Source organism: Osmerus eperlanus, chromosome 28, assembly GCF_963692335.1.
Source record: "Osmerus eperlanus chromosome 28, fOsmEpe2.1, whole genome shotgun sequence".
Lineage (NCBI taxonomy): Eukaryota > Metazoa > Chordata > Actinopteri > Osmeriformes > Osmeridae > Osmerus > Osmerus eperlanus.
In genome coordinates this window covers 291,294-418,709 of record NC_085045.1, presented here as the reverse complement: position 1 = coordinate 418,709, position 127,416 = coordinate 291,294, and the positions used below count along the sequence as shown (strand labels likewise).

The following is a 127,416-nucleotide window of genomic DNA, read 5'->3' as shown; positions in this document are numbered from 1 at the left end:
AGGCAAAACAGCTTCACACATTACTACAAGACTAAGACAATATTAGCCTGTAAACTTAACAGTTTATGATAATAATAAATTATTATTGTAATAAATAAACAATAAAATCAACATATGAAAATACTGATGTCAAGGTCTGGTGAAGTTCCAAAACCCACACAGACGCTCATCTACCCTGGTGCAGAGGTCAGAGGTCAGACCCTGGTGTAGAGGTCAGAGGTCAGACCCTGGTGTAGAGGTCAGACCCTGGTGTAGAGGTCAGAGGTCAGACCCTGGTGTAGAGGTCAGAGGTCAGACCCTGGTGTAGAGGTCAGAGGTCAGACCCTGGTGTAGAGGTCAGACCCTGGTGTAGAGGTCAGACCCTGGTGTAGAGGTCAGAGGTCAGACCCTGGTGCAGAGGTCAGAGGTCAGACCCTGGTGCAGAGGTCAGAGGTCAGACCCTGGTGTAGAGGTCAGAGGTCAGACCCTGGTGTAGAGGTCAGAGGTCAGACCCTGGTGTAGAGGTCAGAGGTCAGACCCTGGTGCAGAGGTCAGAGGTCAGACCCTGGTGTAGAGGTCAGAGGTCAGACCCTGGTGCAGAGGTCAGAGGTCAGACCCTGGTGTAGAGGTCAGAGGTCAGACCCTGGTGCAGAGGTCAGACCCCCTGCTCTGCCTTGACACACAGTGTTAGACCCCCTGCTCTGCCTTGACACACACTGTGTTACCCAGATAATAATCTGGCAGCTTTGGCTTTTAGATCTGATACAGCACAACCCTGGCAGGTCCGCCCTGTACATGCAGAGGGTGTAGTACGCTGTTGTGTGGGCGGGACAGGTGAACCTGCTATAACCAGCTCTACCACTAGGGGGCAGTACTGGATGGGGAATGATCCCAGTAAGTGACCTGCTGTTTGTGATTGGTGGAGCAGTGTGCTCTCTAGGCCGGTCAAGATTCACTCAACATGAAACTGAAAACGAGAGGCTAATGACGCTTTGCATGTTTTACACAGACTGTAGCACACACAGACACACACACACAGTCATGCTGCTGATGAGTAGGGAGTCATGAGACAGGCATACATGCTCTGATGCTGTTACCATGGCGCCTCATGTCATCATGGCTTCAGTCAGCTGGCTCCGTCTGAGGGAGGGTTAGAGTTAGCGGCCCCGCTGGAGGTTTGGGTTAGCGGTGGGGCCCTGCTGAATATCACAACAGAAAACAGGTCAGGTTACACGCAGGAAGGCCATTCATCTGACTGGCGTTGATGTTGACAGTGGTGATGTTGATGTGGAGATATTGATATGGTCACACAATCCCCCCCGCCGCAGTGGATGAACACAACACCAACTTGGGTGTGTGAGTGAGTGAGTGAGTGAGTGAGTGAGTGAGTGAGTGTGTGTGTCTGTCTGTCTGTCTGTCTGTCTGTCTGTCTGTGTGTGTGTGTGTGTGTTGGGTATCCTCTGGGTTTTTACGATACCGGTGCTAAATCGATACTTTTAAAGCAGTTTCGGTGCCTAAACGGTGCCTGACACTTAAGAGCCACAAAACGACGGTGGATGACATTAAAGGATTTTTTATTGAAAACAATAATCACTGACTGGCATTCATGTGAATTTTCTCAGGTGGGAAATTATTCTTCAGATTATTCGGACATCCCATGAATGCAGTATCATTTAACTAGCAATCATGTGCACTGATGATGCTTCTTAAGTCCGTTTCGGAGCACCAGAGGGCAAATATCAGGCATTTATCCTAAGTGGCACTGAAATTAGGCACCAAAATCTGCGTTCACATTCAATCTGGTGCATAACAGTTATATAGGGTCTGGTGCCATATTAGCACCGGGGTTCTGTAGTGTTGGGGGGGTCAGGCCATGTGTGGTTTTCATGTTGAAGATACTACATTTTCATACTTACACTGTTTTGGCCAAACCCTTGACTTTTGACCCAAAATCAAACACAATCGAACACATTCAAAATACACACAAAGCCCTCAAATAAATTCAACCTTCTGAATACCCTTTACACACTGCTGGGAGGAATTGAAAACACTATTATAAAAAGGTTTTCATGAACCAATGACTATAATGTGTCCCTGAATTTTGGATATTTTCCACCTCATGAGTTTGACATGATGTAAATCATAAAACTCACAAATACTGCAATTGTCCTTCTTACAGGCTGTTTATTTTCTATTTACATTATACAGCAAGTGCATTTTGAGCTCTTGTTACTGTAGTGGTCACAGTATACAAATAGTAGTACTGTTAGTCAACAACACAAATGTATTGCTGTAAATTGTAATTTGGGGAACAAAGGCTAAGAAAACAAGGAAATAAACAAAGCATTGTCACCTGGGTAACAGGGCTTGAGTACGCTACAGTACTGTTCATTCTGGGTCAGCATCCTATCTCTGACCAGGGTCAGGCCAGAGATTTTCCTCAACATCACAGGCAATGTTTTCTCTAACCTAACAGCAGCATGCCCTTGAATGCCTGAGCCATTCCTGACAAGACTCCAGAACAATGTCCCCACAACCTTCTTCCATGGCTTGGAGAAGGTTGTTCTGTCATAGGGATTTCTGTCATGGTGTGGCATGGATCTCATTTGAGATTGTTGTTCCTCTTCCTCTGCCTCCCCCTTGTCCACCTCCTCTTATTCTGACAATTCTGCCTCTTCCTCTGATATTTGCTCATCGGTACTTGTACAGATAAGCTTACCTGTGTTTTTATTCCAAACCCCTGATTGCTTGTTGAGTATATTTGCTTGTTAGTGCTTACACATGGATAATTGGTTGTTAAGGGTGTTTGAATTGCGCTGGTTTGAGTTTACTTATCAAACGACAGTGTTTTCTGAATGACATAATGGTGATAATTGTGTCTTAAAGTGAGAGGTGTGTTTAGACTTTTGTAAAGAAGTGTGAATGAACCTGAGAAATGTGTAAAAAAGGGTAAATTGTGTTTAAAGACTGGGGTACATGGTGTTTCTGCTGGGAATTGGCAGAATGGTTTTGTGGGGATGCGTTACACATACCATTTTTGTGTGTTAGCAATCGAGAAAAACTGTAACTCACACACTAACATTCACCACCTGCACATTCCTGCCTGTGTTTTAGGGACCTCACTCACTGTAGGCGACCTCCCAGCAACACAGGCAACAGGTGGAGAGAGAGGGGGGGAGGGAGGGAGGGAAAGGGGGGGGGGAGAGAGGGAGAGAGAGGGGGAGGGAGAGAGAGGGGGGGGAAGAGAGAGAGAGGGGGGGAGAGAGGGAGAGAGGGTGGGTGGGTTGCAGAGGAAGAGAGGCGACACACAAGACTTCATATCAATTATTAACTGAAATCCTGCCCACGTTTAATGAATTTATGAAGTCGGCAAACAATATTCTTTAATTACCACATTGCTTATCTGTGTGAGACATAAGGAGGAGACATAATCAAAATTAAAGAATTTGATCCTGAACATTAACAATCGCAGCAGTGTGTGGGAGCAGGAGAGAGAGGGGGAGAGAGAGGGGGAGAGAGAGGGGGAGAGAGAGGGGGGGAGAGAGGGGGAGAGAGGGGGAGAGAGAGGGGGAGAGGGGGAGAGAGAGGGGGAGAGAGAGGGGGAGAGAGAGGGGGAGAGAGGGGGGGAGAGAGGGGGGGGGAGAGGGGGGGAGAGAGGGGGGGGAGAGAGAGAGGGGTTCAGATTACCCAAGTGGCCCTTCAGTAGTGCCATCAAGGATAAGAATTATTACTTTGAAGTCATACTTTAGTCTTCAAACACATACTCCTCTCACATGATTGGACGGCCATGAAAGGGCCTCTTTCTAACTTTGTGTGTTTTCTTATTAATCCAACAGTGACTAACAGAACCACCCAGAATACAAACAGGATCTGGGAATAAGGTGTGTGAGGAAGGCGGGTCTGCTCCAGGTAAAGCTTGTCACCAAGCTAACATCAGGTGAGAGGGAAGAGGGGGGAAGGTCTGCTCTGTCGCTCCTGCTCGCTCTCCTTTACAGACTGTCTGGATGATTCTGGAACGTGGACTCTGGCCTCGTGGACAGTAAAGTTTCACATCGTCAGGAATGTTATTCCATTAACTTACAAAAACAAAACATTGTAACTGCAAAAATAGTGTTGTCCTAATGCAATACAGTGTTGTCCTAATGCAATACAGTGTTGTCCTAATGCAATACAGTGTTGTCCTAATGCAATACAGTGTTGTCCTAATGCTGATATTCAAAGTAGTATAAATCCTCAGGTGGGGATATATATGGCATGCAGTGTTTCTGACAGAAGGTTCACTGTAAAGGAGAGTGGAGTTAGATGTGTGTGGCCAGGAGAATCTAGAGTGATTCATCTGACAAACATGGAGACACACTTCCTATGCCCTGGACACCCCAGCCTGGACACCCCAGCCTGGACACCCCAGCCTGGACACCCCAGTCTGGACACCCCAGCCTGGACACCCCAGCCTGGACACCCCAGCCTGGACACCCCAGCCTGGACACCCCAGCCTGGACACCCCAGTCTGGACACCCCAGCCTGGACACCCCAGCCTGGACACCCCAGCCTGGACACCCCAGTCTGGACACCCCAGCCTGGACACCCCAGCCTGGACACCCCAGCCTGGACACCCCAGCCTGGACACCCCAGCCTGGACACCCCAGCCTGGACACCCCAGTCTGGACACCCCAGCCTGGACACCCCAGCCTGGACACCCCAGTCTGGACACCCCAGCCTGGACACCCCAGTCTGGACACCCCAGTCTGGACACCCCAGCCTGGACACCCCAGTCTGGACACCCCAGCCTGGACACCCCAGCCTGGACACCCCAGCCTGGACACCCCAGCCTGGACACCCCAGCCTGGACACCCCAGCCTGGACACCCCAGCCTGGACACCCCAGCCTGGACACCCCAGTCTGGACACCCCAGTCTGGGCCCCTTCAGGGTAATGCAGCAGAAAACTATACACACACTCTCTCGCTCTCACACACACACTTTCCCTCACACACACCTGCACCCTCGTTCTCTCACACACACTCTCTATCACACAATCTCTTACACACACACTCTGTCACACACACTGTCTCACACACTCTCTCTCTCTCTCTCTCACTCACTCACTCACTCACTCTCACACACACACACACACACACCACAGCTCCATCAGTGTGTCTGAAGGGGATGGGCTGGCTGAGACGGGCCTCTCTGCAACCAGAGCTGGCCAGGCAGACGCTGGGGCACAATCCAGGCATTGATGGAGCCACGACTCAGCGCTCTGCAGACAGGATAGACTCCCTCACACTGTTTGTTTTGGTTTTGCTTGAAAGGAGCAGTTTCATCCAGCAGTAGCTGCAGGAGCAGGCGTTAGGGTTGGAGATGCACCATGTAATTCATCTGCAGTTACTCATTAAATGCCTACAAATGCCAGATATTGTGATGCGTACTGATGATAAGTGGCCCGTGTTTTTAGAACTTGCCTCATAAACTATTTTGTACATTAGTCTAATATGGATTAGACATCATCATATAAAGGAAACACATTACTGTAGATGTTCTGTGTTAGCAAACAAGTATGTCCTTTTTTATACTTCACTGGGTACACTTAAACTTGTTATTCTCATGGCAGAGGTGAATACTCACTGCTACCCTGCTCTGGAAGCAAGGCTCGCTTCTCAAGACCAGAGAAAAACATTGTGATCAAGAGAACCGTCCTAAAGATCAAAATGACTAAATGTAAATGTAGTATGTAACTGATCAGTCAATAGATACGTCTCTACTAGATGTGTCACTTGTTGACACAGTGCTGTGGTTGGTGTGTTAGGTGTGTCGTTCTAGATATTGTTTGTGAACAAGGGTTGCAAGTCACAGCGGTTGATCGGTTCCGTCTTAACTAACAATGATGTTCTTTCTTCATGACTGCTCGACGCCGTCTCTCTCACTAGCTACACGTTTCAGTGGGACAGGACGACATTCCAGGGGCAGGTGACAAAAGCTCTAGAATAACTGTTTGACACCTTGCCCCCCCCCCCGCCCCCTCGGAGAGGAGTGCTTAGCAACCGGGTGGGAAGTACTGTCTGGGTTAGGAAGAGGAGGAAGAGTACAGTCCTGTCCAGGTTTAGTAGGAGGAGGAAGGGTACAGTCCTGTCCAGGGTTAGGAGGAGGAAGGGTATAGTCATGTCCAGGGTTAGGAGGAGTAAGGGTATAGTCATGTCCAGGGTTAGGAGGAGGAGGAAGAGTATAATCATGTTCAGGGTTAGGAGGAGGAGGAAGAGTATAGTCATGTTTCTAGTAAAGTGTCACCCAGCTGCAGAAGCAGCAGTGATCCAGGCCTGAGTCAAGGATGTGGTTAGTTACAATTTTGTCAAAATTCTTGTGGAGATTTCTTTCTTACGGCTAGATTATAGATTCTACAGATGCCTTGGGAAACTCTAATTAAGAAACCTTCCCTTTCCCTTTCCTACTAACAAACAAGAAGCTGTGAAAAGGTTCTCTGGTGTGGGGCAGGATTCTCTGGTGTGGGGCAGGATTCTCCAGTTCTGGCTTTGCGTGCCCCCCCACCCCACTTTCAGCCACCCCCCCGCACTGGGGAAGAAGTCAGTTACCTTTAACTGAGAGAATGTGCTTGTTTATCACTGTGCAACCTTTTTGGAGTCTATTTTGTGTGAGATTCACAGGCAGGTGAAGGAGGCTATTCCTATGACTGAACCGCTGCATGATTTGATACCAGAGGACTGGATCACTGGGGGTGCGGTGTAGAGATGGGTGGAGAGAGAGTGAAAGTGAGGGATAGAGGTGAGAGGGGAGTACAGAGAGAGAAAGGGAGGGAGGGAGTACAGAGAGAGAGAAAGGGAGGGAGGGAGTACAGAGAGAGAGAAAGGGAGGGAGGGAGTACAGAGAGAGAGAGGGAGTACAGAGAGAGAGAAAGGGAGGGAGTACAGAGAGGAGGGAGGGAGTACAGAGAGAGAGAAAGGGAGGGAGGGAGTACAGAGAGAGAAAGGGAGGGAGGGAGTACAGAGAGAAAGGGAGGGAGGGAGTACAGAGAGAGAGAGAGAGAGAGACAGAGAGAGAGAGAGAGAGAGAGAGAGAGAGAGAGAGAGAGAGAGAGAGAGAGAGAGAGAGAGAGGGAGAGAGGGAGAGAGGGAGAGAGGGAGAGAGGGAGAGAGGGAGAGAGGGAGAGAGGGAGAGAGGGAGAGAGGGAGAGAGAGAGAGAGAGAGAGAGAGAGAGAGAGAGAGCCTCATTGTTGCTGGCTGAGTGGGTGCTGCTCTCTCTGGGGAGCGCAGGACCAACATTCATCACCACAGAAACGAGCGAGGCTGATGATGGGGATGGTGGTGATGACAGCAGCACTCAGCCTGGGCCAAGAGAGGCAGGAGCCAACAGTGACCCAGCAGAATCAGCCCGTCTGCCAGCCTCACCGCGGCCCGCCTCACCGCTGGGTGACACTTTACCAGAAACATGACTGTACCCTTCCTCCTCCTAACCCTGAACATGACTGTACCCTTCCTCCTCCTAACCCTGAACATGACTGTACCCTTCCTCCTCCTAACCCTGAACATGACTGTACCCTTCCTCCTCCTAACCCTGAACATGACTGTACTCTTCCTCCTCCTAACCCTGAACATGACTGTACCCTTCCTCCTCCTAACCCTGAACATGACTGTACCCTTCCTCCTCCTAACTTACTGCCCATGACCTGTCCTGTCTCAGACACTGGAAGCACTGTTACAGCTGGCCTTTACAACCTTAAAGTATGTTTTCTCTCATAAATTTTTAGGCAGCATAAATACGTCAACAGGAAATACATGTTGCCTTTCCCCTCGTGTTTCCTCCTGGGATAAGTCAGACTTTGCAGGCCAGACAACATTTCCCTAAAATTTTTGTCCTCAGACAACCACAGTAAGAAACTCTTCTACTTGAACCGTTCTTGCTTAGTCTGTCTCCTCTGCTCTCCGTCCCCCTTTCATAACGACTCTCATATGACCACCCCTCTCTGCCCCTCAACACAACCTGATTACCAGTCTGACTGGATGAACCACCATCGCAAGTCTCACACAGCACAGCCAGGTTCCTCACGGCATCACTAATGTAGTTAGACATATAAGAGTCCTTTCTTAATAACAGGTTGCTGGTCCTTATGTAGTTAGACACAAAGGAGTCCTTTCTTAATAACAGGTTGCTGGTGGCCTGGATACAGAGGGATCACATGACTCCTTATGTACATGATCAGCAGACTGGATCAACATGAAGACTCATCTCTGCAGCCATAAGCCCCCTGAACGAGGACATACTCTCAGTTTGATGTAGTAAAGAGTCAGGGTTCTGCTCCGAGCGCCAACTAGCCTGCACTTTCTGTACGCTACTGGCCAATGGCAGAATTCAGCTACTTCCTGTAAACTACTGGCCAATAGCGGAATCCAGCTACTTCCTGTAAACTACTGGCCAATGCCACTAACCAGCCACTTCCTGTAAACTACTGGCCAATGGCGGAATCCAGCTACTTCCTGTAAACTACTGGCCAATGCCACTAACCAGCCACTTCCTGTAAACTACTGGCCAATGGCGGAATCCAGCTACTTCCTGTAAACTACTGGCCAATGGCGGAATCCAGCTACTTCCTGTAAACTACTGGCCAATGCCACTAACCAGCCACTTCCTGTAAACTACTGGCCAATGGCGGAATCCAGCTACTTCCTGTAAACTACTGGCCAATGGTGGAATCCAGCTACTTCCTGTAAACTACTGGCCAATGGCGGAATCCAGCTACTTCCTGTAAACTACTGGCCAATGCCACTAACCAGCCACTTCCTGTAAACTTCTAGTTATTCAAACTACTGGATACAGTACATGGGCTCTTATGTTGACACTCGTTATCAGTGACAGTAGTTGAGACCCAAATGTTTTTAATGTTTTCTCTGCTGATGTGTGAACTGTGTACCAACCTGTTTGGCTACTTTGGAACAAGAAGAGATTATTCATAGTCTTGTTGCGACAGAAACTGCTGTTTTGTGATAAATACCGTCTTGTGATGGATGGGCTCAGCATATTTCTGGTGAAATCAGTGCTTGACTATTCAGAGTCCTTCATGTGCTAATCCCAGCCTGAGCCTTCTGGACCCAGCCCAGCCCCAAGGAGGAGGAGCCACACAGCGTGAAGCAAGTGACTGGATGAGCGATGTGATTAGGGAATGAAACGGGCAAAGTCTCTCCCTGACCAACAAACCTCGCTGCTTCAGCAGCTTTCACCATCAGGTTGTGTTGAGATGCACAATAATACTGCAGAGGGTGACAGAGCAGTTCTGGAGCAGAGGTAGTCGTGGTGACCTAAATCCAAATAGAGAAAGGAGAAGAAAGAGAGAAAGGAGAGGAAAGGGGGGGGTCTGAATTTGGACAGGGTACAAAATACCAGTGGAGGAAAGAGAATGATGCTTATTGTCCATTGTTCACCTGTAGACATCCAGCCAACAGGGGGGGAGGGGAGGAGTGGAGTTCCTGTAGACAGACGAGGAGAGGAGAGGAGAGGGTTTCTTGTTCCTGTTTCTCTCCAGCTCCGAGATGCTGACCTGCGGACGTTGTCAGGAGCCAAGCCCATCCTCGGAGAAACCACCTGTCCCAGTTCAGCCCTCCATCTCCCTCACCCCTCCATCTCCCTCAGCCCTCCATCTCCCTCACCCCTCCATCTGTCTCACCCCTCCATCTGTCTCACCCCTCCATCTCCCTCACCCCTCCACCTGTCCCCCTCCATCTCCCTCACCCCTCCATCTGTCTCACCCCTCCATCTGTCTCACCCCTCCATCTCCCTCACCCCTCCATCTGTCTCACCCCTCCTCTTTCAGCTTAGCCCGTCTGAGCAACACCTGCTGCTCATCACAGTAGAAGGAGCTTGAAGGGTTTCGCACCTGTCCGTTGTCGTTAACAACCCCCATTGAAGCCATGTGAGGCTGGTTTGGGCCTCCTGGCAGGTGTGTTTATGACGCAGTGACCTTTTGTATTGCAGGAGCCGGGATAACCCTGCCGGCTGAGCAAGATGTCAATAAGAGAGTTCAAACAGCAGTTTGCTCTTTGGCAAACACCCTGGGGCCAATTAGCCCCCTGCCTGCAGCCTCAGAGCTCCAGGAGAAATGCTGTATGCTTCTCATGGAGGCTACAGGTAGACAGGGTTACTGCTTTCATTCAGAAATTAATATTGTTGGGCTGTGTACTATATACAGTGAGTAAATGCGTTTGAATGGCTTATATTTTGCATAGCAGCAAAGAAAAAGTGCAGATGAAATTTGTGTCTGTGTCTTTAGTTTTTCCTCCCACAATGTTTAGGGTTAGTGTTAGGGTTCGGGTTAGTGTTAGGTGTCCGTCTGGTCTCTGGATAAGCTGCAGAAAAATGGCACTTCACTTATCAAGAGAACAAAGTCTTGGTAGCTGAGATGTGCTTTACACTGTCTGGTAGCTGAGATGTGCTTTACACTGTCTGGTAGCTGAGATGTGCTTTAAATGTAAATGCGATAAAGGCATTACCATGTCCAGAGTAGGCTCGTCAGAACGCTTCTACAGTCTGACATGAGTTCCACTCTTGTGAAACTTCCTTTTAGAAAGTAAGTGTGAAATGTGTGAGAGACGCTTTGTGTAAAACCACCCTGGGTTTTTATAGTTCAGTATTGTGAAACCAGGGCGTGAGTTAACGACTCGGTTAACAAGTGTTTCAGAAGCAACCGCAGCAGACTATCCTAGCCTGGGTGTCTTTCTGGGGCAGACTGCGTGAAGGTGTCCTGTACCACAGCACCATACACTCAGCTGCAAAAACCCTCCAGGCACACTTGTTAACAGACTCTCCTGGATCAAATCGTGGTGGACAATCAGGGGAGCAGCTGAGTTATGGAGGCTCTTCAGCCTCTGATGGAGATTTGATGTATATTATTCCTGCCGAGTCATCTGTGGAGCCAGGAGTGTGTGTGTGTGTGTGAGTGTGTGTGTGTGTGTGTGTGAGTGAGTGCGGGCCTGGGGAGGAGATTAAAACATCACTTGTATCAAGGAAGTTCCATATTGCAGGGGAGGGAATATTTCAACCTGACAACGAGCCTCTGTCACATTCTCTAACAGTGACACATACCTGCCAGCAGGATAGCTGGTACACCTGAAAACTAACGCAAGTCTGTCAGACTTGAAGCTCATTAAAACTGAAAGCTCCGAATTTTAAATGGTTAGACAATATTTATCAACAAGGCAGTTGGCTAGGTAGAAAATTAAATAAGTAGCTGGAATTATAATGTAAGTGAGCATTATACCTTAGCTGAACACTATCTGTATTTTGCATATGTGCTAGTTAAATTCAAAATAAAGGACTACACTGAACAAACATGTTCCATTTCTAGAAAAATATGTAATTATGTGTTGTACCACGGCTAAATGCGTCATAGTAAAAAGTTACATTAGATCATATTTTTATTAAGAAATAAATAAAATAAAGATAACACAGTTGCTCCCCTTTGTTCAGCTTCACTGCATACATTATAAAATAAAACATTGATATTTGTCAATGTTTCCAAACCGTTGGGTTTGTGTGTGTCTGTGATTGGTCTGGAAAGTGGAGGGTTCTTTGGTGCTGCAAGAAGGACAGAGAGATCACAGCACATGGACAAAGGAATGGCTGTAAATTCAAGTCAAGACACTTTTCAAAGATGGCATTTCTCCTTGTGATAGGCATTATTGTTGCATAACTCTGTGTTGTACAGCAGACACAGGCACTCATCAGAGAAGCACAGGAAGGTTCTGTCTCCTGAAGGTTCTGTCTCCTGAAGGATTCAGTCACAAAGAAGACAGAACGTAGCTGTAGGAAAGAGCTTCATCCTGCCCTCTTAGTATGAGCTCCCCAAACACACAACAGGACCACTCCTCATTCCGCAAACACACAACAGGACCACTCCCAATACTTATTTCTCCTCATTCACCAAGTTCCTACTGTGCTGCCTCTTCTCTTCCAGTGTCTCCTCCAAGCACTTGATCAGCACCGGGTCCACTTTGGGATCAAACTTGTTGGCAAACCAGTGTCCGTAGTTGAGCAGCCAGCGTAGCTCAGCCGCCCCGTAGATGCAGACGCTCCTCATGTGTGCGCCGGAGCAGGGCGGGTACAGCGAGCCCTCCAGGTAGTTCCACTTCACCAGGCGTGTCCGGCTCTGCAGGTCAGTCACGTCGGGGGCGGTCGGGGGGATCCCTCCCGGCACACCTGGCACGCGCACCAGCGAGGCCCAGAAGTGCTCGTCTGGGGAGTACGTGTCTGCGGACCACGCCAGGAAGTCCCGCGCCACGGGACTGCTGCCCACAAAGCTGACAAAGTCACGAGGCAGGACGAAGTAGGCGCTCCCGCTGAACACCTGCAGTGCGTGCGGCGGCGGGGCCTTGGGCCGGCCGGTCCTGACCGGGAGACGGCGGTACTCGTACGGGACGTCCTTCAGCTCATGCTGGAACAGGAAGCGCTGCTTCTTCAGTTGGCTGGGCCGGCTGGACTCCAACATGCTGCTGCCGTTCAGCGCCCGGAGCTCCCTCACCAGCTCCCTGTTCCCCCGGAGCGGGAAGTCCTGGCCGCACAGGTTGATGACGTACTTCCAGCCGACCTCTGAAGCCAGCAGATCGGACAGGCAGTTGAGGTCGGCGTTGAGCCGTGTGATGTGGGCGTAAAGCACGGTCTCCAGCCTGGAGGCGATGAAAACATTGGGGAGGCAGAGAGCCAGGTTGTTCATGGCTGTGATGAAGGGCAGGGAGGACTTCTGGTCGTAGTGGATGCAGTAGACGTTGTGAGGTGTGTAGATGGCTCGCAGGATGCGCTCCACCATGGGAGCGTTCTTGTGGACCACCAGCGAGTACGCCAGCGGGAAAGTTCTCTCCTCCTCAGAGACCGACATGAGGTCATATCCTCTGGCCTCAACATACCTCTCACAGTCTGCGGTCAGAGACACGACGCTGTCGTCCTCCAAGTCCACGATCACCTTCCTCCGTATCTCCAGGGACTTGCCAATCTCAACAGGGTCCAGGTTGTATATGGCCCTGCAGTTGATGTTGTACCTGTGGGTTTTGATCCTGTATGCACTGGCGGTGATCCCATAAGGCTCGATGTAGAAGTGGTTCCTCACAGACACCTTGATGTAGACCAGCTTCAGCAGGCACAGAGCCAGCAGAGACACGGAGAGCAGGTAACATTTGCGTCTCAGTTTATGTAAGGGGGCGCATCTTATTTTCATTCTGTGGAGGAGAGGGGATAGGGAGTGGTCTTGGTAACAGGAAGAGATGCTTGATAGGAATTACAGTTGTTATCTTAATTCATGTAAAAAAATAAGATACTTTTTATACGTTATTAATATTTTAATGCCATCTATATTGACCAATTAAGTAGAATTTACTTAAATGCTTTGTGGATTTGCATTGAACAACAATATTAATACCTTGCACTCTAGAGAGGTCCTTGAAGTTCTGCCAGATGCCATCAAAAGGTTTGTCTTCCAAAATCTCATATGGCAACCTATAAATGAACAGATTACATTTACTAAAATACTTACATAATCCTGACACCCAGCAATACATTTTTGTCTACTATAGTGGACATTAGTTTTGGACTAGTACCTTAGCAACCATATTGTTCTTTGTATGTATTTATCTTGTCCAGGTGAGAGGAAATCTTGTAGCTTCATGACAGAAAAATATCTTAACTGCTTGTCCTGTTTTAACTTACATTTCAAATAAAGGAAAAATCCTATTGTCCTATTACAGAAGCAATTCCTCATAGATGTGTTCTATTTCTGTGTTCACGTTCCTCATCTTCATTACTACAGACCAAACAATAGTGCTGCTGTCATTTTTGGGAAATTACAATGGTTCTATATTACTAAACTAAGATGAGATAGGATTTTTTCCTAAATGCAGTTATGAAACATGTTTCTGTAATACCAGAAGTCTAATGCAGTTAGGAATCATGTTTCTGTAATACCAGAAGTCTAATGCAGTTATGAAACATGTTTCTGTAATACCAGAAGTCCTAATTCAGTTAGGAAACATGTTTCTGTAATACCAGAAGTCCTAACTGCCCTGAACGGGGATCCGGTGGGTTTCAGACTCAGGAAGTTTCCATAATGAGGCCCCTGGGTTTGGTAATGACGTCACATACGTGAACGACCTCAAGATAGCCGTGTAATTAGTTCGTTTTTGAAGATACTGACTCGAAACTGTAACGAATAGAAAAAGTATTAGACTTTATTTCCCCTAGAAATTATTTTATTTTATTCAAACGTTTATTCAACCTTTATTTAATCAGGCAAAGATGATTAGGATGATCGAAATGATTCCTGGAAATTTGATATGTTTAAGTATTTAGCTTACATTTTACGTAATAAGAATAAGAAATTGTTCTTAAGACCTTAGTCCATGTTTAAACGTTGTGATTTTTTGAGTTAAAGTAGAGAAAATCATGGAAAATTATTCATAGAACATTTCCATTAAAACTTCCATGAAAGGGAACACAGAAGGACCGCCAACACACAGTCGGGTGTGCAGACAGCAAGTTAATTACAAGCAGTAACATCTCGTGACAAACCAAGGACATTCTCTCAATGTTTTACAGCCTTGAGAGCTAAACTTTAGTTTCAGAAATAAAAGTTCGCTGGAAAATATTCAGGCTATAAGTGGCGTATAAAAAAAGGCGTAATTGTCGTTTAGTTTAGAAAGACATAGGCTAGTTTTATTTATAATTTGGTTTAAGAATTAAGTAATAAATGTATCAGATCACACCCCTACGCCAAACTTTGTCCAACACATTTAATTAAGTCTGAAATAAAGGCCAACATGCTGTGTGAACGATGTCAGTACCGAAAAAGAAAAAAACGATTTCAAGTCGTCATGTTACAAACAACTCATAGAACACAAAACAACTTACCACTCCGGAATCTGAATTCTCACATCGGAGCATCGTGAGTAGTGAGCTGCACCGCTGCCGTGCAGGACTGGCGCTGGAGGGACGTCTTCTGTAGGTGTGGTGGAGCGACATCACACTGCAGACTGTCACGGAGTCATGAGAGATCATCAGCCAAGTCCTCCTCCGCCCACTACCGGCTCATATTATACACTGGCTTATCTGAGGTTTGAATTGTAAAAAAAAATTACATGGAGGCCATGTGATTCTTATCAACCGGAACCGACCGCAATACAAAAAAACGATATTTTATGCTAAAAAAGCTGTCTACTCGGTTTACAAGTTCTGTGTTGTTTATATGTTATAGTTCTACAGAGGCCTACAGCAGCCACAGAAAAACAAACAAGCACTTTTTTTGTTAGTTCATAGTTTAGATTTTAATCAAAACAAATTCAAAGTAATGTCATTGATGTAAACTTAAATGCAGGTAGTCAACGATTATACAGTCCAACAATTACAAAATGCAGAAATAACATTATTTTAACTCAAACTAAATTACATATAACCGTTTTAACACCAAGTTTTACACTGCAAACTACATTATAGTGACAGTAGTTTAGTGTAGGCCAAATCCACAACCCTACAACAATAAGCACTCACTGGTGGCCCAAAAACAACATTAGGTTCATGAATGTTTCATAACAGGTGTGGTTAGTGATTCTTTGCGAATGGTGAGGTGACAGTCAGCAGGCCAGTTCTCCATGGTGAGGTGGCAGTCAGCAGGCCAGTTCTCCAGGGTGAGGTGACAGTCAGCAGGCCAGTTCTCCATGGTGAGGTGACAGTCAGCAGGCCAGTTCTCCAGGGTGAGGTGACAGTCAGCAGGCCAGTTCTCCAGGGTGAGGTGACAGTCAGCAGGCCAGTTCTCCAGGGTGAGGTGACAGTCAGCAGGCCAGTTCTCCAGGGTGAGGTGGCCCCTCCAGGGAGGATTCAGTAGGGCCAGTTGTCTTCCAGACACAGGCGCTCCCAGTAGCCGTCCATTACGTCGCTGGGCGCCAGCTCCTCCTCACACACCAGCCGGATCGTCTTGATCTGCAGGAGGTGTTGCAGCGCTGTCCATGCTGAGAAAACAAACACAACATAATCACCACTCTATTTATAGCTAGTGCCGTGGTGCACTTGTTTTCTACCCCGGTTCATCCCCACACAGCAGTTCTCCAGGTGCAGAACCCACATTTACATTTAGTCATTTAGCAGACGCTCTTATCCAGAGCGACTTACAGTAAGTACAGGGACATTCCCCCGAGGCAAGTAGGGTGAAGTGCCTTGCCCAAGGACACAATGTCATTTTTGCACGGCCGGGAATCGATCCGGCAATCTTCTGATTACTAGCCCGATTCCCTAACCGCTCAGCCACCTGACTCCCCACTAGACGAGGACATTCATTATTGAGAGGCTGTGGCCATGCTTCAACAGACACGCAGCTCTGCTGTCGGGCCTCACAGTCAACACTGAGGAGGCAGACCAGTCAACACTGAGGAGGCAGACCAGTCAACACTGAGGAGGCAGAGACCAGTCAACACTGAGGAGGCAGACCAGTCAACACTGAGGAGGCAGAGACCAGTCAACACTGAGGAGGAAGACCAGTCACCACTGAGGAGGCAGAGACCAGTCACCACTGAGGAGGAAGACCAGTCACCACTGAGGAGGCAGAGACCAGTCAACACTGAGGAGGCAGACCAGTCAACACTGAGGAGGAAGACCAGTCAACACTGAGGAGGCAGAGACCAGTCAACACTGAGGAGGAAGACCAGTCACCACTGAGGAGGAAGACCAGTCAACACTGAGGAGGCAGACCAGTCACCACTGAGGAGGCAGAGACCAGTCAACACTGAGGAGGAAGACCAGTCACCACTGAGGAGGCAGAGACCAGTCAACACTGAGGAGGAAGACCAGTCACCACTGAGGAGGAAGACCAGTCACCACTGAGGAGGAAGACCAGTCACCACTGAGGAGGAAGACCAGTCACCACTGAGGAGGAAGACCAGTCACCACTGAGGAGGAAGACCAGTCACCACTGAGGAGGAAGACCAGTCACCACTGAGGAGGCAGAGACCAGTCAACACTGAGGAGGAAGACCAGTCACCACTGAGGAGGCAGAGACCAGTCAACACTGAGGAGGAAGACCAGTCACCACTGAGGAGGAAGACCAGTCACCACTGAGGAGGAAGACCAGTCACCACTGAGGAGGAAGACCAGTCACCACTGAGGAGGAAGACCAGTCACCACTGAGGAGGCAGAGACCAGTCAACACTGAGGAGGAAGACCAGTCACCACTGAGGAGGAAGACCAGTCAACACTGAGGAGGAAGACCAGTCACCACTGAGGAGGCAGAGACCAGTCAACACTGAGGAGGAAGACCAGTCACCACTGAGGAGGCAGAGACCAGTCAACACTGAGGAGGAAGACCAGTCACCACTGAGGAGGAAGACCAGTCACCACTGAGGAGGAAGACCAGTCACCACTGAGGAGGAAGACCAGTCACCACTGAGGAGGAAGACCAGTCACCACTGAGGAGGAAGACCAGTCACCACTGAGGAGGCAGAGACCAGTCAACACTGAGGAGGAAGACCAGTCACCACTGAGGAGGCAGAGACCAGTCAACACTGAGGAGGAAGACCAGTCACCACTGAGGAGGAAGACCAGTCACCACTGAGGAGGAAGACCAGTCACCACTGAGGAGGAAGACCAGTCACCACTGAGGAGGCAGAGACCAGTCAACACTGAGGAGGAAGACCAGTCACCACTGAGGAGGAAGACCAGTCAACACTGAGGAGGAAGACCAGTCACCACTGAGGAGGCAGAGACCAGTCAACACTGAGGAGGAAGACCAGTCACCACTGAGGAGGCAGAGACCAGTCAACACTGAGGAGGAAGACCAGTCACCACTGAGGAGGAAGACCAGTCACCACTGAGGAGGAAGACCAGTCACCACTGAGGAGGAAGACCAGTCACCACTGAGGAGGAAGACCAGTCACCACTGAGGAGGCAGAGACCAGTCAACACTGAGGAGGAAGACCAGTCACCACTGAGGAGGAAGACCAGTCAACACTGAGGAGGAAGACCAGTCACCACTGAGGAGGCAGAGACCAGTCAACACTGAGGAGGAAGACCAGTCACCACTGAGGAGGAAGACCAGTCACCACTGAGGAGGCAGAGACCAGTCAACACTGAGGAGGAAGACCAGTCACCACTGAGGAGGAAGACCAGTCACCACTGAGGAGGAAGACCAGTCACCACTGAGGAGGAAGACCAGTCACCACTGAGGAGGAAGACCAGTCAACACTGAGGAGGAAGACCAGTCACCACTGAGGAGGAAGACCAGTCAACACTGAGGAGGAAGACCAGTCACCACTGAGGAGGAAGACCAGTCACCACTGAGGAGGAAGACCAGTCAACACTGAGGAGGAAAACCAGTCACCACTGAGGAGGAAGACCAGTCAACACTGAGGAGGAAGACCAGTCACCACTGAGGAGGAAGACCAGTCACCACTGAGGAGGAAGACCAGTCAACACTGAGGAGGAAGACCAGTCACCACTGAGGAGGAAGACCAGTCAACACTGAGGAGGAAGACCAGTCACCACTGAGGAGGAAGACCAGTCACCACTGAGGAGGAAGACCAGTCAACACTGAGGAGGAAGACCAGTCAACACTGAGGAGGAAGACCAGTCACCACTGAGGAGGAAGACCAGTCACCACTGAGGAGGAAGACCAGTCAACACTGAGGAGGAAGACCAGTCACCACTGAGGAGGAAGACCAGTCACCACTGAGGAGGCAGACCAGTCACCACTGAGGAGGAAGACCAGTCAACACTGAGGAGGAAGACCAGTCACCACTGAGGAGGAAGACCAGTCACCACTGAGGAGGAAGACCAGTCAACACTGAGGAGGAAGACCAGTCCTGGGGTATAGACATACCTGTGGGGGCTCCAGGCTCCTGGGAGGAGGAGGGGCGGGGCTGGGAGGAGGAGGGGCGGGGCTGGGAGGAGGAGGGGCGGGGCTGGGAGGAGGAGGGGCGGGGCTGGGAGGAGGAGGGGCGGGGCTGGGAGGAGGGGCGGGGCTGGGAGGAGGAGGGGCGGGGCTGGGAGGAGGAGGGGCGGGGCTGGGAGGAGGAGGGGCGGGGCTGGGGAGCTGATGTAGGACTCTGGTCAGTCCCTGCATCCGTATCCGATATGTAGCTAGACAACGACTTCTCCCTGTAGTTCACCTGCAGAAACAGTAACAGATCAAAGTGAGCCCCTCAGATCCTATACAACAGTCTATATGTACGGAACGATAAACATCTTGTTTCTGCTCCCAGCAGGTGGCAGACAGACCACCGGATCTTTCATTCAAAGCGACGTATAAATAGTGCATATGCAACATACAGCATCCAGATCAAGGATCTGGAGGGCTTAGTTCTTACAATGTTGTGGTGGTGAGAGTCAAGGAACGGTCTGACACTGCAAAGTAATCACGTCTCTGCTACCCGAAGGAGAGGGAGAGGGAGGAGGAGGGGAGAAGGAGAGGGAGAGGGAGGAGGGGAGAAGGAGAGGGAGAGGGAGGAGGAGGGGAGAAGGAGAGGGAGAGGGAGGAGGAGGGGAGAAGGAGAGGGAGAGGGAGGAGGAGGGGAGAAGGAGAGGGAGAGGGAGGAGGAGGGGAGAGGGAGGAGGAGGGGAGAAGGAGAGGGAGGAGGAGGGGAGAAGGAGAGGGAGAGGGAGGAGGAGGGGAGAAGGAGAGGGAGAGGGAGGAGGAGGGGAGAAGGAGAGGGAGAGGGAGGAGGAGGGGAGAGGGAGGAGGTGCTTCTTTAATCTTTAATCATTCATCAGCTTCTGCTGTTCCAGTTCCTGCAACCGACAAGCCTGTCTGGAAACATGAAGTAGCCCTCTCGCACAAACCTTCCAGCTCCAGTCCCTCAAACTGCACCACGTATCTGCATGTTGGAGACGGTGGTTGGGGAATGTCTCACAATGTTTCTTGTGATGAAGATGACGTGACTGAAATTCCTCTTTGGGTTGTCAAGCTTGTTTCAACTGGGCCGGCTTATGAAACACTTATTGAACTTTTACAAAACACCCAATTTAAGTGGTGTTAGTGTGGACTTGTATCAACTTAAACTAAAGCCCTAACATGGAAAACATAGACATACTATTTTGAGCACCCTGTCGCCTACATTATGGATGCTACCGATGCACAAACAAGGTACTACAGGAGAAGCAGAGTTATGTTATCTGATAGGCCAGTGTGTTAACAGGACTCTGATAGGCCAGTGTGTTAACAGGACTCTGATAGGCCAGTGTGGGCAGAACAGCTCTATCCTGCTACAACAGTAGATGTTTACAGGTGAGATACAAGCTCACTATTTAACACCTGCCTGAATCTCCTTCCAGGAGAATCTCCTGGAACATGTGGTGTGTAGGATGAACACCTGTACCTTGTTCCAGGTGTAGGCGTGGCTGACAGGAATGTTGTTCCCCAGGATGGTCTCCACCCAGCCCTCCGGAGCCGACAACACCCGGCCTTGCGAGCCCTGAACCGACCCGTCAGAGAGCAGCGATGCACGGTGAGTACAGCCCTGGACACACACAGTGGTGAACACAAACCCTGGACACACACACTGGTGAACACACACTCTGTAGATGTTTATATGTCATTCGGGCAGGAAACATGTTTGTGCAGTTGATTTTGTGACTCACAGCAACATCATAGATACCTCAAAATACTACGAATCCAGAATACTACAGAACAAAGTGTCAGGAGAGTGAAGGAAGCTGTGATTGGTCCAGTCTGACTCACCTTCCAGGTGAGCTGCAGAACTCCGTCCCCTGGGGAGAGCGCCCCCCTCTGGATGAGACCGCTCAGCGTCCTGTGGACCCCTTCCTCACCCCCCCCACCCCCCTCCTCACCCCCCCCACCCCCCTCTCCACGCTGCAGCCTTGCACTAGCACTTCCTGTTTGAGGCTTGGTGATTATTGTTCGTGACTTGGAATTTCCTGTTTGAGATTGGCCACTGGTGATAGCAGCCTGTGGTTTTGTGATGTCCTTCTGACCTCTCTGAGAGGAGCAGGGCTCTACAGGGGCAACCGGGGTGGAAGGCACCAGGAGGACACTGGGGGGGTTAGTGGAGGAGGTGGGGAGGGGAGCGGATGTGCTGGCTGGGGAGGTGTTGGAGGAGGAGGGGCCCTTGTGAGGGCGGAACTTCTGCCTAAGGTGGTTCTGCGTCTGTAGAACTCTTAACAGCCTCCTCTGCCTGCTGGCCAGCGAGGCCAGCTGACCCCTCAACACACCCTGCCGGAAGGAGTCCGCCGCCATCCTGCCCCCCACACACACACCCCGCAGACCCAGCGTTACACACACACACCCCGCAGACCCAGCGTTACACACACACACGCCGCAGACCCAGCATTACACACACACACTCCGCAGACCCAGCGTTACACACACACACCCTGCAGACCCAGCGTTACACACACACACCCCGCAGACCCAGCGTTACACACACACACTCCGCAGACCCAGCGTTACACACACACACCCTGCAGACCCAGCGTTACACACACACACCCTGCAGACCCAGCGTTACACACACACACCCTGCAGACCCAGCGTTACACACACACACCCTGCAGACCCAGCGTTACACACACACACCCTGCAGACCCAGCGTTACACACACACACCCTGCAGACCCAGCGTTACACACACACACCCTGCAGACCCAGCGTTACACACACACACCCTGCAGACCCAGCGTTACACACACACACCCTGCAGACCCAGCGTTACACACACACACCCTGCAGACCCAGCGTTACACACACAACCCCCCCCCCCCCCAGAATCAGCATTACACACGTGCCCCAGTCAGACAGGATGTTCTGGTGCAACTGCTGACCTGTACTTCCTGGTGAGGTCCTCCTTCTCTGCCTTCTGCTTAGCCAGCACGTCACTGAGCATGGTCTGGATCTGAGAGAGCTGCATGCTCAGCTGGTCTGGGGAACACATGAGCTGCTGTTATCAAACACAATCACTCACAAACAGCTACATCTGGAGTTAGATGCCCATCCCCATGCTCTACCACTGAGCTATACCCATCCTCATGTACTACCACTGAGCTACACCCATCCTCATGTTCTACCACTGAGCTACACCCATCCTCATGTTCTACCACTGAGCTACACCCATCCTCATGTTCTACCACTGAGCTACACCCATCCCCATGTTCTACCACTGAGCTATACCCATCCCCATGTTCTACCACTGAGCTATACCCATCCCCATGTTCTACCACTGAGCTATACCCATCCCCATGTTCTACCACTGAGCTATACCCATCCCCATGTTCTACCACTGAGCTGTACCCATCCCCATGTTCTACCACTGAGCTATACCCATCCCCATGTTCTACCACTGAGCTATACCCATCCCCATGTTCTACCACTGAGCTATACCCATCCCCATGCTCTACCACTGAGCTATACCCATCCTTTTCTCTTCGCAGCAGTTCAGATATTCTGTATTGAAATTTGATTTTAGATTTTGATTCTTGCATTCTTATTTGCATGGAAATTTACATTTTGGATTAACATTAGCAACACATCTGAGGTTAGCTGAGTCGTAGACTGCAGAACCTCCCTGAACAGCACAGGGATCATTGTGATGTTGACACAGACTGGTTCCAGATCAGTCTGGTTCCAGATCAGTCTGGTTCCAGATCAGACTGGTTCCAGATCAAACTGGTTCCCGATCAAACTGGTTCCAGATCAGTCTGGTTCCCGATCAAACTGGTTCCAGATCAAACTGGTTCCCGATCAAACTGGTTCCAGATCAGTCTGGTTCCCGATCTGCCAGCCCACCTGAGTCTCCTGGCTGTGCGGAGGTCCAGGCTGATATCTCCTGCTGTTTCCTCTCCACCTCCTCCAGGGCTGCGGTTATGACCTGGCACTGATCCAGCTAAACATGAGCAGGACAACAACAACAACAACAGCAACAACAACAGCGTCAGTGAGTACAGAGCCTGGCAGGCTGCAGGTGCAGGCAGCCCTCACCGTGTGTGTGGAGCCGTGTTTCTGGGGGTCACAGCGACGCCTGGCTCTGTCTGTGTCGCTCTCCTCTCCTCTCCCGACCCCTCCGCCCTCCGAGGAAGCACTGGGCCCCCCTCCGCCCAGACGCCTCGAAACTCCCCTTCTCTCCGAGGACCCGGACTCTGAAAGGAGACGAGACTGATGAGCTCCTCTCAGACAACAGCGCTGGTGTCAGATGGACCCGTTCACAAAAGGGTTGGATTCTTGTGATAAACCTGGAATTCAAAAGCTTTTGAAGAGGAAGTGATAAAACAAGGTGTCTGTTGTTCGTCTATGATGCCTGGTGTGTTAAACGTAGTTTTGGACAAGCTTGTTTGGTTTGTCCTGTAAGAATATTCCAGGCATCTGCTGTAAGAGTCTTTAGACAGAACAATGAAGCTGTTTAAACCCTCTGAATCCTCCCTGTTAGTCCCAGACCCAGCCCTTCCCTGCCTGCCTGTCCGAGGGTTAGGGTCCCAGGTCAACATAACACGTCTCTGAGGGGGGTGAGCACCTGAGGGGGCGTGTCTGAGGGGGGTGACGGGCTGGAAGGTGGACAGCAGCTCTCGGACGTCTGCTCCTCGCGCTACATCCAGCGGGCTGAGGCCCACAGCAGACCTGGCCCCGGGGCTGGAGCCATGCTGCAGCAGCAGACTCACCACCTGGAACACACACACACCAAGGGTCTGTGTACCAGGTGTGTATCTGGTACCTGGTGTGTATCTGATACCAGGTGTGTATTTGGTACCAGGTGTGTATTTGGTACCAGGTGTGTACCAGGTGTACCAGGTGTGTACCTGTGCGTGTCCAGAGGCGGCAGCATCGTGCAGGGGTGTGAGGCCCTCCGGGCCCCGGCTGGTGACGTCAGCTCCAGCCTTCAGCAGCTCCTCCACCACCGGCCCGAATCCCCCCGCGCTCGCCTCGTGCAGCGCGGCCCAGCCTGGCCAATACACACGCAGCACACGCGTCACATGACCCAGCCTGGCCAATACACACGCAGCACACGCGTCACATGACCCAGCCTGGCCAATACACACGCAGCACACGCGTCACATGACCCAGCCTGGCCAATACACACGCAGCACACGCGTCACATGACCCAGCCTGGCCAATACACACGCAGCACACGCGTCACATGACCCAGCCTGGCCAATACACACGCAGCACACGCGTCACATGACCCAGCCTGGCCAATACAGGGGGAGGGGTCTACACATCAAGCGGTTGCAGGTTTGGATAAAAGACTGAGAGCATCTTGTGTTTGAGATTCAATACTGGAGTGAAAGAAGGCTTAAGGGTGATTTAGCAGTGATGAAATATTCTGTTAGCGATGAGATTACAGACCTGCATTATCTTTCTCATTGACGTTTATTCCAGCCCCAATAAGAGCTTTGACGAGAGGCAGGTCTCCTTTCTTGCAAGCTAAGTGCAGGTGAGTCTCACCAAGTCCATTCCTCTTGTGAAGATTTCTCGGCAGGATTTTGGTTCCTTCTAAAGGACCTGATGAATGAAACACAAAAATGTCAAAAAAAAAAGTAACTTTATTTGTGTTTTTGTACATTTTATGATGTTTGCTTACCTGACTTGGATGTGCTGTTGGCCTGGGCCCCTTTGTGGGGTGACTTCCACGGGTTGGGTGGTTTTAAAGGTCCTGGTCCAAACCTAGATCTGCTGCTCTTGGGTCTCCTCTTGCGCCGCCCAGCAGAGCGTCCCCCCGGCCCAGCAGAGCGTCCCCCCGGCCCAGCAGAGCGTCCCCCCGGCCCAGCAGAGCGTCCCCCCAGCCCAGCAGCAGCTTGTGTCTCAACCTGAGGTGTCCCGTCCTCTCTCTCCCCTCTAACTCGGTAGTGTGACGGGGTGAGAAGGCTTCTGGAATCTTCCGTTTGAGATGAAGATAAACTTGAGTGGTTTCTGTCAGGTTCCTCTCGGCAGCTCTGCACGCCTTCCACGGGGGGATTTAGATTGTCCATCAGTCTCGCGCCGTCTCTGTTGGAGCTGAAGGTCCGATCTGATTGGAGGTGAGCGCCCTTGGGTCCTCCCGACAGCTGCTCTGATTGGCCCAGCTCGGATATCATGGTGCAGTCCGAGTCGGACGCTACCTCGTCGTCGTCATGGCCGGTCGGGTCAGCTGAGTTTCCTGGGTCTTTGGTGACTGAGTGTTCAGGACTCAGCCCTCCAGTGATGGGGCAGTGGTCAGGGTCTGGGGAGGCCGAGGAGCGAGAGATGTTTGGGTCCTCGCTGTCCGGTTCCCTGCTCCTCGGCCTGGCCTCGTCCGGCGTGTCGATGTGGGTCTCAGTAAACGCTGAGTCTTCAGTAGGGGCTTGGATGTCTTGTTGAGCTCTCTCCTGCCGCTGGCGTTCAACAACACCATCCTCCTGTGACATTGCCTTGCTTGGTGGATGACTCAACCACTTGTTGAGAGCTTCTTGCCTGCCGGCGTCTTGTTCAAGCAGAGACGGAGAACCGGCGTTGCAAGTCTGCTCTTTCATGTCTGGCTGGGCTTCCTCTGGCGGTGCTGGGCTGGAGGTAACGGCTTCCTCTGGCGGTGCTGGGCTGGAGGTAACGGCTTCCTCTGGCGGTGCTGGGCTGAAGGTAACGGCTTCCTCTGGCGGTGCTGGGCTGGAGGTAACGGCTTCCTCTGGCGGTGCTGGGCTGGAGGTAACGGCTTCCTCTGGTGGTGCTGGGCTGGAGGTAACAGCTTCCTCTGGTGGTGCTGGGCTGGAGGTAACGGCTTCCTCTGGTGGTGCTGGGCTGGAGGTAAAAGCTTCCTCTGGTGGTGCTGGGCTGGAGGTAACGGCTTCCTCTGGTGGTGCTGGGATGGAGGTAACAGCTTCCTCTGGTGGTGCTGGGCTGGAGGTAACGGCTTCCTCTGGTGGTGCTGGGCTGGAGGTAACAGCTTCCTCTGGTGGTGCTGGGCTGGAGGTAACGGCTTCCTCTGGTGGTGCTGGGATGGAGGTAACACCTTCCTCTGGCGGTGCTGGGCTGGAGGTAACGGCTTCCTCTGGTGGTGCTGGGCTGGAGGTAACGGCTTCCTCTGGTGGTGCTGGGCTGGAGGTAACAGCTTCCTCTGGCGTGACTTTGAACGGGTCGATCACATCGGCTTCACTTTGTTTCTGAGGCAACGCTACAGAGGTCACGACCTGGACATGTCTTTCATCACTGTTTGTTGGGTTCATCCCTTCATAGAGACTGCGTCCTCCCTCCGTGCTGCTAGTCTGCTGATGCTGCAGCTCTCTCAGCGGTGTGTCCTGGCAGCGTTTCAGACGCTTGCTCCGTCCTCCAATGTCTGTTTCCTCCGACAGGAAACTTTCCACAGCTGAGCGCTGACCTGGCGCAGGACGGCATGTTAGGGTTAGCTGAGCAGCTAACCCTAACCCTAACATGCCATCCAAGTCAAAGGGCTCGTTCTGCAAGAGCAGGTCAAAAATATCTCTCCTCTTTCGGGGAGATTTTCGAATGGCTTTGTGGGCTGTAGATGTTTGCTGTGGCAGGGTTCCCTGCTGTTCATCAACCTCAGCTGCTCTGCTGGAGAAGATTCTCTCTGACGATCCACTCTCACAGTTCTGATTTACAACAGAACTCTGATATAAGATGGGTTCAACATGCTGCAACAATACAACAGAACTGTGATATAAGATGGGTTCAACGTGCTGCAACAAGACAATAACTCACTATATAAGTGCAATGTGACAAAACTTAATCTGTTGCAGGGTGCACAAACATAGTACTGTTTCACTGAACCAATCCCAGGCGTGCCTTGTGATGGTCACGGGGCTGGTTTGGACCTGCATCACCGTACTGTGGCCCATCTCCTGCACACACACAAGAAAACAGTCAAGAAGTTATTAACTAGACGATTATTGAAATGATGATGTTGCCATTATAATTTACACAGATGCAGTATAGCATGGAAATTACGTAAGTTATTAAGAAGTTATTTGATCAATGTCAGAAGGCTATATGAATTTAAATACTTCTACTTTCAATTTTTTATTGTGTTTATCTCTGATGCGACCCATAAAATATATTGGTAAGAAGTACAGCATTAGAACAAGAACCAGATAAACTGTTCAGCTAAAATACATTTCCTGAGATCCTACATACCGAGGAACTGAAACTCAACATACATCAGGTCATATTATGCTACTTTGAAATCAGACCAACACATGAATATAAAAACTCAACTGTCTAAATAAATACGGTGCACAAGCACACATAAATTAGTTAAATAGTTACTTATACAGTAAATGCATCTAACATATTCAAAGAGATTAGACAAAAGCATCTAATATCAACGAGAACATAAACAGTTGGCCAGGTGAACACTGCGCTGAGCAGCAGCTTCATGCTACTGGGCTGAGCAGCAGCTTCATGCTACTGCGGAAGGGAAGGTGGGCTTGTCAGAGTAGGAGGGGAAGGTGGGCTTGTCGGAGTAGCTGGGGAAGGTGGGCTTGTCGGAGGAGGAGGGGAAGGTGGGCTTGTCGGAGGAGGAGGGGAAGGTGGGCTTATCGGAGGAGGAGGGGAAGGTGGGCTTGTCGGAGGAGGAGGGGAAGGTGGGCTTGTCGGAGGAGGAGGGGAAGGTGGGCTTGTCGGAGGAGGAGGGGAAGGTGGGCTTGTCGGAGGAGGAGGGGAAGGTGGGCTTATCGGAGGAGGAGGGGAAGGTGGGCTTGTCGGAGGAGGAGGGGAAGGTGGGCTTGGCGGAGGAGGAGGGGAAGGTGGGCTTGTCGGAGGAGATGGGGAAGGTGGGCTTGTCGGAGGAGGAGGGGAAGGTGGGCTTGTCGGAGGAGGAGGGGAAGGTGGGCTTGTCGGAGGAGCTGGGGAAGGTGGGCTTGTCGGAGGAGGAGGGGAAGGTGGGCTTGTCGGAGGAGGAGGGGAAGGTGGGCTTGTCGGAGGAGGAGGGGAAGGTGGGCTTGTCGGAGGAGGAGGGGAAGGTGGGCTTGTCGGAGGAGGAGGGGAAGGTGGGCTTGTCGGAGGAGGAGGGGAAGGTGGGCTTGTCGGAGGAGGAGGGGAAGGTGGGCTTGTCGGAGGAGCTGGGGAAGGTGGGCTTGTCGGAGGAGGAGGGGAAGGTGGGCTTGTCAGAGTAGGGTTCCCTGGGGCTCTGTGGAAGTCCTGAGTGGCTCTTAGATCCCAGTCCAGCGTGTCATCAGACGAGAACATCTCCTCAGTGTAATCCACAGTTTGGTCACTGTCACTGAGAACACTCAGCTCTCCACAGTCATCTCCCCCGAGGGGCTGGAGGGCTCCGGGGCTTGTGGAGACTGCCAGTCTTGGCTGGGGACAGGGGCTTAAGGCTTGTGGAGACTGCCAGTCTTGGCTGGGGACAGGGGCTTAAGGCTTGTGGAGACTGCCAGTCTTGGCTGGGGACAGGGGCTTAAGGCTTGTGGAGACTGCCAGTCTTGGCTGGGGACAGGGGCTTAAGGCTTGTGGAGACTGCCAGTCTTGGCTGGGGACAGGGGCTTAAGGCTTGTGGAGACTGCCAGTCTTGGCTGGGGACAGGGGCTTAAGGCTTGTGGAGACTGCCAGTCTTGGCTGGGGACAGGGGCTTAAGGCTTGTGGAGACTGCCAGTCTTGGCTGGGGACAGGGGCTTAAGGCTTGTGGAGACTGCCAGTCTTGGCTGGGGACAGGGGCTTAAGGCTTGTGGAGACTGCCAGTCTTGGCTGGGGACAGGGGCTTAAGGCTTGTGGAGACTGCCAGTCTTGGCTGGGGACAGGGGCTTAAGGCTTGTGGAGACTGCCAGTCTTGGCTGGGGACAGGGGCTTAAGGCTTGTGGAGACTGCCAGTCTTGGCTGGGGACAGGGGCTTAAGGCTTGTGGAGACTGCCAGTCTTGGCTGGGGACAGGGGCTTAAGGCTTGTGGAGACTGCCAGTCTTGGCTGGGGACAGGGGCTTAAGGCTTGTGGAGACTGCCAGTCTTGGCTGGGGACAGGGGCTTAAGGCTTGTGGAGACTGCCAGTCTTGGCTGGGGACAGGGGCTTAAGGCTTGTGTAGGGGGGAAGGAGGCTCCCCTGTGTGTAGGGGGGCTGGAGAGGTTTGGGGGGCTAGTCTGAGCACTGAGAGGAGGACGCCTCACTGAGGAAGAGATGAGAACATTCAGAGTCTAGTTTACTTCCAGGGGAAGGCCAGGATAAAGCTGTCATACGTACTGTAGATTTGATGTAGTTTTCAACTGCAGAATCTATTAATTTCCTGTCAATCCTGTTAATCAAATTACTCCAAAACTTGAAAATAAAAACATTGAAAATCCAGAAAAAATTAATAAAAATCCCATTCTTTAGGAGCCTTTGCAGCCGTGTGGTCTGTGAGTCACGTACCTTCATGTTCCTGCTTGGAGGCCTGAAGGACTTCCAGTCTGCTCCTGGGGCTGGTCCTGGGGCTGGGCCTAGAGCTGGGGCTGGGCCTAGGGCTGCTCCTGGGGCTGGGCCTAGGGCTGCTCCTGGGGCTGGACCTAGAGCTGGGGCTGGGCCTAGGGCTGGTCCTGGGGCTGGGCCTAGGGCTGGAGCTGGGTCTAGGGCTGGTCCTGGGGCTGGGCCTAGGGCTGGTCCTAGGGCTGGGCCTGGGCTGAGCAGAGCCGGGTCTGGATCTGATGGATCTGGATCTGCTGGGTCTGGATCTGCTGGGTCTGAATCTGCTGGGTCTGGATCTGCTGGGTCTGGATCTGCTGGGTCTGGATCTGCTGGGTCTGGGGCTGAGCTGAGCGGAGATGACCTCTGCTCTGGGGGGCAGAGGTGGGTCTTCCATCTTGGTCAGATACATCATCAAGTCAAATCAGTGTAAGTGTGTTAACGAGAGGATTTTATTTATATAAACCGTTAGGGTTAGCCTAAGCATTCTTACTCCCTGCTCGTCATCTGACATCCTGCCTTCACTGTTCCTGGTCTCTGAGTTTTTTGCTTTCTTTAAAGCTGTGAAAACACAACAAACCTCCAATGTTTTCAACTGCACATTTAACACACTGAATATATACAAGACAGAATGAACAGGACCTTACCTGTCAGTTGTGTTCTCTTGTGTTTAGGGGCGTGTCTTTCCATGAGCCTGAGCAGAGAGAGGTCTGAGGCGACGTTGTAGGCTGTCTGTCCTCCTGTATCTCCCAGCAGGGGGTCAGCCCCGGCACGCAACAGCAGCTCTGCAACCTGACTTACACACTCACCTCTCTTACACACTCACCTCTCTTACACACTCAGAACATTTCACTTCTGTACACCAAAGGGGTGTTCTGATCATGAAGGGCTATGGTTAGGCTGAATGATTAGGCTTAGGCTGAATCGTCATGGGGAACCTGCAGGTGTGAGGGTTAAGCTGAATCGTCATGGGGAACCTGCAGGTGTGAGGGTTAAGCTGAATCGTCATGGCGAACCTGCAGGTGTTGGTTCCGGACGGCGTCGTGGAGGGGTGTGATGTCAGCGTCGGCAGCAGCATTTACCAGAGCTCCAGCTGAGATCAACACCATGCTGATGTCATAGTGGCCCCTGGATGCAGCCTCGTGCAGAGGGCTCCAGCCTGAGCAACATGGTCAACTCTCACACACCACTCAGTTCTACTTTTATATTGGCTCATTAGTTTCTAACACTTATGCAAACCCCTTCATTATGTCCCAGTCCCATCTGTCTAGATACCATATCTAGTAATGACCAGTGAGAATAGATCGTGTTGGGGTTAGGACAGGAGAGAGGGTGTGGAGCGTGTTGGGATTAGGACAGGAGAGAGGGTGTGGAGCGTGTTGGGATTAGGACAGGAGAGAGGGTGTGGAGCGTGTTGGGATTAGGACAGGAGAGAGGGTGTGGAGCGTGTTGGGATTAGGACAGGAGAGAGGGTGTGGAGCGTGTTGGGATTAGGACAGGAGAGAGGGTGTGGAGCGTGTTGGGATTAGGACAGGAGAGAGGGTGTGGAGCGTGTTGGGGTGAGGACAGGAGAGAGGGTGTGGAGCGTGTTGGGATTAGGACAGGAGAGAGGGTGTGGAGCGTGTTGGGATTAGGACAGGAGAGAGGGTGTGGAGCGTGTTGGGGTGAGGACAGGAGAGAGGGTGTGGAGCGTGTTGGGATTAGGACAGGAGAGAGGGTGTGGAGCGTGTTGATGGTGACAGTCTCGGTGTCTCACCGGCGTTATCAGTCATGTTGACGTTGGGGCCCAGCCGGAGGAAGGCTCGGACCTTCTCAGTATCTCCGTTCATCACAGCCACGTGGATCCCAGACTCCCCAAGGACGTTCCTCCTGTGGGCCATGGCCAGGGTCACCTTTCCCTCCCTCCTCTCGCCCTCCTTCCTCCCTCTTTTCTTCCTCCCTCCCTCCCTCCTCCAGCTGGTCCTCACTGGGCTGGTCTTCGCTCCTGACAAAAACACGGAAAAATAATAAATAAAAGTTCCATCTCTCTGAGGTACTGTTTTTCTTTTACTGTTTTACTATTTCATTTTAGTGACAGATCATTAAAAGGCAGCTTCTAGAAAACTGAAAGGATGAACACTGCCTAGACAAGCGGAACATAGTTGGCACAGACACAATGAAGTCTGTGAAAGGATTACGTTTCATAGGGGCCTTGTGCATCGTGGGAGATGTAGTCTTTCTGGTGCTGATGTGGTTCCGTTTCCTGTTCCTGGAAGCTGTTCCCTCTGAGCTCAGCTGGGTGCTACATGGGCCATGAAGATGTTTAGGTCTCAAAGCATGAACAGACACATCTCCCAGAAACCAGCTTTTAATTTACCATACCCTTTCCCATGTACGCTTTGGAGAAAACAGTCCTATACTATATTATATGATGCATTCTTATATTACTGTATGTGACACTATAAGATTAATAATGGCTTCTCATGTGGACAGTGACTCCATAAGCAGTCAGAGCCGAGGAACCAAACTGGTCTCCATGTGTCTACTTGACGAAATACTATTAACCCCATCCACCCCCTTCCTACTTACACTGTGTTCAACTGCTCTACTCTCCTCCCTACAATAGGAGAAAACAACATTCATTTACGAGCCACATATATGATCTTACGGCATCAGTTGTGTCAGGTCTCGGGCATAAGCAGCACATTGTTCCGTCAGCGTGGTCCTGAGCAGGTTCATGAAGACGGGCGAGGCGAGGCATGAGAGGGGGATTGTCAGGGGATGTGTACCCGCAGTGTATAAGGCCTTCCTACAGTGCTGCTGTACAGAGGTCAGTGTACCCCCCTGCCTCCCCTGCCCCCCCCTGCCCCCCCCTGCCTCCCCCTTCCTCCCCCTGCCTCCCCCTGCCTCCCCCTTCCCCCCCCTGCCTCCCCCTGCCTCCCCCTTCCTCCCCCTGCCTCCCCCTTCCTCCCCCTGCCTCCCCCTGCCCCCCCCTGCCTCCCCCTGCCTCCCCCTGCCTCCCCCTGCCTCCCCCTGCCTCCCCCTTCCTCCCCCCAGGGGCTGCAGGCCTCTGGTGCTGCTCCTCCAGCTCTCCTGCTGCACAGCAGTTCTCCCTGTACATGCTGTACTTTTCTCAGTGAATAAGCCTCTGATTGTGTGTGTGGGCCTCAGGGCTGTCAGTTGCTGTGGGCGCTGGAGACCTCCGGCCAGTGAGAGGCCACGTCTGTTGGGGCGGCTGACAGTCTGGCCCAATATTCAGCACATCAACTTCAAGCATTCATCTGTTTTTGAGTTTGCAAATCTTGCTGTATGCTTTTACATTATAACCTTGTCTGCAGTTATTCAGAAGAAATATTTCTGAATTAAATAGCACAGGTATGTTTAGCATTTGCCTTTATTTAATATTCATTTAAGTTATATCAAATTGGAATTAATTAAATTGCCTGGATCTTGACAATACTTGATAACTCTTAGGATACAGACTCTTTCCACACACTAGCAGCAGGGCAGCAGAGATAGTACTAGTAAACAGGTAGTTATGGTTGTTAACCCTTGTGTTATCTTCGGGTCATTCTGACCTATCAGTCATTGTGACCCACCGTCGTATTGCGAAAACTTTACCGCATACAAAAACAAAGTGAAGCATTTTCTTTTAACCGTTGGGCTGTCTCAGACCCCCCACATTGCGAAGGTTAAAATAAAATTATTTGTTTTTGTATTGGGTAAAATTGGGTAAACACAACGATGGTTCGTTATGAACCTTTGGGTCATGTGACCCGAAGGCAGCACAAGGGTTAAGAGTCACAAAGACGAGCCTTACAGCTTGGCACCACCTGCAGGTGAGATGGAGGCACTGCTTGTGTGGTGTGTTGTTACCTCTCAGTGTGTCTGTCTTGAAGCTGGAGGGGCCTTCTCTACTCTCCTGCATCTCTCTCCCCCTGGTCCTGGTCTCTCTCCCCCTGGTCTCTACACTCCGGGTCTCTCTCTCCCTGGTCTCTACACTCCGGGTCTCTCTCCCCCTGGTCTCTACACCCCTGGTCTCTACACTCCGGGTCTCTCTCTCCCTGGTCTCTACACCCCTGGTCTCTCTCCCCCGGGTTTCTACACTCCTGGTCTCTACACTCCTGGTCTCTACACCCCTGGTCTCTACACCCCTGGTCTCTCTCCCCCTGGTCTCTACACCCCTGGTCTCTCTCCCCCTGGTCTCTACACCCCTGGTCTCTCTCTCCCTGGTCTCTCTCCCCCTGGTCTCTCTCCCCCTGGTCTTTCTCTCCCTGGTATCTACACCACTGGTCTCTCTCCCCCGGGTATCTACACCCCTGGTCTCTCTCCCCCGGGTATCTACACCCCTGGTCTCTCTCTCCCTGGTCTCTACACCCCTGGTCTCTCGACCCCTGGTCTCTACACCCCTGGTCTCTCCACCCCTGGTCTCTCTCTCCCTGGTCTCTACACCCCTGGTCTCTACAACCCTGGTGTCTCTCCCCCGGGTCTCTACACCCCTGGTCTCTCCACTCCTGGTCTCTCCACCCCTGGTCTCTCTCCCCCTGGTCTCTACACCCATGGTCTCTCCACCCCTGGTCTCTACAACCCTGGTCTCTCGACCCCTGGTCTCTACACCCCTGGTCTCTCCACCCCTGGTCTCTCTCCCCCTGGTCTCTCTCCCCCTGGTCTCTCCACCCCTGGTCTCTACACCCATGGTCTCTCCACCCCTGGTCTCAGCTGGTTTGGAGTGTCTGGTCACCATGCCATCAGGCTGGGAGGGCCTGGTCACCATGCCATCAGGCTGGGAGGGCCCCACAGGGGAAACAGCAGCAGCATGGGGGCTTGTGCTGATGTCACTTCCCCTCTCTGTTCCTTGCAAACATGAGGGTTAAAAATACATGTTAGCTATGCAGTACCACTGACGTGAAAGACCCACTAGGGGGCAGCAGTTGCACAGTTCTTGGTCTAGGTTGGTTATAGGTTCTGATCTAAGGGTCTAGGTGCTACACACTGATCTTCATGGAGAGTAAAATAAAGCTCACCTCTGTCAACCTGCTTAGTGGCACTACGGTCAATCCCTTTTGCATCACCTGTACTAAAAGCTTCCCTAGCAAAGGAAAATACTTATCATGAGTGTACAAGGGTTATACATTTCATACTAGTAGGCTATGTATGTTTTAATGTATGTGTAAATGTCTAATTCCTCTACTTGTATCCACACGTGGCCTGGCCTGAGCTGATAGCGCACCTCGCTGAGGATACAGCGTTGTCCACGTTCTGAAGCAGGAACAGAATAATGAAATATCAGCTTTTATCAATTTGTTCTTAAAAATGAGGGTCACATCGACATGGCGCAACACTTTCACAAGCCTCTCAGCATCTTGGCTATGAGTCGTATCCTAGCTAACGTTGCTAGCTACCTTCACGGGAGTGAGACGTACTTCTGTCAGACGCTGTTGTGCCATTAAACCAAGTTGCGGAGACATATCTGGTGGACGATAAAGTGATTAGCTAGCTAGCTAGGAACGAAGTACAGTTAGCTGTTTTTATCCACAATCCCAATTTAAACGAGCAAGTAAAACACAAATATCTTTAGTATACTGTTCAGCTCTACCTGTTTGATTGGTGGTGCTTATGAGGCAACTGGTCGACGTCTGTGAGAATGGCGATCCCACAATTATCTCAGAAAGCATCAATCTGCCCAACACACAACCGCCACAGTTCAGGAGCTAGCTAGCAGCACAGTGCTAGTAACTTAAGGCAGAGCACTGTTTAATTTGTCTATCACTTGTTGAATACATTAGCTCATTTATAGCAAACTGTGTAGCTATATAGATGAATACTACTGGTATTCCTAAATAGCTTTTGAGATAGCTCTAATTTGACTAGCATATGCTCTAGTCTGTAGCAAACTAGCTGGTTATGAGATACCACACCTGTCAAGGTAAAAGTCGGCATCTCCTTCAGAATCTCCGGCTTCGGAGGCTGCCACAAATTCAGTGTCGGATAAACTAATATTCATACTTGCTGTGACAAAATGTCACTCACTAACACATTCTATTTGCTGAAACTTCACAATAACCAAGTATGCTCGCTAGCTACCTTCATGTGAGTTTTTTTTTTTGTTGCCATAAAGACCCGTTCCACAACACTTTGAGCGCGAAGAATTCTGCTTTTGGGACACTTTTCTCACTTAAATATTTTACAATCCTAATAATTTGATTCTTCAGTTAATATTAATAGTATATTAAATGTACTTATTATAATCGTTTTTATTATTATATTTTGGAGTTGCATGACACGTAGCCAACTTAATGTCTTTTTGGCAGCCTATAAATGTGTTTCGGGTTTAAATTAACTATATGACCTTACACAGAAAGATAGCCTACTAGTACACTGCTCAATTGATTTATTTAAATTAAAAAAACACCCAGTTATCTCTTATCTTCCCATTCCATGTAAAAGATAGATACGACCACACGTCGATTGGTAAAAAGTGTACGGCACAGTAAATCTGTTACCCGAATAATAAATAATTAACTCACTGTACACGAAACGTGTACATTAGTTCGCCTTTCAACAACAGTAGGAGTCTGACAGGGATGCACCGGCCGCTCTGAGGAGAACCAATGATGCTGCGTCGCTCGAGCTTTCAGCAAGTGGCGAGATCGCGCGTCCCTGCTCTGGACACGCCCCCTGTGCATGTTGCTAAGGGAACAGGGTGGACCTTAGTACTCGTGAAGCAGCTTTCGAATTTAATTGGCTCATGCTTCGGATGACGCAGTCCCATGCCACCTCGCGACGCACCTACGGTAAAAGCCGGCGGCCTCTGCTCAAGCTGTCTCCGGTGTGAATGGGACGGAAACGGGCGCCTGTGTGCATGAACCTATTTATTGTATCAATAAAACAAATATGCACACAATTTAATTTATTTAGTTAATAACTCTTCAACTTAAGACATCGTTTTAGACCGCAGCAAAAAAGTAGGCTACGGACACAGTGGCTATTATCCATTTAGTCGCTTTAATTCTTTGACCCATTCTGACACAGGTAAGTTGGTCTATCTCTTGAACCAATTTGATTGATGCGAACTGACCTGTTTAACTTGTGACTGACATACTGTATACATAGCTGGTAAATTATACAAGACAGTTTGGGAAGAATAATGGCAGCAGACAAATTGCTTACGTTTTTTGTGGCTATTCAGAGTACCTTTATTAGGCTACGCGAGAACAAATAACTAGGTACTGTCATCTGTGAATGCAGAACCCACTTGATGATAATGTATTTTCCATCACGTTACGGCTTTTTTTTTTTTTTTTTTTTATGTATGTAGGCTATGTATTTTCTACACGTGTTTGACCTACTATAGATTAACGATCAGACTCCAACCAACATCTGAATTCGGCTTTCTTTCACCGTCACTTGTTCAGTTGCCTGCAGTGTAATTGCGCTGGTACAGCATCCAGGAGCTGATGTGTGGTTGTGGAGCCTATTGTTTCTAATATCAAAAATATATATATATATATTTGTATAGCCCTTTTTACAAGCAATGTCCCAGAGGGCTTTCCCATAGAACTGCCCCTCAAGGAAGACAAGGAAAAACTCCCAGAAAAAATAATTAGAGGAGAAAAAATGTAAGAAACCTTGGGAGGAGCAATTCAGTGAGGGATCCCCTCCAGAGACGGTTGGTGAAAGAGAGGTGCATATTTGCAGACAACAAGCTGGGTTTAGGATTAGAGGTGTATTGTCTATTGTTGTCCTTTGGGGATGGACGTGAATATATTATTTTAGCTAGGCCACACAGACATTATTAGCAGTGGCGATTTTTATTATTTAGCGCTTCCGAGACATTTACATTACATTTATGCATTTAGCAGACGCGTGGTGTGCTACTATGAGGTGAATCATGACAGTAGTAGGTTGGGGCAGGTCGGACTATGCTCACCATGAATCACAGTGGACAGGTGGACTTCTAAATAGAAGCCCACTCGACTATTTTAACTGATGTCAAATTAGATCCATCAGACTTCAATGTTTACATCTGAATTTGGTTGTCTACCGCTGCTTTTTTCTTATTTTGGGTTTGTCGTGCAAGTCAGGCGCTGAAGTGTCCAAGCAGGACAGTAGAGCAGTCCACGGTGTGCAGTTTGGTGAACATCAGTGTTCAGAAATGTATTTATTGTATTGGATGTCGATGAATCAAATATGACTAATTTAACAGCCGAGCATGAAAATCCTGAAACAGTTGATCTTTGTGAAGTTGGAAACTAAAATCAACGAGTTAATGTTCACCTACAGTCATCTTGCCTACATCACCACAGGAACAATACTTTCCAGTCGTAAATCCTAACATCTGTCTCTCTCTGTCCAGACTCCTGTCTTCCCCTCCTTCTCTCCTCTCCTCCTCTCCACCATGCTGACTCGTCTGTTCCGCCTGCATGGGCTGTTGGTGGCCTCCCACCCCTGGGAGGTGATCGTTGGCACGGTAACCCTCACCATCTGCATGATGTCCATGAACATGTTCACCGGCAACAACCAGATCTGTGGCTGGAACTACGACTGCCCCAAGATGGAGGAGGTACTAAGCTAGACTGCACTGTACTGTACACACCATACTGTACTACAAATTCCCGTCATTTTCTTTACACTCACACTCAGCAGTTTGTCACCCTGGTTACATAAACAATTCCCTCATCGGAAGTGTCTGGAAGAATGACACATTGCATTATGGATCAATAAAGTATTTCTCCACTTTAAGGATTTTGAAATTGTTGTATGCTGTAACACTTTGGTGACATAAAGACACAAATGATTTCCGCCTGTATTAGAATGTGGTATTGCCTCATGGCTCATTGCTGGTGTTTACGACTTTATTTATTGATGTTTTGCTCTGTTTGCGTGTTCCAGCAGGTTCTCAGCAGTGACATCATCATCCTGACCATCACACGCTGCATCGCCATCCTCTACATCTACTTCCAGTTCCAGAACCTGCGACAGCTCGGATCCAAGTACATCCTGGGTACGCATCGCTCTGCACACGCATCGCTCCCCACACGCATCGCTCTACACACGCATCGCTCTGCACACGCATCGCTCCCCACACGCATCGCTCTACACACGCATCGCTCCCCACACGCATCGCTCCCCACACGCATCGCTCTGCACACGCATCGCTCTGCACACGCATCGCTCCCCACACGCATCGCTCTGCACACGCATCGCTCTGCACACACATCGCTCCCCACACGTATCGCTCTGCACACGCATCGCTCTGCACACGCATCGCTCCCCACACGCATCACTCTCCACACGCATCGCTCTGCACACACATGTTCTCCACACGCATCGCTCTGCACACACATGTTCTCCACACGCATCGCTCCCCACATGCATCGCTCCCCACACGCATCACTCTCCACACGCATCGCTCTGCACACGCATGTTCTCCACACGCATCGCTCTGCACACACATGTTCTCCACACACATCGCTCCCCACACGCATCACTCTCCACACGCATCGCTCTGCACACGCATCGCTCTGCACACGCATCGCTCCCCACACGCATCGCTCTACACACGCATCGCTCCCCACACGCATCGCTCCCCACACGCATCGCTCTGCACACGCATCGCTCTGCACACGCATCGCTCCCCACACGCATCGCTCTGCACACGCATCGCTCTGCACACACATCGCTCCCCACACGTATCGCTCTGCACACGCATCGCTCTGCACACGCATCGCTCCCCACACGCATCACTCTCCACACGCATCGCTCTGCACACACATGTTCTCCACACGCATCGCTCTGCACACACATGTTCTCCACACGCATCGCTCCCCACACGCATCGCTCCCCACATGCATCGCTCTGCACACGCATGTTCTCCACACGCATCGCTCTGCACACGCATGTTCTCCACACGCATCACTCTGCACACGCATCGCTCTCCACACGTATCGCTCTCCACACGCATCGCTCTGCACACGCATCGCTCTCCAAACGCATCACTCTCCACACGCATCGCTCTGCACACGCATGTTCTCCACACGCATCGCTCTGCACATGCATGTTCTCCACACGCATCGCTCCGCACACGCATCGCTCCGCACACGCATCGCTATCCAAACGCATCACTCTGCACACGCATCGCTCTGCACACGCATCGCTCCCCACACGCATAGCTCCCCACACGCATCGCTCTGCACACGCGTCGCTCTGCACACGCATCGCTCCCCACACGCATCGCTCTCCACACGCATCGCTTCCCACACGCATCGCTCCCCACATGCATCACTCCACACACGCATCGCTCTCCACACGCATCGCTCCCCACACGCATCGCTCCGCACACGCATCGCTCTCCACACGCATCGCTATCCAAACGCATTGCTCTGCACACGCATTGCTCTGCACACGCATCGCTCTGCACACGCATCGCTCTGCACACGCATGTTCTGCACATGCATCGGTCCCCACACGCATCGCTCTGCACACACATGTTCTCCACACGCATCGCTCTGCACACACATGTTCTCCACACGCATCGCTCTGCACACGCATCGCTCTCCACACGCATGTTCTCCACACGCATGTTCTGCACACGCATGTTCTCCACACACATCGCTCTGCACACGCATGTTCTCCACATGCATCGGTCCCCACACGCATCGCTCTGCACACGCATGTTCTCCACACGCATTGCTCTGCACACGCATCGCTCTCCACACGCATCGCTCTCCACACGCATCGCTCCGCACACGCATCGCTCTCCATACGCATCGCTCTCCAAACGCATCACTCTCCACACGCATCGGTCTGCACACGCATGTTCTCCACACGCATCGCTCTGCACACGCATGTTCTCCACACGCATTGCTCTGCACACGCATCGCTCTGCACACGCATCGCTCTGCACACGCATCGCTCTGCACACGCATCGCTCTGCACACGCATCGCTCTCCACACACATGTTCTCCACACGCATCGCTCTCCACACACATGTTCTCCACACACATGTTCTCCACACACATCCTGCAGCTCTTGAAACATGTGAAACATGAGCTACAATCCCTCTCTCCTTTTCTGCCTCATGTAGGGATCGCCGGCCTCTTCACCATTTTCTCCAGCTTTGTTTTCAGCACAGTCGTCGTTCACTTCCTGGATAAAGAACTGACTGGCCTCAAGTGAGTGTTACCTCGTCACTGCTGCAGTCAGAGCACATGGTTTTGTTACCTCATCACAACAAGAGTCTCACATCCTCCATCTTGTTTGTGTTTGAAGCGAGGCTCTTCCCTTCTTCCTCCTCCTCATCGACCTCTCCAAGGCCTGCGCGCTCGCCAAGTTCGCCCTGAGCTCCAGCTCTCAGGTGCTCCTTCTGCTCCTGCGTAGTTACGGTTAAACACTGTAGCACCTGTCTCACATTATATACTATAGCAGCTGTATCACATTATATACTGGAGCAGCTGTCTCACATTATATACTGGAGCAGCTGTCTCATGTAGAAAGTAAAGCAGGAGTTCAGTTCTAACAGTATGTTGATGGTCAGAGATGATGGTGATAATAATAGTATTATAATGCTAATCGCCTCCTGTGTGTGTTCAGGACGAGGTGAGGGACAACATCGCTCGGGGCATGGCCATCCTGGGGCCTACCTTCACCCTGGACGCCCTGGTGGAGTGTCTGGTCATCGGAGTGGGCACCATGTCAGGTAGGGGCCGCTGGGGACCAGAGAGAGGGCTCGCCTACACTCTGGTTTTGTGTGTGGTAGAGGGGGTCAGTAACCCTGGTTGTTTGTGTGTGTGCAGGTGTTCGCCAGTTGGAGATCATGTGCTGCTTTGGCTGCATGTCTGTCCTGGCAAACTACTTTGTGTTCATGACCTTCTTCCCTGCCTGCGTGTCTCTGGTGCTGGAGGTGAGGCTCCTGCTGACCTGACCCTGGAACATGTTCACTACCTGCTGACCTGACCCTGGAACATGTTCACTACCTGCTGACCTGACCCTGGAACATGTTCACTACCTGCTGACCTGACCCTGGGACATGTTCACTACCTGCTGGCTCTTTCTGTCTGTGTGTGTTCTCTCTGCTCATCCGGTGTGTGTGTGTGTGTGTGTGTCAGCTCTCCAGGGAGAGTCAGGAGGGTCACCCTGTCTGGCAGCTGGGCCACTTCTCCAGAGTGATGGAGGAGGAGGACAACAAGCCTAACCCCGTCACCCAGAGAGTCAAGATGATCATGGTACACACACACACACACACACACACGCACACACGCTCACACACACTCAGACAGAGTCCACATGATCTCTCCTGTGTTCCTGGGTGGTGCAGTCCCTGGGTCTGGTGATGGTCCACGCCCACAGCCGCTGGATCGCTGAGCCCTTCCCCGCCAACGCCACGACAGCGCGGCCCCAGGTGGGCATGAGCCTGGACCAGCACACCCCCAAGAGGATCGACCCCGACACCCCCCTCTGGCAGTTCTACCTGTCCAGGTGAGTTTAGCTCTACCTCTCCAGGTAAGACAGACTAGTCAACAAGGAGTGGTCAGGCTGAAAATCTTACATTTAGTCTCTCTTCCTTTTCTTTCCTTCCCTCCATCCTTCCACCCCTCCTTCCCTCCTTCCCAGGATGGTGAGCCTGGATGTGGAGCAGGTGATCTGCCTGGGTCTGGCTCTGCTGCTAGCAGTGAAGTACGTCTTCTTTGAGCAGGTGGAGATGGAGTCCACCCTGTCCCTGAAAAGCCCTGCCCTCCGCCGCCCCCCCCCCCTCCTCCTGCTGCAGGACGGAGCCCACCGCCCGCGCCCTGTCCCCCCGCGCCCCCCCCACCCTGGCCATCGCCACCAAGGAAGAGAGAGGTAGGGCTTGTGTGGACCGTTTTAGTGCGTAAAGACATGTGTGTTAACGTGTGTTTCTGTTCTCTGCGTGTTCCGTACACATGGACCTCTGTCCGTACAGAGGTGGTGACTTGTGGTGTGTTTACTTCCTGTGGTGTGTTTACTTCCTGTGGTGTGTTCACTTCCTGTTGTCCCTATCAGAGGTAGTGACTTGTGGTGTGTTAACTTGCTGTGGTGTGTTCACTTCCTGTTGTCCCTATCAGAGGTGGTGACTTGTGGTGTGTTTACTTCCTGTGGTGTGTTCACTTCCTGTGGTGTGTTCACTTCCTGTGGTGTGTTCACTTCCTGTTGTCCCTATCAGAGGTGGTGACTTGTGTGTTTACTTCCTGTGGTGTGTTCACTTCCTGTTGTCCCTATCAGAGGTGGTGACTTGTGGTGTGTTTACTTCCTGTGGTGTGTTCACTTCCTGTGGTGTGTTTACTTCCTGTGGTGTGTTCACTTCCTGTGGTGTGTTCACTTCCTGTGGTGTGTTCACTTCCTGTTGTCCCTAGCTGAGGTGATACGGCCGCTGCCCCCCAAAGCTGAGCTCCAGCACAGAACCATCTTCATCCTGGGGGACGAGGGGAACACCCAGCCCCCACAGGCACCCCAGCCCCCCCTGACCCACCAGATTCAGCCCCCACAGGGGCCTCAGGGCCCCCAGCCCAGCCTGCCCTACACCCCCCGACCCCTGGAGGAGTGTCTGTCCATCCTGAAAAACCCAGAGGTGAGTCTCTCTGCACACACACACACACTCTGCAGGAGAGCAGTGTGAGGGGTTTAGAGAGGCCTGTCCTCAATGAGCTTAGCTCTCCCTGCTTCCTCACTGTTGACCCTGGAACACCAGGACGCTAATGCAGCTACAGCACCTCAGAGACTCCACCAGCCTGTGTCCTCACATCCCACCTGCTGACTTTGCAGGACTCCGAGGGCCAGGTGTGTGTGCGTGTCAGTGTGCATGTGAATGTGTGTAGGAGAACAGAAGTGTTTGAGTGCTGCTGGATCAACAGGGTGTTGTTGTGTTTCCAGAAGGGAGCTGGTTTCCTTAGTGATGAGGAGGTGATGCTGCTGGTACAGTCCAAGAACATTCCAGCCTACAAGCTGGAGGCCACGATGCAGACACCGGAGAGGGGCGTGGCCATACGCAGACACATGCTGGCGTCCAGCCTGCCCTGCCCCGGAGCGCTCTCCTCTCTCCCCTACCTCAACTACGACTACTCTAAGGTCAGCTCATGTTCTGCTGAGGGAGAACAAACAGCCAGACTGGGACAAATAAGCGTAGTCTGACCAGTGTACTCTACAGGGGTCTGTCCGTTCTGTGTGGCCTGAAAAGGATTTGTTTAGTGGTGCATTAAAATGTACATATCACTTTACAAAAAGAATACTAAATATAGCTGAATATAGCAAAATTATCTTGCCATTTCATGTTAAAACATTTTTAATAATAAATAATAACCAAAAACGTTGTGCTTGCCAGGTGATGGGCACCTGCTGTGAGAACGTGATTGGCTACATGCCTGTACCGGTGGGTGTGGCCGGGCCATTGCACCTGGACGGGCGGCAGTTCCAGGTCCCCATGGCAACCACAGAGGGATGCCTGGTTGCCAGCACCAACAGAGGTTGCCGAGCAATAGCTGTGAGTGACACATTTTATCCACACTGAAGGCATGAGTTTACTGTGTAACACATAATGTAGTGAGTTTGAGTTTAAAACGACCCCTGACCCCACAGCTGGGCGGTGGGGCCAGCAGCAGGATCCTGGCGGACGGGATGACGCGGGGGCCGCTGGTGCGGCTGCCCTCCGCCTGCAGGGCTGCTGAGGTGAAGGCCTGGCTGGAGAGCAGCGAGGGCTTCTGCGCCATCCAGGAGGCCTTCGACAACACCAGCAGGTCAGCACCTGAGGGGGTCTGGACTGGGACTGAAGGCTGACTGGGAACCTGAGGGGGTCTGGACTGGGACTGAAGGGGGACTGGGAACCTGAGGGGGTCTGGACTGGGACTGAAGGGGGACTGGGAACCTGAGGGGGTCTGGACTGGGACTGAAGGGGGACTGGGAACCTGAGGGGGTCTGGGGGGACTGAAGGGGGACTGGGAACCTGAGGGGGTCTGGACTGGGGCTGAAGGGGGACTGGGAACCTGAGGGGGTCTGGACTGGGATTGAAGGGGGACTGGGAACCTGAGGGGGTCTGGACTGGGACTGAAGGGGGACTGGAAACCTGAGGGGGTCTGGACTGGGATTGAAGGGGGACTGGGAACCTGAGGGGGTCTGGACTGGGATTGAAGGGGGACTGGGAACCTGAGGGGGTCTGGACTGGGACTGAAGGGGGACTGGAAACCTGAGGGGGTCTGGACTGGGGCTGGGGGGGGACTGGAAACCTGAGGGGGTCTGGGGGGACTGAAGGGGGACTGGGAACCTGAGGGGGTCTGGACTGGGATTGAAGGGGGACTGGGAACCTGAGGGGGTCTGGACTGGGACTGAAGGGGGACTGGAAACCTGAGGGGGTCTGGACTGGGGCTGGGGGGGGACTGGGAACCTGAGGGGGTCTGGACTGGGATTGAAGGGGGACTGGGAACCTGAGGGGGTCTGGACTGGGGCTGAAGGGGGACTGGGAACCTGAGGGGGTCTGGGGGGACTGAAGGGGGACTGGGAACCTGAGGGGGTCTGGACTGGGGCTGAAGGGGGAAGGGACTGAGGACTGCATCCTAGTTCTATTCGGTTTGTTTCTATGTTAGGGGCGGGGCTCACCTGTAACTCACACTTCTTATTGGTCAGGTTTGCTCGTGTGCAGAAGCTCCTGATTGGCTTAGCTGGTAGAAACCTGTACATCCGCTTCCAATCCCGAACCGGCGACGCCATGGGGATGAACATGATCTCTAAGGTAGGTTTCACCTCTGGGCTCCACCTGTTTCACCTCTGGGCTCCACCTGTTTCACCTCTGGGCTCCACCTGTTTCACCTCTGGGCTCCACCTGTTTCACCTCTGGGCTCCACCTGTTTCACCTCTGGGCTCCACCTGTTTCACCTCTGGGCTCCACCTGTTTCACCTCTGGGCTCCACCTGTTTCACCTCTGGGCTCCACCTGTTTCACCTCTGGGCTCCACCTGTGGGCAATTGTGCTGGTTGCTCAACCCGTGTGTGTGTGCAGGATACAGACAAACGTGTGTGTGTGTGTGTGTGTGTGCAGGGTACAGACTAACGTGTGTGTGTGTGTGCAGGGTACAGACAAACGTGTGTGTGTGTGTGTGTGCAGGGTACAGACAAACGTGTGTGTGTGTGTGCAGGGTACAGACTAACGTGTGTGTGTGTGTGCAGGGTACAGACTAACGTGTGTGTGTGTGTGCAGGGTACAGACTAACGTGTGTGTGTGTGTGCAGGGTACAGACTAACGTGTGTGTGTGTGTGCAGGGTACAGAGCAGGCCCTGGCCAGGCTGCAGGAACAGTATCCAGACCTGCAGGTGTTAGCGGTCAGCGGTAACTTCTGCACCGACAAGAAGCCGGCCGCCATCAACTGGATCGAGGGCCGAGGGAAGTCTGCTGTATGTGAGGCCACCATCCCTGCCAAGGTGGTCCGAGAGGTACAAGCCACATGCCATCAGCAACATGCCATCAGCAAACATGTCCAGCATGCCCCTGTCATGTCCTGTGTTCTGAGTGCTGTGTTCTGAGTGCTGTGTTCTGAGTGCTGTGTTCTGAGTGCTGTGTTCTGAGTGCTGTGTTCTGAGTGCTGTGTTCTGAGTGCTGTGTTCTGATAGCTGTGTTCTGAGTGCTGTGTTCTGAGTGCTGTGTTCTGAGTGCTGTGTTCATGCTGTCCTCCAGGTGTTGAAGACCAGCACAGCTGCTCTGGTGGACGTCAACATCAATAAGAACCTGGTGGGCTCAGCCATGGCCGGCAGCATCGGCGGCTACAACGCTCACGCCGCCAACCTGGTGGCCGCCATCTACATCGCCTGTGGACAGGTGAGACGCTAGCACGGTTAGCACTGACTCAGGTGGTGGAGGCAGGCTAGCACGGTTAGCACTGACTCAGGTGGTGGAGGCAGGCTAGCACGGTTATCACTGACACAGGTGGTGGAGGCAGGCTAGCACGGTTAGCACTGACTCAGGTGGTGGAGGCAGGCTAGCACGGTTAGCACTGACTCAGGTGGTGGAGGCAGGCTAGCACGGTTAGCACTGACTCAGGTGGTGGAGGCAGGCTAGCACGGTTAGCACTGACTCAGGTGGTGGAGGCAGGCTAGCACGGTTAGCACTGACTCAGGTGGTGGAGGCAGGCCAGCACGGTTAGCACTGACTCAGGTGGTGGAGGCAGGCTAGCACGGTTAGCACTGACTCAGGTGGTGGAGGCAGGCCAGCACGGTTAGCACTGACTCAGGTGGTGAAGAAAAGCTAGCATGATAGCTTCAGAAGAGGGTCATTTTCAGTGTCTATGGTGAAAGCGTTCAGGCAGTAAGTGTGGCATCTTGTTGTTTTAGGACCCCGCCCAGACGGTGGGCAGCAGCAACTGCATGACGCTGATGGAGGCGTGTGGGCCGGGGGGAGAGGACCTCTACGTCAGCTGCACCATGCCCTCCTTGGAGCTGGGCACCGTGGGTGGGGGCACCATCCTGCCCCCCCAGCAGGCCTGCCTCAAGGTACACACACACACGCACACACACACTGTGTCAGGATGGTGTGATGATTTGATGGTAAGATGGAGGTGTGTGTGTAGATGCTGGGGGTGCAGGGGGCGTGCCAGGAGAGTCCGGGGGAGAACGCGCGGCAGCTGGCCAGGGTGGTGTGTGCCACGGTGCTGGCAGGAGAGCTGTCCCTCATGGCTGCTCTAACCGCCGGACACCTGGTCAAGAGCCACATGGCCCACAACAGGTATGGACCCCTCACACACACACCTGTACCCCTCACACACACCTGTACCCCTCACACACACACCTTTACCCCTCACACACATCTGTACCCCTCACACACACCTGTACCCCTCACACACACACCTGTGCCCCTCACACACCTCACAGGGTCGTCCTGTTTATTTACTCTTTGACGTTGATGTATTGATATATGATGTATTGATATATGATGTATTGATATTTGATGTATTGATATATGATGTATTGATATTTCTTCCTGCAGATCCAAGATAAACCTGCAGGAAGCTCCAGGGATCTGCACGGAGAAGGCATCCTGAGCACTTTTGTTCTCTAGGGTTATCCAGGGGTTTCCCAAGGTTCTTGAGGGTTCTCTCACCAAGGAGAGAGCACAAACCAACCACTAAACAAGGCCGCTTTCATTTCAGAATTCAGCATCAATCAATACAGACCTGTAGACATATTGTAATATTTAAAGGGATTCTACTAAGCAGGTCCAAGCAGACTAGGTTTCCAGACGATGTCTCTAATGTGATGGTCTGTGGTACCATGACTGAGGTGGGACATCTATTCCTCATGACAATGTTTGTATAATTTAAGATGGGAATATGTGAACTGAGAGCTGGATGAACGGCACAGTTTGCATCTGTCTCCTTCAACAATTAAGGGTGATTGTGTTTGTTAAAAAGGGATTTGTCAGTATAAAAGGAATTTTATGTTGCGCAGCACGCAAAGTAAGACAGAACAAAATATTGCAAAGTACACGCTAATGTTTTACCAACAAGTATAAATTGCCAAATACAGCCTTCTTAACCTAGAACCAATCATTCCTTTAAGTGAATGTTTTTCTGTTGAGTGTGAATGGCCCCTAAAAGCAGTTCCGTTGTAGCTTACCTTACTATGTACTTTATTGAGATTGAATACGTGTGCGTGTGCGTGCGTGTGTGTGTGTGTGTGTGTGTGTGTGCGTGCGTGCGTGTGTGTGCGTGTGTGTGTTTCACAAAGGTGCTCTGCAGCCTGTGTGGTTGGCTGTGGTTTCTATGTACAGTGTGATTGGGGCTGACTGTCAGAGCAGTACAGTGACTTAGCTAAATCACTTCCTCTGTGTTCATTATGTTCATGAGGCCCAAACCAGTCTGGCCTCATATCTGTAAAACAGAGGAGGTCCAAACCAGTCTGGCCTCATATCTGTAAAACAGAGGAGGTCCAAACTAGTCTGGCCTCATATCTGTAAAACAGAGGAGGTCCAAACCAGTCTGGCCTCATATCTGTAAAACAGCTCACAAGGTACGTAGTACAGTAGAGAGGAGGTGTCAGGCAGGTGAGTCTGGTTGGAACTGTTCCTTTACAAATATGAGAGAATTATAGTTTTGCGAATTCAAATATTTTGCATATATTTTGTAATAAAATAACAATAATTTACAATAAAAATTCAAAAACATTCTATGTGTGCTCATTTTTACACATTGAGCATAGGGGTAATGAAACATAACATTATGTACAATACCGATGTAAGAAGAAATATCTCTCCTTGACCTGGAAGCTTGTCACAATGTGACCACAATGTGAACATCAAAATGAACGGTATCTTGTCAGCAACTGAATCGTTTCCCAACTTGTAGAGTTCGTAAAAAGTCCACAATGTCAATCTCCTTTAAAGCAGTTGATGCAGTCAGAATGCGTTCAGTGTGGGGTTAAGGGTTGGGTCACACATGTACATAACAGAAAGACACACTGTGCCTCACAGACAGATGATAATAATATACAGCTTGGAAACATGGCTGTCTAGGCCTATATCTCTCTCTCTTAACACACAGAACAGGACTGAGTTCTGTATCTCTCTCTCTTACACACAGAACAGGACTGGGTTTTGTATCTCTCTCTCTCTTACACATAGAACAGGACTGGGTTCTGTATCTTAACACACAGAACAGGACTGGGTTCTGTATCTCTCTTAACACACAGAACAGGACTGGGTTCTGTATCTCCCTCTCTTACACACAGAACAGGACTGGGTTCTGTATCTCTCTCTCTTAACACACAGAACAGGACTGGGTTCTGAATCTCTCTCTCTCTTACACACAGAACAGGACTGAGTTCTGTATCTCTCTCTCTTACACACAGAACAGGACTGAGTTCTGTATCTTCCTCTCTTACACACAGAACAGGACTGGGTTCTGTATCTCTCTCTCTTAACACAGAACAGGACTGGGTTCTGTATCTCTCTCTCTTAACACAGAACAGGACTGGGTTCTGTATCTCTCTCTCTCTTACACACAGAACAGGACTGAGCCAGTCACACCAACACGATTAGAAAGCCGTAACTTTCTCTCCTTGACCCTGAATCCCAGCTGAGGTTGGTAGATCCAGCAGCAGAGATCCACCCTGATGTCACAATGGACTCCCCTCACCAGAGGAGAGGACAGCCAATCAGCTTAGAGTTCATCACATCTCACCAGCTCCGGGACTACCAATTGGCTGATCCCTCTGCAGGACGGCAGCGGAAAGTTCCTGAATATTCATGGTTTAATACCTGTAGTGACGTGTGTCGCTAAGCAACAGGTCAGAGAGAGGGGGGCTGGGATAAGCCGTGTTGAAGTCTGGCCTTCACCACACTCCTCTGCTTGTCTTTCACAGTATAGATAAGATGACTGCATACTTTACATACATTGTCACAGGGAACTGAATTAGCAGTTCATTAATTCCTTGATCAGGCTTCAACCAGTCCATCCAGGTCCTGGTTATAAGAGGCCTCAGTAGTGAAGCAGCTGCTGCTTAGAGACATCGTTTAGGCTCTGCTGTAATCTCTGCTTTATTTTTGAGAGTGACTGTGTAGAGAGACAGGACAGGCAGGGAGAGAGAGGGGATGACATGCAGCAAAGAGCCCAGGCTGGTTTCGAACCCTTGCTGCTGCGGTAAGGCCCTAGGCTGAGGGGTACGCGTTCTACTAGGTGAGCTTCGGGACGCCACGTGGCGTTCCACATCTTTAGTCCTCAGTCCAATCCCAGTTTGTCAATTCAACTTTGAAAAGAAAATGGACCCGGTGCCTTTAACTACTGCGTTCAGACTCGACAGATATTTCTGTGTGTCCGTGCAACCTCTGGTGTTAGATCCACTAAATTGCGCGACAGCACGATATCCTGAATCAAACCGTCACTCCATAGCGATAGGTGGCGGTAGCGCGCGCGCCTCTGAACAGCCGCGAGGAGTCGATTCACGGACAGACGTAATCACTCGAACTGGATTTGTGTTCCCCTGACAGGAATATGCTAAGGTTGTCAAGTAAAAGACTATGTTTTCATCACCTTTTTCGCCACCGGCGAAGTCAAACTAGAATACCTCAGAAAACGATGTCTGAACCAGGGACCACGTGTCTGTCAACTCAGGTATAATTGCACTGTGAAATATGAACCAAGCTTCACAACTTCTGCTCGCTAGCTAGCATAACAAACATTAGCGTGTAGCTAACGAAATTAACGCTAGCATTAGCCAGCAAGCTAACTAGCATCTCTCCTATCTTTCAGCAACTGTGGACCCGTCTCGCGGACACAACGGTGGTGCCGTGTAGGGACCTGCTCTCCCTAGAGGTAACACTCGCAGCACTACAACCATGACCATGTTTATGACAGATAAATAAGTTATATCTATATCAAATAACTTGATCGTTCTGTCATCAACAATTGTTTTACTATAGCGCTGCCTTCCTGATGAATTTCCTTGTCATCTCTCAGGTGTTTGATACCAGACTAGTCGGAGGTGAGCGAAGGCGGGATCTACACACCACAGCTCTGACAAAGGCGGAGGCTGTGCATACCAGGTAGTATTCTACAACTTTTCAGTAAAGTACGTTCAGTTTGACAGCTACATTAGTTTAGTTGATATTTACTCCGTGTACAGTTGCACTATCTCTGAACAGTCACAATGCTCCTTGTTCCGACAGTGATATAAGTGAGGCGCAGTATGAGAAACTGGCTGACGAGACGTTAGACGCGCTAGCAGACTACTTTGAGGATCTGGGCGACAAACCGCTCACAGGCTCGGAGTTCGACGTTGTGTTCTCTGTAAGTAGTGTATCTCCTGGTGTAAATTATCCTGTGTGCGTCTGAACATGTAGCTCGAGGTTTGTATTTTAAGGAAATGGTTCAAGATATTGAAAAGTGGGTTTTGCTAAACGACAGGAGGGATGACACCAACTCCAGTATGTGCATGGTTGCCATGCAGTATGTGCATGGTTGCCATGCAGTATGTGCATGGTTGCCATGCTGCAATGTTGAGGCAGAAAAACATTGATATGAGGCAGGTGCGTCTGTCGTAAATCACTGCAATGACAACAAATGTCCACTAAGCGGAGCTCAGGACACACCTTGCATAAACATTTATTGTCCTTATAATTTAACATGTTTTTGGTATCTAATGCCTTCTGAGAAATATCAAGGAGATTCTGTTGGAAGCCATAATCTACATGATATATTCATAATAATTTCTGATGCGAAGTGATTGCCAGATAATGGCCCACATTTGAATGTGAACAGTGAATCAGGGCATCAGGACCTAATTACTTCCTTAGGGCAAAGGTCATCTGATGACATAATCAGTGTGCTGTGTCCTCTAATCAGTGACAAGCCTCGGGCCTCCAATCAACACATTGATAGGCAGTTGTCATGGTGTGTGTGTTAGTGTGGAGCAGAGCTGTAGGGTGAACTGGTGTGTGTGTGTGTGTGGGGGGGGGGAGGGGTGTGAGGGAGGGAGGGAGGGAGGGAGGAGGAGAGAGAAAGAAGCAGGGAGTTGGAGGGGGAGACAGACTGTCAATATCTCTCCCCTCTATAAACAGGCTGTATATGCAGTCTGGTGTTTGTTGTCCGGCCCAGTGCAGTATTGATTCCTGGCCCAGTTCAGCAGATGCAATTAGGCTCCTCTGTTGGTGGTGAACCGTTTCTCAGCCAGGCTGCAGACCAGATGGGACTGGAGCAATCTGACTACTGCAACACCCCACCTCCACCCACTGTGGCTCCCCATCACACAGTCCTGCAACACCCCCCCTCCACCCCCTGTGGCTCCCCATCACACAGTCCTGCAACACCCCACCTCCACCCCCTGTGGCTCCCCATCACACAGTCCTGCAACACCCCCCCTCCACCCCCTGTGGCTCCCCATCACACAGTCCTGCAACACCCCACCTCCACCCCCTGTGGCTCCCCATCACACAGTCCTGCAACACCCCACCTCCACCCCCTGTGGCTCCCCATCACACAGTCCTGCAACACCCCACCTCCACCCACTGTGGCTCCCCATCACACAGTCCTGCAACACCCCACCTCCACCCCCTGTGGCTCCCCATCACACAGTCCTGCAACACCCCACCTCCACCCCCTGTGGCTCCCCATCACACAGTCCTGCAACACCCCACCTCCACCCCCTGTGGCTCCCCATCACACAGTCCTGCAACACCCCACCTCCACCCCCTGTGGCTCCCCATCACACAGTCCTGCAACACCCCCCCTCCACCCCCTGTGGCTCCCCATCACACAGTCCTGCAACACCCCACCTCCACCCCCTGTGGCTCCCCATCACACAGTCCTGCAACACCCCCCCTCCACCCCCTGTGGCTCCCCATCACACAGTCCTGCAACACCCCACCTCCACCCCCTGTGGCTCCCCATCACACAGTCCTGCAACACCCCACCTCCACCCCCTGTGGCTCCCCATCACACAGTCCTGCAACACCCCACCTCCACCCCCTGTGGCTCCCCATCACACAGTCCTGCAACACCCCACCTCCACCCCCTGTAGCTCCCCATCACACAGTCCTGCAACACCCCACCTCCACCCCCTGTGGCTCCCCATCACACAGTCCTGCAACACCCCACCTCCACCCCCTGTGGCTCCCCATCACACAGTCCTGCAACACCCCACCTCCACCCCCTGTGGCTCCCCATCACACAGTCCTGCAACACCCCCCCTCCACCCCCTGTGGCTCCCCATCACACAGTCCTGCAACACCCCACCTCCACCCCCTGTGGCTCCCCATCACACAGTCCTGCAACACCCCCCCTCCACCCCCTGTGGCTCCCCATCACACAGTCCTGCAACACCCCACCTCCACCCCCTGTGGCTCCCCATCACACAGTCCTGCAACACCCCACCTCCACCCCCTGTGGCTCCCCATCACACAGTCCTGCAACACCCCACCTCCACCCCCTGTGGCTCCCCATCACACAGTCCTGCAACACCCCACCTCCACCCCCTGTGGCTCCCCATCACACAGTCCTGCAACACCCCACCTCCACCCCCTGTGGCTCCCCATCACACAGTCCTGCAACACCCCACCTCCACCCCCTGTGGCTCCCCATCACACAGTCCTGCAACACCCCACCTCCACCCCCTGTGGCTCCCCATCACACAGTCCTGCAACACCCCACCTCCACCCCCTGTGGCTCCCCATCACACAGTCCTGCAACACCCCACCTCCACCCACTGTGGCTCCCCATCACACAGTCCTGCAACACCCCACCTCCACCCCCTGTGGCTCCCCATCACACAGTCCTGCAACACCCCACCTCCACCCCCTGTGGCTCCCCATCACACAGTCCTGCAACACCCCACCTCCACCCCCTGTGGCTCCCCATCACACAGTCCTGCAACACCCCCCCTCCACCCCCTGTGGCTCCCCATCACACAGTCCTGCAACACCCCACCTCCACCCCCTGTGGCTCCCCATCACACAGTCCTGCAACACCCCCCCTCCACCCCCTGTGGCTCCCCATCACACAGTCCTGCAACACCCCACCTCCACCCCCTGTGGCTCCCCATCACACAGTCCTGCAACACCCCACCTCCACCCCCTGTGGCTCCCCATCACACAGTCCTGCAACACCCCACCTCCACCCCCTGTGGCTCCCCATCACACAGTCCTGCAACACCCCACCTCCACCCCCTGTGGCTCCCCATCACACAGTCCTGCAACACCCCACCTCCACCCCCTGTGGCTCCCCATCACACAGTCCTGCAACACCCCACCTCCACCCCCTGTGGCTCCCCATCACACAGTCCTGCAACACCCCACCTCCACCCCCTGTGGCTCCCCATCACACAGTCCTGCAACACCCCACCTCCACCCCCTGTGGCTCCCCATCACACAGTCCTGCAACACCCCACCTCCACCCACTGTGGCTCCCCATCACACAGTCCTGCAACACCCCACCTCCACCCCCTGTAGCTCCCCATCACACAGTCCTGCAACACCCCACCTCCACCCCCTGTGGCTCCCCATCACACAGTCCTGCAACACCCCACCTCCACCCCCTGTGGCTCCCCATCACACAGTCCTGCAACACCCCACCTCCACCCCCTGTGGCTCCCCATCACACAGTCCTGCAACACCCCACCTCCACCCCCTGTAGCTCCCCATCACACAGTCCTGCAACACCCCACCTCCACCCCCTGTGGCTCCCCATCACACAGTCCTGCAACACCCCACCTCCACCCCCTGTGGCTCCCCATCACACAGTCCTGCAACACCCCACCTCCACCCCCTGTGGCTCCCCATCACACAGTCCTACAACACCCCACCTCCACCCCCTGTAGCTCCCCATCACACAGTCCTGCAACACCCCACCTCCACCCCCTGTGGCTCCCCATCACACAGTCCTGCAACAACCCACCTCCACCCCCTGTAGCTCCCCATCACACAGTCCTGCAACACCCCACCTCCACCCCCTGTGGCTCCCCATCACACAGTCCTGCAACACCCCACCTCCACCCCCTGTAGCTCCCCATCACACAGTCCTGCAACACCCCACCTCCACCCCCTGTGGCTCCCCATCACACAGTCCTGCAACACCCCACCTCCACCCCCTGTAGCTCCCCATCACACAGTCCTGCAACACCCCACCTCCACCCCCTGTGGCTCCCCATCACACAGTCCTGCAACACCCCCCTGGAACCCCATCCCTCCCATGCCCCCTCTCTGTGCTACTCTGAAACTGCAGGTTTTTTCAGGGCTAGATGACGTGGGCCCTGTTCCATGATAAGCCTGACTTATTCAGTAAACTGGCTTCATGGGTTAGGAGTGAGGTTAGGCCCCAGCTGTAGAGTTGTAGCGTTGTCTCCATGGCTTACTCTGGGTTGGTACATCAGAGGGGCTCTCTTGCCCTCTCTCCTTCTCTCTCCTCGCCCTATCTCGCCCCCCTCTTTCCTCCCCTACTGAATCCTGTTGTTGTTGTTAGCTTGGCGACTTGTTTGGCTGAAAGCTCCTCCAGAATTTATGAAGCCACTCAGACGGAGATTGACTCCAAGAAAATCTGCTAACACAGCATCAGTCTATTTTCTAGCTCCTATGTTGTGTGTGTGTGGGGGGGGGATGGGGGTGGTTCTACTATCTTTCCCCCCTGCCTCCTCTCCTGGGTTTATAGCCTTGCTGAATGTTTTTGTCCTTGAGCAAAGTGTCTTTAAATGACCTAACCAAGGCCCTGTAGCTCAGCGTCATAAACGTGTCGGGTTAATAGAACTGATGACAACGTTGGCAATTAAACGTACAGAATACCTTATTAGGTTGGGTCCTCGTTAAATTAACATATCAGGTGAGTGTGTGTGTGTGTGTGTGTGTGGGGGGGGGGGGGGGGTGTGAGGCTGTCAGCAGCTTCATATGGGGACACTGAGGGGACTTGGTTGTCTGGGTGACGGACCGCCTGACTGGTTGTCCGGGTGACGGACCGTCTCACTGGTTGTCTGGGTGACGGACCGTCTCACTGGTTGTCCGGGTGACGGACCGTCTCACTGGTTGTCTGGGTGACACCCCCTCTCCCCTTCTCCACCCTTGGCAGATTAACGTCACACTCTGGACTGCCTGCCTATCAGCCTGCTTTGATGAGAGAGTGTGTGTGTGAGTGAGAGTCTAAGTGTGAGTCATACTCCACTATTGGATTTCCTCAGGGATAAACGCAGTGGAAAGATTTATATCATTTCAACATATGTCTCCCTCCCTCACTTCCTCCTTCCCTTCACAACCCCCCCCCCCCCCCCGAGCAAGGTCTCCTCTCTGCAGCATCTGGGGAGGTGATTAATAAAGCTGCAATTTGTTAAATCACTCCTTGGACAGCGGCTGTCGTCACTGACTGATTGGACGATGTTCCTGACTTGGCAGCTGACCCCCTTTTCAACTGAGAGGAACATATGAGACCATAAACCACACTCACACACACACACACACACATGCTCAGTAAAAAAAAAAAAGCTTCCATGTTGCTGGCCACATAAAATATGGAGCTCTATGTTGACAGCTCTATGTTAGCAGGAAATAATCAGCTCGAATAATAAAATAAATAAATCGATTTAATCTTCAGGGTTCACCGACCACGCTGTGTGAAACGATAATATCGCAACTAGAGAATGACATGGTGCTCACGTTAATATTAGTTGATAGGTATGTCATTAGTGTGTTAGAGTCTTAATAGTATTACAGTGTGTATAATATAGTAACAGTATGTTGCTGTCCCTGGCAGAGTGGTGTTCTGACTGTGATGCTTGGAGGAGAGCACGGGACCTACGTCATCAACAAGCAGACCCCCAACAAACAGATCTGGCTCTCCTCCCCCTCCAGGTATAACTCCTCCCCCTCCAGGTATAACTCCTCCCCCTCCAGGTAATACTCCTCCCCCTCCAGGTAATACCCCTCCCCCTCCAGGTATAACTCCTCCCCCTCCAGGTATAACTCCTCCCCCTCCAGGTAAAACTCCTCCCCCTCCAGGTATAGCTCTTCCCGTCTCCTTCCTGTGACTCACAAGTTTCCCAGTATCCCATCTCTTAAACATCCCCTGACTGTAGTCTGAATCCTATGTTCTTGTCTCTCTCCTCCCCCTCCCCTCCTCATCTCTCCTCCCCTCCTCCCCTCACCCTCCCCTCACCCTCCCCTCATCTCCCCCTCCTCCTCCACTCTTCCTCCTCCCCCTCCTCTCCTCCTCATCTCCACCCCTCCTCTCCTCCCCTCTCCTCCTCTCCTCCCCCTCCTCTCCTCCTCATCTCCCCTCCTCTCCTCCCCCTTCTCTCCTCCCCTCCTCCTCCTCTCTCCAGTGGACCGAAGCGTTATGACTGGACAGGTGAGCGGTGGATCTACTCTCACGACTGCGTTAGTCTTCACCAGCTGCTGGCGGAGGAGTTCTCCCTCATCTACCACCTGGAAGTGGACCTGTCTCACCTACCCCACTCCTGACCCCATCTACCTGTCTCACCTACCCCACTCCTGACCCCATCTACCTGTCTCACCTACCCCACTCCTGACCCCATCTACCTGTCTCACCTGACCACATCTACTTGTCTCTTCTGCTTCTCCGGACCCCAGACCCTCCCAGCTCTGCTCCTATCCTCATCATCTACACAAGTTACTCACCTTTGACCTGGGAACCAAACGGGCAAGTGTGAAAGCCAACACAACACAAGTAGCACTGGGGTTCACCTTTACCTGCTGTAACCTTGCTCTCTGGGGTTCACCTTTATCTGAGTAATCTGCTGTAACCTTACTCTCTCAGTGTTGTGTGTTCAGTACCAAAGAAATCTGCTGAGATTATAACTAGAGAACCATATAATATATCTAACTCTGATCTAAAACTCTGATGTATTAATGTATCTGACTGTGATCTAATCTGAGATCTGCCATCGATACGAGCGCTCCTCATGTCAGTCGTTCTCTGATCGAAGATGACGCCGATCGTCCTGTTGAGCGTCCTGTCGGTTCTGATACACCAGATGTTCTAACAGCAGTTACACGTAGCCTCGACGTTGTGAACAACACGCTGCTCTGACATTGCGATGGAAACACGACATGCATGATCACATCCACCACGTTAATCTCACGGTAAAACATGTCGGTGTCGTTATGGGCTCTTTAAGCTCTGGGGAACATCTCCAGCGTGGAGGCCAGGCTGGGGAACCTGCTTCAGAGGAACATCTCGTGGCCAGCGTGAAGGCGATCACCATGGAGGACAGACACAGGAAGTTCTCTGACTCCTATCACAGTATCTTTCTCCTCCCTCTCTCCTCCCTCTCTCCTCCCTCCCTTCTCCCTCTCTCCTCCCCCCCACCCTCTCCTCCCTCCCTCTCTCCTCCCTCCCCCCCTCCTCCCTCTCTCCTCCCTCCCTCTCTCCTCCCTCTCTCCTCCCACCCTCTCCTCCCTCCCTCTCTCCTCCCTCTCTCCTCTCCCTCTCTCCTCCCACCCTCTCCTCCCCCCTGTAATTTGTGGATATATTTATCCTTATTTATCATATGTTCTTAAAGAACAAATGTTTGTAATTGAAAAAAAAATAAAGACATGTATTGCCCAGCTGTGATGTGGTTTAACATTGTTTTCTTTCATGTATTTTGTGTTTAAATGTTTATAGGGGATGTGCCTTATCACAGTTTGGGTCACAATCCTTCCTAACTCGATCCCAACACAAACTGACCTAACTTGGTCAAACTAATATGTTCTCTTAATATGAAGCTCATTTTTATCCTATTGTGTCAATTACACATCCCAGGTGAAACATTTAACAGTACGTTGTGGTCTTGTCTGTATCCTCTGTGGACGGAAGCCGGCGTGCCGCTACAGGCTGCATCAGAGGCCAGGCTGCACCAGAGGCCAGGCTGCACCAGAGGCCAGGCTGCACCAGAGGCCAGGCTGCACCAGAGGCCAGGCTGCACCAGAGGCCAGGCTGCACCAGAGGCCAGGCTGCACCAGAGGCCAGGCTGCACCAGAGGCCAGGCTGCACCAGAGGCCAGGCTGCACCAGAGGCCAGGCTGCACCAGAGGCCAGGCTGCACCAGAGGCCAGGCTGCACCAGAGGCCAGGCTGCATCAGAGGCCAGGCTGCATCAGAGGCCAGGCTGCATCAGAGGCCAGGCTGCACCAGAGGCCAGGCTGCACCAGAGGCCAGGCTGCATCAGAGGCCAGGCTGCATCAGAGGCCAGGCTGCATCAGAGGCCAGGCTGCATCAGAGGCCAGGCTGCACCAGAGGCCAGGCTGCACCAGAGGCCAGGCTGCATCAGAGGCCAGGCTGCATCAGAGGCCAGGCCGCTGGCCTGCGTCTCATCCCGGCATGATTGTCAGGGTTGGTGGAGGTTAAATCCACAGCAATGAGATTATGAGGCTATCAGATTACTGCCAGCGGATGATGCACAAAGATACTCTGACTGCTTTAAACACAGTTTTGTTTGTCACAGGGTACGGTACACACACACAGTTTGACACTGATTCAAAATCAGTAAATACCGTAAATTATATCTTTAAATATCCTGTAGCCTCTTTGTCTATCTACATATCACACCTTTTAGTTTTAAATGAGACTATAGCATACGTGTTTATTTCAGCTGGATTTCCATTCACGTTTTTAATATACTAATATATTAAATATAATTGTATATATATACTTAATATAATATATATATTTTTGTTGCTTGCTTTTTTCCACAGGTACACTTGCACTTGTTGAGGTTCATGTTGTTTAACTGTAACTTGTTCAACTACATGTTCTTGTGGTTCTTCCCTTTGGGACTTCTTTGATTTTCACAATGTGTGCTTCATGTTTTGGTTTACCCGCAATGTTTGGGCCGTCTCAGTGTTATGATCAGTGACCTATGCACTTTTGTAAAGCTCTCTCTTGGAAGTCGCTTTGGATAAAAGCGTCTGCTAAATGCATAAATGTAATTGACATTTTTGTTATAGCGAATCTAACGGAACATTGCCAAGACCTTGGCAGAGATGCTCTGTGGTTTCCATGGTTTCCAGATGGCAGCGTCGCTTTGCAACATGTCACATCAGCCCCATAAATAGCTGTTCCAAACGCAGGGAAGTTTCCATGGGAACATAGCACTGGACACCTTTGTCTACACACCGCTTATGTTTTCTCTGCTTCTCCCTCCCTCCCTCCCTCTCGCCCTGAAGACTCAGATATCAGCCCTCAGTATATGAAAACAACACTACCCGTCAAACTAGCACCCAAGCCTCCCCTCGCATCACCAGTGCGAGGAGGCCTCTGTCAAAGGCGACAGGCGAGTGTTGCTCAAAGGCTAAACGTTGTGAATGAAAATGCGACAATAAACAACAAGGTAAGTAGGCAGTGGCTCGTATTTAGATCTTATTCTGTGGAACATGGGCGCTGTGTAAAGGCGTTGTTAACTGTCCTATAGGTGTCATGTTGCCTGACTTAGCCTACTACTGTAAAGCTGCCGACGCGCAAACTCTCGGCTCGAGTTTAAGGCGCCAGCGAATAAGTAAACACGTGATTAAACCGCACCGGCGCTTTTCACTTGTCACTCCCGTTAACGGCAGTCTGTAGGGAACTGGTTTGAGGGCTGAACAAGTCAAGGCATTAAGGTAAGATTACTGTCTGCCCAACCATAACCCTGTCTGCCTAACCCTAACCCAGATTACTTGGTCTCCCTAACTGCTCTGCGAGTTTACGCCGTCTTTGTAATCTTTTGCGCCATGGTAAAACTTTTTAAATCGAGTCACGAAACGAGGCTAATTAACCCTGTGTAATTAGTCTAATTGAAAACTGCCAACTTTACTCATAGGCCACAGCCGTTGTATGCTGGGAAACTGTTATATGTATAATTATGAGTAGCTTTACAAGTATTGTCACTTTATGCACCATATCACATACTGAGTCAGAGCTTTTGTGTCGTCGGGCTACATCGTATCGATCAGTTATCTTCAGAGGTGGAAGCTATTCCTCTGTTATCTTCAGAGGTGGAAGCTATTCCTCTGGGCCTCCTGCATGGAGGCCTGCTGGAGTTACACACATCTAGTTTATAAACACCCTTATGTGGGTCTGGGGAATACTCCCTCCCTACATACCTCCCTCCTCTCCTCCCTGCTTCCCTCCTCTCCTCCCTGCATCCCTCCTCCTCTCCTCCCTGCTTCCCTCCTCTCCTCCCTGCATCCCTCCTCCTCTCCTCCCTGCTTCCCTCCTCTCCTCCCTGCATCCCTCCTCCTCTCCTCCCTGCTTCCCTCCTCTCCTCCCTGCATCCCTCCTCCTCTCCTCCCTGCTTCCCTCCTCCTCTCCTCCCTGCTTCCCTCCTCCTCTCCTCCCTGCTTCCCTCCTCCTCTCCTCCCTGCTTCCCTCCTCCTCTCCTCCCTGCTTCCCTCCTCTCCTCCATGCATCCCTCCTCCTCTCCTCCATGCATCCCTCCTCCTCTCCTCCCTGCTTCCCTCCTCTCCTCCATGCATCCCTCCTCCTCTCCTCCATGCATCCCTCCTCCTCTCCTCCCTGCTTCCCTCCTCCTCTCACCCCTGCATCTCCTTAAAACACTGCAGTGGCCAAAACTCACCTTGGCCTGCCACTGTCACTAACGATGATGAACCACTCAGACTGCAACAGATATAGCTTGTTCCAGATATGGCTTTTTTCGTACATGGCTTGTTTTGCTGAGCAGTGATTGTTGTTTATGTTGTTATGGATTGAAGGGCCTTATGGTTCTCATGCAACCTCAGTGAGAGGGGAGGAGTGTGTGTGAAGGTGTGTGTGTCCTGGTATAGCTGTTAAGTGTGTGAGGGTCTGTGTTTCTTGTAGCGTGGGAAGCAGGTTGTGGTTTGAGTGAGACATTGTTTACGGTGAACTTATTGATTGTGGTTGTTGTGAGGGCCAACAAGCCAACCAGGTCGGACTCAGTCAGCCCCCCCTCCAGCCCCCTCCCCCCCCCCCCAAGCAATTTATCTCAATCTTCCCAAGTCCCTCTGCCTTCGCTAACTGTCATCTCCCAAGATTAAATTCCTCACCAGAAAACTTGGCCTTCGTTCCTGCAGGATAAATTTAGGAAATTTCACACAGTACCACCATGATGTAGAATATACAGTTTGTACAATGATGCAAGACAGGTACACATTTTTTGTTCCTTATTTTTTGGAATGTCCTGTCTGTGGCTGTGCTTGTATCACAGTAGTTACTACAATAGTTTGGAATTACAAATTATTCAATGAAGTGGTCTTGGTGTTCTTTATTCAGCGTTATTTCTGCACTTGCAAGGTAGTTGTGGAGGCCACAAAGTATTTTGCAAGGTAGTTCTGGAGGCCATAAAGTCTTTATTTGTTGATAAACCCAAATGCTCAGTTACTTTCGATTCAGTGTGTTTTCCTCCAGAGTTAGCAGATGTTAGTGCTCATCACAGAGAGACTGATCAGAATGACTCAGTAATTAGACGCTCTCTCCTGGAGCAGCATATAATCCTGCTCCAGCAGGGTTAGGGTTATCTTGCTCTTCACACTGGTGTGGGATCAGTGCTCTCTGCCTCTGCTTGTTGTGGATGATAAAAACGCCAGTAGACATAAAAATGTTTCTTAACAATGCAACAGACAAGTGTAAGATAATGCAGGTCAATTTCTTTACAGTAATTCTTTAAGGAGTTGACTGCTGTAAAGAGGTCTAGCTAGTTGACCAAGAGGAGCTGTTTCCTGATCTGTAATCGTTATGACTGATTGCTGGGTTCATGTATTGATCTGTTTATGCGGCTGTGAGGCGGAGGAAGGTCTATAGATTGTATCTGAGATGGCCACAGTTACACCAGAATCAAACCCGGGGCCTGTTTGAATCATGCTTGGAGTCTCAGAGAGGAGTGACTTCATCCAAACAAGCACAGGAGCAGTCAGTCTGCTCTTTCCAGTAGAGATGTCTCACAAGAGTCCTCCTGATGTCTTGTGAAGATTCACAGAAATCCTGACTCTGTCAGCACACCACATCAGTCAATAATCAACTACTACTGACTGACAGGAAGCAGTGCGTTAAGCTGGGAACACAAGTCTCTGACTCCCGGTCCATCAGCACCGGATCTCCTCAGGGCTGCGTCCTTTCCCCTCTGCTCTTCTCCCTGTACACCAACAGCTGCACCTCCAGTCATCTGTCTGTCAAACTCCTGAAGTTTGCAGACGACACCACCCTCATTGGGCTCATCTCTGACGGGGATGAGTCTGACTATAGGTGGGAAGCGGCCAACCTGGTGACCTGGTGCAGCCAGAACAACTTAGAGCTCAATGCTCTTAAGACAGTGGAGATGGTTGTGGACTTCAGGAAGAATCCAGCCCCACTCACCCCCATCACCCTGTGTGACTCCCCAGTCAACACTGTGGAGTCCTTCCGCTTCCTGGGCACCATCCTCTCCCAGGACCTCAAGTGGGAACTGAACATCAGCTCCCTCACCAAAAAAGCACAACAGAGGATGTACTTCCTACGGCAGCTGAAGAAGTTCAACCTGCCAAAGACAATGATGGTGCACTTCTACACAGCCATCATTGTCCATCCTCACCTCTTCCATCACCATCTGGTACGCTGCTGCCACTGCCAAGGACAAGAGCAGACTGCAGCGTATCATCCGCACTGCTGAGAAGGTGATCGGCTGCAATCTGCCTACCCTCGAGGACCTGCACACCTCGAGGACCCTGAGGCGAGCGGGGAAGATTGTGGTTGACCCCTCCCACCCTGGCCACTCCCTGTTCCAGCTACTCCCCTCCGGCAGAAGGCTGCGGTCCATCAGGACCAAAACCTCACGCCATAAGAACAGTTTCTTTCCATCTGCTACTGGCCTCTTCAACAAGGCCAAGGACTCCCACTGACATTTATTTACATTTAGTCATTTAGCAGACTCTCTTATCCAGAGCGACTTACAGTAAGTACAGGGACATTCCCCCCGAGGCAAGTAGGGTGAAGTGCCTTGCCCAAGGACACAATTTCTCATTTGGCACGGCCGGGAATCGAACTGGCAACCTTCAGATCACTAGCCTGATTCCCTAACCGCTCAGCCACTAGTATTTAACTATTATAAGTCCATCTAATGGCAATTACACTACGCATAAGCCACTTTTATCTCAGTATCTGATTGCACTATGTTGACCACTCATGCTGCTCATTCTTATTTTTATATATACTTTATATTTTAATTTTGTTTTATTTTTTGATTGTTCAGTTCTTAGAAATAGTTAAACTTTTGTACTTTTACTAATTTAAGATCCGTATATGTTTATTTTTTGCAACTTCCTTTATTTATTTTCAGATTTCAGTTATTCATGTTCAGAATTCAGTTATTTTCAGAATTCACTAATTATTTTTTCAGATGTCACTTTTTTCAGATTTCAGTGTGTTTCTAGCTGTGTGTGTTACTAGCTGTGTGTGCTTGAGCCTGTTCCTGACGGATCTGCAAAACACTGTTGGAATCTTCTTTCTACATGCACTATTTCTATGTTGCTTTGGATGAAAGTTTGTGGTCTGACCGATAGGTAGTCTTTAACTGAGCGGGGCCACATCACCTCCTGGTGTTTCTGACCATAAACTACCTGAGGTCAGAGGTCAGGGGAGGGAGACCTTGGGGTTATCACATCAAACACACACGCTGGTAAACACACACACATGTGAATACACACATACAAAGAGAACACACACACACACAGTGTGCAAAAGTGGGTTCAGACAAATAATGAACTCACACACACAGGCAGAGGGGTGGGGCGCAGGGTCTGGCCTGTGTAATGAAAGCAGCTGTGTGTGTGTGTGGTGACTCTCAAGGCCAGGCAGTAATTTGGAGCAGAAGAGATGAAGGTCTGGTAGCCGGGGGCAACGTTTAGACTGGCTGAATGAGAACCAGGGATCTGACACACACTTCGGCTTGCACTGTCACTGGATGGGCTTACTTATTTATGAGCCTAGGGGATTGTGTATGTGTTTGTGTCTGTGATGAGATCTTCTAAGACATGGAGGGACACACACACACACACACACACACGCTATAACAAAGACTCATCCTCTGTAGCACTAATCTGAAACAGCTATTCAAGAGGAAGGTAAATGCAGAGGAAGATCCATCTGTAGAGATAGAGGAGAGAGAGAGGGGGGGAGAGAGAGTATTTATCCTGCAGACTTCCCCAGTGAAATATCACCTCTGTCTTGCAGCACAACATTATCACTGCCAGATACAGAGAGGGAAGGGGACAGACATACAGCCAAGGAGACAGGGTGATAAGGAGACAGGGTGATAAGGAGACAGGGAGGTAAGGAGACAGGGTGATAAGGAGACAGGGTGATAAGGAGACAGGGTGATAAGGAGACAGGGAGGTAAGGAGACAGGGCGATAAGGAGACAGGACGATAAGGAGACAGGGAGGTAAGGAGACAAGGACATAAGGAGACAGGGTGATAAGGAGACAGGGAGATAAGAGACAGGGAGATAAGGATTTTATCTCAGCGAGTTTTACTGGGAGTTTTGGTTGAGTTTAGGTTGATTGAGGGCAGTTCTATGGGTGTATGTGAAACCCTCTGTGATACTGCTTGTAAAAATGTCTATACAAATACAATTTGATTTGGTTATAAGGAGACAAGAAGGAGATGAGTAGAGGGGATGAGGAGAGAAAGAGACGAAGAGACAGGGAGGTGAGGAGGTGTGTGTGTGTGTGTGTGTTATACGGAGGTGTTACAGCAGTGGCAGGGTGGTGTTGCCCCCCCCCACACACACACACGATATCGATCAGCTGACAGATACACCTACATCCTGAGACTGCACCCTCCCTTCCCTGTGACTGGCATAGTAAACAGGAGCTCACACACACACACACGTATACACACACACACACTGACACCCAGCCAGACATGTAAAGGACACTTAGCTGCAGGTAACAGCAGGTAGTGTTTCTAGAAGCTGAATCACTGGAGCTGCTTCTCATGTCGTCCTTTACCAGGAAGGAGGGATGGAAACAGAGGGAGGGATGGAAACGGAAGGAATGAGGGGAGGGGATGAGGGCTGAGGCCAGGGACCGTTGCTGGCTGGTTCTAGAGGGGTTATTCTGGTTCTAGAGGGGTTATTCTGACCCATGTCTTTGACAACTAGGAAACATTCATCTTCATCTGAGGTATCCACCAAGATGGTGCTCTGGTAAAATGACCACTTCCTCATCCTTCTCGTGATTAAAAAACGTTTAAAGTGTCAAGCGTATATTATTGATTATCTTACGTATTAATAATGAATGAGGTCATTAATTCATTTCTTATCATTAAATATTAAAAATCTAACTTTTATGGGCGAGACCACTGAGCACAAGTCTGATGCTAACCAGCCCAGTGAAGACCCCTTCTGCTGAGACAGCTAGCTGTGATGCTAACCAGCCCAGTGAAGACCCCTGCTGCTGAAACAGCTAGCTGTGACGCTAACCAGCCCAGTGAAGACCCCTGCTGCTGAAACAGCTAGCTGTGATGCTAACCAGCCCAGTGAAGACCCCTGCTGCTGAAACAGCTAGCTGTGATGCTAACCAGCCCAGTGAAGACCCCTGCTGCTGAGACAGCTAGCTGTGACGCTAACCAGCCCAGTGAAGACCCCTGCTGCTGAGACAGCTAGCTGTGATGCTAACCAGCCCAGTGAAGACCCCTGCTGCTGAGACAGCTAGCTGTGACGCTAACCAGCTCAGTGAAGACCCCTGCTGCTGAGACAGCTAGCTGTGACGATAACCAGCCCAGTGAAGACCCCTGCTGCTGAAACAGCTAGCTGTGATGCTAACCAGCCCAGTGAAGACCCCTGCTGCTGAAACAGCTAGCTGTGACGCTAACCAGCCCATGCCACGAACATAAACAGATACAAAAATGTGCTGTTTTGGAGTTAAATGTCTTGAACGCTTCTTCTAAACTTCTTCTCCTGTGCTTCTAAAGTGCTTTTAATAGTGAAACACAAAACAAGGAGCGCTTACCCACCCCATCTGGGTCCTCTCCCAGAATAGCTCCTCTAACAGACCGGAGCGTCTGGAGGTGTGAAGGGATGCAAAAGCTTCTCTTCAGCTGAGCGCACCAAGCTGCAGTTTGTGATAAAGGGCAACACCGTTTATCAGATGCCAGAGAGCAGATCAGCTGGTAAAGTTGTTAAACTGATAAATGTTGTAGAGGAGAAATGAGGAGAGATATAGATCCACCAGGCTGTCCTGCCCTACAGGAGGAGCTGCTCTCTGGTTATAATATTCTTATTTTAATATTCTGCATTCACCATTCAACTGTGAAACTGCCTTAATTCTTAAACAGTATTTGTATGTTTAATTACCCTGCTGTATAATAACTGTTGGTTAAGGAAAGGAGGATCTGAATCCTCAACTTCATGAAAAGGTCCTTTATGCAGAAATATGCCTGGTGAGATTTCCTATCTCATTGGTAGTTCAGTGGGTGCTGGCGCATATTGTTGCAAACGTTAGTGACTATGACAGAACTCTGCTTTATTATCTATCAATCATGAGCCAGAAAGAAAGGCCAGACTTGTTAAGAAGGCTGACGTCTCTTGCCCCTAAATGGCTGCCGTCCTTTGATGAGTTGCAGGTATCCTTCTTTATCTTGTGCCCTAAAATGGCCACCGTCCTGTGATGACTTGCTGAGTTCCTTTTCCATGTCAGAGCGGTATCTAATGTGCGATCTGACCTTTGACCCTGCAGACCTTGCGAGGTCAGTCTCCTGGGAAACGTGGCAGTGTCTCAGCCTGCCAGGGAGTAGCTACTCTAACTTCTGACGCTTTGTCAGTAGAGACTGAGTAAGGACACATGCTTCATCAGTAAAGACTGAGTAAGGACACATGCTTCATCAGTAAAGACTGAGTAAGGACACATGCTTCATCAGTAAAGACTCTGAGTAAGGACACATGCTTCATCAGTAAAGACTCTGAGTAAGGACACATGCTTCATCAGTAAAGACTCTGAGTAAGGACACATGCTTCATCAGTAAAGACTCTGAGTAAGGACACATGTTTCATCAGTAGAGACTCTGAGTAAGGACACATGCTTCATCAGTAAAGACTCTGAGTAAGGACACATGCTTCATCAGTAAAGACTCTGAGTAAGGACACATGCTTCATCAGTAGAGACTCTGAGTAAGGACACATGCTTCATCAGTAGAGACTCTGAGTAAGGACACATGCTTCATCAGTAAAGACTGAGTAAGGACACATGATTCATCAGTAGAGACTCTGAGTAAGGACACATGATTCATCAGTAGAGACTCTGAGTAAGGACACATGCTTCATCAGTAAAGACTGAGTAAGGACACATGATTCATCAGTAGAGACTCTGAGTAAGGACAGATGATTCATCAGTAGAGACTCTGAGTAAGGACACATGCTTCATCAGCAAAGACTCTGAGTAAGGACACATGATTCATCAGTAGAGACTCTGAGTAAGGACACATGTTTCATCAGTAGAGACTCTGAGTAAGGACACATGTTTCATCAGTAGAGACTCTGAGTAAGGACACATGATTCATCAGTAGAGACTCTGAGTAAGGACACATGCTTCATCAGTAGAGACTCTGAGTAAGGACACATGCTTCATCAGTAAAGACTGAGTAAGGACACATGATTCATCAGTAGAGACTCTGAGTAAGGACACATGCTTCATCAGCAAAGACTCTGAGTAAGGACACATGATTCATCAGTAGAGACTCTGAGTAAGACTTATCACCACACAGTTGTTGAGGCGGACGGCTGCTGCACCGGTGGGGTTCAGTATTCTGAAATAATAATAATATTTGATAAATAAATAATAAACATGAAATACCAATAGTGTGCCTTGCTGATAGCAACGTAAAGGTGTTTTTTTTAATCTTCATGTATGTTTTGGATGTTATTGATTTGAGCTGAGCAGAATGTAATGCAATTATTGACTGTCTGTAATGCCCTTGTAGAATGTAAATGATGCTCTGCACAGTTTGACCTTTTGTGTCAGCAGGTTTTAATATGTGCCTGGTCACCCTGACTCCTGTATGACACCCACAGACCTGGACACACTGCATGAAGGATTCTCTAGTGGAGCAAAGCTTTAAGTTGTATGACGCAACAATGCCCCTCCCCTCTCTACTCGCTCTCCCCCCCTCCCCCTCTCTACTCGCTCTCCCCCCCTCCCCTCTCTACTCGCTCTCCCCCCCCTCCCCCTCTCTACTCACTCTTCCTCCCCCCCTCCCCTCTCTACTCGCTCTCCCCCCCTCCCCTCTCTACTCGCTCTCCCCCCCTCCCCCTCTCTACTCGCTCTCCCCCCCTCCCCCTCTCTACTCGCTCTCCCCCCCTCCCCTCTCTACTCGCTCTCCCCCCCTCCCCCTCTCTACTCACTCTCCCTCCCCCCCTCCCCTCTCTATTCGCTCTCCCCCCTCCCCCTCTCTACTCACTCTTCCTCCCCCCTCCCCTCTCTACTCGCTCTCCCCCCCTCCCCCTCTCTACTCGCTCTTCCTCCCCTCTCTACTCAATCTCCCCTCCCCCCTCTCTACTCGATCTCCCCCCCTCCCCTCTCTACCCACTCTTCCTCCCCTCCCCTCTCTACTCGCTCTCCCCCCCTCCCCTTTCTACTCGCTCTCCCCCCCTCCCCCCTCCCCTCTCTACTCACTCTTCCTCCCCCCCTCCCCTCTCTACTCACTCTTCCTCCCCCCTCCCCTCTCTACTCGCTCTCCCCCCCTCCCCCTCTCTACTCACTCTTCCTCCCCCCTCCCCTCTCTACTCGCTCTCCCCCCCTCCCCCTCTCTACTCACTCTTCCTCCCCCCTCCCCTCTCTACTCGCTCTCCCCCCCTCCCCCTCTCTACTCACTCTTCCTCCCCCCCTCCCCTCTTTACTCACTCTCCCTCCCCCCCTCACCTCTCTACTCACTCTCCCTCCTCCCCTCTCTACTCACTCTCCCCCCTCACCTCTCTACTCACTCTCCCTCCTCCCCTCTCTACTCACTCTCCCTCCCCCCCTCCCCTCTTTACTCACTCTCCCTCCCCCCCTCACCTCTCTACTCACTCTCCCTCCTCCCCTCTCTACTCACTCTCCCCCCCTCTCTACTCACTCTCCCCCCTCCCCTCTTTACTCACTCTTCTTCCCCCCCTCCCCTCTCTACTTACTCTTCCTCCCCCTCCTGTAACCTGCTCATAGGAAGACTGGCCCCTCCTGTAACCCGCTCATAGGAAGACTGGCCCCTAGTTCTGGTAGTCTAGGTCTGATAGTCTAGTTCTGGTAGTCTAGTCATGAACCAGAGATGTTCCTGCTGTTCTGTGTGTGTGTGTGTGTGTGTGTGTGATATGGACAGTGTGCATCACTACAAAAAAAGCTGTGTGTGTCAGAACAATAGTCAACTTGTGTCTACCGTTGTGTTGTGTGTGTGTATGCGAGGCCTTGCTAAGCCTCCAGATGACAGATAGCAGCAGCATTAACTACACAGGGCTTAGTGCAGCTATGATCCCTGTTGGCCCAGCAGGTCTGGTTACGCAACAGCAACACACAGATCAACAAGATTCAGGCTTTCTGCCCCTCATGCTCCTAAGCAGAGCATCATCCCTGCGTGGCTGAAGGAGGGTTGGTGCTCTATGCAGCAGGAGAACCTCTGTGTCCTGGAGGGTAGCAGGTTATGGTAGTGGCCTAGTCCTCTGGGAGCAGCTGGGAGTTGTAGTTTTAGCAGCCAGTAGTGTGTGTGTTGTTGAGCAGCAGGATGAAATATAAGAAGTTCATCACCATCATGCAGGCTGCTGCTGGAGTGGCTCCCCTCAACAAGAGGCATCTGATGCCCCCGCCACGCAAACTGTGGAAGAACACAGGGTGAGTCTCTGGAGTTTGTCGTGTGTGAGCATTCGTGAGTTGGTAAGAGAGAATGTGTGTGTGTTCATGAAATACAAGATGTGTGTGCAAGCATGTGTGTGTCTGGTTGGTCGGGTGGGGTGAGGTACAGGTGTGTGTGTGTGGGGGGGTGGGTGGGGTAGGGGTCTGGCTGGATGTGTCTGGGTGTGTGGGTGGGTGGGTGGGTTGGGTAGGGGTCTGGCTAGATGTGTCTGGGTGTGTGGGTGGGTGGGGTAGGGGTCTGGCTGGGTGTGTCTGGGTGTGTGTGGTAGGGGTCTGGCTGGATGTGTCTGGGTGGGTGGGTGGGTGGGGTAGGGGTCTGGCTGGATGTGTCTGGGTGTGGGTGGGTGGGGTAGGGGTCTGTGTGTGGCTGGCTGGATGTGTCTGGGTGTGTGGGTGGGGTAGGGGTCTGGCTTGGTGTGTCTGGGTGTGTGGGTGGGTGGGGTAGGGGTCTAGCTGGGTGTGTGTGTGTGGGTGGGGTAGGGGTCTAGCTGGATGTGTCTGGGTGTGTGGGTGGGTGGGTGGGGTAGGGGTCTGGCTGGATGTGTCTGGGTGTGTGGGTGGGGTAGGGGTCTGGCTGGGTGTGTGTGGGTGTGTGGGTGGGTGGGGTAGGGGTCTGGCTGGGTGTGTGTGGGTGGGTGGGGTAGGGGTCTGGCTGGGTGTGTGGGTGGGTCTGGGTGTGTGGGTGGGGTAGGGGTCTGTGTGTGGCTGGCTGGGTGGGTAGGGGGGGTCTGTGTTTACTGCAGAAAAATAGAATATTGGATAATATTCTGTCACACATGTTCGAGCTCTTTGGAGAGTCTTCATATTTATAACCATCTATTGTTAATGAGGATTAGCGATTTATACTTCATGCACATGCTATACATCCTTCTAACTAACAAAACTATAACGAATAAGAGAACTCAGTAGGGAATTTATTTTCCCTAAAATATGTTAACTAGCCAGACGTTTCTGTTGCGTAAAACGTAAACATGTTTTCTTCAGGTCTCGGAGATTCAATTTGATGTGTGAAATAGTTGAATGAGCACTTGCTTTACTGCTTGGATAAGGAGCTAAACTGGGCTCTGTCTGAACATGAAGCCTGGCTGCTGGGATCAGAGGTCAGCCAGGGACACCCCTGTTCAACTACCTCTGAATGATGGACAGTATAGAACATGTCTTTTATGTAGAAATATAGATAATATATGTGTGTGTATTTGCATACATGCATGACTGCTTTCATAACTCATAATGGTAACATGCTTCAGAACCAGGACACTAACCGACCGGTGAATCTGGTCTGTGTGTGTGTGTGTGTGTGTGTGGTTCACTGGCGTGTGTGTGTGTGTGTGTGGTTCTCTGGCGTGTGTGTGTGTGTGGGGAGGGGCGGTCTCTCTGGGGTTAGATGTGTAGGAGACAGCTTGTTCATGGACTGGACCTGTTGTCTTTGTCAACGTGTGCCATGGTGTTATACCACACACACACACACACACACACACACACACACACATACATCACAGAGTGTGTGCTTAGAGGTGTCCTGCAGCAGCAGCACGAGTCCTCTCTCTCCTCCTCCCTCTCGCTCTCCCTCTGCCTCTCTCCCTCTCTCTCCTCCTCGCTCTCGCTCTCCCTCTGCCTCTCTCCCTCTCTCTTCCTCCCTCTCCTCCTCGCTCTCCCTCTGCCTCTTTCCCTCTCCCTCCTCTCTCTGCCTCTCCCTCCTCTCTCTCAGTCTGCCTGACACTCTCACTCTGAGCACACCTCTCTGGGAACCCACCTCTCTCCTCTCTCTCTCTCTCTCCCTCTTTCTGTCTCCCCTTCTCCTCTTTCCTCTCCTCTCTCCTCCTGGGTGTTGTTGCTGCCAGCATGCGTCTGGGGATCGCCTCGTTCATCTCGGACCTCCTCAGCACCTCCAGCAACATCTGCTTCTGCTGGACCGAGGGCAAGGTAGAGCTCAGAGGAGACCTCTCACTGCTGCTGCTCTTCACCTCACCTGGGGACCGGGGCTGTGTGTGTGTGTGTGAGTGAGTGTGTTGCTCCAGGTGCTGGGTGAGGTGTGTGTGTGGAGAGGGAGTTGATGATAGTAGACTTACAGCAGTACTTCTGTACATGAGTGTGTTTGTGTGCGTTGCCAAGGTTGTGGTGGTAGTGGGGTCTCTGGGTTATGTAAGGGTTCAGGGTTGAAATGTGTGTGTAAGGTTTGGTTCTATTTTCACACAGGACGGATAGTGTGTGTGTGTTTGCGTGTGAGCAGCTAAAGGTGTCACTCTGTTTGTATCACAAAGAGATGAAGGGATGGCTGTACTGATATTGACAGCCCTCCAGGGATGTGTGTGTGTGCGTGCGGGTGAGAGGCAAAAGCAAGAAAGAGAAGGAGAGGGAAGAAAGGGAGAGAGAGAGAGAGAGAGAGAGGGCACTGGAGTCCTGTGTGTGGTGAGGCCTGTGTGTGGTGAGGTGTGTGGTGAGGTGTGTGGTGAGGTGTGTGGTGAGGTGTGTGGTGAGGTGTGTGGTGAGGGTGTGTGGTGAGGTGTGTGGTGAGGTGTGTGGTGAGGGTGTGTGGTGAGGTGTGTGGTAGAGGTGTGTGGTGAGGTGTGTGGTGAGGTGTGTGGTGAGGTGTGTGGTAGAGGTGTGTGGTGAGGTGTGTGGTGAGGTGTGTGGTGAGGTGTGTTGAGGTGTGTGGTGAGGTGTGTGGTGAGTGGTGAGGGTGTGTGGTGAGTGTGTGGTAGAGGTGTGTGGTGAGGTGTGTGGTGAGGTGTGTGGTGAGGTGTGTGGTGAGGTGTGTGGTAGAGGTGTGTGGTGAGGTGTGTGGTGAGGTGTGTGGTGAGGTGTGTGGTGAGGGTGTGTGGTGAGGTGTGTGGTAGAGGTGTGTGGTGAGGTGTGTGGTGAGGTGTGTGGTGAGGTGTGTTGGTAGAGGTGTGTGGTGAGGTGTGTGGTGAGGTGTGTGGTAGAGGTGTGTGGTGAGGTGTGTGGTGAGGTGTGTGGTGAGGTGTGTGGTGAGGGTGTGTGGTAGAGGTGTGTGGTAGAGGTGTGTGGTAGAGGTGTGTGGTGAGGTGTGTGGTAGAGGTGTGTGGTGAGGTGTGTGGTAGAGGTGTGTGGTGAGGTGTGTGGTGAGGTGTGTGGTGAGGTGTGTGGTGAGGGTGTGTGGTAGAGGTGTGTGGTAGAGGTGTGTGGTGAGGTGTGTGGTAGAGGTGTGTGGTGAGGTGTGTGGTAGAGGTGTGTGGTGAGGTGTGTGGTAGAGGTGTGTGGTAGAGGTGTGTGGTGAGGTGTGTGGTGAGGTGTGTGGTAGAGGTGTGTGGTGAGGTGTGTGGTGAGGTGTGTGGTAGAGGTGTGTGGTAGAGGTGTGTGGTGAGGTGTGTGGTGAGGGTGTGTGGTGAGGGTGTGTGGTGAGGTGTGTGGTGAGGTGTGTGGTGAGGGTGTGTGGTGAGGTGTGTGGTGAGGTGTGTGGTGAGATGTGTGGTGAGGTGTGTGGTGAGGGTGTGTAGGTTGTAGAGGTGCAGCCAGCAGGGGGAGAGCTGGCCTGTAGACAAACAGGAGCCATCCTCCATGACACCATGCTCTTTCAGACTGTGCTCAGCGACAACTTGAGTGTGTGTGTGTGTCAGCCACACTCAGGTATGTACGTATGCCTGCATGCCTTCCTTAGGTACTGTGTGTGTGTGTGTGTGATGGATGGATATGTCCGGGGAGTGGAGCAGTATTAGATTCACTGTTGGGCGTCGGCAGAGGAGTGCAGAGCTGCCAGTGATTTGTTTTGTAGCTTTGCCGTCTTTCCTCTTCCCCCTCCCTCCCTCTCTCTCCCCCTCCCCCCCTCCCTCTCTCTCCCCCTCCCCCCCTCCCCCTCCCTCCCTCTCTCTCCCCCTCCCCCCCTCCCTCTCTCTCCCCCTCCCCCCCTCCCCCTCCCTCCCTCTCTCTCCCCCCTCCCCCCTCCCTCTCTCTCTCCCCCCCCCCCCCTCCCTCCCTCCCTCTCTCTCCCCCTCCCCCCTCCCCCTCTCCCTCCCTCCCTCTCTATCCCCCTCCCCCCCCTCCCCCTCCCCTCTGACCTCACCTGAGTGCAGCCTGCTTCTCTGACCTCACCTGAGTGCAGCCTGCTTCTCTGACCTCACCTGAGTGCAGCCTGCTTCTCTGACCTCACCAACTCTTCCTCTGCTGTAATGATGTTAACAGACTGAAGGGCTGGCCTATAGCAGGGTGTTGTGGAGGTGGTCTGGCCTGTAGCAGGGCGTTGTGGAGGTGGTCTGGCCTGTAGCAGGCCGTTGTGGAGGTGGTCTGGCCTGTAGCAGGCCGTTGTGGAGGTGGTCTGGCCTGTAGCAGGGTGTTGTGGAGGTGGTCTGGCCTGTAGTAGGGTGTTGTGGATGGGGTCTGGCCTGTAGCAGGGTGTTGTGGATGGGGTCTGGCCTGTAGCAGGGTGTTGTGGATGGGGTCTGGCCTGTAGCAGGGTGTTGTGGATGGGGTCTGGCCTGTAGCAGGGTGTTGTGGATGGGGTCTGGCCTGTAGCAGGGTGTTGTGGATGGGGTCTGGCCTGTAGCAGGGTGTTGTGGATGGGGTCTGGCCTGTAGCAGGGTGTTGTGGATGGGGTCTGGCCTGTAGCAGGGTGTTGTGGATGGGGTCTGGCCTGTAGCAGGGTGTTGTGGATGGGGTCTGGCCTGTAGCAGGGTGTTGTGGATGGGGTCTGGCCTGTAGCAGGGTGTTGTGGATGGGGTCTGGCCTGTAGCAGGGTGTTGTGGATGGGGTCTGGCCTGTAGCTGCAGCCCTGGACAGCCTGGGGCAGGGGGGCTGAGCTGCCCCTGGTTTGGTCCCTGGAGTGTCAAAGCTCCACCTCAGTCAGGCTGCATCACACGGCTCTAACCGACTGGGCTGCTGTCAAGAGGGGCGGGTGTTCCTGTCAGGGGGGGCAGGGGGCTGGGGGTCAGGGGGGGCAGGGGGCTGGGGGTCAGGGGGGGCAGGGGGCTGGGGGTCAGGGCAGCGGAGGCTTTAGAGAACATGTTCTGAATGGAGAGAAGCTGGCTGGACGAGGGTGTGTGTGTGTGCATGTGTGTGTTTGTGTGTGTGTGGGGGTTATGAGAGCACTCTTGCCAGATGAATGTCCCAGTATTGATCAGACTGGACGTGTGGATGAACGACCCCCAGAGATACCACACTCTCTCTCTTTTTACCCACTTCCTGCCCTGCACACGCACACACCCCTGGGGAAACACACACGCACACACTCAATTCACACACATGCGTACACACATACACAAACTTGTAAACATTCTATACACATACACACATCCCATACACACACATTGTGAGTATCATTCAGCCACAATTTAAGACATTGATTACATCTGACAGCTGAGATGCAACTCTGAATAATGAGGCGTAATCAAAATCTTTGCGAAAGATCATTTAAATATTCATCATGAATATACGCCTGAACAAGACAGTGTTAGTGCTGCATTATTGTCGATGTGAGGAGCTGGTCTGCAGGGAACCCAGGACTATTTTAAGAGACTGTCTGACTTGCCCAGCAGGCATGTCCAAGTGTCAGATGGGATCCAGGCAGAGTGATCCTAACTCAGAGGACTATTAGGGGCGCTACCTGCTAAGCTACCTTTATGCTAACGCTAGGCTAGGGGCGCTACCTGCTAAGCTACCTTTATGCTAACGCTAGGCTAGGCTAATAGTCAGACAATCTTATTTGCATGGCTGGATGTTTGATGAGAGCTTGAATAATGGATGTTCTCTGTAGCGAGACTCTGGTTCTGTTGTGTTGTTGAGGGAGGGGCACCAGGGAGGTGTGTTAGAAGGGAGGGGCACCAGGGAGGGGCACCAGGGAGGTGTGTTATAAGGGAGGGGCACCAGGGAGGGGCACCAGGGAGGGGCACCAGGGAGGGGCACCAGGGAGGGGCACCAGGCAGGTGTGTTAGAAGCACATCACTATGCCACACCAGTCTGCACTTTGTCACTCTATGTCACTCCAGCTCTATCACATGATGCTATGTTACTGCAGCTCTATGTTACTGCAGCTCTATGTCACTGCAGCTCTATGTTACTGATCACATGAACCCAGAGGTTGTGGTGTGTGTGTTGTGTGTGTGGGGTGTGCATGGTGTGTGTGTGTGTGGGGTGTGCATGGTGTGTGTGTGTGTGTGTGGTGTGCATGGTGTGTGTCTGACCTTGCTTTGGATGTGGTCGTGTGACCTTCTCACCTGCCCTACCCCCCCCCCCCCCACACACACACATGCTGACACACACAGACACATTTTCTGCTTTCTGTCACTTTTTCAAAACCTGTGGTGTGAGAACACCACAGAACACACATACACAGAGCAAGGTGAACATGCTCTTCAGGAGAGGAGAGGGTCACCTTGTTTCTCTCTTCACTCTTCTCTCCCTTCATCATTTCTGCCCTTTAATCTCACCATACATCTTCCTGTCTTCTGTCTTGTCCTCCTTCTCCTTCTCCTCCTTCTCCTCCCTCCCTCCCTCCCCCTCTCTCTCTCTCTCTCTCTCTCTCTCTCTCTCTCTCTCTCTCTCTCTCTCTCTCTCTCTCTCTCTCTCTCCCCTCCTCTCTCCCTTGTCATTAGCAGCGTTCTTAATGAAGGAGTAGATGAGTGAGGCAGCATGTGGGCTCCACCCAGGCAGAGTTACTGACGTGGGCGTGACTCTAACAGGCAGAGTTACTGCCTGTTAGAGTCACGCCCACGTCAGCTGACGATCCAACACTGACATCAGTGTTGTGAGAGAGTGTGTGTGTGTGTGTGTGAGGCACATGCAGTCGTGTTAATTAACGGGGGCCAGATGGAAGAGGTGTCACAGCACCCACAGCTACACCATAATTACACACACACACACACACACACTCCCAGAAACACACACACACTCCCAGAAACACACACACACTCCCAGAATTGGCGTGTCTGCAGAACACGCACAACACATGCTTACATAACAAAAGCCTTGTTATTTACAGTACAAATGTGACTGTAATAGTGGAAAATACAGTTCAGTTTCTCCAATGCAAATGTTAAGAGTGTGAACTTTCTGATTTCTGAAGTGTGTATTAGATATGCTGTGGTACTTTAAACATGTTAAAGTCCAATCTGGAGATAACCGTGGAGCGATAGATAAATACCCTTCTCATGTCTTTTACCTCCAGAACCCTCCAAATATAGTGGACCACAGCCAAGAGAGAGAGAGAGAGAGAGATGTTGAGGAAGGGAGAGAGAGAAAGCAGGGTTGGGACAGGGAGACAGAGAGGTGAGGTCCATGAGATTGGGCCAGGAATTAATATTCATGATACCGCTCTCATCTCTCTTTCTCTCTCTCCCTCATCTCTCTCTCCCTCTGTATCTCATCTCTCCCTCCCTCATCTCTCCCTCTCTCATCTCTCTCTCCTCTCTTCCTCTCTCTGCCAGGCGCAGTGCAGTGGTCGGGTATCTATTTGGCTTCCTCAGCATGTTGCCTCTCCCTCCACCCATAATCATACGCGCGCACACACACACACACACACACACACACACCTGTTTGACCTTGACTGGTGGGGTTCCCATACTGAAGCACCAGTTCAGACAACCTGGCCTCAGTGGAACTATTAATAACACAGGAAGTCCTTATTAATAACACAGGAAGTCCTTAAGTGTACTGGGAAATCCAGCAGCTAAATGCCACAGGCCTGGTTAAAGGGTGTGAAGTGAGTGCTGCAGTGAGAGGAGGGGCTGGAGGCCAGCTGGGGGAAGAGGCGTGGCCAGCTGGGGGAAGGGGCGTGGCCAGCTGGGGGAAGGGGCGTGGCCACTGCAGACACACACATGGATTACATACTGGTTATCTGTAGTATCTGTGGAGGGACAGTGATGTGTAAGGGTTAGTCTCTGTGTGTCTGTGTGTGTGTGTGTGTCTCTGTGTGTGTGTGTGTGTGTGTCTGTGTGTGTGTGTGTGTGTGTGTGTGTGTGTGCGTGTGTGTGTGTGTGTGTGAGAGTGTGCATGTGTGCATGGTGTTTAGTGTTTTTAGCAGTAAACTCTGGCACTGTAGTCTGGACAACTTCCTGTTGTATAATGTACAGTAGAAGCCAAATTCCTGTTGTATAATGTACAGTATAAGCTGTGTGAGTGTGTATATGTGTGAGTGTGTATAAGTGTTTTAGTGTTAGTGTGTGTGTGAGTGTGTATAAGTGTTTTAGTGTTAGTGTGTGTGTGAGTGTGTATAAGTGTTTTAGTGTTAGTGTGTGTGTGAGTGTGTATAAGTGTTTTAGTGTTAGTGTGTGTGTGTGTATAAGTGTTTTAGTGTGTGTGTGAGCGTGTATAAGTGTTTTAGTGTTAGTGTGTGTGTGAGTTTGTACCTTAGTGTGTAGCTGAATGACAGGGCAGCTCTGTCCTCTGTGGTCCCAGCTCTTACGCAACTTCACACGCAAACACTCACACACACACACACACACACACACACACTCACACAAACACACACTCACACACCCTCACACACACGGTTGACAGGGACCGTGAATGAAGACTCTGTGATGAGATTTAGATTTACGCTGATGTTGGTGTGTATTGATCTGGTGCTGGGATGAGGCGCTTTGTGTGAGTGAGAGTTTGAGAGAGTGTGTGTGTTAGTGTGAGAGTGAGTGTGAGAGTATGAGAGTGTGTGAGTGAGAGTGTGTGTGTGTGATGAAGGCTAACATGGCTGTTCCGTCGCAGGGAGCAGTACCAGTCAGACGTGTCACTGGCCGACCTCAGACCTTCAGACGCTTCTTACAGGATACAGAACACACCCTGCCTCAGCCAGGTACACACACCCTGCCTCACCCAGGTACACACACCCTGCCTCAGCCAGGTACACACACCCTGCCTCACCCAGGTACACACACCCTGCCTCACCCAGGTACACACACCCTGCCTCACCCAGGTACACACACCCTGCCTCAGCCAGGTACACACACCCTGCCTCACCCAGGTACACACACCCTGCCTCAGCCAGGTACACACACCCTGCCTCAGCCAGGTACACACACCCTGCCTCAGCCAGGTACACACACCCTGCCTCACCCAGGTACACACACCCTGCCTCACCCAGGTACACACACCCTGCCTCAGCCAGGTACACATTCACCCGGAGTACTGATATTTAGCCACACACACGCACACACACACTCACGCACACTCACACACACAGACGCACGCACACACACACCACCACCATCATGTCATGTCTCAGTGCCTGACTCTCAGGAGTGTTCAGACGTGTTTAACAGTAGAGTGGACGTCTCTGCACAGTGACCAGCCAGCCTGGACGCCCTCCTCCCCCTCCTCCTCCCCCTCCTCCCCCCTCCTGCCTCCTCCTCCCCCCCCCTCCCCCCCCTCCTCCCCCTCTCCCGCCTCCTCCCCCTCCTCCTCCTCCTGCCTCCTCCCCCCCCTCCTCCTCCCCCTCCTCCTGCCTCCTCCTCCTCCCCCTCCTCCTCCCCCTCCTCCTCCTCCCCCTCCTGCCTCCTCCTCCTAACCCACATTTTTACCCCTCCCTCTCCGTGTCAACTTGATTCATACCGTTAATAAATGCTCAATGAGTTGGATGTTGAAGTTGAAACATTTGTTTACGAGAGGTATTGGACACTTTTTAATCAGAGACATTGCAGTCTAACCCTAACCCATTGCAGTCATATATTCTACAGAAATAAAAAACTTGGCAGGCCTTTAAAGAACCTGCAATGAAAAGTTGCAGCGTAAAAGAGTTGCATAAAACAATTTAAGAATGAAAACCAGCCCAGCCCACATTCTCCTTTAACTCCACACACACACACATTCTCCTTTAACTCCACATACACACACACACACATTCTCCTTTAACCCCCCCCCCACACACACACACACACATTCTCCTTTAACCCCCCCCCCCACACACACACACACACACACACACATTCTTCTATAACTCATATATCCTGGGTAGCCTGCTGTGTCCTCAACCTCCTCATTTCACGTGTTTGTGAACAGAACAGCTCATCTCTACCAGAGCTGCAGAACCTGTGACCGTACTGGATGTTTGAGAGCCCTCTAGTGGCTGGCCAGAGTACTGCACCCGCCCCACCCCAGTCCTACAAGTCAGTTCAGCACAGTTAGAAGGTAAATTAAACTTAAAGCTGTAAATCAATAATATTATTATACATATACAAACACTCAGTTTGACAGTTAGTTTGTTAAATATTTTTTTAATATAACTGTCAGTCCAGCTGGACTGTTGTAGAGACCGGACTCCCCCCTCCCCCCCAGTGAGATGAAGGACATAGTCTCCTCCCCCTGGGGATCGCTCTGACATCTATTTATCCTCCTTAATGAGCTTGTCCCAGAAACCCCAGCTCAGGGCTCAGCAGAGCAAAGTGTCCAGGTCTCATTTACATGGGCTCATCAATGAGGCTTTACAGTGCATTAGCATTAGCATTTAGCATTGCTGGCGTGGTTGTTTACACTTCTAAACGCCTGACAGGGCAGAGCCGCGGCCTGAGACAGGCATCAGGGAGTAATGTCCTCTTGAGTCTGTCCTATGTTTGTCTCTGTCTCTCCTGTCGAACACAAGCGTGTTTAACCACCATGACTCCTGGTCAGGGTCAGGGTCAGTAGAGTTAGGGTTACTAACTCCTGTGTCACCTGGCAACTCTTCTGTAATCAACTTCCTGCTTGTGGTAATTTAGAGCTTGTGATTAGATCTCCACACCGTAGATCACCTGGAGACACCCCTTCCTCTCCCTCTCCCTCCCCCCATTCCTCACCCGCCCTCCCTCCCCCTCCCTCCCTCTCTGATGCTGCGGTGTTGAGATGTTTAATTTCATTAAGGTGTAAATGAGGTGCTGATGCACAGTCAGCTCCGTTATAGAAGGCTAACAGGTGTGAGAGAAAGAGAACAGTGAATATGAAATGAAATTCAAAATATTAAATATTGCTTGACTATTCAAAACATGCTATCTTTATCTTCATTCCTTTTCATAGAGAATGAGAGTGTGTGAGGTGTGTGGGAGGTGCGTGGGAGGTGTGTGAGCTGGGGAGAGTGTGTGGGAGAGTGTGTGAGGTGTGTGAGGTGTGTGTGAGGTGTGTGAGGTGTGGGAGAGTGTGTGTGAGAGTGTGTGAGGTGTGTGAGAGAGTGTGTGAGGTGTGTGAGCTGGGGAGAGTGTGTGTGAGAGTGTGTGAGGTGTGTGAGCTGGGGAGAGTGTGTGTGAGAGTGTGTGAGGTGTGGGACACAGCTTCCTGGGCTCCCCTCCCCCCCTCCCCTCCCCTAACCCTCAGCTGCTTCAATGAGGGAGGAGACAGCCACATCACGCATGGCTGCTGTTAGTGTCCCTGACATTAAATCATTTAGATGTTCTGCTGTCACGCTTATCTAGGACACTGGTGTTGGTGGTGTTTTCACCACTCATCATCTGAAGCAGAGATGGATATGAGAGCTATTTAGGTGTTGATTCTTTCTGGGACAGGAACCAGATGAGCCTGGGTGCTTTCAGTCCTCCAGGCAGCTTCAAGTTTGAGATGTTTTGAAACCAAATAGATGGGAGCATATTACACAGTATAGCTGTAGAAAGTTATATCTAATATAATACTCCTCGCAGTGTATCCTGTGAGAATAGACTGTGCAAAGATACGCTTCCTGTTCCTCTGGTCCAGAGGACGGCAGACATTTATTTAAATATTAAGAGCCCTCAATAAGTTCCTCTGTCAGAGTTATGTATGTTTTAGTATGGTCAGAATACAATAGCATGAAATAATTATGTTACTTTCTGGGACAGAGGACAATGTACCAACAGTTCACAAACACACCCTTTTCTATTAATAGAAACGGTTGTGTTTCTCCTGCCCAGAGTTCCCAGTGAATAGATAGTTTCTGTGAGGAGAAAAATGCGTGTTTGTTTACTGAAGAACTTTCAGAGAACAGTAAATCAATGTTCCCAATCCGGATCAGTCCATTCCAGCAGAGGGGGGCGAGAAAAACATGAAAAGTGCAAATTTGTTGAAAAATGTTATTGTATTAGAAAATGCTGACGTATTAGTGAAATAATTCACTTTTCAGTAATACGATATGTTCGCTAACGCCCAGCAACATGTATGTGCAAATAAGCCCCGCCACAGCCTCCCCCGGGTTTAGACGGTAGGCTCGCGCGCTCACAGTGGCTCTGAGGGGAAGAATGTTTCGGCTCTCCACGTATCACAGCTAGCATTTTTAAAGGAACTCGAACGTAGTGGGAACTGCCGCCGCCTTCGAGGAAGTATTTTAGCGCCGATGTAAAAAGACATGTTTCATTCCATAAACTAAGGCACCTCAGGAAGACCAGGGAGGTTCAACGCGCTAGAAGACACTTGTTTTTACTGCAAACGATAAAGCGACTGTTGAACAACTTCAGACCAGCAGGATGCCCGTGAAGGGAGGACGAATTGGGGTTTATCCAAGCAAGAACGAACAAGTAGGAGTAAGTAAAAGTTTTAATATTGTAGTCTTGTCTTACTACTGCCCTTTGGCAGCCTAGTTTTCTTTATGGTAGCCTACCGGTCAACTCGTACTGTTTATGTCCGAGTATGTCGCCTCTGGGACTGTTTACTGTCCAGCTGTAAGAGCGCGGCCGTCAGGTGTGACGGACCTACCGAGGGAACCAATCAGCTTCCAGCTGCGTCAACACACCTGCTGATACACCTGTTGAGTTCCGTTCTCTACGCCAATAGGAACGCTCCCCAGTGAGCACATACTTGGAATATATAACATTCTCTTTGTCTTACTGCCTCAAATTACATCAGTAAGGAATTTGAACACGTAATAATTGTACTTTGTACATGTTTTATATAAATAATGTTTACATAACCTTAAAGCAAGCTTTCTAAAAGAGCAAAAAAGAAAACTATTATTTTAGTGTCTTATGTTTATGAAGTAATGAGACAGAGATGTGAGTTGATCTTCAGTGTGAGCAGACAAGATCAGGGTGTGGCCTTGACCTGTTTAAAATACACCCACATGTCACCTAATATTTACAGGAGACTAGAAAGACCTGTAACAATCTGCATAAGTGTAGTATTCAGTTTGTATCCTAAGAAGCCAATAGCAGTGGTGTTATGATGAGCTTGTGGGGTTGATTGTTACCGTGTACAGGCTACTAACGGCTGTGGCACCGTACAGCTCTGTATGAGCTTACTAGACCCCAGATGTCCAAACAATGTCTTCCCTCTGCGGTCACGACAGGTCAAGGCTGACCATCTCGTGTGTGTGTGTCTGTGTGTGAGAGTGTGTGTGTGAGAGTGTGAGTGTGTGTGTGTGTGTGTGTGTCTACCCCACAGTATTGTCTGTCTGGCCAGGCCCAGCAGGGAAACTAGGGTAGGGGGTGGGGGGGTACTGGTTAGTGTTTGTGTGTGTGTGTGCGGGCATGTATGTGTAATACATACACATGTGTGTATGGAACTAGGGATGATCACTTTGCTGACCTTAATGACCTCCAGCAGCTTCCAGTCAATCCTCTCAACACTGCATCCAATCACAGCCCTCCCAGCTCACGCTGCATCCAATCACAGCCCTCCCAGCTCACGCTGCATCCAATCACAGCCCTCCCAGCCAAGCCTGCTGCTGATCACACGTCTTCCTGAATCCTATCTTTTAGTTGAGCTTAGCCTCAAACACACACACACTTACCCCCACAGACACTTCTAAACATACAGACACACACTTACACACACACACACTTCTAGGCACCCCCCCCCCATACAGGCTGTGTCCAGAGAGAGAGAGAGAGAGAGAGAGAGAGAGAGAGAGAAAGAGAGAGAAAGAGAGAGAGAGACGGACAGACAGACAGATGTCCAGTCCCAGGGCTGAGAGCAGATGATTGTTTGACCGTAACTGAACTCTGCATGCGGTCAGTGACCTCCCTGTTCTACTGGAGCAGCTGTGTACATGACCGGACTAGTGTGTGATGATGGAGGAGGTAGTGTGAGGAGTGTACAAGTGTGTGACGATGGAGGAGGTAGTGTGAGGAGTGTACTAGTGTGTGATGATGAAGGAGGTAGTGTGAGGAGTGTACTAGTGTGTGATGATGGAGGAGGTAGTGTGAGGAGTGTACAAGTGTGTGACGATGGAGGAGGTAGTGTGAGGAGTGTACTAGTGTGTGATGATGGAGGAGGTAGTGTGAGGAGTGTACTAGTGTGTGATGATGGAGGAGGTAGTGTGAGGAGTGTACAAGTGTGTGACGATGGAGGAGGTAGTGTGAGGAGTGTACTAGTGTGTGATGATGGAGGAGGTAGTGTGAGGAGTGTACTAGTGTGTGATGATGGAGGAGGTAGTGTGAGGAGTGTACAAGTGTGTGACGATGGAGGAGGTAGTGTGAGGAGTGTACTAGTGTGTGATGATGGAGGAGGTAGTGTGAGGAGTGTACAAGTGTGTGACGATGGAGGAGGTAGTGTGAGGAGTGTACTAGTGTGTGATGATGGAGGAGGTAGTGTGAGGAGTGTACTAGTGTGTGATTATGGAGGAGGTAGTGTGAGGAGTGTACAAGTGTGTGACGATGGAGGAGGTAGTGTGAGGAGTGTACTAGTGTGTGATGATGGAGGAGGTAGTGTGAGGAGTGTACAAGTGTGTGACGATGGAGGAGGTAGTGTGAGGAGTGTACAAGTGTGTGACGATGGAGGAGGTAGTGTGAGGAGTGTACTAGTGTGTGATGATGGAGGAGGTAGTGTGAGGAGTGTACAAGTGTGTGACGATGGAGGAGGTTGTGTGACGATGGAGGAGGTAGTGTGAGGAGTGTACTAGTGTGTGATGATGGAGGAGGTAATGTGAATGGAAAGGAATGAGGCGGGGCTAGTGAATCATGTTTGGTAGCAGCATGTTTCAGGGTGAGAGGAGTGTGTCAGCGAGCTGATACTGTGACGGGGTGTTTGTGATGATGATGATATATATTAATACCTTGCCTCACCAGGTTTTTAAGTGCAAGTGTGAAAAGCTTCCGTAAGATGTGATCTTTTGTATATCATTTATTATATGAACACATACACAGAACATGTGTGTATCTATGTGTGTGCCTCCCCCAGTGTTGTGGTGTAGCAGGTGGTCTGGGCAGTAATCCTCCGCCCCCCAGACGACCTGACGATAGCATGGTGTGACACCCTAATCTCCACTGGGGAGTTTGGCTTCACCCCCCCCTCTCCACCCCCCCTCTCTACCCCACCTCTCCACCCCACCTCTCCACCCCCCCTCTCCACCCCCCCTCTCCACCCCCCCTCTCTACCCCCCCTCTCTACCCCCCCTCTCCACCCCCCCTCTCCACCCCACCTCTCCACCCCCCCTCTCCACCCCACCTCTCCACCCCCCCTCTCTACCCCACCTCTCTACCCCCCCTCTCCACCCCCCCTCTCCACCCCCCCTCTCCACCCCACCTCTCCACCCCACCTCTCCACCCCACCTCTCCACCCCCCCTCTCCACCCCCCCTCTCTACCCCCCCTCTCCACCCCACCTCTCCACCCCCCCTCTCCACCCCCCCTCTCTACCCCCCCTCTCCACCCCCCCTCTCCACCCCCCTCTGGAGGAGCGGCAGACACTCAGCCTAGCAGAGCGACACTGTAGCTGCTGTTGCTGTAACACAACACACACCAGCCGTGATCAGCTCAGTCATTCTGACTCCCCTCCAACACACACCCTTCATCCTACCCCTTTCCTCCTCCCCTCTCCTCCCCTCCTCCTATCGACACTCTTGTGACCTAGAGCACTTCTCTTATCTGGATAGAGGTTTCAGTGGTGAGTAGCCAGTTCTGAAGAGCTTGTTTACTGGTAGGTTCTGCTGACTTGGCCTGGGATCAGGGGTGCGGTGTAGAAACTCCAGCCCTCAGGGAATATAGTTTATATCCCATCTTATAGGGCTTTCTGATCTCTGATTGGATCCTTTGAGACTGAGTTTTGTTTGGATAAAACGTGTCCCAAATGAGACATCTGTCATGCTCTTCCCATCACTGGTGACCTGGTCACTATGACACACACACTCTCTGTCTCTCTCACACACACACATACACACACTCTCACACACACCTCTCCCCCTGTGCCCCCTCACCCTCATGCCATGGCAGACAGCTCTTTGTACATTCCTCTCAGAAGATTAGTTTACGTGTTACACTGCACACACACAGACCACTTCCCCTGTCCTGCATTCCTCTCGAGACCTCAGTGCTTCTCTCCCCCTCCCTCTCCCTCTTTCCCCCTCTCCCCTCCCCCCCTCCCTCTCCTTCTCTCTCCCCCTCCAACTCTCTATAACCTGTATACTAGAGATGTCAGAGTTCTAGAATCCAGACACTCTCCCTTTCCTCTGTGCGTGAGCTGGAGTGACTTCCAGTGAACAGTTCGACCTTGGCTCTGGAGGAAGTCCCGCCCCTAACCAAAGGCCGTGTTATTTTGGGACTGACCCCCAGCTGTGACCCCCCCCCTCGCTCCTCTCCTCATGTCATTTGTTTTCCCCAGACCTCAGTAGTAGGGCGCACAGGGATTACACTAGCACCAGCCCTTCTGTTCTGAGAGAGAGGAGAGGAGGAGGAGAGAGGTACAAGAGGAGAGAGGAGGAGGAAGAGAGGTACATAAGGAGAGGGATATGAGGAGAGAGGAGGAGGAGAGGAATATGAGGAGAGAGGAGGAGGAGAGGAATATGAGGAGAGAGGAGGAGGAGAGGAGAGAGGAGGAGGAGAGGAATATGAGGAGAGAAGAGGAGGAGAGGAATATGAGGAGAGAGGAGGAGGAGAGGAGAAGAGAGGAGGAGAGGTACATGAGTAGAGAGATATGAGGAGAGAAGAGGAGGAGAGGAGGAGGAGAGAGGAGGAGGAGAGAGGAGGAGGAGAGGTACATGAGGAGAGGGATATGAGGAGAGAGGAGGAGAGGTACATGAGGAGAGGGATATGAGGAGAGAGGAGGAGAGGAGAGGAAGAGAGGAGGAGGAGAGGTACATGAGGAGAGGGATATGAGGGGAGAGGAGGAGGAGGAGGAGGAGGAGGAGGAGGAGGAGGAGGACAGGTACATGAGGAGAGGGATATGAGGAGAGAGGAGGAGGAGAGGAATATGAGGAGAGGAGGAGAGGAGGAGGAGGAGGAGGAGGAGGAGGAGGAGGAGAGAGGAGGAGGACAGGTACATGAGGAGAGGGATATGAGGAGAGAGGAGGAGGAGAGGAATATGAGGAGAGGAGGAGGAGGAGGAGGGGGGGTACAGAGAAGTGTCCACCCCAGACAGACATGCTTCCTTGCTTCCTCTTGGTGATTGACTAACGTTGGCAACTGTCAACATTAGTCTTATGCTGTAGTTGTTTTGTTTTGATTGGACCATGTCGCCTGTGTTCCTGTTCCAGGAAAAAACACCTAAACTGTTTCCTGTTGTAGAAGGCATCACCAGACTGTTCTGGACTGCTTCCTGTTCATCACCAGACTCCTCCTCTTCCCCTCACACTGAGACAATCTGCTGCTACATCTTCATCTGTGTTCTGTGTAAACATTGGTTCAGTCAAAGCCAATGCCTGGAGGGAAACACTCAGAGGAAGCACGCAGCTGCTAGACTTCACAGTGCTGTGTGTGTGTGTGATCCCTACACAGCGCTGTGTGTGTGTGATCCCTACACAGCGCTGTGTGTGTGTTCCCTACACAGTGCTGTGTGTGTGTGTGTTCCCTACACAGTGCTGTGTGTGTGTGTTCCCTACACAGTGCTGTGTGTGTGTTCCCTACACAGTTCTGTGTGTGTGTGTTCCCTACACAGTGCTGTGTGTGTTCCCTACACAGTGCTGTGTGTGTGTTCCCTACACAGTGCTGTGTGTGTGTGTTCCCTACACGGTGCTGTGTGTGTGTTCCCTACATAGTGCTGTGTGTGTGTGTTCCCTACACGGTGCTGTGTGTGTGTTCCCTACACAGTGCTGTGTGTGTGTTCCCTACACAGCGCTGTGTGTGTGTGTTCCCTACACAGTGCTGTGTGTGTGTTTCCTACACAGCTCAACATCTCCACACTGTTTCCCTGTGTGAACATGACTAATAAGATGTTCCTTATCTAAGGAATGGGGCAGGAAGACGGGCTGTTCACAGAGCACTTCCTGTTTACAGTGCACATCCTCCATACAGTGCCTTCGCTGGTCTCATCCCCCTCCCCCCGGGTAGCTAGACCCAGCCTTGTTGGACTGGGTGAGATAAGGGTGTTGGACGCCAGGAGAGAGAGAAGGAAGAGGTACGTGTGTGTATGAGTGTGAGCGCTGGCCTGGCACTCGTTAACTGAGTGTAATTATTTAGCAATAACAGGAAGCCTTCAGTTACAAGCAGGAACAGGAATGTGTGTGTGTGTGGTTGGGGGGACCATACCCAGCCACACACACTGAAACCTCCTTCCCTGGATGAGGGCCTGAGTGGATGAGCTGTTCAGTGACTACGACAGCCTCAGTGGTCCACACAGGGATGTGTTGACGTTGTGTTGCTGGTGGCCCTTCCTACTCTGGGCAGAACAATAGAGCAGAGCTGATGGACTGATAGGAGGGAGATGGGGGAGGGCAAGCTAGAAAAGAGGGAGGGTGTGCGGGTCAGAGGATGGGAGAGGCCAGGCAGCAGGATGAGGAGAGAAATGGAGGAGAGATGGTTAGATAGGGAGTGATATACCGGGCTGTGTTTGAAGCTGACAGTGATCAAAGACACACACACACACAGCCAGAGTGTGTGTGATCTTCTTGGGGAGAGGAGGTATAAATAGAGGGTCCATCTATCATGAGAGGCTCCAGCAACACTACACATCACCTCTTCAGTACAGCTCTTTATGGTTCTAGAGTTGTAGCCACTTGATCATTCTATCAAGACACCTCCTTTCAGCACTAAATCAACAACGAGTGTAAAACAATACTTTAATTCGAGGACACTTAACAGTAAGTTTTAAGGTAATCTCTTGTGTATACTGTTAACAATGACATGACAACAATAGCTTTACATTCAATTCACCATGCAATCACCTCCACGCTCTGAATAGTAAACGGGTCACATGGGTACAATAGGAATTCAGAACATGCGAATAGAATGAGTCAATAATGAGATATCATCACAATAGGGGACAAGTTGGAGAGAGAGAGATGGTGGAGGGGGGGGAGAGATGTTGGAGGGGAGAGAGAGATGGTGGAAGGGGGAGAGAGAGATGGTAGAGGGGGAGAGAGAGATGGTGGAGAGAGAGAGAGAGATGGTGGAGGGGGAGAGAGAGATGGTGGAGGGGGAGAGAGAGATGGTGGAGGGGGAGGGAGAGATGGTAGAGGGGGAGAGAGAGATGGTGGAGAGAGAGAGAGAGATGGTGGAGGGGGAGAGAGAGATGGTGGAGGGGGAGAGAGAGATGGTGGAGGGGGAGGGAGAGATGGTAGAGGGGGAGAGAGAGATGGTGGAGAGAGAGAGAGAGATGGTGGAGAGAGAGAGAGAGATGGTGGAGGGGGAGAGAGAGATGGTGGAGGGGGAGAGAGAGATGGTGGAGGGGGAGGGAGAGATGGTAGAGGGGGAGAGAGAGATGGACATGTGACCCTGGAGGAGTGTTTGACCCTGACTGAGCTGGTGCTGCAGTGTGAACCAGCCAATCAGACATTTCTCTGTGACCTGGCAGCTCCTCCTCCAGCTGGTCACCCTGACCCTACACCTAACCCTGCCAGCAGGTCACCCTGACCCTACACCTAACCCTGCCAGCAGGTCACCCTGACCCTACACCTAACCCTGCCAGCAGGTCACCCTGACCCTACACCTAACCCTGCCAGCAGGTCACCCTGACCCTACACCTAACCCTGCCAGCAGGTCACCCTGACCCTACACCTAACCCTGCCAGCAGGTCACCCTGACCCTACACCTAACCCTGCCAGCAGGTCACCCTGACCCTACACCTAACCCTGCCAGCAGGTCACCCTGACCCTACACCTAACCCTGCCAGCAGCTTTCTGGCCTTAAATGGTCAGTTTTTAACTCGGACACATTGAGTTTAAATTCTGTCCTTGAAATAGTAAAATATGGGTGTGTCCAATGAGGCCACATGTTGTATATTGTTTATATACTGTGTAGTGTTTGTGAATGTTACGATTATAGCGATGCACAAGCAAAGTTTATTCTGGTGCTCTACTCTGCGTTGTGCTGTGCTGTGAGGGAACAGTATCACCTTTCTGACAGGTCGAGACATCTCTCATCTCAGTGGTTGGTGGACGGGCAGAGAGAGATGTGATTGGCCAGCAGCAGTCAGCTGATGTGGTGTGGGCTGAGTGTCGTTTATTATCAGTATGCAAAGCATTGTGGGAAGTATGCAAAGCATTATGGGATAGACAGGTGTTCCTCTCCTGGTCCTCTCTGTTTGTTTTGGAACGCTGGCAGTCGAGAACCTGGAAGTGTAGCTGACGTATGTGTGCGTGTGCGTGTGTGCGTGCGTGCGTGCGTGCGTGTGCGTGTGTGAGGTCAGGATGACGCAATGCCCAAACTCAGACTGACGCAGATGTGTTTACCTGTAGAGTAAAAGCAGCGGCTGTGTGTGTGTGTGTGTGTGTGTGTGTGTGTGAGTGCGCGCAGGGTACACAAGGGAGGAAAGATGGCGGTGAGATTCCTAGACCAGGTAAGCCTAGGAATGTGGAGTGTTTGAGCAGTGGAGTGTGTAGCGTGTGTGTGTATATACCCTCCAGGTGTGTGTATAGTGTGTGTGTACCCTCCAGGTGTGTGTGTGTATAGTGTGTGTGTGCACAGTGTGTCAGCTCCTTGCTGTTTCACCGTGGCAACGCTCTACTAGAGGCTCCCCCATGTCCAGGAGCCGACCTGAGACACGGAACTCTAAACTAAAGTGAGCGCATACTTTATAACTTTATATGTACAGTAATTGAATGTACTTTGAATGTTCAGAGTGGGTGGTGTCTGTGTGTTTCTGAATGTTCAGAGTGGGTGGTGTCTGTGTGTTTCTGAATGTTCAGAGTGGGTGGTGTCTGTGTGTTTCTGAATGTTCAGAGTGGGTGGTGTCTGTGTGTTTCTGCTGCATGTTCGTCCTAGCAGGAGAGAGTTGTGGCTCGCTCTCTCTTCTGTGCAGACTGGAACGTAAACAATGCCTGCAGTGTGTGCGTGCGCAAGTGTGTGTAGAAGCATTTTGTGTTTGTGTGTGGCTATGCTGTACCAGCATTATTGGGACAGCGTTGTATTACATGGTTTCAGACTGCACAGAGAAGCAAGCTGTCACAACAGCAGTACTACCAGCGGACTGTGACAGAGATCCAGTCGTTAGTGAACAGACGTGCTTGTTGGTGTGTTGTGGAGGGCATTGTGTTGTCACTGAGTTGTCACAATGCCTGGGAGACAGAATGGAGACTGTTGTCTCTGTGATGTCACATAGCATTCTCTGATTCCACTCCTAACATTATGACATCACAGAGAGCATCAGTGTTAAAACACAGGCTGTTTGTCAGGGTGATGATGACCCAGGCTTGCTGTTAGCCTAGCAGGGCTGGGTTAGTCTGACTACAGCTAGCTACAGCTAGCCTAGCAGGGCTGGGTTAGTCTGACTACAGCTAGCTACAGCTAGCATAGCAGGGCTGGGTTAGTCTGACTACAGCTAGCTACAGCTAGCCTAGTAGGGCTGGGTTAGTCTGACTACAGCTAGCGTGGCTGGGTTAGTCTGACTACAGCTAGCCTAGCAGGGCTGGGTTAGTCTGACTATAGCTAGCTACAGCTAGCCTAGCAAGGCTGGGTTAGTCTGACTACAGCTAGCTACAGTTAGCCTAGCAGGGCTGGGTTAGTCTGACTACAGCTAGCTACAGCTAGCCTAGCAGGGCTGGGTTAGTCTGACTACAGCTAGCTACAGCTAGCATAGCAGGGCTGGGTTAGTCTGACTACAGCTAGCCTAGCGTGGCTGGGTTAGTCTGACTACAGCCAGCTACAGCTAGCCTAGCAGGGCTGGGTTAGTCTGACTACAGCTAGCCTAGCAGGGCTGGGTTAGTCTGATTACAGCTAGCCTAGCGTGGCTGGGTTAGTCTGACTACAGCTAGCTACAGCTAGCCTAGCAGGGCTGGGTTAGTCCCCCCCCAGGAAAAAACTAAGAAAAACAAGAGCTCCCTTTGTTGTGAATGTCTAAATTCTCCTTCTATTCTCCTCCCCTCTCTCAGCCCTCGCCGCTGTTAGGCATCTGACTGGGGCTTTGTTCATTGCTGTTGTTAAGAGAACGAGGGCTCGACCTATTTCTCAAGTGTGTGTGTGTGCGCGTGGGGGGCAGTCTTGACGCTGAACTAAAATGGCAGCCGGAACGACCATGGCTCTCTCCCATTCATGTTGTAAGCATGTGAACCCAAACACCAGGTCATGAGAATTATTGTTATTGTTTCCTACCTCTGTTTCCATTTCCTCTACCCCACACCTCTCCCCCACCCCTCTCCCCCACCCCTCTCCCCCACACCTCTCCCCCACACCTCTACCCCACACCTCTACCCCACACCTCTCCCCCACCCCTCTCCCCCACACCTCTCCCCCACCCCTCTCCCCCACACCTCTCCCCCACACCTCTCCCCCACACCTCTCCCCCACACCTATACCCCACACCTCTCCCCCACACCTCTCCCCCACCCCTCTACCCCACACCTCTCCCCCACACCTCTCCCCCACACCTCTACCCCACACCTCTCCCCCACACCTCTCCCCCACACCTCTCCCCCACACCTCTCCCCCACACCTCTACCCCACACCTCTACCCCACACCTCTACCCCACACCTTTCCCCACACCTCTACCCCACACCTCTCCCCCACACCTCTACCCCACACCTCTCCTCCACACCTCTACCCCACACCTCTACCCCACACCTCTCCCCCACACCTCTCCCCCACACCTCTACCCCACACACTTCTCCCCCACACCTCTACCCCACACCTCTACCCCACACCTCTCCCCCACACCTCTCCTCCACACCTCTACCCCACACCTCTCCCCCACACCTCTACCCCACACTTCTCCCCCACACCTCTACCCCACACCTCTCCCCCACACCTCTCCCCCACACATCCCCCACACCTCTACCCCACCCCTCTCCCCCACACCTCTCCCCCACACTTCTCCCCCACACCTCTCCCCCACACCTCTACCCCACACCTCTACCCCACACCTCTCCCCCACACCTCTCCTCCACACCTCTACCCCACACCTCTCCCCCACACCTCTACCCCACACTTCTCCCCCACACCTCTACCCCACACCTCTCCCCCACACATCTACCCCACCCCTCTCCCCCACACCTTTCCCCACACCTCTACCCCACACCTCTCCCCCACACCTCTACCCCACACCTCTCCCCCACACCTCTACCCCACACCTCCCCCACACCTCTACCCCACCCCTCTCCCCCACACCTCTCCCCCACACTTCTCCCCCACACCTCTCCCCCACCCCTCTACACCATCCCTCTGAACCAGAATCTGCCTGGTGTTTATCAGGGATGGATTGATTTGGTCTGTGATGACCTCAGACAGGCTATGTGTCCTACACCCCCCCTGTCCTCGGGTGCTCTATCGACCCCCCTTCCCCCCTGTGTGTGTGTCAGTGTGTGTATTTTTGTTGGTGTGTGTTGTTTGTCTGTTGTTCTTATTTATTGTTGTTTTGCCCTATTTGATGATTTTGTACAGCACTTTGGTCGGCATTGTTTTTAAATGTGCTCTATAAATAAAAATGACTTGACTTGTTTGTACCTAGAACCCTTTTAGCTCTCATGTTTTCCAAGGGCAGAGGTCTACTGGGTCACCATGGAGATGGGAGTATAAAAGATCCCTCCATCCTTTCGCTGTCTCTCTCATTCTCAGTCAAACATTTCTACTTATCTCTATTAATTTGTGTGTGTTTCTCTGGTAGCATGTGAACACACAGGCAGGGGCAATAAAACAGATAATTGAGTCCCCTACACCCCCTTCCCCCCCTCCCCCCCTCCCCTCCACCCCCCCTCCCCCCCTCCCCTCAACCCCCCCTCCCCTCCACCCCTCCACCCCCAGTCCAGCAGACAGCTCAGGTGTCATCTCTCTGAGATGGTGTGTGTGTGTTAGCGTGTGTGTGACAGGGATATGGTAGTAGTGCTAGTAGCAGTAAGATGAGAGCTGGTATTATTAGTTGGGTTAGTAGTAGAGGGAGGAATGTCCCCCTGTTGCTGGCCTAGCTGCTTACAGTATTGGACACACATACGCACACACCCAGACACACACAGTCACCCTGCCTTGCAAAGTAATCTAAGCTGCCACAGCGACCTCTTGCTGTCACAACATGACAGGTGGTAGAGCTTTCTGGAAAGAACCCCTGATGGTTATAGCTGACACAGAACTTGATCTCCCTCCTCCCTTCCTCCTGCTTCCCCTCTCTCCCCTCCTCTTCTCCTTCTCCCCTCCTCTCCTTTCCCTTCCCTTCCCCACCCCTCCTCTCCCCTCCTCTCCTCCTCCCCTCTTCCCTGACTGGTCACAGCTGAAAGGTCACCATGGTGATATGGAACCTCTGGTGACACACAGAGACTCCAGCCCCTCTTTGAAGATTAGACTCCACTCTTAATGATTCTGATGTAGCCCACAATCTCTCTCTGTCCCTCTCTCTGTCTCTCTGTCTCATCTTACTCTTCCTTTCTACCTCTCTTCCTCTCTTTCTGCCTCCTCCCCTCTTCCTGTCGTTCTTGTGATCTTGTCAGTGGTTTAATTGCCTCTATTCAGCAATGTCAAAGGGGGACTAACTGGGTTATTCTTAGACCGATTTAGATCCTTTTTTGTGGTGGGATTGGAAAAACGGTTGATTTGATTGGGGGGCTTGGGACAGCTAGCCTAGGTCTTCAGTACGCAGGTCATGGGGGGGGACCTGTCAGAACCAGGCCAGACCACCAGGCTTGGTGTTTCTGAGTGAGGTTCTTGTCTGTATGAATGTATTGAGGCCTGGACACAGTGGAGATAGTGGAACCCTCTCCTACCCTGCTGGTCAGGTCAGCTCTGGGTCTTGTTCTCCTCCTTGCTGTCGCTTGGCTTCTCCCCTTATTCAGACACAAAAATATACAACTTCTGAAATATTTACACCAGAGAAGGAAGAGGAGCGTTCAATAAGACATGAGCTACAACAATAGAGAGGTTTCTTTCCACTCTGAAAGTAGCCAGGGCTCTTGGGGGTCTGGGAGAGCCTCTGATAGAAAAGTCTGGATTAGAGAAGAGCAGCAGTGGAGCCTGGCTCAGACCGGCCCTCAGTCTCTCCCCAACTTACTGAGGAAGACATCTGAGTTCAGTGTTTCATTATGTAAGAAAATACATATTAATGTGAACATAACAGTATGACACGGCATGGGTCAGTGAGTCATGTGGTGCTGGACATCATGAATATTTATGAGTGGGTCATGTGGTGCTGGATATCATGAATATTCATGAGAGGGTCATGTGGTGCTGGAGACATCATGAATATTCATGAGAGGGTCATGTGGTGCTGGACATCATGAATATTCATGACATGAGAGGAGAGGAGATATGAAGAACATGACAATGAAAGTTGAATGAGGCAGTGTGTTTCGAAGCGTGTTAGAATCACAATGGTAAATCTCTGGTCGCCTGAACAACCAGATTCCAGTCTAGGCATCACCTGCACCTGCTCGTATTGGTCAAACTGATGACATTATAGGCTGCTGTCATGGCAACGCTGTGTACACAGACATAAAGACTGTCTGAGCTTCACACTTCAACCCTTCCTTTCTTCTCTCTCTCTCTAACCCTAACTCCTTAAAGGGCCTCTCTTTAAGACTCTGTCTCCCTCCCTCCCCCTGCAGCAAAGCCGGACTGCTGATGTGATGGGCTGACTGATGTCTTACGAAAGCACTTTTTGTTTTTCTTCCATGAATTATTAAGGAACTCCTTTACCTGCCTGCCAACTGAGGTGATGTGTCATCTATTCTTGAGAAGTCTCTGGAAAAGTCTTCTCTGTGACTGAGCCTTGAGGTGTCAGAGAGGGTCTAGACTGAACCTTGAGGAGTCAGAGAGGGTCTAGACTGAACTTTGAGGTGTCAGAGAGGGTCTGGACTGAACTTTGAGGTGTCAGAGAGGATCTGGACTGAACCTTGAGGAGTCAGAGAGGGTCTTGACTGAACCTTGAGGAGTCAGAGAGGGTCTGGACTGAACTTTGAGGTGTCAGAGAGGATCTGGACTGAACCTTGAGGAGTCAGAGAGGGTCTGGACTGAACCTTGAGGTGTCAGAGAGGGTCTGGACTGAACCTTGAGGAGTCAGAGAGGGTCTGGACTGAACCTTGAGGAGTCACAGAGGGTCTGGACTGAACCTTGAGGAGTCAGAGAGGGTCACTCTGGACTGAGCCTTGAGGAGTCAGAGAGGGTCTGGACTGAACCTTGACGAGTCAGAGAGGGTCACTCTGGACTGAACCTTGAGGAGTCAGAGAGGGTCTGGACTGAACCTTGAGGAGTCAGAGAGGGTCACTCTGGACTGAACCTTGAGGAGTCAGAGAGGGTCACTCTGGACTGAGCCTTGAGGAGTCAGAGAGGGTCTGGACTGAACCTTGAGGAGTCAGAGAGGGTCACTCTGGACTGAGCCTTGAGGAGTCAGAGAGGGTCTGGACTGAACCTTGAGGAGTCAGAGAGGGTCACTCTGGACTGAACCTTGAGGAGTCAGAGAGGGTCACTCTGGACTGAACCTTGAGGAGTCAGAGAGGGTCACTCTGGACTGAGCCTTGAGGAGTCAGAGAGGGTCTGGACTGAACCTTGAGGAGTCAGAGAGGGTCACTCTGGACTGAACCTTGAGGAGTCAGAGAGGGTCACTCTGGACTGAGCCTTGAGGAGTCAGAGAGGGTCTGGACTGAACCTTGAGGAGTCAGAGAGGGTCACTCTGGACTGAGCCTTGAGGAGTCAGAGAGGGTCTGGACTGAACCTTGAGGAGTCAGAGAGGGTCTGGACTGAACCTTGAGGAGTCAGAGAGGGTCACTCTGGACTGAACCTTGAGGAGTCAGAGAGGGTCACTCTGGACTGAGCCTTGAGGAGTCAGAGAGGGTCTGGACTGAACCTTGAGGAGTCAGAGAGGGTCACTCTGGACTGAACCTTGAGGAGTCAGAGAGGGTCACTCTGGACTGAGCCTTGAGGAGTCAGAGAGGGTCACTCTGGACTGATGTGTGCGCCTCCTCCTCTCCCTGCGGACGCCATCCTGAATCCCTGACAGGGAGGAGCGCACCTTGACCTGGGTTAGGGTTAGGGTTAGGGTCTAACCCTAACCCTAACCCTGACAGGGAGGAGCGCACCTTGACCTGGGTTGTGTCTGAGTGAACAAGGACAAGATTCAGATTTATAATACTGGAGTCATTTAGCAGATGCTTTTCTCCAAAGCGACCTAGGGGGGAATTTGAACCTGTGAGCAGTTTGTGTTCTTACCATGAGCTCCACCTGGATCACAAGAGCGGCCAGGGCTCGACAATAATGATGGCCCGATGGCCCGGGGCCAGTAAAAAGTAACGTCGGGACAGTTAAACTAGCAACACACTGGCCCGATCGGGCCACTGCAAATTATTGATTGAAAAAAAAAATTGCATTGTAAAAGTTAACATCCTTCATATGTTTTGCGATCTGCTAAATGCATAAATAACTTTGCAGCTCGTGGGGCGCACAGTTGGCAAATCAAGAGTTGAGTAGTGAGTGACGACTGGTTGTCAAATTGTAATTCTCTAATCTCAATACATTTTTTAACAACTGGCGCAAGACTGGCGCGAGACAATAAAGTGAAGATGGCAGCAAAGTAGAGCTACGAGCTCAAACGGAGGCAACTTTTTTTATGGAACTAAGATGCACTGTGTCGTCTGTCGTATGTTACCGTCTAAAGCAGAAAAAAGTGGATATTTTTACAGAGGCACCGACAATTTTCGAAAACAATCCCTGACCAGCCATGCTAGCAGACAGCACCTGGTTTGCGTGACAGCTAAGCGGATGGTTGACAATCCATCTTCCAGGCCGTTGACCATGCTGGTCAGGAATTTAAATGCAGATGCCCATCGTGTTATTGCACGACTTATAACAACGGTATATCACGTAATTAAGACGGGCCAGCCGTTCACCTCGTTCACCCGGGCTATTGAACTGCAGCAGAAGAATGGTGTCGACTTGGGTACTTAGTATCATACTGATGAAATGCTATGGAAGCTTTTATATATTAGCATTGAGGGACCAGAGGTTTCAGTTTCAGCCAGACAGAGTTGTGCAGAGATGGCTGTCAGCAGGGAAGAGAGCACGTCATGTTTGAGGTTAAAAGTCAATTGTTTAGCTGACTATTACCTTTTAATTTTTTATCACTAGAAATGTGATTTCATTTTTGTTCTTTTTATATCCAGGATGTGTTTAATAAATGGTTAAACATGTTAACAGAATAACATAACTTATAAGTATTTGGTTTTGTTGTAACAATGATAAATTACAACTTTTGGAGCGGGGGCCAGTAAAAATTGTCTTGGGGCCAACATTTTTAACGTTTAGCCCTGAGCGGAGTGACGGGCTGGAGGTCACCTAAAGGTCATGGGATCAGGTTTAACCTTGAATCCATCACACACACACACACACACACACACACACTTTAATCCCAGAGTAATCTTCTTTAAGTCACCGCTAGACACCGCACCCCTGGGTTAGGGTTAGGGTTAGGGCACCCCAGGGTTAGGGTTAGGGTTAGGGCACCCCTGGGTTAGGGTTAGGGTTAGGGCACCCCTGGACACAGGCACTTGCGGAGGGGGGGATTTTTACACACACACTTATTGTGTATATTTCATAAGCTGATACATGTAGATGTGCTAAGCCTTCAGCTATGTGAGGGAGAGTTTGAGAGATTGAAGTGTTTTTGTTTGTGTAGCCTAGTGTCTCCTTTCTTTTCCTCTCCATCCATCCATCCACCTCTTTCTCTTTCTCTTTCTCTTTCTCTTTCTCTTTCTCTTTCTCTCTCTCGCTCTCGCTCTCTCTCTCTCGCTCTCTGTGTGTCTCCTCTAACACCTGCAGTTTTGTGCTGCTTACAGTCTGGCATCTTCTCAACTTGGAACTTTTCACTCATGAATAGCGGAAACTGTGTGTGTATAAACATGTAGGGTATCATTATAATTACATAATACAGGGGGGAGCAGCCGATCGCTGTGTGTGTGTCTCTCTGGGCCAATGTCTGATAGAAAGAGCAAGGGGAAGAGAGCGAGAGAAGCAGGGGAGGAGAGGACCAGTGGAGGTCAGACTAGAGAGGGAGAGAGGACCAGGGGAGGTCAGACTAGAGAGGGAGAGAGGGAGAGAGGACCAGGGGAGGTCAGACTAGAGAGGGAGACAGTGGAGGAGGAGGAACTGACAGCGAGGCTTGAGTGCAGCGAGGGTGCTGAGACGATTGTCCGTGAGTCGCTGCTATTTTTAGTCTCCCTCCAGGGGGCGAGGCCTAATCCAACCCGCCTCCAGGGGCTTAGCCAGCCTGATCAAAGAGAGAGAGAGGACCGCCTCGGTCTGTAACCACGGTAGCCGCCGCGTTGCCACCGACGACGACAGGTTGTCACAGAGTGTGACCCTGACCTGAGCAGGAGCCATGCAGATCTGCTCTGGGCTGGACCCCACCCGCCGCTGTGAGGGGGGCAGAGCCGGTGGTTAGAGGGGGGCTCAGAGGGGACAGGGTAGGAGGCCAGCGCCCGGACACAGCATGAACCATCGTCTGGACTGGCTGCCTCTGGGGTGCTGCACAGGCGGCCGGCAATGGCCTCAAACACAGAGCCTGGACGAAGGAGAGGGGGAGAGAAGAGGAGTAGAGAGGGAGAGAGGAGTAGAGAGGGAGAGAGGAGTGTGCAGGCTGGACCTGAGTGGGCTGGGAGACCTGAGGACCAGTGTGGTGCTGATCTACACTCCAGCTGGGAACACCTGTCTGCTCAAACTGGTGGGAGAGATACAGGGAGCGGGGGTAGAGGGAGAGAGTAAGCAGACTCTGATCTCTGCTCTCTCCTTGTAGATCCTTCCTCTCTTCCTCCTCTCCTCCTCTTTCCATTCTCTCCCTCCACTCTTCCTCTCTCCCTCCACTCCTCCTCTCTCCCTCCTCTCTCCCTCCCCTCTCTCTCCTCTCCTCCTCTCTCCCTCCTCTCCTCCTCCCCTCTCCTCTCCTCCTCTCTCCCACTAGTTTGCTGGTTTTGCTCCTTGCTGTCTTGCTATGTGTCCAGTAGCTTCTGTATCTTCAAGCCTAAAGTTGTTTTGGTGTCAATGTCTTCTACCCTCTAACCCTAACCTCTACCTAGCACTACTTATTTGGAAGGCTGCTGTTTAAATGTGAAGGTGTTTTCTGTTACGTGTCTGAAGGTTAATGTGTCTCTCAGAGATCAGAATAACAGCAGAGAGAAGAGTAGGTTAACTTCCAGCTTGTCTGATATTTACATGAAGCACTGGTACCATACGCTCCTGCTAGCGCTAGAAGCTAATGATGAGTGCTACTGCTAACAGCACTGTCAGCAGCACAGTGATAGCTCACAGTGAATAGCTGGCTTTCACCTCAAACCCATTTGTCCTCCCTGTAAATCCCCCAAACAGACCTGATGTTGATCCCCGAGCTGCAAGGTGACTGTGTGAGAAAGGATCCCTGCAGAGGTGGAACTGTTGATGAACGACGTCGAGTCATATGCACCGCTAGGTACTGCCTGGTGTGAAAAAAAATATTGTTCTGTACAGAGAGTGTAGGGAGAGATAGAAAGACTGTCAAGCAGCAGTAACGGGGGGATATGGAGAGAGATAGAGGGGGAGAGAGGGAGGATCAGATGGAGAGAGATAGAGAGAAGGGGAGAGAGGGAGGGGGAGATGGAGAGAGATAGAGAGAAGGGGAGAGAAGGAGGATGTGTGGCTGAAGTTATCAGGAACGAGTGATTCTGCATCAGCTGGAGCTCCACCTGGATCACAAGAGCAGGATGACTACTAGGTTAGGGTGACTACACCAGGGTTAGTGGTGTTGAGATGAGCTGTGGAGGAAAGCTGTTTCATGTGAGTGTGTGTGTGTGTGTGTGTGCCCCTGCTGTGTGATGGAGCAGGGCTGGAGGGAGCTGTGTGATGGAGCAGGGCTGGAGGGAGCTGTGTGATGGAGAAGGGCTGGAGGGAGCTGTGTGATGGAGCAGGGCTGGAGGGAGCTGTGTGATGGAGGAGGGCTGGAGGGAGCTGTGTGATGGAGGAGGGCTGGAGGGAGCTGTGTGATGGAGGAGGGCTGGAGGGAGCTGTGTGATGGAGCAGGGCTGGAGGGAGCTGTGTGATGGAGGAGGGCTGGAGGGAGCTGTGTGATGGAGGAGGGCTGGAGGGAGCTGTGTGATGGAGGAGGGCTGGAGGGAGCTGTGTGATGGAGCAGGGCTGGAGGGAGCTGTGTGATGGAGCAGGGCTGGAGGGAGCTGTGTGATGGAGGAGGGCTGGAGGGAGCTGTGTGATGGAGGAGGGCTGGAGGGAGCTGTGTGATGGAGGAGGGCTGGAGGGAGCTGTGTGATGGAGGAGGGCTGGAGGGAGCTGTGTGATGGAGCAGGGCTGGAGGGAGCTGTGTGATGGAGGAGGGCTGGAGGGAGCTGTGTGATGGAGGAGGGCTGGAGGGAGCTGTGTGATGGAGCAGGGCTGGAGGGAGCTGTGTGATGGAGGAGGGCTGGAGGGAGCTGTGTGATGGAGGAGGGCTGGAGGGAGCTGTGTGATGGAGGAGGGCTGGAGGGAGCTGTGTGATGGAGCAGGGCTGGAGGAGAACAGCTCTCAGGGTTGCAGCTTTGCTTCACCAGGTAGCAGAGAGAGAGTGTGAGTGTGTGTGTGTGTGTGTGTGTGATCTTTAAGAATGCTGAGTCTGAGTTTGGGATAGCGCGCTGATGCACCTTGTGCCACTCTGAGTCTGTATCTTTGAAGTTATAATGTGTGTTTGAGGTGTTAGTGTTACGGGGAACTGTAAATGAGGTTTGCAGCTTGTGGATGCAGAGAACATCTTATCTCCTGGCAGGCTTGATGTCGGTCTGACCCACTTATGACCAGTCTTCTTAGCTGTTAATGTTTGTTGCTGCTTGTATGTATGTGTGTGTGTGTGTTTACGTACATGTGTGTATGTGTTTACGTGTGTGTGTAGGTATGTGTGTGTATGTGTTTACGTGTGTGTGTACGTACATGTGTGTGTAGGTATGTGTGTGTATGTGTTTACGTGTGCGTGTACGTACATGTGTGTGTAGGTATGTGTGTGTATGTGTTTACGTGTGTGTGTAGGTATGTGTGTGTGCGCCCCTCCCTCCTTCAGAGCAGCAGGTTTTTGGGTCAGTGCTCGTGGGAGCAGAGCTCCTCTAGCTGAGAGACTTTAAGTGCAGCAGTGGATGCCAGCATTGTAGACACACACATACACACACGTACACACACACAACGTACACACACACACACATGCCGCTTTACCTTGTAAAGCTGTCAGAAGGATAAACAGACCAGTATTCAAGAAGCTCCACCCTCATCATGTGACCTGGGGAAGCTCCACCCTCATCATGTGACCTGGGGAAGCTCCACCCTCATCATGTGACCTGGGGAAGCTCCACCCTCATCATGTGACCTGGGGAAGCTCCACCCTCATCATGTGACCTGGGGAAGCTCCACCCTCATCATGTGACCTGGGGAAGCTCCACCCTCATCATGTGACCTGGGGAAGCTCCACCCTCATCATGTGACCTGGGGAAGCTCCACCCTCATCATGTGACCTGGGGAAGCTCCACCCTCATCATGTGACCTGGGGAAGCTCCACCCTCATCATGTGACCTGGGGAAGCTCCACCCTCATCATGTGACCTGGGGAAGCTCCACCCTCATCATGTGACCTGGGGAAGCTCCACCCTCATCATGTGACCTGGGGAAGCTCCACCCTCATCATGTGACCTGGGGAAGCTCCACCCTCATCATGTGACCTGGGGAAGCTCCACCCTCATCATGTGACCTGGGGAAGCTCCACCCTCATCATGTGACCTGGGGAAGCTCCACCCTCATCATGTGACCTGGGGAAGCTCCACCCTCATCATGTGACCTGGGGAAGCTCCACCCTCATCATGTGACCTGGGGAAGCTCCACCCTCATCATGTGACCTGGGGAAGCTCCACCCTCATCATGTGACCTGGGGAAGCTCCACCCTCATCATGTGACCTGGGGAAGCTCCACCCTCATCATGTGACCTGGGGAAGCTCCACCCTCATCATGTGACCTGGGGAAGCTCCACCCTCATCATGTGACCTGGGGAAGCTCCACCCTCATCATGTGACCTGGGGAAGCTCCACCCTCATCATGTGACCTGGGGAAGCTCCACCCTCATCATGTGACCTGGGGAAGCTCCACCCTCATCATGTGACCTGGGGAAGCTCCACCCTCATCATGTGACCTGGGGATTGAACATGATTGTTGTTGTTACTTGACAACCCTGTACACTGTAAACCGTACAACACAGTCTGTGTGTGTGTAACCCTTACCACGATGGAGGTCCTACAGAATGTATGTTTGTGTGTGTGTGTGTCTGGGTAAACGTGTGTGTGTCTGGGTAAACGTGTGTGTGTCTGGGTAAACGTGTGTGTGTCTGGGTAAACGTGTGTGTGTCTGGGTAAACGTGTGTGTGTCTGGGTAAACGTGTGTGTGTCTGGGTAAACGTGTGTGTGTCTGGGTAAACGTGTGTGTGTCTGGGTAAACGTGTGTGTGTCTGGGTAAACGTGTGTGTGTCTGGGTAAACGTGTGTGTGTCTGGGTAAACGTGTGTGTGTCTGGGTAAACGTGTGTGTGTCTGGGTAAACGTGTGTGTGTGTACGCTGATAAGGTTCAGATCTAAATCCTGTTTACCTTTAGTAGGATGAGCTGAAGGTTTAACTGTCTTAGAGCCTGGAGCCTCTCTGAGCTGATAGGTCCTCTATCCAGCCTGGCTCCACCCCCACCATCCAGGAAGTGTTTCCATGCCAACCACATCCCAGAGAGGGATGAGTTAGTGTGCTCTTGGTGCTTTCTATTTTCAGTCAGCTGCTGCAGAACTGTTTTTCTGTGTGTGTTTGTGTGTGTGCGTTTGTGCACTTGCTTGTGCAAAGGAATGAAACACACTAGCTTCAGGTCAGGTATGCAGCCTCTGTGTAGAAAGGGTCAGTGGCCAGGGTCCAGCTGGTGGAGGTGGTGTAGGTGGAGGTGATGGTGGTGTAGGTGGAGGTGATGGTGGTGTAGGTGGAGGTGGAGGTGATGGTGGTGTAGGTGGAGGTGATGGTGGTGGAGGTGGAGGTGATGGTGGTGTAGGTGGAGGTGATGGTGGTGGAGGTGGAGGTGATGGTGGTGTAGGTGTAGGTCAGGGGTGGGGAATCTTTTTTCTGCCAAGGGCCATTTGGATATTTATAAAATCATTCGGGGGCCGTACAGTATTATCAACTTAAGAATGTGCCTGCTATATTTGGTCAAAGATTGAATTAACTCACCCCTAATGTGATGGCTGGAACTGCTTCTCTTTGGTGAGGTTTGTGATGTTAGCTGGCATGGATGCAGCCTGCTTTGACAAGGGGTGCAACGAACATTTCTTGGGGGGTATCATGATTACGGAAAGGGATTGTATTATTTTTTTTATTGCTACCATTTTTGAGACTGCTTATCGGTCTGAGTGTTAATCAGGCGCGGAGCCATACGTTGTAAACATTCGGAGCTTAGCCCAAACCAACAACGTATTCTGGGTTTCATGTGCTAGAAAGGAATTCCACACTTAATGCGAGCGTCATTTTTTGGTACATTGGTACGCAACGCTGCGCGCCTCCACGGTCCTCCTCCACATATTAAAATAGTGCTGCTGCCAACAAATAATGCACCTAATAATATGGTTCCTGCAGTGCCATGGCGGGCCGGACCAAATGATTTTGCGGGCATGTCCGGCCCGCGGGCATACGCGGACGTGCCCTACCCCTGGTGTAGGTGGAGGTGGTGGAGGTGGAGGTGATGGTGGTGTACGTGGAGGAAGTTTTAACCCACGGTGTCTCTCCCCTCAGAGCTCAGGAATGGAGGAGACTGTCTGGGAGCAGTACACTGTGACTCTACAGAGGGTGAGTTCAACCCTCTATTCTCTCCCCTAAACTCCTTCTCTCTTCTACCCCAACTATTTTCTCCCTCTCTTCTCTCTCTCTCTTTGTGTGATAATGTATCTCTCTCTCTCCCTTCTCCATCCCTCTGCATCTTTGCATCTATGTGTGGTGTGTGTGACTGTCAGGAGAATGAGCGTTAAAGAGCAGGTGACATAAACATCTGTCTGTCCTTCCTTCTCTATACATATCTTACCCCTCAACACAACTCCCTCTCTCCCTCACTCTCTCCCTCTCTCCCTCCCTCTCTCTCTCTCTCCCCCTCCCTCCCTCCCTCCCTCCCTCCCTCGCTCCCTCCCTCCCTCGCTCCCTCGCTCCCTCGCTCTCTCCTCCCTCTCCCTCTCCCTCTCTCTCTCTCTCCTCCCTCTCCATATCTCCATCTCATTAGGATGCCAAGATGGGTTTTGGAATTGCCGTGTCGGGGGGGCGGGACAACCCCAATGTGGACAGCGGAGAGACGTCCATCATCGTGTCTGACGTCCTGCAGGGAGGCCCCGCCGACGGCCTGCTGTTGTTAGTCCTCATCCAACCACATCAAGCCATATCCTGCCACATCCACGTTATGAGGAAACATCCTGCCACATCCACGTTATTAGGAAACATCCTGCCCCATCCACGTTATTAGGAAACATCCTGCCACATCCACGTTATTAGGAAACATCCTGCCACATCCATGTTATGAGGAAACATCCTGCCACATCCACGTTATTAGGAAGCATCCTGCCACATCCATGTTATGAGGAAACATCCTGCCCCATCCACGTTATTAGGAAACATCCTGCCACATCCATGTTATGAGGAAACATCCTGCCACATCCACGTTATTAGGAAGCATCCTGCCACATCCATGTTATGAGGAAACATCCTGCCACATCCACGTTATTAGGAAGCATCCTGCCACATCCATGTTATGAGGAAACATCCTGCCACATCCACGTTATTAGGAAGCATCCTGCCACATCCACGTTATTAGGAAACATCCTGCCCCATCCACGTTATTAGGAAGCATCCTGCCACATCCACGTTATTAGGAGGAAGCATCCTGCCACATCCACGTTATTAGGAGGAAACATCCTTCCCCATCCACGTTATTAGGAAACATCCTGCCACATCCACGTTGTTAGGAAGCATCCTGCCACATCCACGTTGTTAGGAAACATCCTGCCATATCTACATCAGAACACATGCAGTAACACCTCACATACCTTATTCACACAAGTTTATGTCACATGAAAATGCGTGAGGCAATAATCTTTATGAATGAAAGTTTCCTTCCCCTCCTCCAGTGAGAGCGACCGGGTCATCCAGGTCAACACCATCCTCATGGACAACGTGCCTCATTCCTTCGCTGTGCAGCAGCTGCGTAAATGTGGGAAGGTCGCAAAGATAGTGAGTACCCTGATCCCTGACCCTGACCCTGGCCTTAACCCTGACCCCTGACCCTGTCCATAACCCTGACCCCTGACCCCGTCCATAACCCTGACCCCTGAGCCTGGCCATAACCCTGACCCCTGACCCTGGCCTTAACCCTGACCCCTGACCCGGCTATAACCCTGACCCCTGAGCCTGGCCATAACCCTGATCCCTGACCCTGGCCTTAACCCTGACCCCTGACCCGGCTATAACCCTGACCCCTGAGCCTGGCCATGACCCTGACCCTGGCCATAACCCTGACCCGGACACAGCGCTGGTGAACACTACAGGAGGCTGCTAGTCTGGATGTTGTCATGGTGACAATAGAGCCTACAGGAGGCTGCTAGTCTTGATGTTGTCATGGTGACAGTGGAGGGCACAGGGAACAGCTGCACAGTCACACAAACACAGCCTGCTTATTTGTGCATTTAAATGTGTGCGTGCGCTTGCTTTGTTTTCATGTGTGTGTGTTGGGTTTGATCTGATGTGTTTGTTTGTGAAGAAAGATCAGGTGAGAGTGTGTGTGTGCGTGTGTGTGAGAGAGATAGAGAAAGAGTGACTTAGTACATGCTCTAATCTCTTGGGTTCAGTGAAACACGTGTTATCTAACCCAGTGCTCCAGTGTAGGGCAGAATATCTCTGTATTAGGCTGAGCCCATTCAAATGGGATGTTCCTGCTAGTTGACTAGTTGGAACATTACCCACAGTGGTTCCGTGCAGTAAAATACAATAAAAGTATGCTCTGTAATTTGGGAAAATAACACTTACTCAACCTTTATTTAAGTTGTGTTTGTGTGTGTGTGTGTGTGTGACAGACAGTGAAGAGACCAAGGAAGGTTTCTCTCCACTCCTTGAAGCAGCCTCCGTCTCCAGACCCGTCTACCCGTTACTATGACTCTGACGCCCCCTGGCCCCAGGACAACGGGGGCCCCGGGTTCCCCCGCCCCCGTGACCACACCCCCGACAACAAGACCCACCTGGAACCCGAGTATCACGCGCGCGATTATGACCGTAACCGTGGGCGGAGCCGGGGGCGGAGCCAGGAGAGGGCATCGCCCAGCCCGGATGGCCGGCGTGACGGGAGCCGGGGGCGGAGCTTGGACCGTGAGCCGAGCGGCCCAGAGAGGCCCCGGTATCCAGGGGAACGGGGGCGCAGCGGGGAGAGGGGGGGGGGCTATGGCCGGGGGGACAGCTACGAGCGTGGGGGAGGAGGAGGGGGGAGGTACAGCCCCGACACGCCCAGGATGGCGAGGGGGAGGAGCCAGGATCAGGACCCTGAGTCTGGGAGGACCGCGCCCCGCGGCCTGGAGCCTCTGGAGAAACCTCTCAACGTCCTGCTGGTCAAGAACCGCCCCAACGAAGGTACCGCCTAACCCTAACCCCCCCACCCGCCCTTCCTCTTTGTGTCACTTTACACCTTTTATCATAGGGCAGACACTTTGATCCATAGCAATGTAGAAACAGGGCAGACAGTTTTGACTGTATTTCCATGGTCAGAGTCAAGGTCTGTTTTCACCAGTTCTCTGTTCTAAATATAATGACACTGATCAGACAAAGACAGTGCAGACTGAAGGGCTGGAAGGATTTTGTTTGGTTACCTCCACAGTTGTCATGAGTCTTAATGTGTACGCTTGCGTTTGTGTGTGTGTGTGTGTGTGTGTGTGTGTGTGTGTGTGCGTGTGTGTGTGTGTGTGTGTGTGTGTGTGTGTATCCGTGTGTGTGTGTGTGTGTGTATCCGTGTGTGTGTGTGTGTGTGTGTGTGTATCCGTGTGTGTGTGTGTGTGTATCCGTGTGTGTGTGTGTGTGTGTGTGTGTAGAGTACGGTCTGAGGCTGGGGAGTCAGATCTTCATTAAGGAGATGAGCAGCACCGGCCTGGCTGCCAGGGACGGCAGCCTGCAGGAGGGAGACATCATCCTTAAGGTCAGTTACTCTGACCTTGGACCTTGAGGATTGTTACACTGTATCATTGTAACATTGCAACTCTTTTGACTATACCACTGTAACACTGAAACACTGTAACAATGTAGCTGTAGAACTGTAGCACAATGTCTCTGACTGGAACACTGGAACACGATGTGCTGACTGGAACACAGGAACACTGGAACACGATGTGTCTGACTGGAACACTGGAACACGATGTGTCTGACTAGAACACGATGTGTCTGACTGGAACACGATGTGTCTGACTAGAACACGATGTGTCTGACTGGAACACGATGTGTCTGACTGGAACACTGTCCCCCCCAGATAAACGGCACAGTGACAGAGAACCTGTCCCTGAGCGATGCGGGCCGGCTGATCGAGCGATCCCGGGGGAAGCTGCAGCTGGTGGTGCAGAGAGACCACCGCCAGGTCCTGGTGCGAATCCCCCCGCTGCTCGACTCCGACTCCGAGCCTGACGGTGAGTCATGTGACCCGGCCAATAACAGTAGTGTGTAGTTGCCATAGAGATGGGGCGGTTTCCCACACACATGTTACCAGGAACCTTTTATTAGAGCATATTGATAGGTTTAGGGTTAGCTGTCTGACCCTGAGAAATTATTTATTCAATTTTGGGGGTTTGATGTGTCTTGGAAACCAGCCTGTACTGTAGCTGTGTGGTCAGAGTACAGTTCATGGCAGTGTGGATGCTAGAAGGTCCATTAACAGTCATTCATGTCATCAGACATATCCAATGGCATTATTTCAACATTCCTAGAGAGGACTCTGGCCTGACCAGGCCGGCAGACCCACATCTGTTGGGAGGGCTTGAACATGGAAACCCACATTTTGGCAACTGCTGGCTGACGTGAACAATGCATACATCCTACACACACACACACTCACCCTACACACACACCCTACACACACACCCTACACACACCCACTCACCCTACACACACACACTCACCCTACACACACACATACTCACCCTACACACTCACCCTACACACACACATACTCACCCTACACACACACACTCACCCTACACACACACCATACACACACTCACCCTACACACACACACACACACACACACACAGTCAAACACACAAACGGAGAGCCGTCACAGTAAAGGCGTTGCGTCCTTGGGTTAGGGTTAGTTCCCTCCTCTCTAACCCCTAACCCTTGGTGAAGCGTTGATATTAATAACCAGCCTGTAAGTGAGGACTGTTCTCCAAGCTGCCTAGACAAGAACATAGCATTTTAACTACAAAAAGAGATTTCTTCCACCGTACGAAAAGAGAAATCCTTTTTTGTGTTCTCTCTTCCAGATAAAATGTCATACTTTTAGATGAAGGACCCCCAAGACATGCTGTGTGCTTGCTTGGTCTTAAAGCTGCAACCACATGGAAAGCTCGCACAGCTTTGTTTTTGCTATAGCTTAACATTTTTAATACTTTTCCTAAACCAATAAAGTATTTTAATCACTTTATTTTGTATTGTGTGATTTTTATACCCAGACTAAGTTGAATAATGCCAGTGGAACAACTATTTTAATGAACTTAGAATAACATTTTATCTTGATGGTGGGGTAAATGCTACTTTAGATCATGTTGTGTGTAGTAAGATCATGTTGTGTGTAGTAAGATCATGTTGTGTGTAGTAAGATCATGTTGTGCAGAAAGAGCCTGACATTCTCCTGAGCACAGAAAGTTGCATGAGACCAACGTGAGTAAGATGACATCATAACATAGTAACACACTGTTATTAACCTACGTCTGTGTTTAACAGGTTTTTAATATTCCTCAGGCTCAGGGTTCCTACATTGCCACTGTCCCCTACTGACTCATGACAATGTATTTCAATTAAATCTGTTGAAACCTGATCCCATGACTTGTATGACCTCACTTCCTGCTAAGAAGGTCATCGTGAGGGCTCACCCCTCTCTTTCTTTTCTGAGAGCCCCATTTGTAAGAAGTCATTTCAGGCCCCCTATTGGTTCAGCGGGAATAGAGGGCCTGAGGGCAGTGGAGGATTTGAGCGAGAAAAAGTTTCTCCCTCCCTCCTCCTCTTCCTACATCCCAACTCATCATCCAGACTATCTAGATGAGATTCATGTGTGTGATCAGAGGGAAATTATTAAAACCCTCTCTTTCACCCATTACTCCACGGAGTTCCCTCCAGCCTCACCCCCCGCCTGGCAGCCTGTGCAGCCTGTGCAGCCTGGCAGCCTGTGCAGCCTGTGCAGCCTGTGCAGCCTGGCAGCCTGTGCAGCCTGTGCAGCCTGTGCAGCCTGGCAGCCTGTGCAGCCTGTGCAGCCTGTGCAGCCTGTGCAGCCTGTGCAGCCTGTGCAGCCTGGCAGCCTGTGCAGCCTGTGCAGCCTGTGCAGCCTGGCAGCCTGTGCAGCCTGTGCAGCCTGTGCAGCCTGTGCAGCCTGGCAGCCTGTGCAGCCTGGCAGCCTGTGCAGCCTGTGCAGCCTGGCAGCCTGTGCAGCCTGGCAGCCTGTGCAGCCTGTGCAGCCTGTGCAGCCTGGCAGCCTGTGCAGCCTGGCAGCCTGTGCCAACACTCTGATTAAGGAGACAGGAACGATGTGGAGAGAGAGAGAGAGAGAGAGAGAGAGAGAGAGAGAGACAGAGAGAGGGAGAGGGAGAGAGAGAGAGAGAGAGAGAGAGAGAGAGAGAGAGAGAGAGAGAGAGAGAGAGAGAGAGAGAGAGAGAGAGAGAGAGAGAGAGAGAGAGAGAGAGAGAGAGAGAGAGAGAGAGAGAGAGAGAGAGAGAGAGAGAGAGAGAGAGAGAGAGAGAGAGAGAGAGAGAGAGAGAGAGAGAGAGAGAGAGAGAGAGAGAGAGAGAGAGAGAGAGAGAGAGAGATTGCAGAGATTGCAGGGTACATAGTGTTCTGTACAACACCAGTCAACTCAAAACATGACATCAAACAGACCTCCAGTCCAACATGTACACACACACATAGTAACACACATTCATATACACACCCGTTCACACATGCACAGCCCTAATCCTATGTGCCCTCTGTGCTGTGACCTTCCTATTGTCTGATGTTATTATACTTCATCCACCCTCCCCTGCAAGTACTGTCTCTCTCTGAAACCCCACAGCAACCCTAACCCTAACCCACAGCAATAAACCTCATCCATCCTTTAGTACTGAGAATTACTTGCAAATGGAAATCTTATGTGAATATATACGTATGCCTGCCTGTCTGTCTGTCAGCATGTGTAGCATGTTAACCCACAAGGAAGCATTCACAGAAGCACCACTCAGCAAACCACCCTCCCTCTCTACCCCTCACCCCTTATCAGTTCATCTCTATCCATCTCTCTCTCTGTCTCTACCTCCCTCCTCTCTCCTTCCTCGCCCAGTCTCCCTCCCTCCTCCAGGAGCTGGTTACCCCTATTCTGGGTCTAGAGTTCTGCAGTGTTCTTGGTCTAGAGCTCTGCAGTGCTCTGGGTCTCTGCAGTGTTGTGGGTCTAGAGTTCTGCAGTGTTCTTGGTCTAGAGCTCTGCAGTGCTCTGGGTCTCTGCAGTGTTGTGGGTCTAGAGTTCTGCAGTGTTCTTGGTCTAGAGCTCTGCAGTGCTCTGGGTCTCTGCAGTGTTGTGGGTCTAGAGTTCTGCAGTGTTCTTGGTCTAGAGCTCTGCAGTGTTCTGGGTCTCTGCAGTGTTCTGGGTCTAGAGCTCTGAAGTGTTCTGGGTCTCTGCAGTGTTCTGGGTCTAGAGTTCTGCAGGGTTCTGGGTCTAGAATTCTGTAGTGTTCTGGGTCTCTGCAGTGTTCTGGGTCTAGAGCTCTGCAGTGTTCTGGGTGTCTGCAGTGTTCTGGGTCTAGAGTTCTGCAGTGTTCTGGGTCCAGAGTTCTGCAGTGTTCTGGGTCTAGAGCTCTGCAGTGTTTTAGGTCTCTGCAGTGTTCTGGGTCTAGAGCTCTGCAGTGTTCTGGGTGTCTGCAGTGTTCTGGGTCTAGAGCTCTGCAGTGTTCTGGGTGTCTGCAGTGTTCTGGGTCTAGAGCTCTGCAGTGTTCTTGGTCTAGAGTTCTGCAGGGTTCTGGGTCCAGAGCTCTGCAGTGTTCTAGGTCTCTGCAGTGTTCTTGGTCTAGAGCTCTTCAGTGTTCTGGGTCTAGAGCTCTGCAGTGTTCTGGGTCTGGAGTTCTGCAGTGTTCTGGGTCCAGAGTTCTGCAGTGTTCTGGGTCTAGAGCTCTGCAGTGTTCTAGGTCTCTGCAGTGTTCTGGGTCTAGAGCTCTGCAGTGTTCTGGGTCTAGAGCTCTGCAGTGTTCTAGGTCTCTGCAGTGTTCTTGGTCTAGAGCTCTGCGGTGTTCTGGGTCTAGAGCTCTGCAGTGTTCTGGGTCTGGAGTTCTGCAGTGTTCTGGGTCCAGAGTTCTGCAGTGTTCTGGGTCTAGAGCTCTGCAGTGTTCTAGGTCTCTGCAGTGTTCTGGGTCTAGAGCTCTGCAGTGTTCCAAACGTGCGTCTCTGGAGCTCTAACTGAGCTGTAGCTGTCTGCAGCCTGGCACTGCTGTGTCCTGCAGTGCAGCCCTGTTCCCTCTCACTCAATGCTTTATGGGTTCTCTCAGTTTTGATGTCTGTTTCTTATTCCTTTCCTTCCCTCACCCCCCTCTCTCACTCCCTCCCTCCCCTCCTTCGCTCTTCTCCTCCCCGTCTTCTTTGCTGATTGACTGTCTGTTAGAGAGCCGCTAGTCTACATTTCTAATGTCTCAGTCCTACATGTCATACTTTATCAGCTTGGTGAAAATACTAACTGTATTAGTGTACTACTTCCACAGCCGTTAACTGTGTACTGTCTGTGGAATTGGTATGCTAGTATCAGAGGGTAATCTGTAGGGCTTTGGGACCCAAATGGTCTTCCTCCTCACTGTCACAAGGTGGTTGGGTTTCTGGGATAACCAATCAGGTACCGTCGTTATGTGGTGACTCAAATGGTGAAGGTGGTGGTTTAAACTGCTTTGTGTCTCTAACCTCTTTCTCTGTTCCTCCCCTTCTATCTCCCTCTTTCCCTCCTTCACCCTCCCTCCTCTCCTTATATCTCTTTCCCTCTATCTCTCTCCCCCCTCCCTCCTTCTGTCTCGTAGAGATGTCAGAGATGGAGTCCCTACGCTCCTACTCCCCCGAGACAGACAGGAGGCAGTCTGACCTGTCCTCCCACTCCTCCAACGAGAGAGACCTCACCAGGTGAGAGGGAGAGAGAGACCTCATCAGGTTAGAGGGGGAAAGAGACCTCACCAGGTGAGAGGGAGAGAGAGACCTCACCAGGTGAGAGGGAGACAGAGACCTCACCAGGTGAGGGGGAGAGAGAGACCTCACCAGGTGAGGGGGAGAGAGACCTCACCAGGTGAGAGGGAGAGAGAGACCTCACCAGGTGAGAGGGGGAGAGAGACCTCACCAGGTGAGAGGGAGAGAGAGACCTCACCAGGTGAGAGGGAGACAGAGACCTCACCAGGTGAGAGGGAGAGAGAGACCTCACCAGGTGAGGGGGAGAGAGACCTCACCAGGTGAGAGGGGGAGAGAGACCTCACCAGGTGAGAGGGAGAGAGAGACCTCACCAGGTGAGAGGGGGAGAGAGACCTCACCAGGTGAGAGGGGGACTGGGTGGTGAAAGGTAGAGGGGAGGACTGATGAGTGAAGGGAGATCTGGGGGGTATTCCATCAACGTCGCTAACGAAAGCTGCACGAAAAATCCTTGCTTAGGTAAACGTCAAATTAGACTTAAGCCTCAAGCGTTTTCACTAAAGTTCTGTTCCACTAACAAGCAAAGCTCATTTTTTATTTAGCTCAACTTTTAGCCTGACACGGAGCAGGCTAGTTCAGAGGTATAAGTTACCTTGGTTACTTAGCTAGAACTAGAATAAGCCACTTTAATGGAACGGAACTCTCGCTTAAGTAAGCCTGGCTTTCCCTTAATATACGTTGATGGAACAACCCCCTGGTTCTGTTTAAATGTTGTTTATTTACAGTTAGAGTTATGGTTAGTGTTAATGTGCCTGGCTGTATTGGCAGGGAGGATGGCCAGCGAGGGCCACTCTCTGCACCTGCCTCCCCCTTCAGGGTGCCCCCCACCCCCTCTGCTCAGCTGGACCAAGGGCCTCCACACTCCGACCTGCCCCCAGGTACCCACCATGCACCTGGAGTATGCCACCTTCTGCCGTGAGGTAGAGGCAGGACTTTACTGTCTCTTCTTTCACACCGTGGTCCTTCATCTGCTTGTGTCTTTTATAGCTGCTGTAACAACCACTCCTAAGATCCTGCTGCGGCCCAGCCCTGAAGATGAGGAGATTTATGGGTGAGTCTCCTCCCATCCTCTCTCCTCCTCTCCTCCTCCTTTCTCCTCCTCACATCATCTCTCCTTCCCTGGAATCACAGAGGTACAGCATGATAGATGAGCATATCATATTGTATACTCCTTAATATTATAGTAACCCATTACAGGTCCTTCTGTCTCTTGTTTTCTCTCCCCTCCCTCCCTCCTCCCGCAGGGCTAACACAGTGATGGTGAGCTTCCAGAAGGGAGACAGTGTGGGTCTGAGGCTGGCAGGAGGGAATGATGTGGGGATCTTCATCGCTGGCGTCCAGGAGGGCAGCCCTGCTGAGGAGGAGGGCCTCCGCACCGGAGACCAGATCATGAAGGTTCCTAACCCTAACCTCTATAGACCAGATCATGAAGGTTCCTAACCCTAACCTCTATAGACCAGATCATGAAGGTTCCTAACCCTAACCTCTATAGACCAGATCATGAAGGTTCCTAACCCTAACCTCTATAGACCAGATCATGAAGGTTCCTAACCCTAACCTCTATAGACCAGATCATGAAGGTTCCTAACCCTAACCTCTATAGACCAGATCATGAAGGTTCCTAACCCTAACCTCTATAGACCAGATCATGAAGGTTCCTAACCCTAACCTCTATAGACCAGATCACGAAGGTTCCTAACCCTAACCTCTATAGACCAGATCACGAAGGTTCCTAACCCTAACCTCTATAGACCAGATCATGAAGGTTCCTAACCCTAACCTCTATAGACCAGATCATGAAGGTTCCTAACCCTAACCTCTATAGACCAGATCATGAAGGTTCCTAACCCTAACCTCTATAGACCAGATCATGAAGGTTCCTAACCCTAACCTCTATAGACCAGATCATGAAGGTTCCTAACCCTAACCTCTATAGACCAGATCATGAAGGTTCCTAACCCTAACCTCTATAGACCAGATCATGAAGGTTCCTAACCCTAACCTCTATAGACCAGATCATGAAGGTTCCTAACCCTAACCTCTATAGACCAGATCATGAAGGTTCCTAACCCTAACCTCTATAGACCAGATCATGAAGGTTCCTAACCCTAACCTCTATAGACCAGATCATGAAGGTTCCTAACCCTAACCTCTATAGACCAGATCATGAAGGTTCCTAACCCTAACCTCTATAGACCAGATCATGAAGGTTCCTAACCCTAACCTCTATAGACCAGATCATGAAGGTTCCTAACCCTAACCTCTATAGACCAGATCATGAAGGTTCCTAACCCTAACCTCTATAGACCAGATCATGAAGGTTCCTAACCCTAACCTCTATAGACCAGATCATGAAGGTTCCTAACCCTACCCTAGTTAGTCAGGGTTAATTAGTGATGTGTTGTGGTGGTGTTGCAGGTGAACCAGGTGGACTTCAGGGGCGTGGTGAGGGAGGAGGCGGTCCTGTTCCTGCTGGAGATCCCTAGAGGAGAGAGCGTCACCATCCTGGCCCAGAGCAAACCAGAGGGTGAGGCTCTGCTCTACTGGATTGTGTTCTACTCTAGTCTAGCTGTCCTCTGTGTTCTTACTGCACATTACTAAAGCACTGGAGGTCTAACTTCTGGCCCAACACACACACACACACACCAGCAGTAGAACACACACACACACACACCAGCAGTAGAACACACACACACATTGACAGGAGGCAGTCGGTCTGGAAAAGGAGGACTGATCTCTACTGTCACAAACACTCCAACACCTCTTCAGGGTTATGGAGGTATAGTGTCTACCTCTGCCTACAACATACCCAGCAGACCTTACTTTCACACTAGCATGATGAAACATATGTTGTCCCCTCCGTCCCTCTGCTCCTCCAGTGTACAGAGACATCCTGGTGTCAGGGCGAGGGGACTCCTTCTTCATCAGGACACACTTTGAGTACGAGAAGGAGGTTCCTCAGAGCCTGGCGTTCCCCCGCGGGGAGGTCTTCAAGGTGCTGGACACGCTGTATGACGGCAAGCTGGGCAGCTGGCTGGCCATTCGCATGGGCAAGGACAACCAGCTGCTGGAGAAGGGCATCATCCCCAACAAGAGCAGGTGGGACACATGGCAGGTTGCCATGGGGAGCAGGCTAGCATGGAGAACTAGCATGGAGAGCTAGCATGGAGAGCTAGCATGGAGAACTAGCATGGAGAACTAGCATGGAGAGCAGGCTAGCATGGAGAACTAGCATGGAGAGCTAGCATGGAGAACTAGCATGGAGAGCTAGCATGGAGAGCAGGCTAGCATGGAGAACTAGCATGGAGAGCTAGCATGGAGAACTAGCATGGAGAGCAGGCTAGCATGGAGAACTAGCATGGAGAGCTAGCATGGAGAACTAGCATGGAGAGTTAGCATGGAGAGCTAGCATGGAGAGCTAGCATGGAGAGCAGGCTAGCATGGAGAGCTAGCATGGAGAACTAGCATGGAGAGCTAGCATGGAGAGCTAGCATGGAGAACTAGCATGGAGAGCTGGACTGGACAACTAGCCTGATACACACATACAGGCACACATACACATACCCTCTCCCTTTATCTCTCTCTGAGATGTATATGTGACATGTTCCTATCTCTTCCTCTCTCCCCTCTCTCTCCTCTCTCCTCCCTCCTCCCTCCTCCCAGGGCAGACCAGATGGCCAGTGTCCAGAGTTCCCAGAGGGGCGGGGTTTCTGACCGGGCAGATTTCTGGCGTCTGCGGGGTCAGAGGGCGGCAAAGAGGAAGGACCTGAGGAAGAGCAGGGAGGATGTCAGCGCCGTCACCGTGGCAACGCGCTTCCCCGCCTATGAGAGGGTGGTGTTGCGAGAAGGTGGGCTGCAGTGTGTGTGTGTGCGTGCGTGCGTGAGTGTGAGTGTGCGTGTGAGTGTGAGTGTGCGTGTGTGTGTGTGCGTAATCTGAGAGAGAGGGAGGAAGTGAGGAGGGGAGGAGAGGTGGGACTAGCAAAGAAGGAAAAGAGAGAAAAAGACGAGGGAGAAAGTGAGGTACCTTACACACACACACACACACCACACACACACCACACACACACACACACACACGCCGTTGCAGGCCAGTGTGTGATGGAGCTTGACAGAAGACCCAGACAGCTAAAAGCTAACAGAGGGTACTTTACCTTATTGATTAAAGCATTAGCAGCTGGAGTAGCCTTACAAACACACACACTCCAGGCAGACACTACCACTGTGCTATACCTATCCATCCATCCTTTGAAACATCAAGTGTGTGTGTGTTCTACAGCTGGTTTCAGGCGTCCTGTTGTGCTGTTTGGACCCATCGCTGATGCAGCCAATGAAAAGCTGGCTACTGAACTGCCGGACCAGTTTGTCATTGCCAGTGAGTACAGAGATGGAGTGTGTGTGTTTCCTGTAAGTACAGAGATGGAGTGTGTGTGTGTCCCGTAAGTACAGAGATGGAGTGTGTGTGTCTCGTAAGTACAGAGATGGAGTGTGTGTGTGTCCCGTAAGTACAGAGATGGAGTGTGTGTGTGTCCCGTAAGTACAGAGATGGAGTGTGTGTGTGTCCCGTAAGTACAGAGATGGAGTGTGTGTTAGTGTGTAAGCTGTGTTCCTGACCTCTGACCTCCCCAGAGACGGAGCCTAAGGACGCTGGCTCAGAGAAATCCTCCGGGGTGGTGAGACTCAACACCATCAGACAGATCATAGAGCAGGTACACACACACACACACATATCACACACACATATCACACACACCACACACACACCACATGCACACACACACTGACATACATACAAAGTTGACCAAATCCCTTCATTAGACAAACAGGCCATGTCACTGACAGCCTCAGCATGACAACAGAGGACATAAGAACACTTGCCTACAGGACTGCACATGGTGACCTCACCCCCCCTCCCCCTCCCAGGACAAGCACGCTCTGCTGGATGTGACGCCCAGGGCAGTGGACACTCTGAACTACAGCCAATGGTACCCCATCGTGGTGTTCTTCAGCCCAGACAGCCGGCAGGGTGTGAAGACCCTCCGCCAGAGGCTGCTGCCCGCATCCAGCCGCAGCTCTCGCAAGCTGTACGAGCAGGGAGTCAAGCTGAGGAAGACCTGCAGTCACCTGTTCACTGGTACACACACACACACAGGGAGTCAAGCTGAGGAAGACCTGCAGTCACCTGTTCACTGGTACACACACACACACAGGGAGTCAAGCTGAGGAAGACCTGCAGTCACCTGTTCACTGGTACACACACACACACACACACACACACACACACACACACACACAGGGAGTCAAGCTGAGGAAGACCTAGGTGTCACCTGTTCACTGGTACACACACACACACACACACACACAGGGAGTCAAGCTGAGGAAGACCTGCAGTCACCTGTTCACTGGTACACACACACACACACACACAGGGAGTCAAGCTGAGGAAGACCTGCAGTCACCTGTTCACTGGTACACACACACACACACACACAGGGAGTCAAGCTGAGGAAGACCTGTAGTCACCTGTTCACTGGTACACACACACACACACACACACAGGGAGTCAAGCTGAGGAAGACCTGTAGTCACCTGTTCACTGGTACACACACACACACACACACACACACACAGGGAGTCAAGCTGAGGAAGACCTGCAGTCACCTGTTCACTGGTACACACACACACACACACACACAGGGAGTCAAGCTGAGGAAGACCTGTAGTCACCTGTTCACTGGTACACACACACACACACACACAGGGAGTCAAGCTGAGGAAGACCTGCAGTCACCTGTTCACTGGTACACACACACACAGACACACACACACACACACACGCAGCAGTTAGATAGATCCACAATACTAAAACTCACCATCTCTCTTCTTCCTTCATCCTCCATCATCCTCTCCCTCTCTCTCCCCCACAGCCACTATAGAGCTGAACTCCAGCAATGATGCCTGGTACGGCAGTGTGAAAGACTGTATCAGGCAGCAACAGACTCAGGCAGTCTGGGTGTCTGAGGGCAAGGTAACACTCACACACACACTTTCACACACACTCTCTCACACACACACTCTCTCACACACACACTCTCTCTCACACACATTCAGGCAGTCTGGGTAGCAAGGTAACACACTCTCACACACACACACACACACTCTCTCACACACACACACACACACTCTCTCACACACACTTTCACACACACTCTCTCACACACACATGCACACAGCAAAACTACACTTCTCTTCTGTAGCTGTTAGGGTTATCCAGTATCCAGTGCTCTCTTCTGTAGCTGTGAGGGTTATCCAGTATCTCTTCTGTAGCTGTGAGGGTTATCCAGTATCCAGTGCTCTCTTCTGTAGCTGTTAGGGTTAGGGTTATCCAGTATCCAGTGCTCTCTTCTGTAGCTGTGAGGGTTATCCAGTATCCAGTGCTGTCTTCTGTAGCTGTTAGGGTTATCCAGTATCCAGTGCTCTCTTCTGTAGCTGTGAGGGTTATTCAGTATCCAGTGCTCTCTTCTGTAGCTGTTAGGGTTAGGGTTATCAAGTATCCAGTGCTCTCTTCTGTAACTGTTAGGGTTATCGAGTTCTGTCTTCTGTAGCTGTAGGGTTAGGGTTATCCAGTATCCAGTGCTCTCTTCTGTAGAACACACTTCTTACACTCTTTCTAACTTTGTCTATATTCTACATTATATTCATATTAGTATGTAGAGTTTCCACAATATATTCATATTAATAGTGCAGTAACATTAGTATATAGTTTGTATAATATGTTTGTATTAGTATTTATAGTTTGTAGTTGTGAGTGACATCATGCTCCAGTTGGTCACCATGGCAGCAGGGTCCTGTACTTCCTGAGTAGCATCAGTAGCTACTGGGCATGCTCAGTGTGTTTTTCAGCCTTCTACTGGGCATGCTCAGTGTGTTCTCCTCCTACCAGCTCTACAGCTTGGCTCTTTTCTTTCTTTTCTTTTCTGTTTCCTGTTTCCTGCTTCCTGTTTCCTGCTTCCTGCTTCCTGTCTGTACACCAAGATCCATCATGTGTCTCTTCTAGCTGGAGGGGATGGAGACTGAGCTGGATCTCCCTGAGGACCGCATGTCCTACCTGTCGGCCATGTCAGCTGACTACCTGAGCATGGACAGCCGGCTGGCAAGCGACTACGACGACACGGCGGATGAGGGCGGGGCTTACACCGATAACGAGCTGGACACAGAGCTGGCCGAGCAGGTGTCGGCCATCAGCCGTTCCTCAGAGCCCGTCCTGGCTGAAGAGGTCAGAACACACACACACACATATATATATATATCGATGTGTAAAGGATCCAGCGTGTCAGTGTCTGCCTGCAGCAGTACTGCAGCCCTGCCCTGCTGTCTGGTGTTGGAACCATCCAGGGGAAACAGAGACTTTATGTTGTGCTAGCATGTGGTAAAATGTGTGCGTGTGTGTGTGTGTGTGTGTGTTGGGTGTAGGGGTAGGGGTAGGGGTTTATAACCACAACTCACAACTAACTGCACGCCCTGTCAACCCGCCCCAGCCTGTTTCCTAGCAACCTGCATGTGACATGTTGCCATGGCAAGGGTTATCGCCGTATTCGCTGTATACTCTCAGTTCCAAATAACCAGCTGTTAGTGAAATAATAGTATTTTATTCTGAATTTTATATTCCTGTGATATGACAAATGTTGACCCCATCTTGACCCCAGACCCATGTTCATGGCCAACATGTTAGCATTATACATGCTAGTGGAAGTGTAAATGGTCAGCCTTATACATGCTAATGGAAGTGTAAATGTTAGCATTATTCATGCTAATGGAAGTGTAAATGTTAGCATTATACATGCTAGTGGAAGGGTAAATGTTAGCATTATTCATGCTAATGGAAGTGTAAATGTTGGCATTATACATGCTAGTGGAAGGGTAAATGTTAGCATTATACATGCTAGTGGAAGGGTAAATGTTAGCATTATACATGCTAGTGGAAGGGTAAATGTTAGCATTATACATGCTAGTGGAAGTGTAAAGGACATTCTACAAATGTCATTTGAATACTCCACACCACAAGAACTAACTCGGGAGTCAACCAAGAGAACCCTCCCGCCATGTTCCCCGCACGGCCCCCTGGCTGCAGCCTGCATGGGACCACCCCGTCCTGCTCCCTGCCCTCTGACTGTCCTGTGTCTGTGTGCGTGAGTGTGCATGCGTGCTGTGTGTGCGTGTGTGGGTGTGTGTGTGTGCGTGCTGTGTGTGCGTGTGTGTGTAGATCCTACGGAGGAGCAGTCCAGAGATCCAAGGTCGTATCAGGAGGGTGGGCAGCAGGGAGGTCATCAGCAACACCAGCCCGCCGCTCACACACACTCCCTCCAAGGTGACACACACACACTCACACTCCCTCCAAGGTGACACACACACTCACACTCCCTCCAAGGTGACACACACACACTCCCTCCAAGGTGACACACACACAACTTTAGCTTTAACTTTAGCTTTATGGCTGTACATGAACCATTGTCTACATATTATTTCATACTTCTGCCTCCACCCCACTCCACACACACACAAACACCCCCCCCTCCACCTCCCACATGCACGCACTCCCACTGTTGATCTTGTTCTGGAGCTACAGGCTGAAGAGGGCTGGTCTGGAGAAGCCACGCCCAGCACAGCTCAGACTCCTCCCACAGCAGCTCACTGGAGCAGACGGTACCTCCCCACCTAGAACTGCTCCCTCTGTGGTGGTAGAGGCCCCCCTGTACTCTGCTAGTCCCAGCCAGGCTGGGGGTCCAGGGTTGTCCTCCTGGGGGTGATGGTTTGGTAACTCTGCTGCTCTGTTAGCTGCTTCAACTAGGAGGTAGAATCTCCAGCCACTGGAGTATTACAGTCCAGCCTTTGATTATACTTTACTTGTTTTAATCAATCGCTACATGTCCCCCCCGGTCCCCCGTCCCCCTCCATAGGTGAAGCTGGTGTTTAGGGACGATGTGGGTGTCGCCCCTTCTTCGCGGGGGGCGGTCCCTTCTTACGAAGCCCCACCCACCACCCGTTGCTTTGACTCCCACTCCAGAAGCCCCAGCGACCTGGCTCCGCCCCTCCGCTCCGCCTCCACGCTCCTCAATTCCTTTGGCAAGCCCCGCACCCTGGGGACCCCACCCCCTCCCGTGGCGCTCAAGCCCTCCTTCCGGTCCCAGCAGGACACGCCCCCCGGCGGGCCCCCCGTCCTCACAGCGCCCCCCAGGGGTCTGGAGGACGTGCAGGATGACCCCTCCCTCACCTCTTTCCTGGGGAAGATCAAGGCCTTCGAGAAGATGGACCACTTTGCACGCGCCCAGAGGGTTCTGGAGCTGCAGGAGGCACAGAACGCCAGGGTAGGAGTGTGTGTGTGTTTCTGTAGGCGTGAGTGTGTTTCTGAAGGTGTGAGTGTGTTTCTGTAGATGTGAGTGTGTTTCTGTAGGTGTGAGTGTGTTTCTGTAGGTGTGAGTGTGTTTCTGTAGGTGTGAGTGTGTTTCTGAAGGTGTGAGTGTGTTTCTGTAGGTGTGAGTGTGTTTCTGTAGGTGTGAGTGTATTTCTGTAGGTGTGTCTGTGCGTCTCTCTTTGGTAAATCAACCTGATCCAGAGTCAGTTATTGAGCTAATTTAGCTTTTTCCTATTTCAAGGCTGCTGTTGTGTAAAATCTACTGTATTACCTCTGCTTTCCCTCACTGTATAACTGTTTCATTACTTGAACTCTGGAGTTTCCTCTAGGATGTGTAGAGCAGAATGTTGAGCAGAATGTTGATCTGGTGTGTGTGTGTCAGTTGGAGATCTCCCAGAAGCACCCTGACATCTACGCAGTCCCCCTGAAGACCCCCCGCCTGGAGCAAGGGAGACCCCAGCCTATAGGGTAGGAGAGGAGTAAGGGAGGAGGAGGAGGAAGGGGGGGAGGAGGAGGAGGGGGAGGAGGGGGGGAGGAGGAGGAGAGGGAGGAGTGGGAGGAGGAGGTGGAGAGGGAGGAGGGGGAGGAGGAGGAGGGGGAGGGGGAGGGGGAGGAGGAGGAGGAGAGGGAGGAGTGGGAGGAGGAGGGGGAGGTGGAGAGGGAGGAGGGGGAGGAGGAGAAGGAGGCGGAGTAGGGGGAGGAGGAGGGAGAGGGGGAGGAGGGAGAGGGAGGAGGGGGAGGAGGAGAAGGAGGTGGAGTAGGGGGAGGAGGAGGGAGAGGGAGGAAGGGGAGGAGGGGTAGGAGGAGGGAGAGGGCGGAGGAGGAGGAGAGGAGGAGGAGGAGGAGGGAGGGGGAGGAGGGGGAGGAGAGGGAGGAGGGGGAGGGGGAGGGGGAGGAGGAGGGAGAGGGAGGAGGGGGAGGAGAAGGAGGTGGAGTAGGGGGAGGAGGAGGGCCTCAGTCCCTGTGTCCTCTTCCTGCCTTCATATGTATACATATATTCATACATATATTCTAGACTGTATATCAAATATAAATATCATATCATCATATTTATCATCAGAATTTGTTTTATAGCAGTGTACTCATGAGTTTGTCTGTGTGCTCAGGTCCAGCTCTTGTCCTGAGCCACAGGCCCCGCCCTCCAAGGTGTTGTGCTCTGGCAGCCGCTCGTTCTACAGCGAGGAGGAGGAGGAGGAAGAAGAGTACCGCCGCCAGCTGGCAGAGCACACCAAGCGCAGCTACAACCAGCAGTACCAGGATACGGAACTGTAGGGGCTAGGCAGCACACAGACACTATGCTGTGCCCTCTTCTGATTGGCTGGCTCGCTCTTCAGACACACCTCCCTGCGCATACACTCATCATTCCTTGGGCCCTGCCACACCTCCTTACCTGGCCACGCCCCTTAAGCCTGCACCAATCAGCTGCTGACTTGGAAGCCCTTCCTGCTTTACGTTTCTCAAACTATCTTGTTTTATTTTTTTATATTTTTGCTTCAAAGAAGTCTAGAACCAATTGTAGCTGTCCGTGAGGATATAACTTCAGTCTTCTGGAACTGTTTTTCTTCCTGTTCTGTCAAGGATGCGACTGTTCCTGGTCCTCGTTCTAATTACTGTACGTTCAGCTGAACTGTGTGAACGCATCAGGAAGCCACTTGTTTTCTTCTTGCCTCTATGCAAATCATTTCAGTTTGTGCAACTGAAAACCTGCCACGAAACTTTGTCTTTGATCCATGAAAAACCTTAAACTTCTCTCTCACATACACACACCTGCGAGTGCTGTCAACTTTTCACTCCCTTCTTTGCTCCTCTCCTTTTTATATATCCCACCTGGCCAGCTCTCTGGAGCTGTTTGAGAAGGTCACCTATATTATATATATTCTATATCTACTGTTAAGTGTTTATAGTCCTCAAACTCTGCATTCCTTCCTATATGATAATGCGTGTGTATACATACAGTATCTATCTATATCTATCTATATATATATATATATACACACAGAGAGGTGTTCTATATAATACACTGGAATTTGTAACATTTTTTTGAAGTGCCTTTTACTTTATGATTACATGAGGTTTGGGGAAACCAAAACACTTTGAAATCCTATCTGGCCCCTACCCCCACTTGTTCCTCCCCTGCCCTCCTCCCCCTCTCTCTCTGTCTCCTTGGATACCTGCTGCTCTCCAGCTCAGAGGGAACCAGAGACACCAAGACCTTAATACTGTCCTTAATACAATGAGTACTGGTATCAGTCACTCCACACACACTCACACACACACACACTCTCAGGTGACCCATCTTGTGGTGTTCCCCAGACACCCCTCTGATGAGACGTCTCAGGGTGGAGGAACAGCAGAGGGCGGGTGGAGGAACAGCAGTGAGGGGGTGTGTGTGTGAGGTGTGTGTGCGTAAGGTGTGTTTGTGTGTGAGGGAGTGTGTAAGGGTGATTGAGGGTGTGTGTGTGAAGTGTGTGTGTGTAAGGTGTGTGATGGTGTGTGTGGGGGGGTGTAAGGTGTGTGATGGTGTGTGTAAGGTGTGTGATGGTGTGTGAGGGGGGGCGTGTAAGGTGTGCGGGTGTGTGTAAGGTGTGTGATGGTGTGTGAGGGGGGGTGTAAGGTGTGTGTGTGAGGGGCTGTGAGGGGGGGGTGTAAGGTGTGTGAGGGGGTGTGAGGGGGGGGTGTAAGGTGTGTGTGTGAGGGGGTGTGAGGGGGGGGTGTAAGGTGTGTGTGAGGGGGGGGTGTAAGGTGTGTGTGTGAGGGGGTGTGGGGGGGGGTGTAAGGTGTGTGAGGGGGTGTGAGGGGGGGGTGTAAGGTGTGTGAGGGGGTGTGAGGGGGGGGGGGGGCCCACTGTGTCAGATCCATGTGCTTGTGTCCACAGCTCTGCTCCCAGGTCACAACCTCTGACCTCCCATCCCCTGGAGGGAGGGGTCAGAGTAGAACAGAAAAAAAGAGACTACAGGAGGGTGTTACAGTAGAACAGAGAGAGAGAGAGACTGGACTATGTCTTCTTGGGTTTGTCTTTGGAATTTCACCTTACAACACCAAATAAAAGACAAAGTCTATACCTTCTTGAACATATGTTTCGTCTTTTTTGGAATAAAGTGTTTTGGAAGTGCTCATGTATTTTAGCATTCGTTCCATAACCCATGGAAGACAGTTTTGGTTTTAAACATGTAAACTTTGAGACTAACTTTGAATACATCCAACAAAGTGAAATCACACAATGATTCTGATGAAAATGTTAATTTGTCAACTTACTGCTTTTGATACATTTGAGGTTCGAGGTTTAATTCACACAAAAGTTGATCTTGATGTCTGCTTATGACATTTTGCAATTTCACATTTGATACAGAGATCAAGTTCCTGGTGATTTCAACTGTTCTCTTACCTGCATGTTGTGACCACTAGATGTCTCTTGTCAGGGGAAGTGGTCTGTCCTGCCATCATCTGTGTTATTTTCAGAATCAGAAAGGGTTTTAATCGCCATGAAAGTTTGCACAAACAAGGAATTTACTTTGGCAGGAAGGTGCATACATTAAACATATAGAAATCCTAAAACTTAAATATGTGGTCTAACTATACAAGAGGAACAAAGTCTAGCTAATACTAAGGGGATTTAGAATTAAAAAACAAAATAAATAAATAAAGTAGCTATAATTTACAAACTAAAAATACAGATAGTACAAAAAATACAATAGTACAAAAGATACAAATAGTGCAAATTGCAATGTGGCAAGGTGTCATTGTGCAGATAGTGGTTAAAGTCAGTGTGAGCCCTTGGCCTTGTTGAAGAGGCCAACAGCGGATGGAAAGAAACTGTTCTTATAGCGTGAGGTTTTGGTCCTGATGGACCGCAGCCTTCTGCCGGAGGGGAGTAGCTGGAACAGGGAGTGTCCAGGGTGGGAGGGGTCGGCCACAA

General features: G+C 51.4%; 6 protein-coding genes across 13 annotated transcripts; 4 read left to right on the top strand and 2 right to left on the bottom strand.

Moving 5' to 3' along the window:
- The first annotated feature begins 4,341 nt into the window (after positions 1 to 4,341).
- On the top strand, positions 4,342 to 4,911 carry LOC134014863 (proline-rich protein HaeIII subfamily 1-like). The gene has a single exon (XM_062454039.1). The coding sequence runs from the start codon at positions 4,342 to 4,344 to the stop codon at positions 4,909 to 4,911; it is 570 nt and encodes a 189-aa protein (XP_062310023.1).
- Positions 4,912 to 11,377: 6,466 nt separating this feature from the next.
- gcnt4a (glucosaminyl (N-acetyl) transferase 4a) lies at positions 11,378 to 15,022 on the bottom strand. Of its 2 annotated transcripts, XM_062454834.1 has the most exons (4): positions 14,874 to 15,018; positions 13,568 to 14,166; positions 13,390 to 13,466; positions 11,378 to 13,189 (listed from the first exon to the last, which is right to left on the bottom strand). In XM_062454834.1, exon 4 carries the CDS (start codon positions 13,186 to 13,188, stop codon positions 11,884 to 11,886), a length of 1,305 nt encoding a protein of 434 aa, XP_062310818.1. In that variant the 5' UTR covers position 13,189; positions 13,390 to 13,466; positions 13,568 to 14,166; positions 14,874 to 15,018; the 3' UTR covers positions 11,378 to 11,883. The 2 variants fall into 2 exon arrangements, with proteins under 2 accessions (XP_062310818.1, XP_062310817.1); XM_062454833.1 differs by lacking the exon at positions 13,568 to 14,166 and having other exon boundaries at positions 14,874 to 15,022.
- Positions 15,023 to 29,487: 14,465 nt separating this feature from the next.
- LOC134014862 (ankyrin repeat domain-containing protein 31-like) lies at positions 29,488 to 35,408 on the bottom strand. Its single transcript, XM_062454038.1, has 8 exons — positions 35,185 to 35,408; positions 31,856 to 31,883; positions 31,465 to 31,568; positions 31,044 to 31,271; positions 30,304 to 30,446; positions 29,935 to 30,079; positions 29,781 to 29,848; positions 29,488 to 29,658 (listed from the first exon to the last, which is right to left on the bottom strand). Exons 1-8 carry the CDS (start codon positions 35,204 to 35,206, stop codon positions 29,488 to 29,490), a joined length of 909 nt encoding a protein of 302 aa, XP_062310022.1. The 5' UTR covers positions 35,207 to 35,408.
- Positions 35,409 to 36,079: 671 nt separating this feature from the next.
- LOC134015215 (3-hydroxy-3-methylglutaryl-coenzyme A reductase-like) lies at positions 36,080 to 47,909 on the top strand. The gene is given in 21 exon segments (XM_062454595.1): positions 36,080 to 36,298; positions 37,623 to 37,829; positions 38,159 to 38,270; positions 40,353 to 40,440; positions 40,538 to 40,622; positions 40,859 to 40,964; positions 41,062 to 41,168; positions 41,374 to 41,490; positions 41,583 to 41,743; positions 41,879 to 41,995; positions 41,997 to 42,106; positions 42,637 to 42,851; positions 43,154 to 43,348; positions 43,602 to 43,760; positions 43,856 to 44,013; positions 44,897 to 45,002; positions 45,529 to 45,699; positions 45,941 to 46,081; positions 46,594 to 46,752; positions 46,830 to 46,984; positions 47,246 to 47,909. Coding segments are annotated over 20 exon segments (2,682 nt in total). The 5' UTR covers positions 36,080 to 36,298; positions 37,623 to 37,664; the 3' UTR covers positions 47,301 to 47,909.
- A 2,152-nt stretch (positions 47,910 to 50,061) lies between these two features.
- Positions 50,062 to 58,182, top strand: fxn (frataxin). 2 transcript variants are annotated; one of them, XM_062454730.1, is made up of 7 exons: positions 50,062 to 50,366; positions 50,505 to 50,567; positions 50,712 to 50,797; positions 50,921 to 51,041; positions 56,481 to 56,578; positions 57,049 to 57,201; positions 57,319 to 58,182. In XM_062454730.1, exons 1-6 carry the CDS (start codon positions 50,247 to 50,249, stop codon positions 57,185 to 57,187), a joined length of 627 nt encoding a protein of 208 aa, XP_062310714.1. In that variant the 5' UTR covers positions 50,062 to 50,246; the 3' UTR covers positions 57,188 to 57,201; positions 57,319 to 58,182. The 2 variants fall into 2 exon arrangements, with proteins under 2 accessions (XP_062310714.1, XP_062310715.1); XM_062454731.1 differs by lacking the exon at positions 57,319 to 58,182 and adding an exon at positions 57,275 to 57,300 and having other exon boundaries at positions 57,049 to 57,206.
- A 1,759-nt stretch (positions 58,183 to 59,941) lies between these two features.
- On the top strand, positions 59,942 to 125,986 carry LOC134015040 (tight junction protein ZO-2-like). 6 transcript variants are annotated; one of them, XM_062454325.1, is made up of 25 exons: positions 59,942 to 60,055; positions 60,137 to 60,323; positions 79,181 to 79,268; positions 105,421 to 105,474; positions 105,899 to 106,023; positions 106,797 to 106,899; positions 107,739 to 108,285; positions 108,741 to 108,844; positions 109,172 to 109,325; positions 113,935 to 114,034; positions 114,860 to 114,969; positions 115,079 to 115,142; positions 115,336 to 115,486; positions 116,510 to 116,618; positions 116,971 to 117,190; positions 117,755 to 117,939; positions 118,368 to 118,463; positions 118,718 to 118,797; positions 119,012 to 119,222; positions 120,016 to 120,116; positions 121,146 to 121,364; positions 122,352 to 122,456; positions 123,046 to 123,453; positions 123,883 to 123,968; positions 124,607 to 125,981. In XM_062454325.1, exons 4-25 carry the CDS (start codon positions 105,430 to 105,432, stop codon positions 124,770 to 124,772), a joined length of 3,489 nt encoding a protein of 1,162 aa, XP_062310309.1. In that variant the 5' UTR covers positions 59,942 to 60,055; positions 60,137 to 60,323; positions 79,181 to 79,268; positions 105,421 to 105,429; the 3' UTR covers positions 124,773 to 125,981. The 6 variants fall into 6 exon arrangements, with proteins under 6 accessions (XP_062310309.1, XP_062310310.1, XP_062310307.1 ...); XM_062454326.1 differs by lacking the exon at positions 79,181 to 79,268; XM_062454323.1 differs by lacking the exons at positions 59,942 to 60,055; positions 60,137 to 60,323; positions 79,181 to 79,268 and adding an exon at positions 82,585 to 82,929 and having other exon boundaries at positions 124,607 to 125,978.
- Positions 125,987 to 127,416: the final 1,430 nt, after the last annotated feature.

What these genes read in the sequence shown, in the direction of transcription:
- LOC134014863 (XM_062454039.1), top strand. Translation starts at nt 4,342, where the DNA reads ATGCCCTGGACACCCCAGCCTGGACACCCCAGCCTGGACACCCCAGCC.
- gcnt4a (XM_062454833.1), bottom strand. Translation starts at nt 13,188, where the DNA reads ATGAAAATAAGATGCGCCCCCTTACATAAACTGAGACGCAAATGTTAC.
- LOC134014862 (XM_062454038.1), bottom strand. Translation starts at nt 35,206, where the DNA reads ATGCCGACTTTTACCTTGACAG. An exon ending in GCCGACTTTTACCTTGACAG is followed by an intron (nt 31,884 to 35,184) that starts GTGTGGTATCTC and finishes CTCCTATTGTAG; the next exon opens with GGAGGAGAGTAGAGCAGTTG. An exon ending in TGTCAGATGACGAGCAGGGA is followed by an intron (nt 29,659 to 29,780) that starts GTAAGAATGCTT and finishes TCTGCCCCCCAG; the next exon opens with AGCAGAGGTCATCTCCGCTC.
- fxn (XM_062454730.1), top strand. Translation starts at nt 50,247, where the DNA reads ATGCTAAGGTTGTCAAGTAAAAGACTATGTTTTCATCACCTTTTTCGC. An exon ending in CCACGTGTCTGTCAACTCAG is followed by an intron (nt 50,367 to 50,504) that starts GTATAATTGCAC and finishes CCTATCTTTCAG; the next exon opens with CAACTGTGGACCCGTCTCGC. An exon ending in TGGCTCTCCTCCCCCTCCAG is followed by an intron (nt 56,579 to 57,048) that starts GTATAACTCCTC and finishes TCCTCTCTCCAG; the next exon opens with TGGACCGAAGCGTTATGACT.
- LOC134015040 (XM_062454323.1), top strand. Translation starts at nt 82,873, where the DNA reads ATGCCCGTGAAGGGAGGACGAATTGGGGTTTATCCAAGCAAGAACGAA. An exon ending in CTCCGACTCCGAGCCTGACG is followed by an intron (nt 109,326 to 113,934) that starts GTGAGTCATGTG and finishes TCTGTCTCGTAG; the next exon opens with AGATGTCAGAGATGGAGTCC. An exon ending in GGGAGACCCCAGCCTATAGG is followed by an intron (nt 123,969 to 124,606) that starts GTAGGAGAGGAG and finishes CTGTGTGCTCAG; the next exon opens with GTCCAGCTCTTGTCCTGAGC.